We start from the raw sequence: 121,896 nt of genomic DNA, 5'->3' as shown, positions 1-121,896 counted from the left end.
CCTGACCCCTATCCCCCTCCCCCTCAGACCCCTCTCCCCCCCTCCCCCTCCTCTTCCCCCTGACCCCATCCCCCTCCCTCAGACCCCTCTCCCCCCTCCTTTAGACCCATGTCGTCATCCACCTCCTCCCTCTCCCTTGTCCTCCCTCTCTCCATTCTCTCCTGCTCTCTGTCCTCCCACCCACTCCCTATCTCTCTCCCCCCGCCCCCTCTCCACCCCCCCTCTTTCTCTCCACCCCCCCCTCTTTCTCTCCTCCCTCTCTTTCTCTCCTCCCTCTCTCCTCTTTCTCCTCCCTCTCCCTCCCTCCCTCCCCTGCTGTCTTGAGGCCGCCCAGGCCCCGCCTCTGCCGCGTCGTCATCCGCCCTGCGCCGCCACCGCCGCTCCAGCTCCTCCATCGCCGCCGCCGCCGCCAACCATGGAGGACAAGCAGGTGAAGAAAGCCAAGCTCAACAACAACCCCAACTGGGTAAGAGGCGCGCCCGACCGGCCGCGGGGGGAGAGGGGGGGGGGATGGAGGGAGAGATCAGGGTGGTGCGTTGAGGAACGGGGAGGGTTGAGGGGACAAGGGGGTGGCGGAGGAGGAAGTGAAGTGATGAGGAGAGAGGGGGGGGGACATGGGGAGGGAGTGGGGGAGCATTGGGAAGGAAGAATGGGGTGGGGGGGAGTAAGGGGGTGGAGAGGGGATGGGGTGGGGAGGAGGGGATAGAGGGAGTGGGGTGAAGAGGAAGGGGTGGGTGGGGAGAGATGAATGGTGGAGAGGAGTGGGAGAGGTGGGGAGGAATGGGAGAGGTATATGGGGAAGAGGAGGGAGGGGTGAGAGGAGATGGGGAGCGGAAGCGAAGCGGTGGAGGGAGGAGAGGCAGAGAAGTGGGGCAGAGGGGGAAGGGAGGGGTGGGGGAAGAGGAGGTAGGAAAGGATTGGGAGACGTGATATTGGGGTTGGGGAATGGGCAGAGAGGGGGTGGCGGGAGAAGAATGAGTTGGGGAGGAGAGGGGGATGTAGGGGAGGGGGGAAGAGAAAGATGCGGGGAGGGTATGGGAAGAGGAGTGGGGTGGAAATGAGAGGAAGGGGATAGAGAGAAGAGGTGGGGGTGAGTCAGTGGGGAGGATGATGAAGTGTGGAGGGTGAGAGGGATGGAGAAGGCATGGGGTGAGGGGGTGGAGCAAGGGGAAGTAGGGGGGGGAGGCGGAATGTGGGGGCGAATGGGGGGTGGCGTGGAGAAGGGATGGGGTGAAGACGGAGGTGGAAGGGAGGGGTGGAAGAGGTAATCGGCACCATGGGCGCCTAAGAGGTTAGGTTTATTATTGTCACGTGTAAGGAGGTACAATGAAACATTTTGTTATCGGATAATACTACACATAAATATAATCGTCAAACTACAGACATTCCCTGACTTACGCAAGGTGTCCATTCCACAAACACATGCATGTCAGATTTTGGTCGGAATAACCTTCAAACTAGGTAGAAACAAAGGAACTGCAAATGCTGGTTAATACACAAAACAACACAGTGCTGGAGTAACCCAGCAGGTAATGCAGCATTCCTGTAGAACATGGATAGATAACGTTTTGGGTCAGGACCCCTCTTCATACTGAATCAGTCTGATTCAGGTGGAAGGTGTCGGCGACTCTGGGACAGCAGAAGTGGAAGCATGAGGAGGAGGCGGCGATGGAGGGGGGGAGTGGCAAAGCGGATAAAGCGACCGTCGCCTTCTGTTGGTGGCAGCGGCCTGAAGAAAGCGCTGTCGGCCAGGGGCTACAACGTGAGCCGCAACAACAGCCGCGTCAACTGGATGGCGTGGCAGTGGGTGAAGAAGTGCTTGCTGGTGCACCTTGAGGAAGATGTCGGTGACTTGGCCGGGAGTTGCTCACCACCGCCTTCCTCAACCTCGCTCGCCTTCTCAGTATTGCAACATACAGTTGCCCAAACCGGACTAGCAGCGAGGCTGGACGACACTGAGATGAAGCAGATGGAAAGCCTTCGTCATCCTCCCAACGCTAAATATATGGTTCTCACTTTTATTAAACCCAAGGATCACGGCAAATCTGTATGTCCTGCCTCTCAAAACCTGCTGGGTCCAGGTCTAACTGCTGAAAAGCATCCAAATCACTCCGTGTTATGAGCCCGGGCTTGGCTGAACTTGTCTGATTCTTAAAATGTCCCTTCAAAGTTTTCAGCATCAGTGGTTTCTCTATTTCGATTGCTCCGAAATGAGTATAAATATGGCTGCAGTAACAGGTAATTCACGAAATGGGACCACCTGTTTATGTTGCGAATTGTGAATTGTTTTGTGTAAGTGCGAGTTTACGTTAGTCACCTGTTGCGTAAGTGGGGGAGTGCTTGCACAGTACAATAGGTAGAGCACAGGGAAAGATACAAAGTACAGAATACAGTTCTCAGCATTGTAGTACTACTGACAATGACAAAGACAAAGCCCAATGGGGTAGAGGTGAATCGGACAGTACCCTAGTTTGTGAAAGGGCCTTTCAGAAACCTGGTATCAGAGGTGAAGTAGCTGCTCCTGTGCTTTTGTGCACTTTCAAGCTTCTGTATCTTCAGCCTGACGGGAACCGCGAGAAGAAGAAACGGGGTGGACAAGTCTTTGATGATGTTGGCTGCTGCTCTGAGGCAGCGTGAAGCGTTAGTCGGAGTGAATGGTGAAATTGTCTGCTCTGTGTGATGGTCAGGGAAATTGTTACACAATTCTGCAGTTTCCTGTGGACTTGGCAATCCAAACTGTGATGCGATCTGACAGAGAGCGAGAGATTTGGGGGTGGGGGGGGGGGAAAGAGAGAGAGAGGGAGAGAGAGAGAGAGAGAGAGAGAGAGAGAGAGAGAGAGAGAACCTGGAAGAGGGAGAGGCAGGGAGAGGTATCGGGGAACCAGAGAGTGGACGGGAGAGTTGGTGCATAACAATTACTTTTAAAGCTGTCAAAGAGCAGGAAATACATATATTAAAAATGATCAGTTTATCAGTTTAAAAATAGAGGAAGGTGAATTAGAGAATTAGCATGACAAATTATGACCCCTTTCTCAGCTAAACTATATGTAACAGCTGCAGAATATATCAGTTGGAAATCTGAAATAAATAAAAATGAATGCAGGAAATACTCAGCAAATTATGTAGATGGAGAGAGATATCTTATTTTAAGCAATTATTAATCCTCCTTCAGAATTGGAAATGTGAGAAAACATGTGTTTTAAATTACATAGAGAGGAGTGGAGAGAACAAACCAAATGACTATGGTACTCCATTGCTATCCAGATGACGTAATTTATTTGGACAACTAAATCAGGGGAATTCAAAAAGATTTTGGTAGGATAGTGGAGTTCAATATGTGATCCCTTTGTAATTCAGAAAAGGGTGGAGATATGCGGACAGTATCTGTGGAGAGGAATAGAGTCAACATTTCAGGTTAATGAAATAAGATTGACGCAAAATGCTGGAGTAACTCAGCAGGTCAGGTTTTGGGTTGAGGCCCTTCTTCAGAAATAAGAATGTTTTAAGTTGCAGAGGAGGGAAGGAGAGATTGGGAATAGGAAGGTCAGGCCTCTAGTGGGGTCGGAGATTAAAGCCAAGGCTGTTTAGTGATGAGGGAAATATGCTTGGGCATTTGAAGCGACAAATCATTGTATTTATCTCCAAAGTAAAGCGTGTGGAACTGTATAGGGCCTGTCCCACACGCTATTTTTAGGCGACTGTCATAGTCGTAGCAGGTCGCCGAAAAACTGGCAACTGGACCCCCTTCGACATAAAATTTGAAATAGAATCATTACTTTAACACCAACAAAAAAAAACCGAAGTCAGCACCGGCGACAACCTATGTCACCTGGCCACAACCTACATTAACCTGGCCACAACCTACGTTAACCTGGCGGCAATTACAATAGCACCTACACCAGGAGAAGTCAATCTACACTCATTGGCTTCAAACTCACTGTCGCCGACTGTCTCCGAAAACCTTTCTACATGTTGAAAATCCAGCGGCGACCAGAAAGGAGCTACGACTCTGGGCGACTGAGGAGACTACTCATGACCATACAGGCGACAACCCACCGACCATGTGGCGACAGCCTAGTCACCTGTAGTCGTCTAAAAAATAGATTGTGGGACAGGCCCTTAACATGCAAAGCAAAAGGGGTCGTTTATATCAAAATGGATGCAGGAAATACTCAGTTGATCAGGTATCATCTGAGGAGAGCGAGAAAACACAAATTCATGTTATAGGTAGAGACTCAAGGAATTGCTGATGTTGAAAGCTTGAAGTGCTGAAGTAACTCAACTGGTCAAACAGCATCTGCGAAAGGTGTCAAAAAGATGATCCCTACCTTAAATGTCAAACAGGCCTCCGCCCTATCAGAGCACCTTTGGCATTTTCTGATTTCGTCAGATTTTCTACATCTTCGTTGTTTTGATTTTCTATCTACAATTGTATTGGCCTTGCCTAAAATGGAAATATCTTTACAAACTTGTTATGTTTTAATTCTAATCCACCCTGTTGTCAGGAACGTCAGTATTGGTAAAAAGGTGTAATTATCATGACAACTTTGTATTCACAATTTGTAATATCAGTACCTCCATAGGAATTTATTGTGCACACACTGGGGTTAGCATGAAGTTTGCACAGCCTAGCCATTTCTCCATTGATCTAGTCCTGCATTTAGTATTTGCTTCCATTTGCTTTGCTCAAGATGGACATAAACTAATGTGTTTATTTATGCAGCTCCAACCCCAGCTTCACATACACCTGTCTCTATACAAGTGAATAATTCTGTTTATAATTTCCTTACAAGCTATTCTTTAACTTAGAACATTATTCACTATTTTAACTGTGGATGACTTTGTGGGGAGGGAGGGGGGGATGGGGTAGAGGAGAGAGGGGGAAGAGTGGGGAGGGAGGGGGAGAGGGGTAGGGGGGGGGAGAGAGGGGGAAGAGTGGGGAAGGAGGAGGAGAGGGGTACGGGTGTGGGGGGAGTCCATCTATTCCCCGCTCCCTATCACCCCCACTCCTCTCCCTCTATTCCCACACTCTCCCTCCTCACCTCCCCCATTCCCCCCTCTACCTCCCTACTCCCCTCCCTCAATCCCCCCACTCCCCCTCTTCACCTCCCCAGGATCTCGCCTGTCCTCCGGATCTGTAGAATTTGCTCGTTCGAGGAGTCAGGAGGAGGTGCAAGTGAACCTCTGCCTCACCTGAAAAGACTGTTGGGATCCTTGGACGGAGTCGAGGGGAGAGGTATAGGGATAGGTGTTGCTGATGGGGTGAAAGTGCTTGGGGAGGGGTGGTTTGGGTGGGAAGGAATGAGTTATCCAGGGTGTTGCGGAGTGAACGGTCTCTGTGGAAAGCGGAAATGGGTGGAGATGGGAAGATGTGGCTAGTGGTGGGATCCAGTTGGAGGTGGAGAAAATGTTGGTGGATTATGTGCTGTATGTGACGGCTGATGGGGTGGAAGGTGAGGTGAGGACTAGGTAGGCTCTGTCCCTGTTACAATTGGGGGGAGGGGGAGCGAGAGCGGAACTGTTGGATATCGAAGAGACCTTAGTGAGGTCCTTATCTATGATGGAAAAGGGGAATCCCTGTTCTCTAAAGAATGAGGATCTCGGATGTCCTGGTATGGAACACATCATCTTGGGCGCAGATGCAGCATAGACAGGAATTGGGAGTAGGGGATAGAGTACAAGAAGCAGGGTGGGAAGAAGTGTAGTTTAGATAGCTGTAGGAGCCAGTGGGTTTATAATAAATGATAAATAATAAATAAAGTAACCCTTGTTTTCCCTCTCTCTCCATCCCCTTCTCCCCTTCCCAGTTCTCCCACCAGTCTGATTGTCCTCCTTTACATTTTATCTCTGTTTGCTTTGTTGTTACCTTCTCCTAGCTAACAATGATCTATTCTATATTGTCCTCGATGTCCATCCCCTTTGTCTCGTTTTCACATCTTACATTTCTTTATCTCTGTATCTCCCTCTCCCCTCACTCAGAAGGGTCTCGGCCCAAAACGTCACCCATTCCTTCTGTCCAGAGGTGCTGCCTGTCCCGCAGAGTTACTCCAGCATTTTGTATCTTCTTTGGGTGTCAAGTCAAGTCAAGTTTATTCATCACATACACATACGAGATGTGCAGTGAAATGAAAAAAAAGGGTTATGGCGAGAAGGCGGGAGAATGGGATTAGGAAGGAAAGATAGATCCGCCATTTGAATGGCGGAGTAGATTTGATGGGCCGAATGGCCTAATTCTGCTCCTATCACTTATGGCCATATAACCGTATAACGTTTATACTCATTGCTCTGGCTGATAAAGGCCAATGTGCCAAGTATCTGCACTCCTAGATCCCTCTGCTCTACAACACTTCCCAGAGCCCTACTGTTCATTATGTTGGTTCTGTCCTTGTTAGTGCTCCCAAAATACAACACCTCGCTTTTCTCTGCACTTGAGCAAAAATAGGACACAAATCAGCTGGAACTAGGATTTACATTTGAGCACTAAAACTGTGGACATTAGGCGTTTTCTTTGATCCCACACGGCTGCCTCTATTGTGGAGGGTGGAACTGCAGATGCTGATTTAATCCGAAGACTGACGCAAAAAGCTGGAGTAACTCAGCGGGTCAGGCAGTGTCTCTGGAGAAAAGGAATAGGTGATGTTTCGGGTCGAGACCCTTCAGACTGAGGGTCACGGGAAAGGGAAACGAGATATGGATGGTACTTAGGAGAAATGAATGAAAGAAAGTATCAATAATCAAGGAAATATGGGGCAATGCATCGAAGAAACTGCAGATGCTGTTTCACGAAGATAGACACACAATTCAGCGGGACAGGCAGCATGTCTGCAGAGAAGGAATGGGTGACGTTTTGGGTCGAGACATTCTTCAGGGCATTGTTTGGTTTGGGATAGGTGACGACAAGTAAACAGGGACTCAACAGGACGACCGTAAAACCAGGATGGGGGAGGGTGGAATTAGCCACACAAAGTTGTTTATATGCATTTATGCAGATGTCTGGCAGCTGATGAATTGGCTGACAGCAAAGCTACATCAGGAAAGGAGACCAGGGATTTAGTATTTTTGGTACTCTGATGTCAAAAATAAAACAACAGTTTATTATACATTTCCCGTGAGAGCTAACTGTGTGACGAATCTCCACCTGAAAACAAATTGAGGGTTGTTGCTTTGGTCAACAGTTTCAGTGTAAATGTCAAAAAAGTTTGTGAATTTATTTTAAGATGATTGAAGTTATGAAACCGAAGAAGGACGTTTATTTGTATTGTAATAATTTCTCCGGCCCGTCTGATTAGCTTACTGCAGAGGAGGAAAGGCACATTCCTTGCGGATTCGTACTCCCACTGACCCACAATGCTTCCTTCAGTTCAACTTGTGCAACACAGTTGCATGGACAACATTCCACAGCTCCGGATTATTCAGCATAAATACAGAATCACCCCCTCCCCTCCCATCTCCACCCCACAATTCCTATATCACCAGTTTATGCATGCATTGCAGTCTTAATTAGAAGGGTAATCATTATTCTTGTGGTCTTTGAGTGTAAATTGAACAACTGGAAGTTGTGGCTCAAGACATATTGATCATGCCATGATGTTCGTAGATAGACAAAAATGCTGGATGAACTCATCAGGTGAGGCAGCATCTATGGAGCGAAGGAATCAGTGACATTTTGGGTCGAGACCCTTCTTCAGACTGATGTCGGGGTGGGATGTGGGAAGGAGAAAGGAAGAGGTGGAGAGAGTGGGCTGTGGGAGAGCTGGGACGGGGAGGGGAAGGATGGAGAAAGCAAGGACTACCTGAAATTGAAGAAGTCAATGTTCATACCGCTGGGGTATAAACTACCCAAGCGAAATATGAGGTGCTGCTCCTCCAATTTGCAGTGGGGCTCACTCTGGCCATGGAGGAGGCCCAGGACAGAAAGGTCGGATTCGGAATGGGAGGGGGAGATGAAGTGCTAAGCCACCGGGTGATCAGGTTGGTTAATGCGAACTGAGCGGAGTTATTGGGCGAAGCGATCGCCAATCCTGCACTTGGTCTCACCGATGTAGAGCAGTTGACACCTAGAACAGCGGTTGCAATAGATGAGGTTGGAGGAGGTGCAGGTAAACCTCTGCCTCACCTGGGAAGACCGCTTGGGTCCTTGGATGGAGTCGAGGGACGAGGTAAAGCACCAAGTGTAGCATTTCCTGCGGTTGCAAGGGACAGTACCAAGGGAGGGGGTGGTTTGGGTGGGAAGGGACAAATTGACCAGGGAGTTACGGAGGGAGCGGTCTCTGCGGAAAGCCGAAAGTGGAGGAGATGGGAAGATGTGGCCAGTGGTGGGATCCTGTTGTAGGTGGCGAAAATGTTGGGGGATTTATCTGTAGTATGTGACGGCTGGTAGGATGGAAGGTGAGGACAAGGGGGACTCTGTCCTTGTTATGAGTGGGGGGATGGGGAGTGAGAGCAGAGTTACGGGATATAGAGGAGACCCCGGTGAGAGCCTCATCTATAGTCGAAGAGGGGAACCCCCGTTCTCTAAAGAATGAGGACATCTCCAATGCCCTGATTTGGAACACCTCATCCTGGGTGCAGATGTGGCATAGACGGAGGAATCGGGAGTAGGGAATAGAGTCCACCGCTCCCTCCGTAACTCCCTGGTCAATTCGTTCCTTCCCACCCAAACCACCCCCTCCACTGTACTTTTCCCTGCAGCCACAGGAAATGCTCCACTTGTCGCTTTACCTCCCCCCTCGACTCCATCCAAGAACCCAAGCGGTCTTTCCAGGTGAGGCAGAGGTTCACCTGTACCTCCTCCAACCTCATCTATTGCATCCGCTGCTCTAGGTGTCAACTGCTCTACATCGGTGAGACCAAGCGCAGGCTTGCCGATTGCTTCGCCCAACACCTCCGCTCAGTTCGCATTAACCTACCTGATCTCCTGGTGGCTCAGCACTTCAATTCCCCCTCCCATTCCGAATTCGACCTTTATGTCCTGGGTCTCCTCCATGGCCAGAGTGAGTCAAACTGCATGGGCCACCGATCTGGGGGCTGCCGCCCCTCCACTTTTTTGGCGAGACATGCTTCATAACCCGAAATTAACCGACCCGCAGGCGTACTTTTCTCTTCTTCTGAGGACCTCCGACATCCAGAATCTCAGAAAAAGCACACAGTAAGGCGCGGCAAAACCACAACCAGCCATGATGGAAACAGACTGCCCCCCCCCCAAAACCTTCCCTCCCCTCCACTCAATGGCCAATCGCTCAGCCCCTCCCACTTTCAAAAAAATTCCGCGGCCTCTGCACTGCGAATTGGAGAAGCAGCACCTCATATTTTGCTTGGGTGGTTTACTCCCCAGCGGTATGCATTGACTTCTCCAATTTCAGGTAGTCCTTGCTTTCTCCTTCCTTCCTCTCCCTTTCCCAACTCTCCCACAGCCTACCGTCTCCGCCTCTTCCTTTCTTCTTCCCCCACATCAATATGAAGAAGGGCCTCAACCCGAAATGTCACCTAATCCTTTGCTCCATAGATGCTGCCTCACCCGCTGAGTTTCTCCAGCATTTTTGTCTACCTTTGATTTTTCCCGCATCTGCAGTTCTTTTTTAAACGTGTCACAATGTTCTGTTAATTTCTGGTGAGATTAGTTTTGTTGCATTAGTAATTTGAACATGCAGTTTTAGATTACTCCTCTCCCACTATGGCTTTCTTATTGTTTTGTTCGCTGCTGTTTCTTGGCAATATTAATGCACTAACACCCCACTAACCCCCCCCCCCCTCCCCCCACCGTGTAAATCATAGTAATTGTTCTTTTGCTCTCCCAAGCAGCACACTGAACATTCCAGAGATAATAGACCAACAATCATTTATTGAAAGTAAATTACAAGCAAACTGATATTTGCAGAGAGAAAATATAATTTTCAGGGTTCTCAAATCCAAAGTGTTCCACTTCCCGCTTTAGGAAAGGCACATATTACTTAGCTTCTCACCTTGTGCCAGATTTAAACCCCCTTTTCACGGGGCGACTTGACGCAAGAGGTAACCAGAGTTTAACATCGTGGGAACCTCGTGCGATAACAGTACGGCATTCGTGGACCACCGTGGCGCTAACGGCAGGTAATCGTGTGACTTGGGTACTCGGGAGAAAATTCAAACATGTTTGAATTTGTCCAAGAGTGACTTGTACACTTGTGGTTGAGCATTGCAACATTTTATGAACGTTGTGGCCAATGCGATATCCGTAGTAACTCTTGCGGTCACCGTGGGAACTCCTGCGAACGGTGAACCCGGAAGTTGGATAGAGTGAATCCAGCCAGTTTGCTATTTACACACAAATCTAATAAAACTAGCTAACAAGCATTTCATTAATGTCAGTGTGTCTCTTTATGTCTGAAAGCAGTTTCTAACTGGAGGAACTCCGCGGGCCAGGCAGCATCTACGGAGGGAAATCGACAGGCGAGCCTTTCCACAGGCTGCCTTATCTCTCTACCCCCCCCCCCCCCCCCCCCCCAACTCCCACCCCACACACACACAATGCTGGAGAAACTCAGCGGGTGCAGCAGCATCTATGGAACGAAGGAAATAGGCAACGTTTCGGCCCGAAAAGTAGCTTGTTTCTTGTGTATGTGTCGGAAGGAACAGCAGATGCCGGTTTAAAGAGAATGAGTTTGACGGCAGGCAGCATCTTTGGGGAGAAGGAATGAGTGACATTTCGGGTCGAGACCCTTCTGATATGCTGCTTGTCCCGCTGAGCTACATGTTGTTTCTATCTTCGTTTTAATCCAGCATCTGCAGTTCCTTCCTGGCCGAACCCGATTGAAAGATGAGAGGCCGGGCGATAGAAATCATTAATTGAATTAAATAACTAGATACCTGTCTAATCGTATCTACAGGATTGTACAGGCTAGATGGAGGAAGAATGTTCCCGATGTTGGGGGAGTCCAGAACCAGGGTCCCAGTTTTACAGTCTACCGTGGGAACTCTTTAATTACAGCGGGAAACCTTCAGTTTCCCAGGGGGTCGGGACGGGACTGGAGTTGGGAGGGAAAGGTGGGGGAGTCGAGGGAGAGGAGGGGGAGACAGATGGGGGTGTCTTCATTTACTGGCGGTGGGTGTCTGTCACTGAAACAGGCAGGTGAGATTTCGCATCCACCTTGTGTGTGCCTCTCTCTCTCTCTCCTCCCTCACTCTCACACAGGCATGAATGGAGGAACTCCGCGGGCCAGGCAGCATTTACAGAGGGAAATGGACAGGCGACCCATTCTTCAGGCTGCCTTATGTCTCTCCCCCCCCCACCCCCCCTCCCCCCAACTCCCACCCACACACACGAATGCTGGAGAAACTCAGTGGGTGCAGCGGGGCCGAAACGTTGTCTATTTCCTTCGTTCCATAGATGCTGCTGCACCCGCGGAGTTTCTCCAGCATTCGCGTGTGTGGGTGGGAGTTGGGGGGGGGGGGAGAGACATAAGGCAGCCTGAAGAATGGGTCGCCTGTCCATTTCCCTCCGTAAATGCTGCCTGGCCCGCGAAGTTCCTCCATTCATGCCTGTGTGAGAGTGAGGGAGGGAGAGAGAGAGAGAGAGAGAGAGAGAGACACACAAGGTGAATGCGAAATCTCACCTGCCTGTTTCAGTGACCCTGTCTCTCTCCCCCCCCCCCAACTCCCACCCACACACGCGCATGCTGGAGAAACTCCGCGGGTGCAGCAGCATCTATGGAACGAAGGAAATAGACAACGTTTCGGCCCCGCTGCACCCGCTGAGTTTCTCCAGCATTTGTGTGTGTGTGTGGGAGTTGGGGGGGGGGGGGGGGGGGGGGGGTGGAGAGAGAGACATAAGGCAGCCTGAAGAATGGGTCGCCTGTCCATTTCCCTCCGTAAATGCTGCCTGGCCCGCGGAGTTCCTCCAGTCATGCCTGTGGGAGAGGGAGGGAGGGAGAGAGAGAGGCAGTCCTGGTCAGTCCTTTGAAGATAGACACCAGTTGCTTGGAGCAACTCAGCAGGACAGGCAGCATCTCTGGAGAGAAGGAACGGGTGGCGTTTCGGGTCGAGAGCCTTCTTCAGACTGAAAGTTTCACCTCTCAGTAGATCATAAAATAACACAATCATCACGTTCAATGTGAGACACAGTCTTTATTCATATTTGACAAAATAAAAAGACGACTTCTTGCACATATTGAGAGAAGGTGCATCACACCAAACAACATTTGTCTAAAAAAACACAGATTATTCTTCAGCTCATTAACGAGCTCGGGTGAAAAAAACCAATATGGTGTGTGACAACAAAGTAACATCATTTGTGCCACGTGATTAACTACACAACAGTCCACGATGTTCATTCACGATTAACGGGAAAGATCGGGAGACGAACAAGTCACTCGCACAAATGACAGAATTGCCGAGTACCGTGGGAACTCTTTACTCTACCCCCGTTATATCGTGTGATATCGTGCTAGACCACGACCACTCCACTCTGGCTACATCTTGCGTCAAGTCGCCCCGTGAAAACTAGCCATTACAACACCCAGTGAAGCAACAAGCGCTTCATAGATGTCCTGGCAGCATTTTGCACAGAGGAAACTTTTGCCCCATTACTTTTTTTTTAAACTCCTAACTACTAAAGTGTTGCAAAATTGTCCAGGGTATTTTGTCATCTCGTGTCAAAATGTTTTCACGGTGCCAAGAACTGAATTAGACACGTAGTATGGCTCTGATATATACTTACGATTTATAGCCAGGCTTGGGTGATCCATTATTCATTTAATTTCTACACTAGGCAGGCTAAACCCACAGTCTTCCCTAACCTCGCCACAAACTCCATTCCCTCACTACACGTACCTTGTCCCTAAATATCAACTCCAGGGAAATCTGACTGCTTGCAATCACTGTTTCCCATTTGACCCCAAGTTGAGCATCCAACTTCATTCACCTCCCTAACATCACCATCAACCACCAAAATCCTCATCTGCCCAATTCACACAATTACTAATTTGGCAATTCCAATGCTTTTTCAACTAAATCTAATGTTGCACCCTTCAGTCCATCTCAGTACTATGGTGGCCCTGCTCCATCACATTCACCTTGTTTGCATACGTTCAAACACATTTCCTCACCGCATCAAATTTAAGATTCTCGTCCCTATGCTTAAATCATTAGGAGACCTTGCTGGCTTCTTGATAACTGAAAGGATGTTGTGGTTTCTGCACAACTTCAACTTTAGCTTAGAAAAGGGTATTTATAGTTTTTCAAGATAATTGTCTGGAAATAAAAAACCAAGGACCGTCCTGAGAATTTATTTGAAGGACAATATTCAGAATTCTAAATCAGCGTATTTATTCCGGAGCTAAAACCACAGCATATTGCAAGTGCAATGGAATTGTGTAGAATATATAGTAGAAACCGGCCATTCTATCCACTAGATCATTGAGATCATGGGCTCTCTTGCTTCATTCAAGCCTCTTTCTGCTCTATCTAGCCCTTACAAAATTCATTCTATTCCTTTCTCCCTGATTTCTTATTTACCTTCCCCATTAAGGCCACCATAATGTTGAGATGGACTGAAGGATGCAAAATTAGATTTGTTTAAAAAAGCAGTGGAATTGCAAAAACAATAATTGTGCATTGGGGAGATGAGGATTTTGGTGGTTGATGGGGTGATGGTGATTGATGGTGATGTCACAGAGGTGAATGAAGTTGGACGCTCAACATGAGGTTAAGTGGAAAGCAGTGATTGCAAGTAGTCACATTTCTCATGAGTTGATATTTATGGCCAAGGAACCTGTATTGAGGAAGTGGAGTTTGCTGTTTGTCTTTAAGTTCTGCATTCTTAGAGAAGTTCAGTGCAATTTCCCCAATTGATTTGCTGGTATTTATGTGCTTTTGTCAGTCTGACAGCTATCAGTGCAGAGTTGTCAATTGTTTTTTTCTCCGCAAGAAATAACTTTTATCATATTGTACTTGACATTCATTTTCCGTTGTTGCAATGTTACAGGGCAAACAGAGAGCAACCAATGTCACCTTTCAGGCTCACCATGTCAGCAGGAACAAGCGTGGACAAGTTGTAGGAACCAGAGGTGGCTTTCGTGGGTGCACTGTATGGCTTACAGGTAACGTTTCTCTGTTCTGTCTATAAATGCTGCCAGGAGTTCTGTTAAACTCTGCAATATTGCCCACTCTTCCCTGTTTAGCTCTCAATGCAATCATAAGTCTAGATATATAGTGCCCTCCATAATGTTTTGGACAAAGACCCATCATTTATTTATTTGCCTCTGTACTCCACAATTTGAGATTTTTAATAGAAAAAAAATCACATGTGGTTAAAGTGCACATTGTCAGAATTTAATAAAGGCCATTTTTATACATTTTGATTTCACCATGTAGAAATTGCAGCAGTGTTTATACATAGTCCCTCCATTTCAGGGCACCATAATGTTTGGGACACATGGCTTACAGGTGTTTGTAATTGTTCAGGTGTGTTTAATTACCTCCTTAATGCAGGGATAAGAGAGCTCTCAGCACATAGTCTTTCCTCCAGTTTTTCCATCACCTTTGGAAACTTTTATTGCTGTTTATCAACATGAGGACCAAAGTTGTGCCAATGAAAGTCAAAGAAGCCATTATGAGACTGAGAAACAAGAATAAAACTGTTGGAGACATCAGCCAAACCTTAGGCTTATCAAAATCAACTGTTTGGAACATCATTAAGAAGAAAGAGAGCACTGGTGAGCATACTAATAGCAAAGGGACTGGCAGGCCAAGGAAGACCTCCACAGCTGATGACAGAAGAATTCTCTATATAATAAAGAAAAATCCCCAAACACCTGTCCGACAGATCAGAAACACTCTTCAGGGGATCAGGTGTGGATTTGTCATTGACCACTTTCCACAGAAGACTTCATGAACAGAAATACAGAGGCTACACTGCAAGATGCAAACCACTGGTTAGCCACAAAAAAAACAATGGCCAGTTTACAGTTTGCTAAGAAGTGCTTAAAAGAGCAACCACAGTTCTGGAAAAAGGTCTTTTGGACAGATGAGACAATGATTAACTGATATCAGAGTGATTGCAAGAGCAAAGTATGGAGGAGAGAAGAAACTGCCCAAGATCCAAAGCATACCACCTCATCTGTGAAACATGGTGGTGGGGGTGTTATGGCCTGGGCATGTATGGCTGCTGAAGGTACTGGCTCACTTATCTTCATTGATGATACAACTGCTGATAGTAGTATAATGAATTCTGAAGTGCATAGACACATTGTTTGTGAATGATCCATGACAACACACAGTGAAAGATCAATCTTTATTTCATAAGTGATCCGGAACATTTGAACTGCCAGCCATTCACATCCAGCTCGGCGTGGCTTGTGAGAGCCGGCTGACCTTGTTAGTGTAAAGCTGTGTAGTACTGTAATACTATGTAATAGGTGGCAAGCATATATGTGTAATGGAGATCATAAATGGCATGGATTAATAAGGTTTAATCTACATCCTTCCTTTTAAAGAAGCAAAGCATATATAGAGTGGTTAGCGAAGCATATTGTAAAACACCAGTATAGGGTGTGGGCATTTTTTATTTCACTTGTATTTGCTTGTGCATATATGAGCACATAAAATGAAACGGGTCATGCACAGTTCAAGTATAGCCGGTGAACTGTCCAATCAGCGGGTTTGGCTTGCAGACACTACCTGCACGTGTACGGTAGTACCCCTCGCGCGCCTCATTCTTCTCTGAGGGAGCAAGTCCCTTATCGGGTGAATGCGGAGGAGAAGACACCGGTGGAGATGGGGGCACCGAGGCAGGCAGGGATGGCGCTGGCACCGGCAGAGGAATCGCTGGAGTGGCATTTGTGGAGCGTGAGGGAAGACCGACAGACTAAGGACGTGGAGGTACCGGTTCACTAACCGGGAGGAGGTATTGGCGGGTGCGTCAATAGATGCCGTTGTCAACACTGGCCAGGTATGAGCGTGGCTCCGTGGTTGACTGCAGAATGACTCCGAGGCAGTCGTAGCCGCTGAGTGACCTTAAGCGGACAACCTGTCCCTTGTTGAGCAGTTGAAGCAGAGAACTGGTTTTATCAAAGTATTTTCTTTGTATGTCGCGGTGGCGTTGGAGCTGGGATTGGATCACTGACGGTGCACGAACTTGTGGTTCTAGCAGTTGCTTGGCCATAGGCAGGGTGGAGCGGGTTTGCCGTGACATGAGTCGTTCGGCCGAAGATCCCAGGAGAGGGTCGTGAACGATGTTCCGTAGCTTAAGTCGAGATAAACATCAGAGCCGGCCCTGTGTGAGCGTTCCATTAGTTCTTTTGCACTTCTTACCGCGCGGTCAGCGTTGGACTGCGGGTACTCGAGGCTGTGGTGATGTGGTGAAAATCCCAGCGTTTTGTGAAATCCTTGACTGGAGAATTGAGTTCCATTGACTGAGAGTAGCTTGAGGGGTGCTCCGTGGACAGAAAAGTGGTGAGTGAGTTTTTGATTGGCCATGGCTGAGATCGGGCTACTGAGCAGGTCGATTTTGAACCATCCTGAGTAGGAATCGACTAGAGCCTGGTATTCTTTACCGTGCCACTCAATGATGTCGGCTGCTACTGTGGACCAGGGTAAGTCAAGTGCGGGAGAAGTGGTTGTTTCTGTTGGTGCGGGGACAGGCTGTTGCAAATCGGGCAGGTAGCAACTTTCTCGAGAATGTAGTCAGCCATGTCAGACCAGAAAAGCATACCTTTTGCATGTTGGAGGGTTATTTCTGCAGCAGGATGGCCCCCATGGACAATAACGAAGTATTTGCTGTGAAGAGACGTCGGGATAACAGCCTTATGTCCTTTCATTATAATGCCGTCTTGAATTACCAGTTCGTTGCGGACAGGGTAGAACGAGCGGATAGCCAGCGACAGGTGGTGCTGTTTGTATGGCCAGCCGCAGCAGATGACAGTGGCAGGCGATGGCAGCGTTTCGTCTGCACATGTTTGTGCCACTAGGATGTCTGAGCTCGCGGATGGAAGGCAGGAGGCCATCATAACCGTATACTCTTCGTGCTCGCCATCAGACAGGCGTTTTTCGCAGGTTTGGCGAGGTGCCCGTGAGAGGGTGTGAGCTAAGTGCATGTCCTTACCTCGTTTGTAGGTTACTGATGTCATACCTCTGTAGCTCCATCATCATGTGTTGTAAACGCGCTGGTGTCATGTGGATCGGTTTACTGAGGATACTGACCAGGGGCTGGTGATCTGTTTTCGAGCATGATCGGGTTGCCAAAGGTAAAGTCCTTGAATTTCTTACAGGCAAAAGTTACCGCGAGTAGCTCCTTCTCGATTTGAGTGTAGCACTGTTCAGTGTTGGTCATGGTGCGGGAGGCATAGGCAACTGGTCTAGGACCCTTCCCGTCGTCATGTAGACAAGCAGCACCCAGTCCATACTGGGAGGCATCACAGGTGAGGGTGACGGGTAACTCGGCATCGAAGTATGTGAGTGTTGGGGCACAAGACGTGTTTGAGGGTTTCATAATGCCCTCTGCAGGTGCTGGTGCCAGGACCAGTGTGTATCCTTGTGAGTCAGTTGTCGCAGCGGGGCTGACAGCTCACTGAAGTTTGGGATGAATTTTCCCAGGTAGTTTACCGTGCCTAGAAATCGTTGTAGAGCTGTCACGTCTAGGTGCTGGCATTTTGTTGATGGCAATGGTTTTTAGAAGGGTCTGGCCTGAGGCCGTTGTTGATGAACACGTGGCCCAAGTAAGTCACTTCGTCGGCCCGAAACCTGCACTTGAGAGGGTTGAGTTAGAGGTTTACCTCTCTGGCAGGATCCAGGACCCGCTTCAGGTTTGAGTCATGTTCTTGTGCGTTGCGCCCGGCGATCAGGATGTCGTCCACGATGATGTCGCATGGGTAGCCAGTAAAGAGTTGTTCCATAGTATGTTGGAAAACTTCACTGGCTGATTTGATGCCAAATGGCATTCATAAGAATCGGTAGAGTCCGAAGGGCGTCGAGAATGTGGTTAACATGGAGGGTGCATGGTCTAGCAGTATTTGCCAAAATGAGTTATTTGCATGTAGGACAGAGAAGACTGTGGCTTTTCCCAGGCTGGCTACGACCTCTTCCACCGTCCGTATCGTGCGGTGTGCTCGTTTGATGGCAGTGTTTAAATCTTTAGGGTATCCTTATTTCGTCTTTGTTCTTCTTGACTGCTGCAACCATGGTGGAGACCCAGGAGGAGGGACTATCACGCCCAGTGTTTCCATTCTGTCAAGTTCATTTTTGACACGGTCCTTCATTGTGTTCGGTGAGGAGAACGATCGACAGGTATGACTTCCTCGTCGGTTACCCTCCCTGGGGCTGTAGGTGTTTGTCGAGAGGTTGTTAATGTTTTTCACGAGGACCTATAGAAGGCATGGGTGTAGTAGGCAGAGTGATCTACTTTGGAAGCGTGCAGTCTCCTTTGGAGGCGTGGGTTCGAATCCCACTTCTGACACCATGTTTGTGAATGATCCATGACAACACACATAGTGAAAGATTAATCTTTATTCCATAAGTAATCCGGAACATTTAAACTGCCAGCCATTCATATCCAGCTCGGCGTGGCTTGTGAGAGCCGGCTGACCCTGTTAGTGTAAAGCTGTGTAGTACCGTAATACCATGTAATGGGTGGCATGCATATATGTGTAACGGAGATTATATATGGCATGGATTAATAAGGGTTAATCTACACGCATCCTATTCGCTCAACTCAAACAAATGCCTCGAAACTCATTGGCCAGCGGTTCATTCTACAGCAAGACAACGATCCCAAACATACTGCTAAAGCAACAAAGGTGCTTTTCAAAGCTTAAAAATGGTTAATTCTTGAGTGGCCAAGTCAATCACCTGATTTGAACCCAATTGAGCATGCCTTTTATATGCTGAAGATAAAACTGAAGCGGTCTAGCCCCCAAAACAAGCATAAGCTAAAGATGGCTGCAATACAGGTCTAGCAGAGCATCAACAGAGAAGACACCCAGCAACTGGTGATGTACAATATAATATCGTTTATTGTCATTTGAACCTCAAATTAAGTTCAAACAAAATTTGCTTTCTGCAGTCATACAACAAGAAGAAACAATTAACAAGACACACAATTAACACAATTTACACAAACATCCATCACAGTGAACCACCTCCTCACTGTGATGGAAGGAAAAGTCATTGTCTCGCCCCTGTTTTCCATTCTTCTCCTGATGTTATAGCCCCCGGCGGGTGATGGCAAGTCCCGCGGCCGTTAAGGCTGCACCGGGCGATGTAAGGCCCTGCTCCGGGTCTTGATGTTGGAGCCCCCGGCGGGCGATGGCAAGTCCCGCGGCTGTTAAGGCTGTGCCGGGCGATGTAAGGCCCTGCTCCGGGTCGCTTTCAACCCCGCAATTCGGGCGGGAGAAGTTGCTGTTGCGGGAGCTCCGAAAAGCGGTCTCCCACCAGGGACCAGCGAGCTCCCGATGTCACCGTCCACCGGGCCTGCAGCTGGAGCCTCCGAAGCTCCGAAGTCGGGTCGCAGCCGCGCGCCACCACAGCTTTCCACGCTCCGAAGCCGGCCAGCTCCACCATGGTGAGTCCGCAGGCTCCACAGAGTCGTTCCGGTTGGAGGCCGCTCCATGGTGCTAGGCCCCAACGACAACGGAGACCCGACAGGGAAAAAGTCGGGTCCCCCATACAGTGAAGAGATTTAAAAGTTTCCCCCCCACCCCCACATATACACAGTTAAAAACAATATATAAACTACAACCAAACTATGCACTCAACAGGACAAAAATAAAAAAAAAAGACAGACGGACTGCAGAGCCGCCTGCTGCGAGGCACCGCTATTTTACTGGGGTACATGTTTACTTTTACTGGGGTACATGAATTGCAGACTTCAAGCAGTCATTGCATGCAAAGGATATGCAACAAAATATTAAACATGACCACTTTCATTTACATGACATTGCTGTGTCCCAAACATTATGTTCCCCTTTAATGGGGGGACTATGTATAAACACTGCTGTAATTTCTAAATGGTGAAACCAAAATGTATAAAAATGGCCTTTATTAAAATCTGACAATGTGCACTTTGACCACTTGATTTTTTTCTATTACAAATCTCAAATTGTGGAGTACAGAGGCAAATAAATAAATGATGGGTCTTTGTCTCAAACATTGTGGCGGGCATTGTATTTCCTGCCAATCTTCTATTCACATCCTAACTAAACATCAATTCAACTAAATGTCAACAAGTCCCAGTTCAAAGTCAGTTCAAGTCTCGGTCTTGTTTGTTCACGTTTAGTTTTGTTTGGGGATACAGCAGGAAAACAGGCCTTATGAGCCACTGAATCTTGTTGACCATTGACCACACATGTTCTATATTATCCCATTCTTTCACCCGCACCAGGCAAATTAAAGGGAATTTTACAGAGGTCAATTAAACCGCAATTCTGGAGTAATAGCACGCGGTACCAGAGAGAACGTGCAAACACCACACAGACAGCACTGGGGTTAGGATCGTACCTGGGTCATTGGCACTGTGAGGCAGCAACTCCACCAGCTGCACCACTGTGCTACCTCTTGGATTATCTTTGCTTCCTTTTGCTTTGGTGTATAATTTTTAGTACTTCAGAAACATTGCAATGTCTTTGTGGACAGTGGCACAGCTGGTAGAACAGTTCTAGTAATTACATAATCCAATGATAGTGGATAAGCATGACCATCAATATTTCATAAAGTAATCAGAAGTGTTGATCTGTGAATATTTGAAATCTCCAATTAAAAAAAAACACGTGCTGGGAATATTTAGCCCATCAAGTAACATCTCTAGACAGAATAACAGTTAATGTTTCAATTCAATTATTTTTATAAGCTAATGGCATGAAACAATTGTTTTCTTTCATTTCCGTGCTGCCTGTACTGCTGACTATTTCTAGCATTTTCAGTTTTCTTTTTGATCAGTCAACTGTTAATGCTGAAATGCTTTGGAATGTCCTCAGGATGTATTTTGTAACATTGTTTGCAGAAGATATTTTTATTAAGTGTGCTTAGTTTATTTTTAATTTTGGTTCTATTTGATAGGCTTGTCTGGAGCTGGTAAGACAACAGTCAGCATGGCACTGGAAGAGTACTTGGTTTGCCATGGGATACCTTGCTATACTTTGGACGGTGACAACATTAGACAAGGTCTGAACAAAAACCTGGGCTTTAGCCCAGGGGACCGTGAAGAGAACATTCGACGTATTGCTGAAGTAGCCAGATTATTTGCAGATGCTGGACTTGTGTGCCTTGCCAGTTTTATTTCACCCTATGCAAAGGTACTGCTCCATTTTTGTACCTTCAAGAATTATTTTTCTTACAGTTATTATTCATTTAATCTTCACCGCATAAACATTTTACTGTTTAATTTGTGTTTGCAATACCATTCACATTTGCCTCCTTAATAAGTTCATTAGTCATAGAAACATAGAAAATAGGTGCAGGAGGAGGCCATTTGGCCCTTCGAACCAGCCATTCATTGTGATCATGGCTGATCATCCACAATCAGTAACCCGTGCCAGCCTTCTCCCCACACCCCTTGATTCTGCTAGCCCCTAGAGCCCTAAGTAACGCTTTTAAATTCATCCATTGAATTGGCCTCCACAGGCTTCTGTGGCAGAGAATTCCACAAATTCACAACTCTGGGTGTAAAAGTATTTCTCATCTCAGTTTTAAATGGCCTCCCCATTATTCTTAGACTGTGGCTTCTGGTTCTGGACTCCCCCAACATTGGGAACATTTTTTCCTGCATCTAGTTTGTCCAGTCCTTTTATAATTGTATGCATTTCTGTAAGATACCCTCTCATCCTTCTCAATCCCAGTGAATACATGCCCAGTATTTCCAATCTTTCCTCATATGACAGTCCCGCCATCCCGGGAAGTAATATCGTGAACCTAGGAGCAGAATTAGGCCATTCGGCCCATCGAGTCTAATCCGTTATTCAATCATGGCTGATCAAATCTTTCCTTCTCAATCCCAATTTTCTCCCCATAACCCCTGACACCTGTACTAATCAAGAATCTATCAATCTCTGGCTTAAAAATATCCATTAATTTCAATACACATTAAAAATATTGTGTGGAGAATTGCCTATTGTCATAGACATTAGACAATAGGTGCAGGAGTAGGCCATTTGGCCCTTCGAGCCAGTGTGATCATGGCTGATCATCACCAATCAGTACCCCGTTCCTGCCTTTTCCCCTAATCCCCTGACCGCTATTTTTAAGAGCTTTATCTAGCTCTCTCTTGAAAGCATCCAGAGAACCTGCCTCCACCGCCCTCTGAGGCAGAGAATTCCACAGACTCACCATTCTCTGTGAGAAAAAGTGTTTCCACGTCTCTGTTCTAAAGTCCAGTTGACTTATAATAAATGACTTATTTCTCTGATGCAATAATTGTAGCATTGAAAGTACCAATGTATGAAAAGCCTAGCTAGAGTGGATGTGGAGAGGATGTTTGTAATAGTGGGAATGTCTCTGACCAGAGGGCATAGCCTCAGAATAAAAGGACATACCTTTAGAATGGAGATGAGGAATTTAGCCGGAGGGAGGTGAATCTGTGGAATTCATTGCTACAGATGCTGTGGAAGCCAAGTCATGGGTATTTTTAAAATGGAGAATGATAGTTTCTTGATTAGTAAGTGTGTCAAAGGTTATGGGGAGAAGGCAGGGGAATGGGGTTCATAGAGAAAAATAGATCAGTCCTGATTGAATGACAGAGCAGACTCATAATTTCATAAGCGATAGGAGCAGAATTAGGCCATTCGGCCCATCAAGTCTACTCCGCCATTCTATCATGACTGATCTATCTTCCCCTCTTAACCCTATTCTCCTGCCTTCTCCCCAGAACCCCTTCCATAGATTCACTGCCCTCTGACTAAAGAAATTCATCCTCATCTTCTTCCTAAAGGAACATCCTTTTATTCTGAGGCTAGTACCTCTGATCCTAGACTCTTCACTCTCATCTATCCATCCACTCTATCCAGGTCTTACATTATTTGGTAAATTTCAATGAGGTGTCCCCTCATCCTTCACCTATGTGCGGTCCTGGCGGCTGCTTTTTTACAGCCGCTTCACACTTTACAGCTGCTTCCCATCAGCTGCCAGCAATGAGGGATAGACTTGGCTATCCCTCGGTACAGCAACATCGTTCTTGATGTTGTTGTACCGAGGGATAGCAAAGTCCATCTTTCTTGGCTAACTACCTAACCTTCGACCTCCAAGACGCAGGTACATTTTCGTGCCTTATTTTTGGGTACAAAATAGCGTCTTCATTGCGGGGAAATACGGTATCCCTCGTAACACAAAATAGAAATTAATGATCCCAGGTAAACCCAAGGTATGGTTAAAACAAATTTATTTCATATACAATGGAAAACTATTATTTCACTAAAAACTATTGCCTTATAAAATGATGTCAGAATCTACAAAGTTTCTCATCTTGCAAATGATAACCTTCTATTTGCCAGGATCGTAAAAATAGCAGAAGCATACACGAACGTGCTGGTCTGCCTTTTTTTGAGATATTTGTCGATGCTCCACTGTATGTCTGTGAGAGCAGGGACGTGAAGGGACTTTACAAAAAAGCCAGAGCTGGGGAGATAAAAGGTACGTATCAGAACAATACAAGCAGAAAATCAGCAAGATTACAGGTGATGGGTTTGCACTGATGTGTGATTTTAATTTGTTTATTTATGAAACAATGGGTGGAGGTTGAAAAGAGTGAATGGTGATCATTAGCTGTTTTTTTTCCATTTAGGTAATTTTCAGTTTATTTAACTTTGATTTGTAGAAAATAAAATCTTTATACTGAAAAATACCTAATTGGGAATAAAACAGCTAATGATCACCATTCACTCTTTTCTACCTCCACCCATTGTTTCATCTTTCAAAGCTGTGAATCTTTGCATATAATCTCACGCTAAAGGAAGAAGCGACTATTCAATGTGACTTTGCCAGCTCTTTGAAAAATCTATCAGAATAGTTGCATCCCTCTTCTTATAATCCTTCAATTTTTCATGTGTTTATATAAAGTTCCTTTTCAGATTACAATTTAATCCACGTCTATCAACCTTTCATAGTGTGTTCCGATTCCCAACATTTATTTTTAAATTGAAAAAATAGAATCTACTGCAGCTCCCTTTTCTACTAATTTTTCAATTTGGCCTATCTGGCTGTGGCAATGGTTTCTCCTGCTTTTCTCTCAAACATCTTCATAATTTTTGAATATTTCCATTTAATTTCCATGAACTCATCTGTCCTTAACAAGTGATCAGCATTGCTAATCTGAAGAGATTTGAAGTTTGTGTTTACAAACTTGTTGCGCTACTGCTGCAAGTAGGAATTTAATTGTCCCAACACTTTTGAGATAAATGTTTAAAAAACATTCAGTTTTGATGGTCAAGTGGTTTGTGACGGTTGACAAACATTGGTGGTATCTGAAAGTATCATTGACTAAGAAAGTCATGGACAGTGTGATTCGAAATGTATTAACTAATTGAATCTCCGTTGCTTGTTCATCAGTTCTAAAGAAGGGTCCCAACCAAAAACGTCTATTTCAATTCATAGATGCTGCCAGAAGGGCCTGTCAAAGGTTCAAAGGTTATTTTATTGGTCACATACACCTAGGTGTAGTGAAATGCTTCTTGCCATGCAATTCAATTCAACTTTTTTTCAATTCAACTTTAATGTCATCGCACAAATACAAGTATCAGTACAACGAAATGCAGTTTTGCGTCAGACCGTAGTAGTTGTACATAAAGAGAAAAGACAAGAAAAAAATAGAAAGAGAGAAGATACTGAATAATCAGGAAATACAGAATGATTAAACAAAGGGGGACGGAGGGACCAGAGAGTCTATCGTCGGGACTCCAAGTTCAGCAGTGTGATTGTGTTGTTATAGAAGCTTTTCCTCATCCTGCTGGTACGTGACCTGAGGCTCCTGTACCGCCTCCCTGATGGGAGGAGGGCAAACAGTCCATGGTTGGGGTGTGAGGGGTCTTTGATGATCTTCCCAGCCCGTCTCAGACACCGTTTTCGGTGGAGGGCATCCATGGCAGGGAGCGGGGCACCGATGATGTGCTGCGCGGTTTTCACCACCCGTTGTAGTGCTTTCCTGTCCGCAGCAGTGCAGCTGCTGTACCATACCGTGAAGCAGGTGGTCAGGATACTCTCTATGGTACAGCAGTAAAAGTTGGTCAGGATCTGGGGGGACAGGTGGGCTTTCTTGAGCCTCCTAAGGAAGTAAAGGCGCTGCTGTGCCTTTTTGATCAGCTTGGAGGTGTTGAGGGACCAGGACAAGTCCTCCGAGATATGCACTCCGAGGAATTTATAGCTGGAGACGCGCTCCACCTCAGTCCCGCACATAAAGAAAGAATACAGACATAACAATAATAAAGAAATTTAAACATAAAAACATAATAGGCGGCGCGACTCTCGTCAGCAGCGGCCTCTGCAGCCCGTCCGCGTTTTTATTATTTTTTGTCTATGTTTCTATGTAGTTTTTGTTATTTTTTGTTGGGGTATGTGTGTGGGGGGGTGGGGTGGGAGGGAGGGGGGTAACTTTTAATCTCTCCCTGCACGGGAGACCCAACCTTTTCTTGTCGGGTCTCCGTTGTCGTTGGGGCTGCAACGAGGAGCGGCCTCCAACAGGAGAAGACCGGGGACTCTGGTGCCGACTTACCTCACCGTCGCGGAGCTGGCCGAGTCCGGAGCGGGTGGAGCGGTGGTGGAACGCTGCTGCTGCTGCGGCCCGACCTCCGGAGATTCGGAGGCTGCAACTGCGGGTCTGGCGGACGGCGGCACCGGGAGCCCGCCTGTCCCTGGAGGGAGACCGCTTTTCAGGGCTCTCGCAACGGCGACTTCTCCCGCCCGAGTTGCGTGGTCGAAGAGCTCCTGGAGCGGGGCCTCACATCACCGCCCCGCGCGGCTTGGAATGGCCGTGGGACTCTGCGAGCGCACGCCGGGGGCTCTAACACCAAGACCCGGTGTGCGACCTCACACCACCCGGCGTGGCTTTAATGGCCGCGGGACAATCGCCATCGCCAGCCGGGGGCTTTGACTTTGACTCTGACATCGGGGGGGGGGGGGGGGAGGAGTGCAGTGGAGAGATAAGTTTTTTTGGCCTTCCATCACAGCGATGTGATGGATGTTTATGTAAATTATGTTGTGTCTTGGGTCTATTTGTTTGTAATGTATGGCTGCAGAAACGGCATTTCGTTTGGACCTCAAGGGGTCCAAATGACAATTAAATTGAATCTTGAATCCCCCCCACAATGGTTCCCATTATGAGGGAAGGCACAGTGTCCAGTCCCCATCCCATGTCCACCCATAGTCGGGCCTATTGAGGCCTCCACAGTTGCCTTTAAGGAGGCCCGATGTTCCAGGCCGTTCTCGCCGGATGATTGTACTCCGGCGTCGGGAGAATCCTCTCGGCGGCATGGGAACCCTGGAACGGCCGCTTCCCTCACCGGAGACCGTGGCTTCCGAAGCCAACAACGCCACGCCGGTTGGAGCTCATCGAGAGAGATCCCAGGCTCCCGATGTTTAAGTTCAGCGCTGCCGCCCGCAGCTGGCCGCTCCAAAGACCCGCAGCTCCGCGATGTTTATCTCGGCGGTCTTCAGCTCACCGGAGCTCCAGCGCGGCGACCCGGGCAAGGCATCGCCCGCTCCGCTCCACGATAGCGCTCCAGCGCTGTGCCGCCACCGAAGCCGAGGTTCTGGGCGGTCCCCGACAGGAAACACCGCTCCAGGCCCGCTGGTAGGCCGCGAGGACGGGTCGAAGCTGCAGCCGGAGAAAAGCTGCCTCTCCGACCAGGTAGGGACCCTGAACCCCCCCCCACCCCCCCACATAAAAATGTCTAGACCTCCAGACAAAAACACCTTAACTAACTAAAAATTAAAAAAAGGAGATGAAAACGACATTTCGTTCAGAACGAAAGGTCTGAATGACAAATAAAGGATTCAATTCAATTCAAAAGGACTGACGGCTGCTGGCTGGGCAGCCATGCACAGGACAGCGCCCACTCCCACTTGGGCGTTATTTACGCGTCACGACGCATGACGTAAAGAGGGCATGGCGTGCATTATGCGTGCATGGCACGTGGTGAGACGAAGTGGTGTAGGCAGTGACGCGCGATAGCGCACGGCACCGCAGGATTTTGGGATTCTCAATATCCTCGCACGCCACCTGCGTGACGCGCAAATGATGCCCAAATAGGACAGGCCCATAATCTGCAGTTTGTGTTTTGCTCACTAGCATCTGTGATCTCTTGTGTCTCAATTGCTAGTTGCCTGGAAATAGGCTATTGTATTTATGCACATATCAGTGACCATGATCCGCAGAAGAAAACCCTAGCTTATCTAGTCTTTCCTCTAAGTCCATTTTTCCAGCCCTGGCAACATCTGGTGACGGGAACTGTGTGCAGATCTGAAGTTGTGGTCTACCTAGTATCATAAATAGTTCTAGCTTAACTTCCCCACTTTTATAGACTATACCTTGGCTAATAATGTGCCTTCTAAATCATCGCTGATCTGTTGTGCTATTTTTAAGGAAATGTGCACCCTTAATTCCTTTCATTATTCAATACCCACTCAGTTATTTTATATTTTCTTGCCTTGTCATATTCATTAAATTTATTACTTCACATGTCTCCAGATTATATTTCACTTGCCACATTTCTGTTCAATTAACTGTACCACTATAATTCTATGCAGCGTGAAGTTTCCTCAGTCAGCCATGTGGCCAATTTCTGTATAATCTGCAAATTTTACATAACATTAAAGGTTAAATACAAAAAGCTGGAGTTACTCAGTGGGACAGGCAGTATCAATGGAGAGAAGGAATTAATGACATTTCAGGTCAAGACACAAAACATCACCCATTCCTTCTCTCCAGAGATGCTGCATGTCCCACTGAGTTACTCCAGCTTTTTGTGTCTTTATTCAGTTTAAACCAGCATCTGCAGTTCCTGCCTAAACATTGAAGGTTAGATCAGTAATATATCTAACAAAAAGCATGGGAGTCATTTGAAGATTGTTAAGGGCTTGGACACACTAGAGGCAGGAAACATGTTCCCGATGTTGGGGGAGTCCAGAACCAGGGGCCACAGTTTAAGAATAAGGAGTAAGCCATTTAGAACGGAGACAAGGAAACACTTTTTCTCACAGAGTGTGGTGAGTCTGTGGAATTCTCTGCCTCAGAGGGCGGTGGAGGCAGGTTCACTAGATGCTTTCAAGAGAGAGGCTCTTAAAAATAGCGGTCAGGGGATATGGGGGAAAAGGCAGGAACGGGCTACTAATTGGGGATGATCAGCCATGATCGCATTGAATGATGGTGCTGGCTCGAAGGGCCAAATGGCCTACGCCTTCACCTATTGTCTATTGCCTATTGTCTATTGAAACCCTACTGATCACAACAGCTTCACTTATGTAGGGTTTATTCCTCCTTTCCCATCCAAACAATTGTATAATGTACGTTGTCCTTCAATTCTCTGGAACCACAACTGTAGCCAAGCAGGACTAAAAAAAAAGCAGTTATCACATTGACCTTGGTGCTGTATCCACTTTCATGGACTCTAAAGCCCCGAATAACATTGTTATCACTTTTATGCGATCTAAATATTTTTCACTTCCTCCCAAACGACATCATCCACAATGGAAGTAATTGTTAAGAAACTTGCCTAAACCTCTACACACTTTATAAATCGATAGAGACTTTCTCTGATCCCCACACACCTTATCTGATACTAGGTTTAAGAAGGAACTGCAGATGCTGGAACAATCGAATTTAGATAAAAATGCTGGAAAAACTCAGCGGGTGAGGCAGCATCTATGGAGCGAAGGAATGGGTGACGTTTCTGTTCGAGACCCTTCTTCAGACTGATGAGAGGATGGGAGGGGGGGGGGGGGTTGGAAGAAGAAAGCAAAATGCGGACAGTGGGCTGTGGGAGAGCTGGGAAGGGGAGGGGAAAGAGGGAGAAAGCAAGGACTACATGAAACCGGAGAGTCTCTGATACTATAACAACATTTAGACCGGTAGAGCTGCTGCCTCACAGCGCCGCAGACGGGTTCAACAGGTGCTGTATGTGCACCTGAGGTGCTGAATGTGCGGAGTTTGTACATTCTCCCTATGACCGCATGGGTTTTTCTCTGGGTGCTCTAGTTTCCTCCCGCATTCCAAAGGTGCAGGTTTGTAGTTAATTGGCTTCTGTAAATTGCCCCTAGTGTGCAGGATGCAAAAGTGGGATGACATTGAACTAGCCTGTGGGTGATCAATGGTCTGCGTGGACGGTGTGCCGAAGGGCCTGTTTCCACATTGAATTGTTAAACTAAAACTAAACATTTGGACAGGTACATCGATAGGTAAGGTTTGGATGGGCCAAACCCGGGCTTAGTGTTTGGGGCTTATTGGATGGCATGGACAAGTTGGACAAAGTAGGCTGTTTCCGTTCAGTGTAACTCTATGATCAAGTGGAACTAGCATAGATGAGGCTTATTGGTCAGCATGGACCAAAGGACTTGTTTCCGTGCAATATGACTCTATGACTATGATCAGGTGGAACATTTTTAGGTGTCTACAACATTTTTAGTAGATTTCTTTACAACAAATGTTGAGCTAATTGGTGTACAATTCTCCATTTCCCCTCCTCAACTTCCTTAATATCAGTAATGTAGATTTCCAGTCTAAAGAAATATTTCACAAATGGAGGGAGCTTTTTGGAGGAAAAATTATTGTAAGGGAATATCCAGTGTTCGCATTAGTGGAAAGCAGGGGGAGGTTAAAGAAAAATGATGATGCTGTAATTATCGTCAACTGAAACACTAACTTTCTGCCTCCACAAATGCTGCCTGATCTGTTTTGAGTATTTCTGTTGTTGATTTTAATATTTCCTGCCTATAATTGGCTGTTTACACACGTACAGTGCTTCTCGTACAGTGCCCTCCATAATGTTTGGGACAAAGACCCATCATTTATTTATTTGACTTTGTACTCCACAATTTGAGATTTGTAATAGAAAAAAAAAATCACATGTGGTTCAAGTGCACATTGTGAGATTTTAATAAAGGCAATTTTTATACATTTTGGTTTCACCATGTAGAAATTGCAGCTGTGTTTATACATAGTCTCCCCCCCCCCCCCCCCCCCCCCCCCCCCCCATTTCAGGGCACCATAATGTTTGGGACACATGGCTTCACAGGCGTTTGTAATTTCTCAGGTGTATTTAAATGCCTCCTTAATGCAGGTATAAGAGAGCTCTCAGCACCTAGTCTTTCCTCCAGTCTTTCCATCACCTTTGGAAACTTTTATTGCTGTTTATCAACATGAGGACCAAAGTTGTGCCAATGAAAGTCAAAGAATCCATTATGAGACTGAGTAACAAGAATTAAACTGTTGGAGACATCAGCCAAACCTTAGGCTTACCAAAATCCACTGTTTGGAACATCATTAAGAAGAAAGAGAGCTCTGGTGATCTTACTAATCTCAAGGGACTGGCAGGCCAAGGAAGATCTCCACAGCTGATGACAGAAGAATTCTCTTTATAATAAAGGCAAATCCCCGAACACCTGTCCGACAGATCAGAAACACTTATGGGAGTCAGGTGTGAATTTGTCAATGACCACTGTCCACAGAAGACTTCATGAACAGAAATACAGAGGCTACACTGCAAGATGCAAACCACTGGTTAGCTGCAAAAAAACGATGACCAGGTTACAATTTGCCAATGTACTTAAAAGAGCAACCACAGTTCTGGAAAAAGGTCTTGTGGACAGATGAGACGAAGATTAACATATCAGAGTGATGGCAAGAGCGAAGTGTGGAGGAGAGAAGGAACTGCCCAAGATCCAAAGCATACCACCTCATCTGTGAAACATGGTGGTGAGGGTGTTATGGCCTGGGCATGTATGGCTGCTGAAGGTACTGGCTCATATATCTTCATTGATGATGCAACTGCTGATGGTAGTAGCATAATGAATTCTGAAGTGTATGGACACATCCTACCTGCTCAAGTTCAAACAAATGCCTCAAAACTCATTGGCTGGCGGTTCTTTCTATATCAAGACAAAGGAGTTTTTCAAAGCTAAAAAATTGTCATTTCTTGAGTGGCCAAGTCAATCACCCAATTTGAACCCAATTGAGCATGCCATTTAAATGCTGAAGAGAAAATGAAGGGGACTAGCCCCCAAACCAAGCATAAGCTAAAGATGGCTGTGATACAGGCCTGGCAGAGCATCACCAGAGAAGGCAATTGGTGATGTCCATGAATCGCAAACTTCAAGCAGTCATTGCATGCAAAGAATATGCAACAAAATACTAAACATGACTACTGTCATTTACATGAAATTGCTGTGTCCCAAACATTATGGTGCCCTGAAATGGGGGAAACTAGGTATAGGGAGGTTTCACGGCAGTCGGGTCACGACCCATGACTCGTACTGTTGCTACGCTACGCCAAGTGGAGTACACGTTATGAACTGCAGGTAAGCACTGACCATTGTTTCCAGCGTAGCGGGCCCGTTAAAACCCGCTGAAATTGTCAATTTTTGCGCTGTAAATGATTATGGAAATCGGGATAAGCGTGAGAGACATTAGCCTACTTCAGAATTCCAAAAGTGAGGAGAAATGGCAGTAGATAGAAGCGAGAGCTGAAGGGACAACAACAGCCAAAGTGCTTGGCGAACATTGGCCGTTTGCTCACTGCATTTCATCAATTAAGGCATTATTTGGGTTTTTCTTGATTCCTTTGGCATCTAAAAAGTTTCAGAAGTGATAAATCTGGCTGTAAAATTTTTAAATCACCCATGGTTCTCAAGTGGGTTTTTACATACAACTTTTTTCCCCTTAGTCTGCACTCATACCATAACCCTCCATTCCCTTCTCATCCATATGCCTATCCAATTTATTTTTAAATGATACCAACGAACCTGCCTCCACCACTTCCACTGGAAGCTCATTCCACACCGCTACCACTCTCCGAGTAATGAAGCCCCCCCCTCATGTTACCCCTAAACTTCTGTCCCTTAATTCTGAAGTCATGGCCTCTTGTTTGAATCTTCCCTATTCTCAAAGGGTAAAAGCTTGTCCACATCAACTGTCTATCCCTCTCATCATTTTAAAGACCTCTATCAAGTCCTCCCTTAACCTTCTGCGCTCCAGAGAATAAAGACCTAACTTATTCAACCTATCTCTGTAACTTAGTTGTTGAAACCCAGGCAACATTCTAGTAAATGTCCTCTGTACTCTCTCTATTTTGTTGACATCCTTCCTATAATTGAGCGACCAAAATTGTACACCATACTCCAGATTTGGTCTCACCAATGCCTTGTACAATTTTAACATTACATCCCAGCTTCTATACTCAATGCTCTGATTTATAAAGGCTAGCATACCAAAAGCTTTCTTTACCACCCTATCTATATGAGATTCCACCTTCAAGGAACTATGCACGGTTATTCCCAGATCCCTCTGTTCAACTGTATTCTTCAATTCCCTACCATTTACCATGTACGTCCTATTTTGATTTGGCCTGCCAAGGTGTAGCACCTCACATTTATCAGCATTAAACTCCATCTGCCATCTTTCAGCCCATTTTTCCAAATGGCCTAAATCACTCTGTAGACTTTGGAAATCCTCTTCATTATCCACAACACCCCCTATCTTGGTATCATCTGCATACTTACTAATCCAATTTACCACACCTTCATCCAGATCATTGATGTACATGACAAACAACAAAGGACCCAACACAGATCCCTGAGGCACCCCACTAGTCACCTGCCTCCAACCCAATAAACAGCCATCCACCATTACCCTCTGGCTTCTCCCATTCAGCCACTGTTGAATCCATCTTGCTATTCCTGCATTTATACCCAATAGTTGAACCTTCTTAACCAACCTTCCATGAGGAACCTTGTCAAAGGCCTTACTAAAGTCCATATAGACAACATCCACTGCTTTACCCTCGTCAATTTCCCTAGTAACCTCTTCAAAAGATTCAAGAAGATTAGTCAAACATGACCTTCCAGGCACAAATCCAGGTTGACTGTTCTTAATCAGACCCTGTTTATCCAGATGCTTATATATATTATCTCTAAGTATCTTTTCCATTAATTTGCCCACCACTAAAGTCAAACTAACAGGTCTATGACTGCTAGGTTTACTCTTAGAACCCTTTTTAAACAATGGGACAACATGCGCAGTACGCCAATCCTCGGGGACTATTCCCGTTTCTAATGACATTTGAAATATTTCTGTCATAGCCCCGGCTATTTCTACACTAACTTCCCTCAATGTCCTAGGGAATATCCTGTCAGGACCTGGAGACTTGTCCACTTTTATATTTTTCAAAAGTGTCAGTACTTCTTTTACTTTGAACCTCATAGTATCCATAGCTACTTTACTAGTTTCCCTTACCTCACATAATTCAATATCCTTCTCCTTGGTGAAAAACGAAGAAAAAAAATTGTTCAATATCTCCCCCATCTCTTTTGGCTCTGCAGATAGCTGTCCACTCTGTCTCCCCAATGGACCAATTTTATCCCTCGTTGTCCTTTTGCTATTAATATAGCTGTAGAAACCCTTTGGATTTACTTTCATCTTACTTGCCAAAGCAACCTCATATCTTCTTTTAGCTTTTCTAATTTCTTTCTTAAGATTCTTTTTACATTCCTTATACTCCTCAAGCACCTCATTTACTCCATTCTGCCTATAATTATTGTAGATCTCCCTCTTTTTCCGAACAAGATGTCCAATTTCCCTTGAAAACCAGGGCTCTTTCCAATTTTTACTGTTTCCTTTCAACTGAACAGGAACATAAAGATTCTGTACTCTTAAAATTTCCCCTTTAAATGTCCTCCATTTCTCTTCTACATCTTTCCCATAAAACAAAATGTCCCAGTTCACTCCTTTTAAATCATCTCGCATCTCATCAAAATTAGCCTTTCTCCAATCAAAAATCTCAACCCTAGGTCCAGTTCTGACCCTCTCCATAATTATATTGAAACTAATGGTATTGTGATCACTGGACCCGAAGTGCTCCCCAACGCATACCTCCGCCACCTGTCCCGTCTCATTTCCTAACAGGAGGTCCAGCACTGTCCCTCCTCTAGTAGGTACCTCTATGTATTGCTGCAAAAAACTATCCTGCACACATTTTACAAACTCCAAACCATCCAGCCCATTATAGAATGTGTTTCCCAGTCTATGTGTGGAAAGTTGAAATCTCCCACAATCACTGCCTTGTGCTTACTACTAATATCTGCTATCTCCTTACATATTTGCTCTTCCAATTCTCGTTCCCCATTTGGCGGTCTATAATACACCCCTATAAGTGTTGCTACACCTTTCCCACTTCTCAGTTCCACCCAAATAGCCTCCCTAGATGAGCCCTCCAATCTATCCTGCCAAAGCACTGCTGTAATATCTTCCCTGACTAGCAATGCAACACCTCCACCTCTTGCCCCTCCAATTCTATCACACCTGAAGCAACGAAATCCTGGAATATTTAGTTTCCAATCACAGCCCTCCTGCAACCATGTTTCACTGATCGCCCCAACATCATACTTCCAGATGTCTATCCAGACTCTAAGCTCATCCACCTTTCTTACAATGCTCCTAGCATTAAAATATACACATTTAAGAAACCCCCCGTCTCTTATTCTCTGTTTATTTCCTTTTTTTTCTTTCTCCTCTTGTGTCCGAGTGCTTCCCTTTTCTGCTTCCTGCCTCCCATTCTGTCTACTAGCTTTCTCTATTTGAGTCCCTCGCCCCAACCATTCTAGTTTAAAGTCTCCCCAGTAGCCTTTGCAAATTTCTCCGCCAGGATATTGGTCCCCCTCGGGTTCAAGTGCAACCCATCCTTTCTGTACAGGTCCCACCTTCCCCAAAAGATGTCCCAGTGATCCAGAAACTTGAATCCCTGCCCTCTGCACCAGTCTTTCAGCCACGCATTTATCCTCCACCTCCCTCCATTCCTACTCTCACTATCGCGTGGCACAGGCAGTAATCCTGAGATTGTTACCTTTTTGGTCCTTTTCCTTAACTCTCCTCCCAACTCCCTAAATCCTCCCTTCAGGACCTCTTCCCTTTTTTTACCTATGTCATTGGTACCTATATGTACCACGACCTCAGGCTCCTCTCCCTCTGATTTCAGGATATCTTGGATGCGTTGAGACGCGTCCGAGACCTTGGCACCTGGTCTCCCGACTGCATCCACAGAATCGCCTATCCGACCCCCTAACAATAGAGTCCCCAATTACTATTGTCCTCTTCTTTTTTTCCCTACCTTTCGGAGCAACAGGGCCGGTCTCTGTGCTGGAGGCCCGTCCGCTGTCGCTACCCCCGGGTAGGCTGTCACCCCCATCCGTACTCAAACAGGAGTACTTATTTGCAAGGTGTACCGACATTGGAGTACTCACTCGTTCCTGCCTCTGCCCCTTGCCCTTCCTTAGCGTGACCCACATGTCTCTCTCCCGTGGTTTTGGAGTGACCACCTCCCTATAACTTCCCTCTGACCTCCTCACTCTCCCTGATCAGACAGAGGTCATCGAGCTGCTGCTCCAGGATCCTAATACGGTCCCTTAGGAGCCCCATCTCGCTGCACCTGGTGCAGATGTGGACGTCTGGAGGGCCATCCGACACCATGACCTCCCACATCTGACATCCAGAACAGTACACTGCTCTGACTGTCATTCTCCCGCCTTACCCTGGATCCGATACAAGTATAATACAATAGAAACTGCTGGGAGAAATCAGCAGGTATCTGACTCACAACAGCTGCTCCCTCTTGACCTTTAAACTGCACCTTTATTATATAAACAAAAAGCACTGTACCTTTAGCCCACTGTACTCTTGGCTCACTGTACCTTTAACCAGAAAGCACAAATGCTAACCTGAGGTTGCACGCAATCAGCTGCTTCCTCTAGTCTGCTTCCACCAATCAGCGGCTTCCACCAGAACCCTCCCTATGGAGTGTGGAACGTTACGGATTTTGGTAAAAAAAGCCCTGACCCTCCTCCACACTCTCCAACGGTCCCGGGCCTCTGTGAAATAAAGCCCCGCGCCCGATTTAAGTACTCACCGCCCTGACCCTCCTCCACACTCTCCAACGGTCCCAGGCCTCTGTGAAATAAAGCCCCGCGCCCGATTTAAGTACTCACCGCCCTGACCCTCCTCCACACTCTCCAATGGTCCCGGGCCTCTGACATCTCTTGTCGGATTGCAGTGATGAGGTGATCAGAAATGTAAGTTTGTGTGAGAATTAATTATCTTTGACATTTATGAATATTACTGAAGGTATGAAAGGTAATGAAAAGTAAGACAAACATTTTATAGTGGCAAACTAACCAATAGTGATAGTTCAACTTTATTGCGCAACTCTTTTGATGTAGAAACAAAGAATGCAGATGCTGGTTTATACCTAAAATAGACGCAAAGTGCTGGAGTAACTCAGCAGGCTAGGCAGCATTTCTGGAGAAAAAAGGATGGGTGGCGTTTCGGGTTGGAACCCTTCTTCAGACTGACTAGACTTTTGTTAAGAGTAGTGTTTTGCTTACATGGCTCTGGGTTTTTTTTTAAATGTGAATTCTAATCTCATCTAATATCCTTGCATCCAAATACCAGCAAGTTCCACCTATGGATTGGCAGCTCCACTTTCTTGTCTTTCCCAAGTTGAGTAAAGCCTGCTTCATTTAAAGCAGATCTTTAATTCGGGTCACTTGTTTCCCATAGTTTTATGGAATTGTACTTCATAATGTACTAGAGTTAGTGGCGGCGCCTAACGGCAGCGGCTCGACTACAGTCGTCTGTCTTTTTTTATTTATGTCTTGTTAAATGTATGTCTTGAGTTTTAATATTTTTTTTAGCTGTGTATATGTGGAGGGTGGTGGGGGGCGCTGTGGGGGAAAACGTTTAAATCTCTTCCCTGTGCGGGGACCCGTCTATTCCCTGTCGGGTCTCGGATTTCGTTGGGCCTAACATCATGGAGCCGGCGCCGACCTCCGGCCGGGACTAACCTGGGGGCTCCAGTTGCAGAGCCTGCGGAACTGACATCGCGGAGCTGGCCAACTTCGGAGCGGGAAGAGCTGTGGTGGCGTGCGGCTGCGACCCGACTTTTGGAGTTCTGAGGCACCGGCCGCAGACCCGGCAGACGGGAACATCGGGAGCTCCAAGTCCCTGGTGGGAGACCGCTTTTCCGAGCTCCGCAACGGCGACTTCTCCTGCTGGAATCGCGGGTTTAAGGACATGGAGCCGGGGTCTAACATCGCCCGGCGTGGCTTAAACGGCCTCAGGACTTACCATCGCCCGCCGGGGGCTTTAACATTGGAGCCCCAGTTCGCCTCGACACTGCAGTTGGACTGCTGGACCACGGGAGAAGGAACAAAGGGAAGAGATAAAGACTTTGCCTTCCATCACAGTGAGGAGATGTTGGAGACTCACTGTGATGGATGTTTATGTAAACTGTGTTAAGTGTGGGTCTTGGATTGTTTTGTAATGTAAAAAACTGTAGAAATTATATTTTGTTCAAACCTAGGTTTGAATGACAATAAATTGCATTCTATTCTATTCTATTCTATAAATACAAATGCAGTTGTCTTTATAAGCTAATTCTCCCTCCACCTGCCACTTCTCCATCTCCTCTACACGCTCTCTTCCCCTCTCCCTGTGACCGTGCAGGTTTCCATGCAATCGGTTTAGATTAGGTTATTATTGTCACGTGTGCCGAGGTACAGTGAAAAGCTTTTGTTTGTGTGCTACCCAGTCAAAAGAAAACTATACAATTACAATTAAGTCATCAAATGTGTACAGATAAAGGATAAAGGATAGTTCAAAGGTCACCAATGAGGTAGATAGGCAGTCAGGACCACACTCTAGTTGATGAGAGGACCATTTAGTTGTTTGATAACAGCTGGGAAGAAACTCCCTGAATCTGAAGGGGTGTGTTCTCAAACTTCTGTACCTCAAGCCAGATGGTAGAGGGAAGAAGAGGGAGTGAACAAGGCGAAATGGGAATCAGTGTGATGTGGGTTAAGCAGCCAATACCCGATCACTTATGTCTCTCTGGGTTCCTTTTATTCCGAGTGGAAATGGTTAACTTAAAAACCTAAGCTCCCAGTTTGCCAAGTCCATAATATGCCTGTATACTTTCTTAGCACTATTGTATAGAAGTGGCAGAACTCTTTTTATTAAATTAAAAAGTTAGTCACTAGCCCTGGAACTATGACCTAATGTTGATTTCTTGCAGGGTTCACTGGTATTGACTCGGAGTATGAGAAACCAGAAGCTCCTGAGCTGGTTCTGAAGACTGATGTTTGTTCTGTCAATGAATGTGTCCAGCAAGTGATTGAACTTCTTCAGGAGAGGGTAAGGATTTAGCTGTGCCTTTGAACGACTGAATTTTAAATTGAGTCTAATTATACCATTGTTGTTGGCTGGATCCAAAACAAAGATGAAACCAATTTACAGGAAAGAGATTGTGAACCTTGCGTCTGGTGTCCCTTCCCCTTAAACAGCAAAATGAAAGAAGTAGCAGTTTACAGAAGCAAAGATGAACACAACCCTGTGTCATCAATGTTAAAGAGGGAACCTGCTGCGTCATGGAGAAACTCAGCGGTCAGGACATCTATGGACGAAGGAAATAGGCAACGTTTCGGGCCGAAACCTTTCTTCCCCTAGAGACTGAATGGGGGGTGGGTGGGGACAGCAAAAAAGAAAGAGTTGGAGTAGCTGTTGACCGAAAGAGGCAAGAGGTGAACACAACCCTGTCCTCATCAATGAAGCTGCTGTAAAAATGGTTGAGAGCTTTTCTCCAGCTTTTCTGTGTAACCTGTCCTCATCAATGAAGCTGCTGTAAAAATGGTTGAGAGCTTCAGGTTCCTAGGCATACATATTACCAGCAATCTAACCTAAACACTTCACACTGATGTGGTGATTGAGAAAGTGCAAACACCTATTTACTTTCTTAGGTGCCTGAGAAGATTTGACATGTCTACAAGGATTCTTTGAGACTTCTATCGAAACATCTCGGCCTGCAATGGCATTGCTCTGCTCTTGACCATCTGAATCTGCACAGTCTAGTCCATCAGATGCTCATCACTATATTCCATCCAGTCCATCTTCACAATGTATTGCATCAGGAAGGCTGGAAGTATTTGCAACCATGCCTGGCACCTTGGCCATTCTGTTTTGTCTCTTCTGTCTTCTGACAGAAGATACGGGACCTTGAAAGCCTAGATATCCAGACTTTCCCCACTGTGATCAGACACCTGAACCAATCACCTCATTTGCACACCCTTCCCAGTGATGCTACCCAGAGCTGAGTAGCACTATGTTCCTTGAGGATCTTTATCAGCATCTTCTTTATTACCCAAGTCAGCATTAGGGGACCAGCGAACATGAGATTCAATCCTTTAACTCAGTTTTGCCATTAGATCATGGTTGATCTGTTGTTTAACTCCTGTGGCTTTCATCCATATTACTTGATATACTTAGCTTATAGATACGTTGAAAATGTAAATTAACCCAGCAGTCGTAACCTTTTTGGGGGAACTGAGGTCCAGGTTTCCAATTACCTTTGAATGAAAAAGCGCTCGACTCTTTGTTTTGTGGATTCCCCCTTCTGCAAAATTCGCTCATTTCGATCCGATGCAACTTCATTTTAACCACCTCATTTAGATCGCTGCTTAACCTACTAAACATGCAGAAATAGTTGACCAGTGACAGTGCATTTATTTTTTAATTGCCAAGCAGTTTTACCAGTAGGGAGTTTTCATTCTACTCTTCCAGAGGTTTTTCTGTAACTCTTCTGCATGACCCCAGGGATCTGATTTAAAAAGGGACATTTTACGGATTGCTCAAATGTGATTTTATAAAGTGAATGTTCAGGCAACAAATTTGCTGCAGCCTGAATTTAACAATGAAATGTTCTGCTTTAGGGAGGGGAGGGGGGAGGGGGGGGGGGGATGTAACTTCCCTTTGATCCACTTCTTGGGAGGTAAACCACACGTGGGCATTTCTTTGACTCCAGACACAAGACTTTCTCCATCCTAGAGTCACTGGTTTGCCAAAACAAATAAGGATCTTTGTCCTTGTGGGAAAGAACACGTTGAGACCATCAATGTAAGATGATCACTGAGTGGTGAGAATGTGGAACTCATTACCACATTATGAAGTGAAGGTAAACAGTGTAAATGCATTGAGAGGGAAGGCGGATGGGAATATGAGGGAGTAGAGCTTTATGCCGCTATATTTTGGTGAGAAAGATAGGGATCACTTGTGGAGGTAGATTTAGATATAGGATAATTAGCATTGACAATGGTCATTCAATCCACCCTCTACATGCTGTGTTTATATTTACCACAAGTCCCCACCTCCTTTCCAATGAGTGGATCAGTGGAAACTCCTATGCCCTTTCCCACTATGTACCAATCTGGCTTGCCCTTCAGTTCATCCATACACCTCGGCTTCATTGTGCGTAATGAGTTCCACATTCTTATTGCTCTCTGCGTGTAAACTCCCCTCTCAATTTCCTGTTTCTTTCCTTGGAGATCATTTTACATTTATGATTTCTAGTTTTGTTCTTTCCCACAAGGAGAAAAGACATCTCTGTCATTTCTTTTGGTAACAAGAAACAACAATGTCATTCCAGAAGGGAGGAAGTCGTGTGGCTGGAACTTGAGAGTCACAGTTAAAAATATGCCAAATTGTGGTCTACCACCCAAAAAGCAGATTAAATGGAATTTATTTTTTACTATTGAAGCAAAGAACTGCCGTTTTAGATTTATGTGCAGCATGTTGCGCTCTATTGATGAGATTATTAATGCCCTTGATGACAGCAAGCCTGCTTCGTACCACATTGTATTGTCTGTGAACCCAGCTCACAGCCCAGAATTCAGGGGGGAGTTCATGTTGAAGTATTCCTACCCTGATCTATACCATCCTCTGGACCTACAGAAATCTGAATGAAAGTACATTGCTGGAAACGCTTAAGTCTCACTGCTGCTTTATAGAGTGAAACAACATTGGTATTTTGAGAGCATAAGCTTTATTCATAGCTGAGAAAAGTTAAAGATACCACAGTGTTACATATAGTTTAGTTTAGAGATACAGCTTGGAAACGGGCCCTTTGGCCCACCGGGTCCACACCAACCAACGATCCCCACAAGTTAACAATATGTTACCTACACACCTGTCCATCTTTGGAGTGTGGGAGGAAACCAAAGATCTTGGAGAAAACCCACGTAGTCATTGGGAGAACGTACAAACTCCTCACTGACAGCAACCTTAGTCGGGATCAAACCCGCATCTCCGACACTGCGAGCGCTGTAAGGCAGCAACTCTACCGCTGTGCCACTGTGCCGCCCAATGGTTAAAGGTCAAGGGAGAGCTGGTGCTAAGTTGCAGAGAGAATAAAAGACTTGCACTGTGTGATAGGATGGAATGCATGAGCGAATGAGGAAGCAGTGAATAACATATGGCATCTATTGATTTGTTTTTTGTTCTAATATCAAGAGTGTTTTATTGTCATATTTCCCAGATAGAACAATTACATTCTTATTTGCAGCAGCACCACATAATATATAAACATAGTACACTGCAATCAATATAATAACGCAAGTGTAACTGTCTCCCTTTCACATTCTTTTTTGACATTTATTCTATCCAGCCTACCGCGTGGACTATCATTGTTCTTGATGTCACCTTTTCCCTGATTTTTTTAAATTGTATCTTTCACTTTTCCCGTTTTTGCTGAAAGTTCAGAAATTCTCTTTTGTCACATCCAAACCTCCACCACCCCTTCTGCAACTTAAAAGTAACTTGTTTTGTTTCCTGGGTTACTTTCCACTTTCACTTCACTTTCACTTCCACTGGATGTCCACTTTCCGCAGATACTGCCTGACATCCTGAACATTTGCAGTATTTTTTGCTTTTATTTCTCTTCTCCAGGAACAGCACTATGTTGTTTTCCATCAATGCTAAGTCTGTTGATTTTTTTGCAGACCTCCAACACATTGTTTTACTTAATATTTTTCTAAATATTTTCCTGTTGCTCTTGCAACACAACTTCTTGAGTAGCATGACATAAATCTAACCTACTTGTCAGTTTCTCATCTTGGTGTCTAATAGCAATCCATGGAGAATAGGGTAGAAACAAGGAACTACAGATGCTAGTTTACAAAAATGGACACAAAGTGCTGGGGCAGAGATGCTGCCTGACCCGCTGAGTTACTCCAGCACTTTGCATCTTCTCATGGATAACAGGGTGTTCATTTGGGAAGTGGTGGGAGAGCAATCTAAAGATCTGACTTTTTTTAAATAGTGCATTCTGCATTTAATGTGTTTATCCTATGGTACACATCTGCTTTGATGCACTTTTAAGTTAAAGAGTCAGTCAACGTGATGTAATGTTGTGGCTTACCACCCAGCCACACCCTCTAGCCCCAAAATAAAAGTGGTTTCAAGTCAATGTCTTGTTGGATGTCTCTGTGATGGAGATTTTTCACCTTTCCTTCAAGGTTGACCATGATTTTGGCCTTTGCTTTCCCTGTATTCATCTTTGTAAAGTCACCGTATTTGTAGATTGAAGCACAATCGATCTTTATGAAATATTGTCTGCTCCATGGACCTGTAAATGTTGCATTTGTGACAGTGGTTTAATAAGTCTGTAATTTGTTGATTCTCTTTTTAACTAATAACATATTATACTGCCTGTGAACACAGGATGGCACTATAGGCCCAGGATTTTTGTGTTGTAGAAATTAGCTTAAGTTATCCTCAAGTAATTTCAAAAATCCAGTGTTGCTACTAACATGGAATTGTTTGGGTTTTCATATTTTTCAAATAGGACATTGTTCCTGTAGACTCCTATGCCGAAATAAAGGAACTGTTTGTCCCAGAAAACAAGATTGATCTTGTTAGAGCCGATGCAGACACCTTGCCAGCCCTGGAAATCGGGAAGGTAGGAACATCTTCGTACCACTTTTCACAGGTCCAGCTGGCGGTGGTGGCCCTCTTGCCTCAGAGAAGATGATGAGTTTAATCCTTGTACCATGAGTTGAACCTGTAACCGAGGCTATCATCTGTGTTGGACCCCTGCCTTCAACTGAGCTGCTAAACCAGGTGGAGGTGGATGTTAAAGATCCCAAGATAGAACTTGGTAGATGTGAGGATCAGTGTATAACATGCATCATAAGCATGTCGTACCTTACACCTTTTGATATGATTAGTTATTGTATAAAGACTGATTATTTCAGTGATGATTTTTGTTTCTCTCGACCAATGCAATTCCCTCGGTACCTTCTATTCCAAAGCCGCTGATGCTTTACCTTCTTATTCTGTTAGTCTGCCATATATAATTTGTGGTCTTGCCTCTGTGACTAACACTTAATCCCTAGAAAGGGAATTGTTCTTAGGGAAGAACAATTTAAGGATTTGATGCATTTTTGATGCATTGGTTTTAGGATTCATTGAACTATTACACCCACTAGTGTATCAGTTCCCTTAGTATTCTTATAAAAATACCATAAGCAAAACTACCACAAAATAGACCCCCCCCCCATCAGTCTGAAGAAGGGTTTCGGCCCTAAACGTTGCCTATTTCCTTCGCTCCATAGATGCTGCTGCACCTGCTGAGTTTCTTCAGCATTTTTGTCTACCTACAAAATAGATTATCTAGTTACTTATGGAGAAGAGAGTACCAGAAGATTGCAAACCAGCCAAAGTGAAGCCCTTGTTCAAAAAAAACAGAAGGCAGGGAACTACAGTAGTTTAATAGCTATAATTGGCAAGATGCTAGAGTCAATAATCAAAGTGAAATTAAGTAATCGTTTAGGAAAGCTGAATATAAATAAACCAAACCAACATTAGTTTGTTGAAAGGTAAATAATGTATGACAAATTTGCTTGATTTCTTTGAGGATTAACAGGGAAAATGGTTAAAGAGTGGTTAACCTGTGGATGTAGTGCATTTTGATTTCCAAAAGGCTTTTGACAAGGTGCCGCTTAGAAGACTGGTGCATAAATTTAATAGCCCATAATGCAAACTTGGAGATGTTACATTTAATTCCGTTGTGTAAATCGTTAATATATATTGTAAATAATAATCCGAGCATCGAGTCTTGCTGCACCCCACTTGTCTGCCTGCCATTCTGAGAAGGACCCGTTAATTCCTACTTTTGCTTCCTGTCTGCCAACCAGTTCTCTTTCCATGTAAATACCCTACCCCCAATACCATGTGCTCTGATTTTGCACACTAATCTCTTGTGGGACCTTGTGGCTTTTTGAAAGTCCGGTTACACCACATCCATTGGCGTTTTCTTATCCATTTTACTTGTTATATCCTCAAAAAATTCCAGAAGATTAGTCAAGCATGATTTCCCCTTCATAAATCCATGCTGACTTTGACTGATCCTGTCACTGCTTTCCAAATATGCTGCTATTACATCTTTAATTATAGACTCAAGCATCTTCCCCACTACCGTTGTAAGGTCAATAATTCCCTGTTTTCTGTCGCCCTCCTTTCTTAAAAAATGGAGTTACGTTAGCTACCCTCCAGTTCACAAGAACTGATCGAGGGTCTATAGAACATTGGAAAATGATCACCAATGCATCCACGATTTCAAGGGCACCTCCTTGAGTACTCTGGGATGCAGACCATCAGGCCCTGTGGATTTACCTCTTCCTAGGATTATGCCTCTTCCTAGGATTTAACACTATCCTTGATTTCCCTCGTTAGCCACGGTTGAGCTGCCTTCCCCGTTTTATTTTTTCGCCAGTCAGGGATGAACAATTTTTGGAGTTCATCCATGCGCTCTTTAAATCTTTGCCTTTCTCGGGGCATCAGGTAGGTTGGGACGTTTTTTCCAGCCTGATGAAAAATGTCCACGAGTAAAAAAAATAGCCCCGAGTACCTACGGCTGGCATAACGAGCCGCTACGATACATCCACGGACTCCTATGGACTCGTTATGAACATTCTGCGAGTTTGAAAACTCGGGAGAATTTTGTGAATAACTCGGGAAAGTGGGACAGGCCCTTAATGCAGAATTCCACCATATTATGATCACAGTTGCCCAAGGGGCCTTGCACAAGAAGATAGCTAACTAATCCTTCCTCAAAAAGGATTAGTTAGAAGGGTTTTGGCCCGAAACGTTGCCTATTTTTTTCGCTCCATAGATGCTGCCGCACCCGCTGAGTTTCTCCAGCATTTTTGTCTACCTTCCTAGTCGGTTCCTCTACATATTGATTTTAAAAACAATCCCGAATCCTGATAGAAAAATACAGTGCTGGAGAAACTTAGCTGGTCAGTCAGCATCTGCTGAGGGAATAGTTCAATCGGTCCCACTGAGTTCCTCAAGCACCTTGTTATTTGCTTAAAAATGTGACCTTTGTTGCCAAGAGGTTGGAGTTTAAAAATAGAGGGGATTTGTTGCAATTGGACAGGGTTTTGGTGAGGCTTTGCCTGTAATACTTCTTCCAGTTTTGAACTCCTTGCCTTAAAAAAAGATAGCACAAAAGAGAATCACTGGGCTAATTTGAAGATGAGAGGTTGTCCTTCCGAGAGAGACTAAATGGTTTTGCCCTGCATCTCTTGCAGTTTTGAAGAATGAGGGCAACCTTATTCAAACATATGATCCTAAGGGGCTTGACAGGTTAAATACTGAGATTTTCACTAGTGGGAGAGCTTGAAGCAAAGGGAGATAGCTCAAAAATCAGGGGCTCATCATTTAAAATTGAGACGAGTAGAAATGTCTTCTCGCTTAAAGTGGGAAATCTCTGGATTCTCTGCCTCGGCAGGTGGTGGAAGCTGGATCATTAGAAATATTTAAAGTGGAGGGGGATAAATAATTGATCGTAGAGGGATAGGGAGCAAAGGCACAGGGAGGAGTTGAGTCTAACATAGCTTAAGCACGATGATATTAAATGGTGGGGAAGACTCCTTCGGTTTCCTAGTGTTCCTTTGAGCAAATCAAAGCCATTAGATGCTTTGCCAAATAATTTATTTGACTCAAAAAAAGGATACATAGTGCTGAAGCAACTCAGCAGGTCATGCAACATCACCGGAGAAGATGGATAGGCTATCTTTTGGGTCTGCTCCAAGTAATTTATTAGATTAATTCCCCTACATGTTCAGCCCCACGGTAGATATTATTTTGCAAGGTTTAGTTCTGACAAAAGCTGATCACAATTATTTTGACAAATCCTCTGCAACTTCTCTTTCTGTTCCAGGTGGATATGCAGTGGGTACAGGTTCTGGCTGAGGGTTGGGCTACCCCACTCAATGGCTTCATGCGAGAGCGAGAATTTTTGCAGAGCCTTCATTTTGGCTGCTTGTTGGATGGTAAGATTGCAATCGTTTGGTGTGAGTTAAAAGCTCAAATCATAATGCAGACAACAAATACCTTCCCCTTGCATGTAAGTTTATACATTCTTATTTTGGCAGTTGTAAAGTTTCATGGATTGAGAAACTGTGTGAATGTTGCTTTCACTATATTCCTGTACTCATCCAACTTTACGTGCAAACTCTACACAGACATCGTGGAGGTCATCGGAGCATGATCAATCGCACGTCTCTGGCGTGTGAGGCTGCAGTTATAGCAACTGCGAACGGTGCCGCCCCATCTGTGGAGAGGGAATTGGAATTGATATTTCAGATGATTACCTTTCATCTGAACTGTTTTATCATTGCCTGATTTAATCTGTTATCAGTTAAAGAAAATCTCAAACTTTAAAACAAAAGATTGCAGAGCTCAAATATCTACGCTCTATAAAAAACTTTGAAAAGATTAGGGATAGGTCATTCACGGCCATAGCTGTACTTCGCGAAGGTCCCTTTTATCTTTTGAGATTGGAGGTCCAGAAACTAATAATTTAACCATGGGTGCAAAGAGGGTATAAAGATGTATTTGATATTTATATCACAGCACAAGGCCATTTGATTCTCTTAATGAATTGGCTCTCTGGAAGATTAATCCAACGACATTTTGTGTGTAATTGTGGAGCACATTTAGTTATAGAGCCAATCAGTGTGGAAACAGGCCCTTCGTCCATACTTGCCCACACCGATCAACATGTTCCATCTATACTTATCTCACCTGCCTTCGTTTGGCCCATATCCCTCTAAACTAGTCCTATCCATGTACCTGTCTAAATGTTTCTTAAACATTGGCATAGTCCCAGCCTCAACTACCTCCTCTAGCAGCTTGTTCCATACACCCACCACTCTTTGTGTGAAAAAGTTATGATACAGGTTTAAGAAAGTTGAAGTTTTAGTGTTTAGTGATTACTTTCAAATGAATACCTTGGTTGGGGGGGGGGGGGGGGAGGATCAATTTTTAAGTTGTATGCTTAGGCACAAGCTTAGAAAGTTATTCTATTTCTCTTGGAACAGAACGGTATACAGGAACAGGCCTTTCGGTCCACAGTGTCCACGCTGAACATGGTGCCAAATTAATCTCGTCTTGCACTTATTCCATATCCTTCCATTCTCTCCACAAGTATAACTAAAAGCATTTTAAATGCCACCATTAGGTCTGATTCCACCACCACCCCTGGCAGTGCATTCCAGGCACCCACCACCCCCTGAGTGGGGAAAAAAAAACTTGCCTCCCACTTCTCCTTTAAACTGCCCACCTCTCTCCTTAAAGCTATATCCTCTAGTCTTTAACATATCCACCCTGGGCAAAAGGTTCTGATTATCTACCCTATTTATATCTTTCATAGGCGTAGGCCATTTAGGATTGAGACGAGGAAAAACGTTTTCACCCAGATAGTTGTAAATCTGTGGAATCTCTGCCACAGTGTAGGCCAATTCACTGGATGTCTTAAAGAGAGATTAGATTTAGCTCTTAGGGCTAACAGAATCAAAGGATATGGGGAAAAAAGCAGGAACGGGTACTGGTTTTAAATGATGAATGGCGGTGCTGGCTCAAAGGGCCGAATGGCCTACTCCTGCACCTATATTTCTATGTTTCATAATTTGACAAGCTTCTATCAGGTCACCCCTTAGCCTCTGAAACTCATAGAAAACATTGCTAGTTTGTGCAACCTCCTTACAGCTATTGCTCTCTTCCGTTCCTTTACAGGAGGTCTCATTAACCTGTCAGTGCCCATTGTCCTGACAGCGATGAGCGAAGACAAAGAACGGTTGGATGGTTGTACTGCCTTTGCGTTGGTGTATGATGGGCGGCGAGTGGCTATCCTTCGAAACCCGGAATTCTACGAGCACAGGAATGAGGAGCGCTGTGCCCGTCAGTGGGGCACAACCTGCAAAGAGCATCCATACATTAAGGTTCTGATAAAAATAAGATTTTATTCCTATCCTTTGATCTGTATGACTTTCAGGTTAATATAACTGTTGATATAATGCAGATAGTATAGGCATAGGCAAAGTTATAGGTGTAGTTAGAGTGCATGTGGAAATGGTTTCCAATGGTGGGAGAGTCTAGGATCAGAGGTCATAGCCTCAGAATTAAAGGGCACTCTTTTAAAAAGGTGAGGAGGAACTTCTTGAGTCAGAGAGTAGTTAATCTGTGGAACTCTTTTCCACAGAGGGTTGTGGAAGCTGTCAATGGATATTTTTAAGGAGGAGATAGACAAGTTCTTGATTAGAATGGGTGTCAAGGGTTATGGGGAGAAGGCAGGAAAATGGGATTAGGTGGCAGAGATCAGCCATGATTGAATGGCAGAGTAGACTCGATGGGCCTAATGGATTAATTCTACTCCTATAATTTGTGAACGTGTATGCTTAATATAAGAAATGCAGGAATTTGAATTGGCCACATGAGTTAGTGAAATCTGAATTAGTGATGATTGGTGATGTTGAATTGAAACATTTTTATTGTTAAGGTTCCTTTCTTAAAACAGACAACTCACAATAAATTAGGTAACACCAACACAAGCTTTACTGATCATTTAGCCGGCGAGAGTGCTAGGGGATACAAAGTCAAGTATACAGCAGATACTTGACTCCTCCAGGGCTATCACTCTAATGAATGAAGGCATCCAACATAGTGTTTTGGAAACGTAGTCACATGTTTATACAGAGTGGCAGCAATGACGTTTAATGCAAATCAATCACAGGCTTTACCCTTTCAAAGAATTCTTGTCATTAATACAATACTCTTGCCACCCTGTGCTTCTATCAATCAAAAACTGTTGGTCACAAACATTTGAAAACAGAAATTTGGTCAAGAAGCACAACATTTATGTAATCTTTGATTGTCAGCTACCAACCAGAAGGCTTCTGTTTACAGTAACTTCCAACTCAAAGGAAGCACATCCTCTCTCAAGGCATCTGTTTACAGAAAGTTGCACCTTATCAGGAAAAGCACCCCCTCTCACCATTGTGGATGGTATTCTACTTAGCACATAACAGCAACCAGCTTGAACGCAGTTTGAATGCTGGCCTCCAATTTCCTGATTCCCACAATTCTGCAAACTGCAGCTTATTTCAGCACCCAAAAAAGTCGAGCTATACTCAAGCTAATCTTTTAGTTAATCCATTCTAATTATAAAATATTTCGTTATTAATTAGGATATTATCATTATCCCTCAGCAAGATGCACTTGTCTAGTGTCTGTAGTAAATGGGAATGCAGCAAAGAGACTTGGTCAGTCCACAGTGTACCACCAGTCGACAGGTATCACACAAAGCCACAAAATGTTTCTCAAAGCCATATACAAAATTAGCTAATCTACAAAAAAATTGCAAGACACTTTCTATGTACATTTTCGAATAAAATCTACTTAGTTACGATAGGTTTATGTTTATTATTGACACATATACCGAGGTACAGTGAAAAGCTTTTGTTTGCATACAATCCAAGCAGATCAGAACAGTTCATGAACCAATCAAGCCAGCCACAAGTACACAAGTTGGAACAAAGAGAAAGATATCTGAGTGTAGAATATAGTTCTCAACATCATAGCATAACAGTTCCAGGGAAAAAGTCCAATGTCTGCATTTTGGTATGTCGGAGAATCCGGACTGTACCGTACCTTAGTGTGGAAAGTTTTGAAAGTCTTATAACAGAAGGGAAGGAGCTGTTCCTGAATGCTGACGGCCAAAAATTTGATCAAAGATTTAAGTTGTATCAGAGATCTTATTTATCCCTCAACCACCCTATCAACCTGTGACGCCACTTTCAAGGAACTATGTCAAGAGTGTTTTACTGTCGTATGTGCCATAAAAAAATGAAACTCTTAGTTGCAGCAGCGCAGCAGAACTGCCTGCACACCTATGATAGACACAAAATGCTGGAGTAACACAGCAGGACAGGCAGCATCTCTGGAGAGAAAGAATGGGTGTCGTTTCGGGTCGAGACCCTTCTTCAGACTGATGTCGGGGGAGGGCGATAGATAAGGAAGTGTGAAGGTGTAAATACAAGGCAAAGGGAATGGAGATCAAGGAAAATGTAGAATAGATCATTGTTAGCTGGGAGAAGGTAACAACAAACAAACAGAGATAAAATGTGGTCGGCATGTAGTGTACATGTTTGCATTGTTGTTACCTTTTCCCAGCTAACAATGATCTATTCTACATCTTCCTTGAACTCCATCCCCTTTGCCCTGTTTTCACACCTTCACACTTTCTTATCTATTCATCTCCCTGCCCCCCTGACGTCAGTCTGAAGAAGGGTCTTGACGCGAAACATCACCCATTCGTTCTCTCCGGAGATGCTGCCTATCCCGTTAAGTTACTCCAGCATTTTGTGTCTAACTTTGGATTAAACCAGCATCTGCAGTTTCTTCATACACATTCTGCTTGTACTCCTAAATCCATCTGCTCTACAACACTCCCTAGGGCCCTGCCATTCACTGTGAAGGTCCTGCACTTGTTTGACCTCCATAACGCAACACCTCCCACATTCTCATCCAATTTGTTGAAGTAAACCACAAACAACAATGGGCCCAGCACGGGTCCCTGAGGTACACCCGTAGTCACAGGCCTCCAGCATCCGTCCGACATCACCTTCGGCATCCTTCCATGGTTGATTCTCTATCCAGTTGGCTAGCTCTCCCTGGATCCTATGTGATCTAATGTTCCAGAGCATCCTACCACGTGAAACCTTATCAAATGCCTTATTGAAGTCCACATCGACCACATCAATGGCTTTACACTCATCAACCCTTTTGGTTACTCCTTTAAAAACTCAACCAGATTTGTAAAACACAAAAGGACAGAAGATAAATCGTCCATTATTAACATTAACTTATTTTCCACACACCTAGTTCTGACAAAGGATTGTTACCCGGAATTGTTAAATCTGCTTCTCTCTCCACAGACATTGCCTGTCTGTGTATTTCCAGCATGTTCTGGTTTTATTACAGTTTCCCAGCATCTACAGTGTAGGAAAGAACTGCAGATGCTGGTTTAAATAGAAGGTAGACACAAATTTCTGGAGTTGCTCCAGCATTTTGTGTCTACTCAGCATCTACAGTCTTTTTGAGTTTCATCTGCTTATAGTTTGTTATTGTTTGGCTTTTTTGAAATGTAACAATGAATGATTTATCTACCCTTATGGAACCAACAGATGGTGATGCAGAGTGGCAGCTGGTTGGTCGGTGGAGATTTGCAAGTTCTTGACCGTATTTATTGGAATGATGGACTCGATCAATATCGCCTCACACCACGTGAACTGAAGCAGAAATTTAAAGCAATGAACGCTGGTGAGTATCAGTATATCTCATTGTCTGACTGTTTCCATACTCTGTATGATGGTTCAAATTCATAAACAGCATTATTTACAGTATGGTTGCTTGAAGACAAATGTCATAGAGACATGCTTTTGTAGGTTGTTTGATGAGGAACATTAAACTTGGGAAACTGCCAGTTACTTTGTGATGGCTAATTGGTGTTACGTTAGGATTTCTGAGAAAGCAACCTTTTGTTCAGACTTGCCATTCCAATCCCTTACCATTAATGTGGTTTGCAGTTTCTGCTTGGCTCAACCTGCCAGCATTTTTTCCTCTGTACCAAAAGGTTGCAAAATATTATTGTGGATTACGCAAGTGACCACAAAGTAAGGTTAAATGCATGCAAGTTAAAATGGAAGCATAAGCAAAACCGCATCTGCTCCTTCAAGCCAACAGGATATAGATTCTTTCATTCCCTTCTTCCCACTATTCCATTAAGAGGGCGGCACAGTGGTAGAGTAGCTGCCTTACAACACCAGAGACCCGGGCTCGATACTGACGTTGTCTCTGTGACCGCGTGGCTTTCTCCGGGTGCATAGGCTTCATCTCGTATTCCGAAGGCATTCGGGTTTGTAGGTTAATTGGCTTCTGTAAATTGTGCCTATTGTATAGAATAGGAATAGTGAATGGGTGATTGCTGGTTGGCACAGTCTCGGTGGTCCAAATTACCTGTTTCCATCCTTTCTCTAAACTAAACCAACAATGTCATAGAGTGATAGTGTGAAAACAGGCCCCGAGGCCCAACTTGTCCTAGCTACACTAGTCCCACCTTCCTGCATTTGGTCCCTATCTCCTGTCCTATCCATGTACCTGTCTTAACAGTTTCTTAAATGTTGGGATAGTCCCAGCCTCAACTACCTCCTCTGGCAGCTTGTTCCATACACCCACCATCCTTTGTGTGAAAAAGTTACCTTTCAGTTTCCTATTAAATTTTTTCCCCTTCACCTTAAGTTTATGTCCTCTGGTCGTCGATTCACCTACTCTGGTATTGGAAGTATTGGAAGATCAATTATATATGAAGCATCTACAAAATCATTTAAACTTAGTAGTCAAGCCAAATGTAAAGGTATGCATGACCTTTGAGGATTGCCAAGGCAGAGCTAGAATGAATTAATGGCACTGCCCTTTGTCAGCTTCCGAACCTGTAACCTATACATTGTCCACGACGCAGGTAAGGAAGCTACAAAGTGGTTTACAAACCTACACAATGATACGTTGTGGAATCGTGGCAATCAATTTGTGCACCTTAAGCTTCCACAAACTACACCTCTATAAGATCACCCGTCAGCCTCCTGCACTTCAAGGAATAAAGTCAAAGTCTGCCCTGCTTCTCCCGATAGCTTAGGCTCTCAAGTCCAGGCAACATCCTCATACACGTTCTCTGCATCTTTCCAGCTTAACAACATCCTCCCTATAGCAGGATGACCAAAACGAAACCCAATACACCAAATGCAGCCTCACCAATGTTTGTACAACTGTAACATTACATCCCAAATTCTATACTCACTACTCTGACTGATGAAGGGCAATGTACAGAAAGCCTTCTTGTCCACCCTACCACCCTTTAACGCCATATAGGAACTATGGACATGCACATCTAGATGCCTTTGCTCTACAACATTCCCCAGGGGCTCTGCCATTCACAATAAAATCTAGGTTGCCAACTTTCTCACTGCCAAATAAGGGACAAGCGGTCAAAATAAGGGACAAATTCCCGATTGTAATTCGCTGACCGTATCGGCCATGGCTGGGTGAATGATGAGTTATCCTGGGTGCTGGACTGCACACAAAGCCCAGCCGGCGGGCCAGTTGAGGAGTTTAGGCCCGGTCGCCGGACTTTACGCGTGACATCGCGCGCAAAGTTCAGCGCCCCATCCAACTCATGAACCGATGATCGGCCATGAGAAGGAGGGGTGGTGGTGTCGGCGGTAAGCGAAGGTCCGAAGGTCGGACAGCTGGCCGGGCTGCCGACCGATGGGGCCCACAGGCGAGGTGCTGCTGCTGCATGTGCTGCACTACGTCAGGACGGGTGAGGCAGGGCCAGACGCGGCACTCCGACCCGACAGTCCCCTCGACCCGAGTAGTGGCAGTCAAATATGGGAAAAGGGCGGACCAATTTAGTCCCAATATACGGGATTTCCCGGCTAATATACGGGATTCCCCAATATGCAGGATTTCCCAGCTAATATATGGGATTCCCCAATATTTCCCGGACTGTTGGCAACCTTAATGAAAACCCTGCCTGGTGGGCCTAAAGGCCTGTTTCCGCGCTGCATCTCTAACTAAGCTAAACTACTTAGTCAATGGTGTATAGTCAGAATCACTGGCAGTCTTGCTGATGTTACTTTTTATTGGTAGCTGAGAAGTAGGAGCAGTGTTGCTGTTTGGGGATGATAACCTGACACAACACCAGCATTTAAGTGCCTTGAGATTGTTAAATCCACGTCCACACTGTTAACTTGCGGATTCTTCCACCCATTTGCATGGGATGACATAGAAAGTTGTTTGAAATGTAGCAGCATCGCCACCAGCAAAAGAGATGTTTGTTCATTTAGAATAGTTAATTTAGCTATGGCAGAGAAAATTACTTCATCAGTTGAAACAGTTCATCTGCTCTGCTGCTATTAGCAGGATTAATTGCAGCAATTAATTGAGCTTACCTGACTGCACTTCCGGTTCCATGGTGGAAAGCGAAGAATAATAGGAAGGTAGGTACGTAGGCTATTTGGCCCTTCAAGCCTTTCCACCATTCAAGGTGGTCATGGCTGATCATCTAAATTCAAAACCCTGTTCCAGCTTTCTCTCCATACCTCTGATCCCCAGGTTGTTATACAGGCCCTTCGGCCCAATTTGGCCACACCGACCAACATGCCCCAACTACACTAGTCCCACCTGCCCACGTTTGGCCCATATCTCTCCAAGCCTGTCCTATCCATGTGGCTGTCTAACTGCTTCTTATATGTTGGGATAGTCTCTGCCTCAACTACCTCCTCTGGCATTTTGTTCCATACACCCACCATCCTTTGTGTGACAAAGTTAACCCTCAGATTCCTATTAAATCTCTTCCCCTTCACCGTAAACCTATGTTCACTGGTCCTCGATTCACATACTCTGGGCAAGAGACTCTGTGCATCTACCCGGTCTATTTCTCTTGAATAGATTTAGTCGTTTAAATTATTTTATGTGGAAAACCACAGGTTCACTGCTCTCTAGAAGAATAAATGTTGCGTTATTTCAGATGTAAATATAGCTTACACCTTATCCTTAGACTGAGACTCATAGTTCTAGACTCCCAATTCATCAGGAACATCCTTCTGCATTGAATCTGTTATAATTATGTAGATTATAAATTCCCCTTTCAAACTTCCAAACTCTTGTGAATAAAACCTAAGTTAATCCAATGGTATGGATGCATATCTTCCACATCTTTAGCTATCCTGATTCCAACAATACCAACGTCCCTTCATTACTGCTAAGTAAATGCTAGCCAAGAATATAAAGCAGGATAGTTAAAGCTTCTTTAGCTATGTGAAAATTAGTTAAGATCAAAGTTGGACCCTTGAAGACTGAAAAAGGTGAATTCATTATGGGGAACAAGGAAATGGCAGATGAATTGAACAGGTACTTTGGATCTGTCTTCACTAAGGACACAAACAATCTTCCTGATACAGTAGTGGCCAGAGGATCTGGGGTGACAGAGGAACTGAAAGAAATCCACATTAGGCAGGAAATGGTGTTGGATTGACTGATGGGACTGAAGGCTGATAAATCCCCAGGGCCTGATGGTCTGCATCCCATGGTACTTAAGGAAGTGGCTCTAGAAATTGTGGATGCATTGGTGATAATTTTCCAATGTTTATAGACTCAGGATCAGTTCCTGTGGATTGGAGGGTAGCTAATGTTATCCCACTTTTTAAGAAAGGCGGGAGAGATAAAACGGGAAATTATAAACCAGTTAGCCTGACATCGATGGTGGGGAAGATGCTGGAGTCAATTATAAAAGATGAGATAGCCACACATTTGGATAGCAGTAACAGGATCGGTCCGAGTTAGCATGGATTTACGAAGGGGAAATCATGCTTGACTAATCTTCTAGAATTTTTTGAAGATGTGACTAGGAAAATGCACAAGGGAGAGCCAGTGGATGTAGTGGACCTGGACTTTCAGAAAGCATTTAATAAGGTCCCACATAGGAGATTAGTGGGCAAAATTAGGGCACATGGTATTGGGGGTAGAGTGCTGACATGGATAGAGAAGTGGTTGGCAGACAGGAAACAAAGAGTAGGGATTAACAGGTCCCTTTCAGAATGGCAGGCAGTGACTAGTGGGGTACCGCAAGGCTCGGTGCTGGGATCGCAGCTATTTACAATATACATCAATACTTTGGATGAAGGGATTCAAAGTAACATTAGCAAATTTGCAGATGACACAAAGCTGGGTGGCAGTGTGAACTGTGAGGAGGATGCTATGAGAATGCAGGGTGACTTGGACAGGTTGGGGAAGTGGGCAGATGCATGGCAGATGACGTTTAATGCGGATAAATGTGAGGTTATCCACTTTGGGAGCAAAAACAGGAAGGCAGATTACTATCTAAATGGCGTCGTTGGGGAAAGGGGAAGTACAACTGGATCTGGGGATCCTTGTACATCAGTCTATGAAAGTAGGCATGCAGGTACAGCAGGCAGTGAAGAAAGCGAATGGCATGTTTGGCCTTTATAACAAGGCGAATCGAATATAGGAGCAAAGAGGTCCTTCTGCAGTTGTACAGAGCCCTAGTGAGACCACACCTGTAGTATTGTGTGCAATTTTGGTCCCCTAATTTGAGGAAGGACATTCTTGCTATTGAGGGAGTGCAGCGTAGGTTTATAAGGTTAAATCCCGGGATGGCGGGACAGTCATATCCTGAGAGAATGGAGCAGCTGCTCTTGTACACTCTGGAGTTTAGAAGGATGCGAGGTGATCTCATTGAAACATATTAGATTGTTAAGGGCTTGGACACGCTAGAGGCAGGAAACATGTTCCCGATGTTGGGGGAGTCCAGAACCTGGGGGCACAGTTTAAAAATAAGGAGTAAGCCATTTAGAACGGAGACGAGGAAACACTTTTTCTCACAGAGAGTGGTGAGTCTGTGGAATTCTCTGCCTCAGAGGGATGCTTTCAAGAGAGAGCTAGATAGGGCTCTTAAAAATAGCGGAGCTAGGGGATATGGGGAGAAGGCAGGAACTAGGTACTAATTGGGGATGATCAGCCATGATCACATTGAATGGCGGTGCTGGCTCGAAGGGCCAAATGGCCTACTGCACCTATTGTCTATTGTCTAAATTTCCCAGAATTGTCCATTTTACATCATTGTAGAAAACAAACTGGAATTGTACCACTTACGAAAGAATGGGCATTCTTCCAAAATTGTCCATGCTTTGAGGACGGTAATTTAAGAAGAAGCGTAGCATTATAAATCACCCGGTTTGCTTCATCCCAAAAGTATTGCCCCTCAAAGTTAATTATTAATTCCACCATGTCCTTACAAATAATCAAATGGAAGTCGGTCAGTTCTCCACAAGGTGGAAGCAAGGCACAAGAACCTGGACTGCTCTTCTGTACTTAGTATTGGTTTATATTAAGACATGCAGTGAAAAAACATTCTGGGTGCTCTTCAAATCATATCAAACCATATCATACAGGGGGGATGAAAAATACGAAGTTGGTATATCCCTTTTTGCGCGATTTTCATAATAGAGCTTTTGTTTCTTTTTCTTTCTTTCTTTTCTATGGCCTATTTCTTAACTTTTTTCCCTAACTCTTTGTTTAATGGATTTTTCTTTTTGATCACTCTTTCACACTAACACGACTCTTTCTCACTTTCTTTATTTCTATCTTTCCTTAAAGCTTAAAAAATGAAGGGGTACAATAAATGTAATAAGATATATGTGACTTGTACTACTGTAATTTACTGTACTTCTAATAAATATAAATATTTTGTTTTTTATTTTTAAAAATCATATCATACACGAGTACATAGATCGGGTAGACGCACAGAGTCTCTTGGCCGGAGTAGGGGAATTGAGAAGCAGAGGGCATAGGTTTAAGATGAAAGGGGAAACATTTTATAGGAACCTGAGGAGTAATTTTTTCACAAAAAAAGGGTAGTGGGTGTATGGAACAAGCTGCCGGAGGAGATAGTTGAGGCTGGGACTGTCGCAATGTTTAAGAAACAATTAGAAACATACATGGATAGGACAGGTTTAGAGGGAAATGGACCAAATACAGGCAGGTGGGACTAGTGCAGATGGGACATGTTGGTCGCTGTGGGCAAGTTGGGCTGAAGGGGCTATTTCCACGCTGTATCACTATGACTTTTTTAGGTGGTGCATAAAAGAAAATGAACAGTGAAGAATATTGTATTACAGCAACAGAGAAAGTGCAAATAAAAATAAACTTCAGTGGCTGCAAGAGGTGAACTGGAAAATCGTGAATTCATCCGTGGCATATGAGAGGTCCGTTCAAGAGTCTGATAACTGGGGAAGAAGCTGTTCTTGAATATGATGGCACATGCTTTCAACCTTTGTATCTTCTGTCCGAGGCAAAAGGGCAGCAGAGGAAATGACTGGGGTGTGAGTGGTCGTTGATTATGTTGGCTGCTTTCCCATGGCAGTGTGAGGCATGGGGTCAATGAGGGGAGGCTGGTTTGTGTGGTGGCTGTGTTCACACCTCTGCAATTTCTTGTGGCGCAAGAGAGAGGGATTAGCATATCAAACCGTGATGCATTCAGATGCAATGCTTTCTATGGTGATCTTTAGAAATTGATACGGTTCATTAGAGACACATTGAGTTCTCATGCCATAAAGATCATAAGTAGAAAAATTAGCAGAATTCAACAATTCGGCTATTCGGCCCATCAAGTCTACTCCACCATTCATTCATTGCTGGTCTATCTCTCAGACCTAACCCTATTCTCCTGCCTTCTCGCCATAATCCCAGACACCTGTACTAATCAAGAATCTATTTATCTCTACCATAAAAATATCCATTGCCTTTGCTAGAGGGATATGGGCCAAATGTGGGCAGGAAGGACTAGTGTAGACGAGGCATCTTGGTTGGCATGGGCAGTTGGGCGGAAGAGCCAGCTTCCATGCTTCTATGATTCTATGACTATCTATACTTCATTACCAGTTTAACAGACTGGTACTCCACGCTGCATCCTGAAGTCGATGAATGTATAGGAGTTATAGTTGGGCTGTGAATGCAACCTTGCAGGGTGCCACTGTTAAGAATTATTGCGGAGAATGTTTTGTGACCGATCCTTACTTTTGTTTGAAAAGGGCATATTTTTACACTTTTGCAGTTTTATTTTTTTCAGTTTTCTTTCCATTGTCAGTAATTCTGCTCCGTATCAAATTGTTGTTGCCCTTTGAGTGCTGAGTAATTTTCGAGTGCAACAATACAGAATGCCCAAGTTCCACTTTAGTTCAGTATTTGTCCACCAGTCTGAAGAAGGGTCTCGACCCGAAACGTCACCCATTCCTTCTCTCCAGCGATGCTGCCTGTCCCGCTGAGTTACTCCAGCTTTTTTGTCTATCTTCTGTCCACCAGACTACTTGCTCCACATCTTGATGTCATTTAATATTTATTTAGTTTGAGTTGCTAGCTTTATTGTTATGGTATGCGAGGAAAAACATACTGGAGTCATTCAACCATATAATCATGCTGAAATGATGTTCTTCACAAACATGCTGGGGCAACTAACCACATACTTAAAAATCAACTGACAACTTTCATTTACAAAGAAGCTCTTATCGACAGTTGAACCACAATAACCAGCACTATTTATGCTTGATTTGATTTCCCTCTTGAGCCTATAAACTGGGAGGCATCAGACGGAATCTCAGTGTAGCTATAATTACATAAAATGGATCTGTGAATTTTATCTACAGTTGGTTTAATAACCCATAGATTTCCAAAGGTGAAGAATGAGGCCAAAATGGGATAAGCAGACTTCAATTGCATTACTCCCTCCGATTTGGTAGAACTTCCCATGAAAGCAAAGTGAATTATCCTGCTGCAAAATTAGCCACATCCTTAATACAATTGGAACTTGGTTCATAAATCATTGAATTCAATTATGTCAACTTTCGCTTATCGTTTGCCTCCTTTTCAAGATGACTACATTTCATCATCTTACTTCTTCATGGTGTAGCAACACAGTGCAACATTGGTCATCTGCTTATTCTGCACAGTTATTGAAAATAGATTGCCTATTGGGATCCTCCAAGAACTCTTAATTCATGCGTGTCCATTCAACAAAATAATTGCATGTTAAATTCACTTTGAAGCATTCCTCTCTAGAGCATATTGTTTATGCAATTAGGAAGTTCATTTTCTAAGCAAATCAGGTTACATTGTTCTGATCTTGCTGAAGTTTTGCATTTAATTGGAGCATTCACCTGGCAGCCATATGTCTTGTGACATAGTTCTCATTCTGGATATTCGCAGAGATGCAAGTCTGCGCCAGGAGCTCCGGCCATGTTGTGAGCCATGTTTGCTGCCTTGGAACATCCTAGAACAATCCTTCCTTTTGCATTGTTTTAATTTAGAGCTTTCTATTTGTTTGTTTTCTGCCAACAGTTGTAATGATCAGAAACAGATGGCCATTTGGACCAGAAGTGGCAGCATAATTTGTCATTGAGCCCGTGGTGTTGTGAAGATTTTGTCTTATTGACTGGTGAAGGATGGCAGCTTCTGTACAAATATTTCACTCTTGTGAGGGGTGGGGTTGAAAGCGGGGAAGTAATTCAATTTTTTCTGTAGGATAGTAATGGAAATGTGAGAGAATAGACCCAGGATCTATTTATAGTGTCTGAAAAGAATGAGTTTAAACAGCAGTTGCACTTTTGGTAAACACCAACCAAGAGATAGAAAGAAAGTGAACAGGGTTTTCAATTTGAACAAAAGTTACGGGTTATTTTAATTCTAGTGGAACAGAAACTGGGAATAATGCTGGTGTAGTGGTTAACTTCCTGAACTAGTCTAGACTAACAATCCAGAGACGTGATTTTAAATTTGAATTCAGTTAATAATCTGGAATTGAAAATGAAACAAAAGGTCAGTTTAAATAGTGATGGCCATCTTCAGGGGAGGAAATGTGGCATACTTGCCAAGTCTGCCCTATATGTGACTCCCAACATGAAAGCGATAGGTTTGGCTCTTAAATTACTCTCTAAAATGACCCAACAAGTCACTTTAGTCTTTAGAAATACAGCACAGAAACAAGCCTTTTGGCCCACCAAGTCTGTGCCGACCAACATTCCTGCTGTACACTCGCACTATTCTACACAAAGGACAATTTCCAATTTTTATTGAAGCCAATTAACCTGCAAACCTGTACATCTTTAAAGTGTGGGATGAAATCAGAGAGGTCACAGGGAGAACGTGCAAACTCCATACAGACAGCAGGCGCAGTCAGGATCGAACCCGGGTCTCTGGCGCTGTAAGGCAACAGCTCGATCTTTGCGCCAAACTTAGTTTAGTCAAAATTACCATTTTAAAACGGGTAAATGAGAAAACTAGAAGGATCATCTAAAATCAACCTGGGCACTGAAAATGGACATGGCAAGCATGCCTCTAGCCCTATTCATCTTGTAAAGTCCACCCCACAATAATCTAGGAGCTGGTGTTTAAATTAGGAGAACTATCTCAGTATAGGCGAGCAACAGTCTGACATTGTCATACTAACAGAATCATACTTTTCAGAGAAGGTGTGAGACACCTCCATCACCATCCCCACCAATGTCCTGTCTCACTAGCAGAACAGAAGAGGCAGCACAGTGGTATACAGGCAAGAGGGAGTTTCCCCAGGCTTTCTCAGTATTGACTCCAGATGCTATTAGGTGTTGGGATGGCAGGTCAAACATGGGCAAGAAAATCTCCCTGCCTCCTGAATTCGCATGGACGAGCAACACTGGATAAACTAATTGTAGTGGAAAGGATGTAGAATGTACTCGGGGATGAGGACTTCATTGTTCATCACCAATAGAAACTAGATAGTATCACCACCGATGAGTGAGTTGGTGAGGTCTTGAAGAATTTGACTGCCGCACCATTTGTATGACGTTACAGTGTAGGCTAATGTGAGGGGAAAATCCTAAATCTCTTCCTCACTATTCTACCTGTTGGTTGGTGCACCTGATCATTGACAGCATTGGCAGGAAAGAGAATTGCAGTGACAATACAGATGAGGTCCTCTCTTCCCAGAGTGACACCCAGCATCATTGTGTTTGGCAGCACCATTGTGCTTAAGGGATAGACTTGGAACAGATCTAACAACTCTAAACGGGGCAACCACGAGCTGCTGTGGACCATGAGCAACAGCAGAGAAGCACACTACCACAATCTGTAACCTTGTGGCTCACTTTTTCCCCTGATCTAGCGTGTAATCTAGATGGGACATCCACTAGTTCAGTGAGGAGTGCAGAAGGTCATGCTGGGAGCAAAGGCAAACAAAGTTAAAAGTTAAAAAGTTAAACCTAAAAAAGGTCTTGTATACTAAATGGTGAAAGTATTTATAGTAGATCAGGTAAGAGACTCCACAGCCAACGCATGACAAAGTTTTGCAATCCTGTGTTATTTCATTATAAATTGAACCAGCTCTTGCGAAATATCTTTGGCCTGAATCATTGACTCTGTTTGTCCTGCCTAAGATTCTGCTTAACCTGCTGCAGCCTTTCACTGTATTATATCAGATTTCTAATATCTACTATTTTGCTTTGGCATATGATGCTGATGCAGCTTTTAAGCTGCGTAATCAGAGGCTGGACAAACAATCTGGAGACCATATTCTGTCATGCAGTCTGTGGAATTGAAATTTAATCAATTCTTAATTTAGAATTTGGAACAGCAGCCACTGGTCATGGAAATAACGACCACAAAGACTAAAGGGATATAGTAACAATCCCTCTGGATTAATAATGTTTTTCAGGAAAGAAAATTTGCCATCTGTATGGAGTCTGTGCAATATATGCAGTATGACTCTCCCCACATTCTTTGATCTTAAAGTGCCTTCTACAATGGGCTAATGGGCAATTTGGTACACACTACCTTCTCGAAAGGCAATAGGTAGTAAATGGATAGGTAGTAAATGTTGGCCTTGCAATTAATGCCTAGATCCTGAAAAAGTAATGAATAAATTGCTCATGAAGAGCATGTTGGTTGCCCCACACACATCTTTGTATCGTGGAGAAGACGGGTCGACTAGATATAATCATGGCTTTTCATGGCTTCAATGACGTTGTGGAATACAGCATGGAAAGAGGCCCTTTGGCCCACCGAGTCCACACTGACCATTGATCACTAGTTCACACAAATTCTATATTATTACTTTCTCATCCACTCCCTACACACTTGGGACAATTTGTAAAGGCAAATTAACGTACAAACCCGCACACCTTTGGGATGCGGGTGGAAACCAGAGCGCCAGGTGGAAACACTTGCAATCATAGGGAGAACGTGCAAACTCCACGCAGTCATCACCCGAGATCAGGATAAACCCTGGGTTTCAGGCATTGTGAGGCAGCAGCACTAGCAAACTTAGAGATGTTACATTTAATGCCCTCGTTTAAATCGTTAATATATATTGTAAACAATTGGGTTTCCTGCACCGAGCCTTGCAGCACCCCACTAGTCACTACCTGCCATTCTGAAAAGGTTCAGTTAATTTATACTCCAACTTCCAACTTTCTGAATGCACTGTATCTCCCCGATTTATGCAATCACAAAAAAGCTCACCAATTCCTCAAGTTTGATGGAGATTTGGCATTTCATTCGCCAATTTTGTGGTGGAGAATATACTGACTGGTTGCACCTTGGCCTGGTTTGGCAATTTGAATGCTCAAGAATAAAGAAGACTGCAGAAGGTCGTGGACATCTTATTACTTGTTTCTAAATCCATTAATCAATATTCAATAAATGCCAATATATTGCCTCCAAAGCTCCAGGCTTCAGTTTTGTTTAATAATATTTGGTGCAGCCCTTACAGACAAGCTAAAGAATGTTCAAAACTGCCATGTAAATCCATCCCCTTATCTATAATGCTAACCACAACCTCAAAAGGAACTCTAACATATTTGTCAAACACAATTTTTCTGTAATAAATCCATGATGGTTCTGCCAATTCCTATTTTATTTTTTAAGTTATCACTTCCTGCATAATAGATTGCAGCCTTTTCTCTGTTGTGTACTGATAAAAAAAAAAGGATACAAAGTACTAGAGTAACTGAGCGGATTTGGACCCATCTTTAGATATTCGTGTACTAATGTGCAGGAGGAAACTGCAGATGTTAGTTTACACCGAAGATAGACAAAAAATGCTGGAGTAACTCAGTGGAGAAAAGTAATAGGTGACGCTTTGGATTTGAAGAAGGGTCCTTTTCTTCAGAGATGCTGCTTGGCCCGCTGAGTTACTCCAGCATTTTGTGTCTGTCATGTACTAATGTCAGGCTAACTGGTTTATTTTTCCCTGAGTTATTTGATCCTTTAGAAACATAGAAATTAGGTGCAGGAGTAGGCCATTCGGCCCTTCGAGCCTGCACCGCCATTCAATATGATCATGGCTGATCATCCAACTCAGTATCCCGCAAGGAACTGATCCCCTTAGCCACAAGGGCCACATCTAACTCCCTCTTAAATATAGCCAATGAACTGGCCTCGACTACCCTCTGCGGCAGAGAGTTCCAGAGACTCACCAATCTCCGTGTGAAAAAGATCTTCTCATCTCGGTTTTAAAGGATTTCCCCCTTATCCTTAAGCTGTGACCCCTTGTCCTGGACTTCCCCAACATCGGGAACAATCTTCCTGCATCTAGCCTGTCCAACCCGTTAAGAATTTTGTAAGTTTCTATAAGATCCCCTCTCAATCTCCTAAATTCTACAGAGTATAAACCAAGTCTATCCAGCCTTTCTTCATAAGACAGTCCTGACATCCCAGGAATCAGTCTGGTGAACCTTCTCTGCACTCCCTCTATGGCAATAATGTCCTTCCTCAGATTTGGAGACCAAAACTGTACGCAATACTCCAGGTGTGGCCTCACCAAGACCCTGTACAACTGCAGTAGAACCTCCATGCTCCTATACTCAAATCCTTTTGCTATGAAAGCTAACATACCATTCGCATAACTTTACCATAGTGCTGCCTTTCTGCACTAACTCCATACCCTGTAGATGCCACATGATCCAAAAATCTATCCTCCTCCTCAATATTGCTTGGTGACTTAAGTTCCCACGGTTCTCTTGGGTAGAGAACTCCAAAGGTTTATTAACATCTTGGTAAAGACACTTCGCTTCATTTGTCCTGAATGACTAACCCTTGAAACTGTGGCATATGGTTCTAGTCAACTCAGCCTCTGGCAGTAACACTCTGCAACAACCTATTCAAGCCCTAGAAAAATATAATAGGTTTCAATGTAATTATTTCTTATTCTGCTACAATCTACAGAGCATAGGCCTTTTATTAAATATCTCTTCAAATACGAAGAAAGCACTCCAACATCTCTACTTCCTCAAGTTTGATAGAGATTTGTCATGTCACTGAATACTCTATTGACTTTCGACAATAGTGTGGTGGAGAACATACTTATTGCATCACGACCTGGTTCGGAAATTTGAATGCTCAAGAGCAACGAAGGTTACAGATAATGACTTTAGAATTTAGAGAAACTGGCCCTTTGGCTCACCGAATCCATGCTGACCAGCGATCACCCCGTACACTAGCACTATCCTACACACTAAGGACAATTTAACCAAAGCCAATTAACCTACAATCCTGCACATCTTTGGTGAGTGGGAGGAAACCGGAGCACCTGGAGAAAACCCATGCAAGTGGTGGACATCTTATTGTTACTCTCCGTTTTCTATCTTCAATTAATGCCAGTACGTTTCCTCCAAGGCTGTACACTTCAGTTTTGTTTAATAATCTTTGGCACGGCCCTTACTGACAAGCCAAAGAATGTCCAAAAATATAATGTAAATCCACCCCCTTATCTGTTACACTAACCACAACCTCAAAAAAACTCTTAACATATTTGTCAACACAATTTTCCTATAATAAATCCATGATGATTCTGCACAGCCCTATTATTATTTTTCAAGTTACCGCTTCCTGCATAATAGATTCCAGCATTTTCTCTATCGTTGTGTTATTGTGTACTGATGTCAGGCTAACTGGTCTATTGTTCCCTGTGCTGTCTCTATTCTTTAAGTAGTAGTTCAGTCTGCTGGAACAGTACTATCGAATTTAGACAATTCTTCACACAGCCATCAATATCTGGTTGGAGGCCGGTGATTAGTGGGGTGCCTCAGTGATCTGTGGTGGGTCCGCTGTTGTTTGTCATATACATCAATGATCAGGATGATCGTGTGGTAAATTGCATTAGTAAGTATGCAGATGATACTAAGATAGGTGGTGTTGTGGAAAATGAAGTAGATTTTCAAAGTCTACAGAGAGATTTAGGCCATTTGGAAGAGTGGGCTGAAAGATTGCAGATGGAGTTTAATGCTGATAAGTGTGAGGTGCTACATCTTGGCAGGACAAATCAAAATAGGACGTACATGGTAAATGGTAGCGAATTGAGGAATGCAGTTGAACAGAGGGATCTAGGAATAACTGCATAATTCCCTGAAGGTGGAATGTCATGTCGATAGGCTGGTAATGAAAGCTTTTGGTGTGTTGGCCTTTATAAATCAGAGCATTGAGTATAGAAGTTGGGATGTAATGTTAAAATTGTACAAGGCATTGGTGAGGCCAATTCCGCCAAATTATAGGAAAGATGTCAACAAAATAGAGAGAGTACAGAGGAGATTTACTAGAATGTTGCCTGGGTTTCAGTACCTAAGTTACAGAGAAAGGTTGAACAAGATAGGTCTTTATTCTTTGGAGCGCAGAAGGTTAAGGGGGGACTTGATAGAGGTCTTTAAAATTATGAGAGGGATAGATAGAGTTGACGTGGATAAGCTTTTTCCATTGAGAGTGGAAGATTCAAACAAGAGGACATGATTTGAGAATTAAGGGACAAATGTTTAGGGGTAACATGAGGGGGAACTTCTTTACTCAGAGAGTGGTAGCTGTGTGGAATGAGCTTCCAGTGGAAGTGGTGGAGGCAGGTTCGATTTTATCATTTAAAAATAAATTGGATAGGTATATGGACGGGAAAGGAATGGAGGGTTATGGTCTGAGTGCAGGTAGATGGGACTAGGTGAGAGTAAGTGTTCGGCATGGACTAGAAGGGCCGAGATGGCCTGTTTCCGTGCTGTAATTGTTATATGGTTATCTGTAACAATGTTCTGAATAAATAGAAATAGCATTTGCATAATTTTGAGAGATTTGGAAACTGCAAAGAGGCATAGCCACTGTACATTAGTAAAATACTGCATTCAGAGCATCTTGCTCAGTGCTCTGAATGCATTCCTAGGAATTAATGCTAATGACACCAATGCTAAAAGGATTTATAATATTTGTTATATAGACATACCTGGCTGCTGGAGAGAATCAAGAACAAATGCCCACCAACTGCACTGCTTTGCCAGGAGCATGGCGTGAATCCCTGCCCTCCCCTGGTGTTCTTGCAGGCTTCTTGCATTGAATTGCCCATGGCCTGATATGGAGATATTGCCTGTTACAGTCAGCAACTGAGATGTGAGGTCCATAGCTGCACTCTAGCGCAGTGAGTGGGCCATGGCTAGGGGTGGGAGCACCATGTGTTGACAGGCCGTTTAGATCCTGCAGTCTCTTATTGAATGAAAAAACAAGGAACTACAGATGCTGGTTTACACACAAGGACACAACGTGCTGGAGTAACATGGGATCAGGCAGCATCTCAGAAGATCACGGACAGATCTTAAGGTCTGGACCCATCTTCAGAATTGGAGTCCGGCACTTTATGTCCTTTTCTCCTGCTGAATGTGATGGAGGCTCCCATTTCCATCTCATTATTTTTCTTTAAACATTATTTTAAAACGATATGGTAAAAACTTACTTAACACAGCTAAAAATGAGATAATCACAAAGTACTTAAACTCATAGTGACAATACGCCCACGGTGAGAATTTAATTCTGAAGAAATTTGAAGAAGGTGTCTCGACCTGAAACGTCGTCCATTCCTTCTCTCCAGAGATGCTGCCTCCCCCCCCGAGTTACTCCAGCATTTTGTGTACCTTCGAGTTAAACCAGCATCTGCAGTTCTTTCTTACACATGAAAATTTAAATGACGCTAAATTACTTCAATAAGGTATCAACATCACTCTCTACTTAAAACCCCCATGCCTGTGTTCACCAATACTGGCTATGCTCTGCCCTGCGCCCATCTCTTTTCCAGATGCCTTTCCTGCCTTTCCTGCCCCCCCCCCCCCCCCCCCCCCCCCCCCGCAATCAGCCTGAAGAAGGCATCTGACCTGAAACATCACCTATCCATGGTCTGCAGAGACGCTGCCTGACCTGCTCAGTTACTCCAGCGTTTGTGTCACTCTCTAGATTGATGAGTTGTGGATATAAATGTTTTAGAAGCCAAGTTAAAATAATTTGGGACATAACCTATTATAATTGTGTGTTCAAAATAGTGAGCTGAATTTTGGAACCCACCTCTAAGTTTACAAGTATAATTTGTGGAAATTCCCAGCAGTGAATATTTGACCCTGGGCTTGTGGTTAGTCTTATGGATGGATCAGGCTTTAAAAATCATTGCTAAAGGCTACAGAAACATAATTTGTGCTAAATGCAGTTTGGGCTTAAAACGCTGTAATTCTTTGCACTGACAGTCTTATGTGCAGTATTTTATTTAAATAAAGCTGTTGAATAGAAACTCAAGATTTTAGTGAATGCTGTGCATTGCATATTGTGCAGCGACCTTCATGGACTGGTTTGGGTTGTGGACCACCCTGGAGACTTTTTCCAAGAAGTGGCAGCGATGGTAATTAAAATATTTCTAAAATTGATCTTTTCCAGTGAGATAAATATGTGCTAATTGTTTCCACCCTCCAGATGCTGTCTTTGCATTTCAATTACGCAACCCTGTGCATAATGGGCATGCTCTCCTGATGCAAGATACCTTTCAGCAATTGATTGACCGTGGCTACAGGCGCCCAGTTCTTCTTCTTCATCCACTTGGCGGTTGGACGAAAGACGACGATGTACCTTTACTATGGAGAATGAAGCAACATGCTGCTGTATTGGAGGAGGGCATTCTTAAACAAGAATCTACCGTTGTGGCCATCTTCCCTTCTCCAATGATGTATGCTGGACCAACAGAGGTAATTTCTTCTCTCATAATTTTGGTTTTACTGATTAATCTTTTTCTGCAGTAACAGGTCTAAGATCACATTAATGTTCTTCCTTTTATTTGACACTTACTGCCATTTTTCAAATGGATAGGTTTGCCAAATCCACAAATATGCTATTGTCTGCCATAAGATTCTCCTTGGTCCCAAACACAATGCCAAGGACAAGGAAATTCACTTATATGCGATCGTCATGGATTCTTACAGCACAGTAGTCATTTGATGCGTGTCCCTGGATTGGATCACTGTTAGAGTGATTAAATTAGACACACCAACCTGTTCTTTCTCCATTATCCTAAAGTGTGAAAGGAATCAAATTACCTGTTGTCAAAGGGATAACAATTCCCAAAAGTAGTGGAAAGATGAAGGAAAATATTTCCATCTGCATTAGAATCCACAGCCTGAAACAGTGGTGGAGGCAGATACTATTATCCCCCATAAAAAATACTCTGTTTATAGAGTAATAATTTTCAGGATTATAGATTTGGTGCTGGCAGCTGGTGTTACTTACTTGTTCCACCTGAGACAATGGACTTCCTAGTTGTACATTTGATCCCATGACAGTCGTTGTTAAAACGAGGCACAACAAATGCTAGGTCCAGTGGGCCGGATGCTCTAGGATCAGCGGGCCTTGCGACCGGATACCTTTAGGACTAAGCTGGTCCCGGCCAGTCGAGGGGAATCGCCACCAAACTCTTTCATCCCTAAGAGACAAGGTGCACGGGCAATGATGGACACAGGGCCGCGCAGTTGGTCAAGCCGAAGACAGGCCCAGGAGGACGGGCCTCAGAGAGACAGTCGGGCTGAGGAGGACGGGCCGCAGGGTCCCGGCGGTCAGGCCGTGGAGAGGGGGTCGGGACGCACTGTTGAGAACAAACAGGGACCCGGCGTGAGTGGCCACTGAGAACAAAGAATTTTACTGTACCTAGATATATGTGACAATAAAATATCATTGAATTATTAACAATGAATGTGAGTTGGAGACACAAGGAACTCATAGAAACATAGAAAATAGGTGCAGGAGGAGGCCATTCGGCCCTTTGAGCCAGCACCGCCATTCATTGTGATCATGGCTGTTCATCCATAATCAGTAACCCGTGCCTGCCGTCTCCCCATATCCCGTGATTCCTCGAGCTCTATCTAACTCTCTCTTAAATTCATCCAGTGAACAGACCTCCACTGTCTTCTGTGGCAGAGAATTCCACAATTCACAACTCTCTGGGTGAATTGCACAAATTCACAACTCTCTAGGTTTCTATGAATTGAAGGAGTTTATATAAATGTTTTTAAGCAACTTTGCACAATCCAATGTTGAGCCCAATTTAGCGAGTGTCCATTGAGAGAGCAATCTGCACCATTTAGTATTCATCATACTTTTGTAATTTTTCCTCGGATGCTCCATAATAATTGGTGTTATGACACCAATAATTAGAAGTTTCTAGAAAAAGAACAGAAAAGTATTCAAAGATCTCACTTACTATAGCATTAACCAGACTAATCCTTACAGCATGAGGCTAGTCAGATATGTGCCAATGGAGTTCCCTCAATATAAAATCTCAGAGCAACCTTGCCAAACTATTGTCAAATAGTTTTAACATTTGTTGAGTCTCACCCGCCAAGATGGCTAGTCATTCAACATTTGGATTGAAATATATGATGTTCTGAGTAATCAACTTCAAATGTATTTAAAAGCACACTGAGTGATTACCAAAGAAAAAGGGGGCCCCCGAGAAGGCAACAATAGTAGCTAAATGAATGATTTAATCTGTGAACAATAGAAATATTGTTTTCAATTGCCATTCTTCCAGTACAGTTGCAGCCCAAAGGCATTTGTTAATTGTGGTAATCTGTTTGATTTGTTTCTTATTATACTGATGCTTTGTGTCTCTCCAAATCATAGAGAGTAGATACAGGGAACTGCAGATGTTGGTTCATACAAGAAAATATACAAAGTGCTGGAGTAACTCAACGGGCCAGGCAGCATCTCTGGAGGACATGGATGGGCGACGTTTCGGGTCTCAGCTCAAAACGTTGCCTATCCACATCCTCCAGAGATGCTGCTTGACCCGCTGAGCTACTCCTAGGACTTTGTGTATAATTCATCGGTGGAGTTTCCTCTGCAATTACTGCCCTATGGTCCTGAATATTATTGCAAGGTATGCCATGTACTGGCTCTATTCTGGAGAGAAACAATTAATTTACAAGTTTGAGGGAAAAGACAATAGGCAATAGAAAATAGGTGCAGGAATAGACCATGTGGCCCTTCGAGCTAACACCGCATGGATGATCAGCCATGATCACACAGAATGGCGGTGCTGACTCTTCTTCAGTTTGGAAGGGCTTGCAAAAAATTACCAGCTACAAGAGGAAAGCCCCCCCGCTCTTTGGACAATCGTCAGCTGACCAACGACCTGAATGAGATTTACTGCAGGTTTGAAAATCAGAAACATAACCCTGGTACCCCCTCCCCAACCAACACAGCCAGTCTACAAAAAATGGACAATTCACCACTTCACACCTACTTAAGGCAAGACTCCAGTATGAATAGACTGGACCATTTCCCACCCCAGCCAACACTTCACACCCACTCACAGCCTGACCTCAGTCTACAAAGACTGTGCCTTTCTACACCCACACCCTCCAATCAGACACCCAGACACCCTGAGTCTAAATGCACCAGTCTGAAGAAGGGTCTCCAGGGCAAGTCTAAAGAAGGGGTTTGGCCCGAAACGTCGCCTATTTCCTTCGCTCCATAGATGCTGCTGCACCCGCTGAGTTTCTCCAGCATTTTTGTGTACCCTCCAATCACCACTTCGCACCCAATCATCCACACCCACTGTGCTGCACAAAAATAGAGGAGGTGGAGAGGCTTTTCAGAGGACAAAAGAGCTGGAAATCTCCAGGACCTGACAATGTTTCCCCCTCTACTCTTAAGCTCTGTGCCAAACAGCTGGCACCAGTCTACACAGACATTTTTAACCAGTCCCTGCAAACATGTACTGTCCCTGCCTGCTTCAAAGTCTCCACTATTGTCCCTCTACCTAAAAAGGCAAGGATTACTAGTCTCAATGACTACAGGCCTGTCACACAGACCTCTGTAGTCATGAAGACACTCAAAAGGCTTGTGCTGGCCAAGCTGAAAAATATCACAAACTCCCTGCAGGACCCATCTGCAGTTTGCATATTGGGCCAATAGATCTGTGGATGATGCAGTCAACCTGGGCCTGCACTTCATCCTACAGCAGCTAGACTGCCAAGGGACCTATGCGAGGATCCTGTTTGTTGATTTTAGCTCTGCATTCGACACCATTGTGCCAGAGCTACTACACTCCAAACTTTTTTAGTTGACTGCCTGAACCCCTCTGTCAGTGGATCACCAACTTCCTGACAGACAGGAAGCAGCATGTGAGGCTGGAAAAGCACATCTCGGACCAGCGAAACGCTCAGCATAGGAGCACCGCAAGGCTGCGTACTCTCTCCTCTCCTCTACTCTCTCTGCACCACTGACTGCACCTCCACAGACACCTCTGTCAAGCTTCTCAAGTTTGCGGACGCCACAACCCGGTTTGGAATTTGCCTTGGTGCTCCACCCACAAGTAACAACATGACATACAGTGACAGTTACGAATGACTCAGAAAACACTAAACATTATTAATAATAAAACAATGATAAAACACCATTGATCAAGCATGTTAACCAACAAAATACCAGATCAAAGGGAGGCTACAGATTTTTGGCTGTTGAGTAGAGCAACTACTCATGGATAAAAACTGTTTTTATGTCTGGCTGTGGCAGCTTTGACAATCCGGAGTCGCCTTCCAGAGGGAAGTGATTCAAAGTGTTTGTGGCCAGGGTGAGAGGGGTCAGAGATGATCTTGCCCGCTCGCTTCCTGGCCCTTGCAGTGTACAGTTCATCAATGGAGGGATGGTTGCAGCCAATAATCTTCTCTGCTGATCGGATGATTCGCTACAGCCTCCAGGTGTCGCGCTTGGTGGCTGAGCCAAACCAGACCATGATGGAGAAGGTGAGAACAGACTCTACGATGTAGAATTGGACCATCATTGCCTGTGGCAGATTGTGCTTCCTCAGCTGCCACAGGAAGTGCATCATCTGTTGTGCCTTTTTGACTGTGGAGTCTATGGAAGCCACCCACTTAAGGTCCTTGGAGATGATGGTTCCCAGGAACTTAAAAGACACCACAGATGTGACTGTGGTGTTGTTGATGGTGAGTGGGGTGAGGGGAGGGGGAGCTCTCCTAAAGTCTACAATCAATTCCACTGTCTTAAGAGCATTGTGACATATTTAACTCCATATTTAACTTCTATTGGAGGCTGTGCAGACAAGATTGATTCATAGTGTCATAATGCAAGGAAACGGCTCCTTTGATTAGGCTATCCCTGCTCCTACTTATGTTTTTACAACAAATAATACCTTCATTGCAGTCCTGTACAAGTGCATACTGTACACTTTTGTACAAAGGATATCAAGCCAAAAATAGATTAACCCAATGTTTTTGTCTTATTGAATAGTAACTCTTTAATATGATTAACTTTAAAAATATGATCTCTAATGAAATGGTGGGAAATCTATATATGAATTACTAGATACATGTTGGAAAGGATAGATGTTTTCTCAGTATTTTCAATAGTGGTTTATTATTTCAACAACAATGAGTGCCATCTTCAGGGTAAAGACGCCAACAGCAAATTTGTTGAGATCACCTGTGAACATTTATTGGTTGTTTCTCAGATCAATATCGCTAATGTGATTTTCCTGTCGGAATAAAATGCCAGATTTAATAGCGTGGCTGTAAAACAGAGAAGAGGCTGCTGCAAACCGGTTGCAAGTGTGACTTCAGGGCCTGTCCCACTTTGCGATTTTTTCGGCAACTGCCGGCGTCATTGACTGACGTAGCAGGTCGCCGAAAAACAGTCAAGTTGTACAACAAGCTACAACACAGTTGACGTCAAGCTGCGACAATTTATGTCATCCGGCGTCACAATTTTACGGGACCTTGTACGACCACAAAAGCGACAACACACGACATCCTGCGACCGTGCAGACGTCAAACAACGACAACCGCAGGCAACATACGAAACGGCAAGATAAGACAAGCTACGACATTGTCTGCGACATCTGAAGACGACAGAAGCCGAGTAACGTCATTTTGATCCGTATCTTGACGTAGGCACTGTCGCCGGTTGACGTATGATGACGCAGATTGTCACAAAAGGAATTCGCAGAGTTCATGACCGTGCGGCATATTATGTCACCTGCCGTCATCCTGGCGACAACCTACGACAGCACCTAAGACAGGAGACGACAGGCAACGTCAAGCCCGCTGTCGCTGCAAGGTTACAAGAAAAAAGTGACAATACTTGCGGAGACAGCTCACGACAACAGAGGCCGCCAAAAAAAGTCGCCAAGTGGGACAGGGGCTTTATTCTGTTGGACTTAGAAGCTTAATGTTGTTGCTGTATCCATGCACAAAAAAAAACTAATGAAGCCAATGTGCTGCCTTTTTTGTTGTTGAATCTACCCATATTATCCCATTTCCAGAATAGTTTGTGGTAGAGGCTTCATTGTGCTGCCAAGTTTGTGGATAGGGCAATTACCACATCCTGTGTTGCTAGTCTGCACAGATGGGAAATTGGTTTTGGTGTGCATGAGATTTGTAGTAACAAAACGGCATATTGAGAGCAGGGCATTTCACACCTAGTGTGCAATACTGTAGGACCTTCCAGATCTTGGGAGTGCTTTGGAGAAATGCACATGTTGTGGTTGTAATTATGTAAAACATCCATATTACAGAAATAATTAGTGAAGCCTTAGGAAGCCTTGTGTAAAAACTGGCATGTGCATATTTTATTATATTGCACAAACTGTAGTAAGTTTATACATGAGACAGAACTTACAGGATTGAGCATGCATCTTTCTCAAACTCTAGATCTGAAAAAAACATTTTTATTGCAATTGTTCAAAGATTCAAAGGTCTTTTATTGTCACGTGTACCAATTAAGGTACAGTGATATTCGATTTACCATACAGCCATACTAAAAAAAAAAGCAACAAGACACACAACTACATAAAAGTTAACATAAACATCCACCACAGTGGATTTCCCACATTCCCGAAGTCAGACCCTAACTAGGGATCGGGAGCTCCACGATGTTAAAGTCCGCAGGCTCCCATTTTTGGAGCTTCCTCGGTCGATCCCCGACAGGTACTGCGAGCTCCACAATGTTAAGTCCTGCAGTCTCCCGCAGTTGGAGCTCCCGAAGTCGGTCTCCTGCTGAGGCCGCCAACTCCATGATGTCAGGCCGCAGTGCAGACGGAGATACGATACAGGAAAAAAATCGCATCTCCGTCGAGGTAAGAGATAAAACAAGCTAAAGAACACTAAAGGGCCTGTCCCACTGGGCGATTTTTGGATTTCGAAATGTTCAAAATCTTTTGGCGACCCTGATATGACGCCGGCAGTCGCCGAAAAAATATCGCCAAGTGGGATAGGCCTTAAAACATAAATTTAACACATACTGAAAAACAACAAAGATGGAAAAGGATGAGACAGACTGTTGGCGAGGCAGCCATTACGGGCGCCACCCGGTGGTCATGACCCTATACCAAGGTAAACAATAGGCAATTAAATTATTTATAGTTTACATATAATGTAAGGAACAAAATACAAATTAAAAAATAATTAAAGGACAGCTTCTATGTAATGTAAGTAACAATATACTAATTAAATATTAATGTATGAATATTATTCATGCATAGTTTCTATGTAATGTAAGCAACAGCACACCAATGAGATATTATTAATGAATTGCTTCTGTGTAGGAAACTTAGTTTCTATATAATGTAAGAAACAGTGCACCTACAAAGACAATAACAGCATATTAGACAGTGAGTGGAAGAAAAGCAGGACATAATAGGGATCACTGTTGACTATCTGTTGTAAGGCCTTTATTGTTTAAACAACAGGACCACCCTCGCAACATTAGAATGCAAATTGGCATTTTCTTCCACAATTGTTTGATTCTTGACTCTCAGTCAAGCAGCCATTGTTTCCCTCAACTTGTGTAGGAAGGAACTGCAGATGCTGGTTTACATCGAAGATAGACACAAAATGATGGAGTAACTCAGCGGGACAGTCAGCATCTCTAGATAGAAGGAATGGGTAATGTTTCCGGTCGGGACCCTTCTTTAGACTTTGAGTCAGGGGAGACACAGAGATATGGATGGGTAAGGTGTGAAAACAAGATATCAAAGGGGACGCAGGTCAAGGAAAATGTGGAATAGTTTGGTAGTTAGGGGAAGATGACAAGGCGTATAAATATTTAATTTAATCAAGAAAGAGCTGATGTTTGTAGTCGTCATGAGTCAAGAGTGTTATTGTTATATCTCCCATATGGAACAATGATATTCTTACTTGCAGCAGCCCAGAGAATATGTATAGATAATACACTGTAAACAATATAATAAATGAGAAAAAAAAGTTCGGTGTGTATATATACATATACAAAACGTATACGTACATGAATATACATATGCACACCCATACACACACACACAGACACACACACACATATATATATATATATATGTATGTATGTATACAGTGGCTTGCAAAAGTTTTCATACCCCTTGAACTTTTCAACGTTTTGTCACGTTACAACCACAAACGTAAATGTATTTTATTGGGATTTTATGTGATAGACCAACACAAAGTGGTGCATAATTGTGAATTGGAAGGAAAATGATACATGGTTTTCAAATGTTTTTACAAATAAAAAATTGAAAAGTGTGGAGTGCAAAAGTATTCAGCCCCCCTGACTCAATACGTTGTAGAACCACTTTTCGCTGCAATTACAGCTGCAAGTCTTTTGGGGTATGTCTCTACCAGCTTTGCACATCTAGAGACTGACATTTTTGCCCATTCTTCTTTGCAAAATAGCTCAAGCTCAGTCATATTGGATGGAGAGCGTCTGTGAACAGCAATTTTCAAGTCTTGCCAGAGATTCTGAATTGGATTTAGGTCTGGACTTTGACTGGGCCATTCTAACACATGAATATGCTTTGATCTAAACCATTCCATTGTAGCTCTGGCTGTATGTTTAGGGTCGTTGTCCTGCTGGAAGGTGAACCTCCGCCCCAGTCTCAAGTCTTTTGCAGACTATAACAGGTTTTCTTCCAAGATTGCCCTGTATTTGGCTCCATCCATCTTCCCATCAACTCTGACCAGCTTCCCTGTCCCTGCTGAAGAAAAGCATCCCCACAGCATGATGCTGCCACCACCATGTTTCACAGTGGGGATGGTGTGTTCAGGGTGATGTGCAGTGTTAGTTTTCCGCCACACATAGCGTTTTGCATTTAGGCCAAAAAGTTCAATTTTGGTCTCATCTGACCAGAGCACCTTCCTCCACATGTTTGCTGTGTCCCCCACATGGCTTGTGGCAAACTGCAAACGGGACTTCTTACGGCTTTTTTTCAACAATGGCTTTCTTCTTGCCACTCTTCTATAAAGGCCCGATTTGTGGAGTGCACGACTAATAGTTGTCCTGTGGACAGATTCTCTCACCTGAGCTGTGGATCTCTGCAGCTCCTCCAGAATTACCATGGGCCTCTTGGCTGTTTCTCTGATCAATGCTCTCCTTGCCCGGCCTGTCAGTTTAGGTGGACGGCCATGTTTTGGTAGGTTTGCAGTTGTGCCATACTCTTTCCATTTTTGGATGATGGATTGAACAGAGCTCCGTGAGATGTTCAAAGCTTGGGATTTTTTTTATAACCTAACCCTGCTTTAAACTTCTCCACAACTTTAGCCCTGACCTGTCGTGTGTCCTTGGGCTTCATGATTCTGTTTGTTCACTAATGTTCTCTAACAAACCTCTGAGGCCTTCACAGAACAGCTGTATTTATACTGAGATTAGATTACACACAAGTGGACTCTATTTACTAATTAGGTGACTTCTGAAGGCAATTGGTTGCACTGGATTTTATTTAGGGGTATCAGAGTAAAGGGGGCTGAATACTTTTGCACACCACACTTTTCAGTTTTTTATTTGTAAAAAAATTTGAAAACCATGTATCATTTTCCTTCCACTTCACAATTATGCGCCACTTTGTGTTGGTCTATCACATAAAATCCCAACAAAATACATTTACGTTTGTGGTTGTAACGTGACAAAATGTGTAAAAGTTCAAGGGGTATGAATACTTTTGCAAGCCACTGTATATATACACACACACACACACACATTATAAAACAAACAATAATAGTGTAAAAAGGCAAAACCAATGCCCCCAAGTCCATGTAATTCAGAGCTTATTGGAGGTTGTAGTGTTTAATAACCCGATGGTTGTAGGGAAGAAGCTGTTCCTGAACCTAGACGTTACAGTTTTCAGGCTCCTGTACCTTCATCCCGATGACAGGGGTGAATTGAGTGTGTGGTCAGGGTGATGTGGGGCTCTATTGATGATGGCTGCCTTTTTGAGGCAGCGACTCCTGTAAATCCCTTCGATGGTGGCATAGGTAGTCACAGGCAGGAAAATTGGCCTGGTGTATGAACACCACTGGGACTTGGGAACGTGGGTAGATGTGTAGTCAAGGACTGGGAATGGGGCTAAACATCCAGCCAGGATTGAAACCCATGGACAGAAATTTGGCCAGGAGTAAGTGTGTCTGACTGAGAGGACATGCGAGACAGTGTGTAAGTGCATAGGTCATAGGAGCAGAATTGGGCCATTCAGACTATCGAGTCTACTCTGCTATTCCATCGTTGCTGATCTATCTTTTCTTCTCAACATATTTCTGCCTTCTCCCCATAACCTTTGATGTATGTGTATGTATTTTCCACATCACACTTAGGCATGTGACATTAATATCCATGCAACAGAGATTGGTCTCCAGTCGCCTTGGACTTGCCATTGGATCTGTGTGATACCTTGAGCAAATGGCTCTGCATGTTAACAGAAAACATGCACAATAAACTTTCCTCCTCACAGCATCAAGGTCAGAACCTGAAATAAAAAGAAAGTCAGCCTGAAAAAAGTGCTGCCCATTTACTCCATAGTCTGACATGTTGAGTTTGTCAGCACTTTGGTTTTTGTTCAAGATTCCAGTAACTGTAGTCTGTTGCGTCTCCTCAGAACTTCAGGGCTCTCGTGGATATTTACGGGAGTGACAGAACTGCATGCTGTTCTGTCATAGCGTGGGAACCCAGATCCTTTGACAACTACATTATCATCCTAAACGAGACATGACGCACAAGAGATGGTTAATTTAAGGAACTGATGGTGCAAACAGGAAGAGGAACACTGACTTTGCGAAGTGAGCTTTGCCATTAAGAATGAGTTAGTTCAACATCTCGCAGAACTATTGAGCACCTTATGCCCTTTTATCAATTCTACCTCAAAACCATCACACTGCGGACCCAATACTTAGGTATAGGCCCCAACACTTCCATTGTAGCTAAGGAGAACTATACCTCCGACCTTGGAAAAAAATCCTAGAGGAAGATGTTTCCTGAAGAAGCAACTCTCTGGCAAACCATAACTAGCAAGGAAGGTGAATGGGGACTTTTCTAGAGCCCTCCTCTGGACTAAATGCTTGAGGTACAGCATTTCTTGAACAAATATCCTGTTTTGCGAGAGGGACAAGCACAAGCCCTTGTAGCAACTCTCCTGCTCCAAGCACTGGCACCTTTTCAATTGTATCATTGTCCAAGTGAGTGACTACACCCCTGCTCTCTGAACCACAGTGCACATTCTGTCTCCTGGCTTTTTTTTTCCAACCTTTTGATTCCATCACCAAATTAGGACTAGACTTTCTATCTTGGGTTTGCTTCATGATGGCATACAAAACACAATTACAGTTGAGCTGATCTTGGTGAAAACTTGCATCAAATAAGTCTGGACGCAAATTACTGGAGTAATACAGTGGGTCAGGCATTTTGTACTTTCAATTAGATTTGTTGTAATTTCTCCAATCAATACTGGTTTAGTGAACCCAATCTCCTCCTGTTCAGTATGCCTTCTATTCCAGATATCGGTCACATAAACCTTCATGGCAAAAATAAACAAAAAGTGTTGGAGTAACTCTCCAGGTCAGGCAGCATCTCTGGAGAACATGGTTCTGACGTTTTGGGTCGGAGCCTTGAATGTTTTCCAGAGATGCTGCCTGACCCGCTGAGCTACTCCAACACTTTGTACCCTTTTGTGTGAACCGGCATCTGCATTTTCTTGTTTCTACATCAAGTAAGGTTTCTTCATCGCCTCACTAAATTCTCTAAATCTTTCTCATCGCAATGCTAGACTGCAACTGCAACAATCTTTCACAGGAGTGAAGCCAATCATCAGATGTAGTAGGAAGCTGCTCAACCTCCAACATCTACACTCTAGGACAAAGGTGACTGGAGCTTCATTAGTCAAGGTGCAGTCTGCAGGCTATGCATATGTTTGCAGGCACATTTAAAGGCTGCAGCCCAACTCATTGCCGAGCCATTTACTGAAATATGAGAGGTTGGATCATATACTCAAACCGGCAAGCCGAAGATCCTCAACAACCCTGCCCTTGTGGTACAGCAGAGTGACATACAAGAAAATATGGGCTGCATTTTATATGGAAACCAAGTCCCAGGAAAGGCAGACATTGATGATGAAGTTCACCATTGCCTTCAGTGATAGATTGAAGAATAGGATGAAAAACAAAACTGGGTAGCAGTGATCCCTGCTCTACTCGACTACCAGGTACCTTTAAGCACCAAAGATACTGCTGATGCTGGCTGTGCAGAATACTTCTAATTCACTTGAATGGTAAGCAAACTAACATCATTGTAATCTCGCCAGTATTTCCAGCGTTGAGACCATGTTATACCATGTCAGCTCTGTTGGGCGGTGATGGTAAATATGGAGATCTGAAAGGAGCAAAGGTAGGCTTCACAAGAGTAAAGATAATAGGAGGTCCTTAAATACAGAAGAGATGCTGGGAGGGTGGCAAACGTGCCTCTTTTCAAGAAGGGCTGCAAGGAAAATGCTTGGAACTATAGTCCAATGAGCTTAACATCTGTAGTTGGAAAGTTACTAGAGAATTTTCTGAAGGATAGGTTATACAGGCATTTGGATGGGCATGAGCTGATTCAGGATAGTCAGCATGGTTTTGTACGTGGGATTTTATGTCTCACAAATCTGATTGATTTTTTTTGAAGGTGTGTCCAAAGAGGTTGATGAGGGCAGAGCTGTAGATGTTGTGTACATGGACTTCAGTAAGGCGGTCGACAAAGTTCTGCATGGTAGGCTGCTCTGGAAGGTTAGATTGCATGGAATCCAAGGAGAGATAGTTGAATGGATAGCAAAATGGCTCCATGGAAGGAAGCAGAGCGTGATGGTGGAAGGTTGCTTCTCGGACTAGAGGCCTGTGACTACTGGTGTGCCTCGGGGTTTGGTGCTGGGCCCGTTACTGTTTGTCATCTACATCAATGATTTGGATGAGAACATGACAAGATTAGCAAGTTTGTTGATGATACAAAAGTGAGTATTTTTGCAGATAGTGAAGATGGTTGTGAAAGATTGCACCAGGATCTGGTTCGATTGGCCAGGTGGGCTGAGGAATAATTCATGGATTTAATACAGAGAAGTGTGAGGTGTTGCATTTTGGGATGTCTAACAAGGGCAGGACCTGCACAGTAAATTGTAGGCCTCTGGGAAGTGTTGTAGAGCAGAGGGATCTAGGAGTGCAGGTGCATGGTTCCTTGAAGGTCGAGTCGCAGGTAGATAAGGTGGTCAAAATGGCTTTTGACACATTAGCCTTCATCAGTCAGGGTATTGAGAACAGAAGTTGGGAGGTCATGTTGCAGTTGTATAAGACGTTGGTGAGACCGCATCTAGAATATTGTGTTCAGTTTAGGACACCATGTCAGAGGAAAGATATTGTCAAGCTTGAAAGGGTTCAGAAAAGATTTACGAGGATGTTGCCAGGACTAGAGGGTGTGAGCTACAGGGAGAGATTGAGTAGGCTGGGTCTTTATTCCATGGAGCACAGGAGGATGAGGGGGTGATCTTATAGAGGTGTACAAAATCATGAGCGGGATAGCTCGGGTAGATACAGGGAATCTGTTGCCCAGAGTAGGGGTATCGAGGACCAGAGGGCATAGGTTCAAGGTGAAGGGGAAAATATTTGAGGGATCTTTTTCACACAAAGGGTGGTGGGTGTATGGAACAAGCTGCCAAATGAAGTGGTTGAGGCTGGGACTATCCCAATGTTTAAGAAACAGTTAGACAGGTATATGGATAGGACAGGTTTAGAGGGATATGAACCAAGTTGGGCTGAAGGGCCTGTTTCCACTGTATGACTATGAGGTAGGCCACATTAGGAAAATAAATTTGAAAGGCAAAGATGGGGCATGAAACACCACTGGTGGAAAAGATTAAGAAAAATTCCAAAAGCGTTTTATAAGTACACTTGGGACGAGCACCTAGTGGGGAACAAAGGTATAGCCTGGGCATGGAGCCGGAGGCTCTAGTTGGGTGCTTAATTAGAGTGTGGAAACAGGAGAGTGTGGAAATAGGTCATTTAGCCCATCTTCCCCACACCAACCAACATGCCCCATCAACACTTTGTCCCACCCGCCTGCATTTGACCCATATCATTTGGGTTCCTATTAAATCTTTCTACCCTCACCTTAAACCCATGTTCCCTGCTACTTGATTCCCATACTCTGGGTAAATGTCTCTGTTCTTATACCCTGTCTATTCCCCTCATGATCTTATGCACCTCTATAAGATCACCCCCCATACTCCTGCACTCCAAGGAATAAAGTCCTTGCCTGCCCAACCTCTCCCTATAGCTCAGGCCCTTGAGTCCTGGCAACATACTCGTAAATCTTCTCTAGAAAGTGTTACCAAAACTGAACACAATACTCCAATTGTGGCCTCACCAATGGATTTTACAACTATAACATAACTTCTCAACTTCTGCACTCAATACTCTGACTGATGAAGGCCAATCAGTATTATCGTTATTTGACCAGGAAGAAGGACATTGCAATTGGAGAATTTAGTGAAGAAGAAAGTGAAATTCTAGGTTCAGTTTAATTTAGAGATACAGTGTGGAAACATGCCCTTCAGCCCACCGAGTCAACGCCGACCAAAGATCACCCGTACATTAATTGTATCCTACACATGATGGATAATTTACAGAAGCCAATTAATCTACAAACTCGCACATCTTTAGGATGTGGAAGGAAACCGGAGCACCCAGAGAAAACCCACGCGGTCACAGTGCGAACATACAAACTCTGTGCAGACAGCACCTGTAGTCAGGATCGAACCCGGGTCTCTGGAGCTGTAAGGCAACAAATCTATAGCTGCACTACTTTGCCGCCCCAGAAGTTACCTTTAAAAATAAGTCGTTACATGTCTTAGTGAGCTTAAAGGTGAATAAATGCCAGGGTCTGATGAGATGTGTTCTAGGTCACTACGGATTAGGGAGGGTATTGGTGATCCTTTGGTAAGTTTTTAAATCTTTGCTGGCCACAGGGAGAGGTGCCAAATAATAGGAGAACAGCAAATGTGATTCATATTTTTAAGAAGTCTGTCCATGGGTGCCTCTAGGGTGCTATTCCCTATATGGAGGATGCCTGTGCGTGATTTTGTTTAACGTGGGGAGACTGGTGCACAGACAGCTCCCCACAGACAGCTATCCAGACGGCATCGCTCTCAGGATCTCAGGTCCACACAAGCTTCTCCACCACGACAAGGTGACAGTCCATGGAGAAGAAGTGCAGCAAGGATAAGCCAAGTACTTTCAAGCTTGTGAATATAACATGGGAAAGTTGTTGGAAAGGGAACCGAGGTAGAGGAATCATCTGCACTTGGATAGGTAATGCTTAATCAAAAGTATTTGGCACGTTTTTGTTCAGGATAAACTCTATTGTGACAATTGTATTTTTCCAAGACATATCAAAGTGTAAAGATGAGTGCAATCCAGTTCATGATGTCTACATGATGTCAAAATATTGACATGAGAGATTGATCCAGAGAGTTAGAGCCCGTAGGATGCACGTCGTTGGCAAATTGAATCCAAAAGATTGGCTTGTTAATAGGTGAAGGTTTTTTTTTTGTGATTCGAGGCATAGGGATCAGTGCTTGGACCCTTATGTGTGTTAAATGTGAATGTAAGAGATATCATTAGGAAGTTTGCAGATTACATGATTACATGCTGGGTTTAAAAAAAAAAAATTCTCAGATCCCCATCTAAACCGCCTAGCCCTTACCTCAACCTTGTGCCCCCTGATTGCAGATGAATTATCCACTAATCTCCATTCTTGGAAAAGTATTGTTGCTACGTGCAATCTATCAAAACTGTGAAGTCCTGTTTGCACACAGCGAGATCAACATCACATGGTGCACACAACTAATGAAAGCTCATCAATATATGGTGCTTCTTGCTAAGTTGCAGGTGCTGGAAGATGAAATCAGTTGTTGGCAGGAATTTGAATGAGCTGTTAATTGGACATGGCCTATGCAAAATGATTAGCTGGCTCTCCAATACTGCTATGACCCCATTTCACTGTCAATGCTTCGTTATGAGGTGCAACCAGGCTATCGCTGGACCTAAAAGTTTCTCTTTGCTTGCACTTTGTGAAACATGTTTGCTTTAGTCCAGCTATCCTAGCGTTGTGAGAATCATCATCGCTTACGATTACATTTATGGGTTATATTTTAAGTTTGCCATTCCGTGCAACAAGATCTAGAAAGGATTATGTTTTGATTTCTATGAGCACTCTCTCTCGCTCTCTCTCAAACGGATGTTCACCCTGTACATCAATGCAACTGCTCTAGCATATTTTGCGATATGCCTTTCTTATCTGCTTTTTGTAAATTTAAGCGATCATTATTGATTTATTTGACCAATTACAGGTGCACAACCTTTTATCCGAAAGCCTTGGGACCAGACACTTTCTGTAATTCTGAATTTTTCGGCCTTCAGAATGGAAGATTTTTATCGTAGATTTTAACGCTGGCTCAGTGGTAGAGTGCTCGGCTCATATCCACAAGGTCGCGAGTTTGCACCTCGATCCCGGCAGTTACTCGGTCGCGAGTTTGAGTCTTCAATGTCGTTTTTTCTTGCAGAATAAATGTTTGGATGAAATGCAGTGTGTTGAATGAATTCCTGAATTTGTAAATGTGACCGCAGCATTGAATCACCTCTCGCACTCATGTCACCCTAGCGGGGCTACATGCCCTTAGGCGGCCTAGCTCGGGGATTCTTGAATCCCCGAGCTAGGTCCCGAGTTTGCGCCTCGATCCTGGCAGTTACTCGGTCGCGAGTTTGAGTCTTCAATGTAGTTTTTTCTTGCAGAATAAATGTTTGTATGAAATGCAGTGTAGGAGAGGTGTACTGACTGTGTGGGCAGAACTTTGGAAGTGATTGCCCACCAGTCTAAAAAGCCGCTGTGTCTCCCTGTCCCTGGGATAGCAGGGGGCGATCAAACAGCACAACACCCCCCTCCAACTCCAGAGGAATGCGCTCCCCGATGGGCCGCTACGGCGACAAGTGGCAGTTTGCCCACAGCCCGAGCTGCGCCACCCCAAGAACAAGACGTACCTTGCACACCATCAGCTTCTGCCCCTACGGGGAGAGTGTTCCTCTGGAGTTGGAGCGGGGCTGGGCTGGAGTTGCTGATCTGGGATCTCCGTGCTTGCAGTGGACCTGGGGGTCGGTGTCCCGATGAGGGGGCACAGCTTGGGCTGTGGGCGAACTGCCACTTGTTGCCGTAGCGGCCCATCGGGGAGCGGCTTCTGGTGGTCCTGAAGTCTCCGGCCAGTTTGCAGTTTTCCTCTGGAGTTGGAACGGGCTGGGCTGCTGCTGGCTGTGGGTCTCTGGGTTCTCCGTGCTTGCAGTGGGCCTGGAGGTCGGTGTCCCGTTGGTCCTGACGTCTCCGGTGACTGGCACGGACCTGCTGGCATCGCCGACGCAAAGACAGGGCAAAGCCCCCGCGCCGGTGCAATGGGCGGGGAGCTGGAGAGGGGAGGCAAGGGGTCACACACATGGCCGGGAAGCAGAGGGGTGTAGGTGGGGTGAAACTGAAGGGAGCGACAATCTGCTGCTGCCTGCCCGCTGAGTTAAAAAGTTCCCACGCAAGACTCACGATACTCTGTGTATCGTGAGTTTACCATGGGAACTTTTTAACTCAGCGGGCAGGCAGCAGCAGATTGTTAATTGTTAACCCTCCCGCGCAATATACCCTCACCTTCTCTTTTATGAATGGGGATTTAGTTCCCCTTTCTTCGAGGACCGACCGGAGGTTCCGCCGTCACCTCTGCGGGCCGCCCTCGGTGAACGTCTTCAAGGACCTTTCTTCAAGGACCGAAAAAATGTCCGCTATTCGGAGCTTTTCGTTATTTGGATCTTCGGATAAAAGATTGTGCACCTGTATTGACCAATCATTATTGGTGTACACTGTGCTTGATGGAAGTTGAGATGGTGGAGTTAATCTGCACTCTATGCTTCCGGAAAGACCCCGAGTGGCATGTTGCACACATAGAAACATAGAAAATAGGTGCAAGAGGAGGTTATTCATTGTGATCATGGCTGATCATCCACAATCAGTAACCGTGCCTGCCTTCTCCTCTTATCCCTTGATTCCACTAGCCTCGAGCTCTATCTAACTCTCTTTTAAATACATCTAGTGAATTGGTCTCCACTGCCTTCTGTGGCAGAAGATTCCACAAATTCACACTTCTGGGTAAAAAAGTTTTTTCTCATCTCAGTTTTAAATGGCCTCCCCTTTATTCGTAGACTGTGGTCGCTGGTTCTGGACTCCCTGCACATTGGGAGGCCATCTAGCTTGTCCAGTCCTTTTATAATTTTATACGTTTCTATAAAATACCCTTTCATCCTTCTAAATTCCAGTGTATACAAACCCAGTCTTTTCCAATCTTTCCTCATATGACAATCCCGCCATCCCAGGGATTAACTTCGTGAACCTACGCTGTACTGCCTGAATAGCAAGTATGTCCACACGAGAAAAGATTAACATTTCATAACTGGGTGACATGGTGCCACAGCTGGTAGAGCATCTGATTCCCAGCATCAGGGACCCGGGTTCAATCCTGACTGTATTTGTGGAGTTATCACCTTCTCCCTCTGACTGTGTGAGTTTCCTCTGGGTGCTCTGGTTTCCTCTATCACATCTCAGGTTGGTCCTCGTATATAGATAAGAGGTGGAATCTGAAGAAAGCTGATGAAATTGTGGGGAGAATATAACACAATGTCATTAATATAGGACTAGTGTAATGGCAGCTAATGGTCACCTGGTGGGCTGAAAGGCTGAATCTCTTTCTGACTCTCTAACCCAAGTCTTAATTAAAAGCCTTAAAGCCAAGATGGCACCCAAGCCAGGTGACTCTTTGTGCACTGGTCACAGAAGTGGATCTGCGATCACGCATCACAATTGCTCTTTTAAATCTTTACCCCAACAGCAGCATTTCTTACTTTAGCTATGTTCTTAATCTCACTTCACATTATTCTCTTCATCATGTATGGGACGGCTAGATTGTAATCATGTATTGTCTTTCTGCTGACTTGTTAGCACGCAACAAAAGCTTTTCACTGTACCTCAGTACACGTAACAATAAATTAAACAACAAATTTCACTGATTCAAATATTGTGAAATACAAGAGTGTCATTCACCCCTTCGACCAGCACCACCATTCAATGTGATCATGGCTGATCTTCCAAATTCAGTACCCCGATCCGGCTTTTTCCCCATATCCTTTGATTACATTAGCCCGAAGAGCTAAATCTCTCTCTTGAAAACATCCAGTGAATTGGCCTCCACTGCCTTCTGTGGCAGAAAATTCCACAGATTCACAACTCTCTGGGTGAAAAAGTTTTTTCCTCATCTCTGTCCTAAATGTCCTACTATTAAACTGTGACCCCTGGTTCTGGACTCCCCCAACAGAGGGAATATTTTTCCTGCATCTACCCTAACCAATCCTCTAAGAATTGTATATGTTTCTATAAGATCCCCTCGCATCCTTCTAAATTCCAGTGAATACAAGCCCAGTCGACCCATTCTTTCATTATACGTTCATCCCGCCATCCCGGGAATTAACCTGGTGAACCTATGTTGCTCTCCCTCAATAGCAATAATGTCCTTCCTCAAATTAGGAGATGAAAATTGCACACAATATTCTAGATGCGGTCTCACCAGTGTAGTAGGAACTCCTTGCACCTAAACTCAAATCCTCTCACAATGAAGGCCAACATGCATTAGCTTTCTTTACTGCCTGCTATACCTGCATGCTTACTTTCAGTGACTGATGTACAATCACACCCAGGTCTTGTTGCACCTCCCTTTCTATTAATCTGACACCATTCAGATAATAATCTGCCTTCCTGTTCTTGCCATCAAAGTGGATAACCTCACATTTATCCACATTATACTGCATCTGCCATGCTTCTGCCCACTCACCCAACCTAGTCACCCTGCAGCCTCATAGCATCCTCCTCGCAGCTCATACTGCCACCCAGCTTTGTGTCATCCGCAAACTTAGAGATGTTACATTTAATTCCCATTCACTTTGAACAAAATGAAAATGACTCGTTTGTATCATCTAGTTCATGCATTTTATTTTGTTTAATTTAGGTCCAATGGCACTGCAGGGCTCGCATGATTGCAGGTGCCAATTTCTACATTGTGGGCCGAGACCCTGCAGGCATGCCTCATCCTGAGACCAAGAAGGACTTGTATGAGCCAACACATGGGGCAAAAGTACTGACCATGGCACCAGGCCTGCTGTCTCTGGAAATTGTTCCTTTCCGTGTGGCTGCATACAACAAGCAGAAGAAATGTATGGACTACTATGACCCTGAAAAGTAAGTATAAATCAGGTTTTGAAGTAGTCAAAGCTGTAAATGAATCTTGTAAGCGAGGATCGACACAAAATGCTGGAGTAACTCCGCGGGTCAGGCAACATCTCTGGAGAAAGGGAATAGGTGACGTTTCGGGTTCCGACCCAAAATGTCACCTCTTCCTTTTCTTCAGAAATTTCTTCTGACCCGCTGAGTTACTGCAGCATTTTGTGTCTCATCTTTGGTATAAACCAGCATCTGCAGTTCCTTCCTCCACAAGAGTACTGAGCAATTTGAAGTTGTTCCTCCTGAATTCTTTGTGGTATAGGAGATCAAATTGATAAAAGAATAATGAATTTAACTGGGGAAAGTGCTCCCTTTTCAAAATAAATCTTGTTAATTTCCCAGACCAGCTGAAGGCGCCTAATGCAAAGTATACTGGAAATAATATGCTGCATATTTTTTTAAGTAGCTTATTACAAAGTTAGGGGTGATTTGCAGCTGGAACAATTCGTAGAAACTCGGAATCGTAGGGATTGTCTCTAACACTGCAATCTATTCAATAGCTGAACATGATAATGGGATTCTAGAATCTAATAGTTCTCCCACATCACTCTAAAAATTGGTGCACATCGTATATCCACATTGTGATATATATCAACCGTTTGCTTGCTATTGCAAGCAAAGACATGATAATGGAAACATACCATTAGGCAGATAAATCTTTCAGTGTGAAAGTGGTTAGACTTTTATAAAAAGGGATATCAAGGAATGTGGATCAAAGGCAGGTAGGCAAAATTGACATGACGTTTTGATATGATCTAATTGAAAAGCAGGTTGGCTCAGTGGTGGGAAAAGATCTAGAAACAATCAGAATTTGCCGTCAATCAGACAGGATGGATTGATGAGAGTAAGGCTGCAATAGCTTCAGGCAAATCATGTGTAACTCGCTTGATAGAGTTTTATGATTAAGTAAGAGCACTGATGGGAAAATCGCAGTCGATATATTTGTAGACTTGCCAAAACTGTTTCATAAAGTTCCACATAATAATTTGTCAAAAATGAAGCCCATATCTTAGGTATGTTACAATGGATACCTGAATCGTGGCTGAGCATCTGCCCCAGAGCCTAAAGCTATGGGAACAGGACCAAGGTTGGAGGGGGCGGGTTTAAAACCCGATTTTTACTAGGCTGTACTAATCGCACATGTTCAGCCTAGTAAATCATTAACGGAGAATCGCTGCAAGACCCGGTCCCAAAAGCTATTATTAGTTTTATAGGCCTCGAATAGTAGATATAATAAATTTAAAAGCTCTCGTTCAGTTCGCAAGCTCCTCTGCAGCCCCAGGGTTTTATATACGCAAACACCCTCTGTATGTAAAAAGTTTTTACCCTAAATGGGGCCTGTTTTCAAGAGGGACTATTGTGATCTATAGCAGTATGATTTTGGGCTTTTTACCAAAAGTATTTTTCTCGGCATGGGCTGCGGTGAAGTAGCTGTCAACACTAAACCTGCGCGTTTTCACGGAACCCATGCTCTTAAAGGGCTTTACACAGCAATTGAACACTAAATTCCTTAATTTTTAAATTACTGCCTTTATGGCTGTTATATTGTAATTATTTGTGAATAATCTTTGGACTGCTTAGGTCCATTTAAAAATGTTAATCCTTTCCTTAAGAAATGTGCTTTTGATTATCCAAGATCACAGCTTTTTTGTATGCCCATTTCAAATCCAAGGGAACAAGATGCTAGCGTAGTATGAAAATGGTCCCCCTTTTCACGTACCGAGATATTTTAACTGAATTTGGTGTCACATCTCTCATTTTTGTGCATGTAAGTGAATGGGATAAACGCAGACTTTCCCACCCGTTAAAAACAAATGGAAAACATTGCTACATATCTAAAAGCCCCATGGATTAAAAATTTTAGGCAAAAAGAAAAGATAGAAAGTCAGAGCCATACAAAGCTATGGGAATTAAGGTTCGTTTGTCCATGTTTGACCAAGCTGCCCAACTGAATTTCATCCCAGTTGCATAAGTGGCCCATGCCCTACTTTTTTCCCATGAAATTCAGCGAGCAAACGCTTTTTAAATGTCAAATATTTTGGATCTTAAATCAAAAAATCACGTCCTCTGCAGCTGTTCCGTATACTTCCCACCCTCTTTGTGTGAAAAAAGTTGCCCCTCGGGTAATTTTTCAAGAGGGACTTTGTGATGATCTGCAGATTTTTAATTGTACCAAAAATTTAGGTCGCTGTGCTTCATGGTCACCCCGACTAGCACAGAAAATTTCAGCTCAAAAATCGGCCGTTTTCCATGTTTTTAACGGGTGGGAAAGTGCGTGTTTCCCCATTCACTTACACGTACCAAACTGAGAGACTGCAATGTCCAGGTTCAGAAACAGCTTCCTCCCCACAGCCATCAGGCTATTGAACTAAACTCAAACAAAACTCTGAACATTAATAGCCCATTATCTGTTTATTTGCACTTTATCTGTTTTATTTATTCATATGTGTGTATATATTTATACAATGGTATATGGACACACTGATCTGTTCAGTATTCATGCCTTCTATATTCTGTTGTGCTGAAGCAAAGCAAGAATTTCATTGTCCAATCTGGGACACATGGCAATAAACTCTCTTGAATCTTGAAACAAATAAATATGCCAGGAAAAATAAGAGTTATTTTTCTTCTCTCATTAATCTTTGCATTTTCTGCTTTAAAGCCATGAAGAATTTGACTTTATTTCTGGAACCCGCATGCGCAAATTAGCACAGGAAGGAGTGAACCCACCAGAAGGCTTCATGGCACCAAAAGCCTGGGCAGTCCTCACCGAATACTACAAGTCCTTGGAAAAGATGTAGATGGGAACAGGAAAAATGCGGCACAACAGTTCCTTAATTGATAGCAGGGGACCACACACACACACACACACAGGGCAAGAGTTCCAGCAATTTATTGTTTGTTAGGAACCAGTGTTCTTCCTTCAGCTACATCACTGTCTGCACAAGTCTTATGAGCTTTATTATATGTCAGGAGCCTATTGAATTGTTCTTTCCACTGTTTTTGGTTTCCTTTGCATTGCTATGTTTTCTGTTTTTATTTAATTTAGCTAGTGGTTGGCATTTCCAGTTCAAACCAGCATTAATAAATAATCATCCATTTCAGAAGGGCATTCGATGGGTTGAACCTTCAACTGGCACTAATGTATTCATTAAGATTATTTAGCTTTTGTTTTAACTGTTTTTAATATCTCCGTAAGGTTGCTAGGTGTACATTATAGGTAGGTTTGGCTGTCTTTTAACTACCAACCCCTTCCCCTCTCCAACAGATACAGCACATTAATTAAAGATGATTTAACCTTTAGTTTTCTTGTACTTGAGTTTGATTTGAAAGCGGTAACTAAAACCAAAAATGCCTTTACGTTCACAATAGCAAAGTGGCCGATGTAACGCCACACTACTACTATTAGAGTCATGAGCACTTTGACGGTCGTAGATACTGCGGAGACTATTGTGATCTGCAGATGATGATGGATTTACAACTTAGAATTGTACAGAGATTTGAAATTTTACACGAGGCTTTCACTTTGGGATTTCCACTAAAACTCAATAAATGCCCAAAATCAATGAATGTCTGATTTATTAACAGCAGGTATGAGGTACGTGGGGTGGACCGGAGAAAACCCACAGGATTTCCAAACCTAGCTATAAGTCATGGTGAAGTAAGCTTGGTAAAAATAAAATGGTACGTGTTGCATAACTGGTCATGTTATTTGAGATCCTACTATTCACAATTGTCATGTATGCAGCTATTGCCATAATTCAGGTTCACTTGATACATGCCTCTGTAATAAAGATCGTCTTTCATTGAATTTGAGTCTTGTTGAATTATTTAGACATGTCATTCCTCAATTTTTATTCCAAAATTCATCCTCAAATTTTCCAGGTTAAGCAAAAACACTTGTCTTTTTTTCTGATACTTCAGGTTCAGCCAAGGATGAACCTAAGTGTTGAACTTAGAATGTAGAACAGTACAGCACAAGAATAGATCCGTCAGCCCACAATGGCTGTGCTGAGCACGATGCCAAGCTAAACAAATCACCCTTGCCTGCACATCATCTATATCCCTCCATTCCCCGCTTATCCACATTTGCCCATCCAAAAGTATCTTAAATGCCACTATCATGTCTGCCTCCACACTATCTCTGGCATGGCAAAACATGCAAAATATAATATAAGAGAGAGGTCCTGGCCTCCCTTCTACCTCATTGGAGACCTTCGAAATATCAATAATCAGATCTTATTGGACTTTATTTTGCACTAAATATTTTGCCCTTTATCCTATATCTGTACACTATGGACAGATTGATTGTAATCATGTATAGTCTTTTTGCAGATTAAATAGCATGCACAGTAATAAACTAAGCTAAACTGCACACTCACATTTGGTTGTCATGATCTCTGCAGTCCTTCAGTATCTCACGTGATGGTCACTGAGATCATTCTGTTGAATCATGAGGTCATCGCATCCCACCCTATTTTTCAACTCTTTCCTGATATGTAAGTCTAGAGGGGTCCTCCATCAATAACTATTAGGCTGTGGGCCGAGGAGCCTTTTTGTGCAATTTTGTGACCCAACTCACGGAACTACATGAAATTTTCACATATTGTGTAAAAATATATAAATCATCCCTGAAACTCGTCAAGAACAAAACTTGCACATTGTAAATTAGAGAAACACCGGAAATTTTGGGGGTATTTTTAGTTCAATCAAAGCACGTTTAACATTGAGTCGGACGCCAGTTGGACAATCACACACTTTGTTTCAGGCCAGCTAGGCAGGGAGCACACATCATGGCTGAGAGGACTTCACTGATGCCTGTTTTACTGGAGATTCCGATGAAGGTTCTTTGTTGTTCTGTGGAATACATGTTGTGGAAACTTGTAGCAGGGTAATTGAATTTAGTGAGAAAAGCATTAAGAAGTCTGACGAATGTGCAGCTAAATGGATAGAAGTGGAAGAAAGTCTTGAAAGCAAAGTCGCTGCTAAGGTGCTGCAACACAAAGGACAGCCAAGTCGTGAAACCAGTGAAACACTGTGAATCAACTGGAATTGAAAGGTAAGATCTAAAGTCTGAATTTATGAAAATTAATCTGTATCGACTTTAATTAATTTAATTGCTCCCTTTTATATTGTGAAAAAAAGAGATTTGGAGGCTGTACATTCACTCACTCATTTCATTCATTCATCATGAAGTTGAGGGCCTAAACTATGTGTATCCATAACAAAGTAAATTAAACATTTTCACTAATGCCAGCTTGTTGTTTTCTAATTAGTCTTTACCATCTAATCTCGGAGATGCCTGCGATCACTTACTAAGTAAAAGTGCTCCGACCGCGGGGCCTAGGTACTTAACATAGTAAAGCCACAGTCTCCGTTAAGAAGCGGCCGATTCGCGAATGAGCCGCGGAGTGTGTTTGGATCATCCCGCGGGGGGGGAGGCTGTACATAATGCCGTCCGTAGTGGCTGTTTCCAGGCCCCGACCACGGGAGAAAAACGGCGGAATATTGACTGCACTTTTTAGGCTTCCATTGGAGTGAGAAATGGTCAGAAAGGTTGATGTTTATGTAGAAATGAATTGATGTATGTGAACTTGAACTAATTTATCCAAGGTAGTAACTTAGTGTTATTCTCATCAACATTGAGAAGAGGTTGAAATGTTATGAATTGAAGTCCATGCAGACTTAATGACTATGAGATGGGTTTTTTCTGTAGCCTCTGCCCGACCCTCCACTTGAACTTGAACTAACTTATCAATGGTAGTGAATTACAGTGTAAGTCTCATTGACATTAAGAAGAGGTTGACATTTTATGAATTGGTCCATGCAGACCTAAGTACTATGAGATGTTTCTTTCTCTAGCTATTCTGCAACCTCTGCCCCTCCACTTAAACTTGAACTAACTTATCTATGGCAGTAAATTACAGTGTAAGTCTCATTGACATTAAGAAGAGATTGACATTTTATGAATTGAAGTCCATGCAGACCTAAGTACTATGAGATTATTTTTTTCTGCAGTTTATGCCCCTCCACTCTTCAGAGCCATAATGAACACTAATTTGATAATTTGCAGACCTGCCATCCCACCTACCTGGACATGCGTACATGTTTAATTTCCTCATTAAAATGTTGATATTGTCCTACATAATATAAAACATGAAAAGATGTAAAATACTCCCTGACACATTTTATCTTATATTATTAGGAGGCAGCAGTGTATCAGGCAGAGTGCTAGCGTCACGTCTGCAACATAACAATAATAAATCGAGCTATAGCAAGGTCTAGAAGGAAGAAAGGTAATGAAAGGACTCAAACAACAATTCTTTGTATTTATGGTCATATAATGTTACTTTGCTGCACTACATCGAATCGCAAGTACAACCATCTCCACAAGTTGACATTCTGCCAGGGACCATCTGGATTGTAGACGGCATGGCTATGGTGCAAGAACTGTCCCTCAGAAGTATTCCATCAACATTTGGCAAGCTAGCTGATCACCTTCTGAAACAACTGGTTGAGTTGGCCCTCGGTGTCCGAAGTAATGTTATCCACTTTGTAGTTGATACTCACAGGAAAGATAGCATCAAGAATGCTGAGAGAGGGAGACGCTCCGTTGCTGGAAGCTTAATCACCAAAATATACAGCGGAGACCAGCAAGTACCTCATCAATGGAAATTTTTTTTGCATGTGGTGACAACAAATCAGAGCTTATTAGGTTCCTTTTTCGGACTTGGCAGAACAAACCATCTGCATGCCTGAAGAATGTGACAGTTTTTGTTGCCCATGATGGGGAGTGTGACGAGTTGACAGATGGCAATGGGCAAATGAATGCTCGCTTGGTACCAGAGCTGGAGTGCAACCATGAAGAAGCAGACACTCGTTTTTTCCTTCATTGTCAGTATGCTGCTAGTCATCAGTCATCAACTTCAACAGATACAGCTAGATACCCAATCCTAATCAGGAGTCCTGACACAGATGTGTTTGTGATTGGAGTCGCTGTGTCACAACATATTGGAGCAGGCTTATTATTGCACACTGAAAAAGGCAACAGTAGAAGGAGTATGAGTCTATCAAAGATGAGCTCTTTTCTGGGACCAGCTGTCACCAAAGCTTTGAAATCTTTGCACTGTTTTACAGGCTGCGATTCAGTTAGCTCATTTCATGGAAAATCCAAATCCACGTTGCTTGCAAGTGACCCAGCTACCCAGGCCACCATTCATGAAATGGGAAGCTCATTCACAGTCGGTGATGAATTGGTGAAAGGTGTAGAGAAATTTGTTTGCAAGTTATATAGGCAGGGCTGTGAGAAAGTAGATGAAGCTCGATACAACCTGTTCCTTATGTTAACAAAATCAGAGGCTCGTCTTCCACCCACCGCAAACTCGCTCAGAAAGCATGCCCTGAGAGCAAATTACCAGGCTGTTATACATTCAAAATGTCTGGAACAGTTTCCACAAATTCCCAGTAGAAAGGGAAATGGGTTGAAAATTGCAGGTGGTGAATTGGACATTGACTGGGGTGATCTGCCTCCAGCCCCAAGCACCTTGCTAGAATTAACATACTGTTCATGCAAGAAAACAAACTGAGAAATCAAGTGCCGGGAAAGGAGGATGCTCATGTCAACAGCATGGTGAGCCATGTACAGATTTATGTAAGTGTGTTGACTGCAGAAACTCTATTACTGCAAAAGACTTAGAATCTGATGAAGAATATTCAGATGAAGATTAGATGTAATGTAAACAAATAAATTGGGGAAATAAATGATTATATAAAGTTTTATTTTAATGTCGATCGTTTCACTGTTTATTTGGTCAAATTATTTAAACAATGAATGAATTACTTATGATAATGGCGTACTGGTGAATGACAGTGCGACAGTCCATCTACACATATGCACATACATACGTACATACATACACACATCCACACACACATCCATCCGTACGCACACTTCCATGCATGCACACACACACATACATGCACACATACATCCGCACACGCACACATCCATCCGTACGCACACTTCCATGCATGCACACACACATACATGCACACATACATCCACACACCCGCACACACACACATCCACACATCCATCCGCACGCAGACATACATGTACACATCCATGCACATATATACATCCACACACATACATCCACACATACACATCCCCACATACATGCACACATACATCCACACATACATACACACTTACATCCACATATCCACAGATACACTTTTGACAGGTATACACAGACACACACACAAACTACAGATACTCAAACAATGCAACACTTTTAGGGTTATTTTAGGTTAAAGATAATTGCCCTCATTTGCAAATGCACAATAGGGGGGTCTCTAACATAAATATGGGCTCATTGGAGCTTAAAATGAATACTCATCGAGTAAACATCAGAGCATTTGATTCTTGGTCGATGTGACATTTACATCAGAAATAAGACAGGTCTCTTACAGGTCTGTCACCCAGCCTGGCACTGCCCCCGTCCCATTATGGCTGTCCCCCCCACTCTCCCACTATGGCAGTCAGTGGGATTCAGTAAACGGGGGAACCCAGAGGATCTGTCCTGACCCTTTAATTAGGCTGGTTCATGAGCCCTTAAAACCTGGGACCTCTGCTGCAGTCTCATTACATTCCCTATTAAAGCGACTGGAAGATGCCTCGCAGGGCTGTCCCCCAGTCTGGCACTGCCCCCGTCCCACTATGGCCGTGACCCCCACTCTGCACACTGGCAGTCAGTGGGGTTCAGTAAAAGGAGGAACCCACAAGAACTGCCCTCACCCATTAATTAGGCTGATTCAGGAGCAGGACCTCTGCGACAGTGTCATTAAAAAAACACTCACAATTATATTAATCATATTATTTTTATATAATCTAATTATACTTAATTATATATGATTACAGTCATATTTACGTCATATATATATATATATATATAGGTATAATAATATATAGTTTAAATAGGAATAGGCTGCTGTGTTCATGGATGGGGGCGGTGAGCACCACGACGAGCCAGGTGCCGATGAGTGTAGCTGGGGCTGGGAGCCACTGAGTGCAACAGGCACCAGGTCCTGGAGCCGGTGAGTGAGTCCAGAGCCGGGTCCAGGAACCGGTGCCTGTGGCTGGAGCCGCTGAGCTCACACAACCCCCTCCCCCCACCCCCTCCCCCCCCTCCCTTCACCACACACCAGCCACTCCCACATACCACCCTCCCCCCCCCACCCCCTCCCCCACACACACACCCCTCCGATACACCCTCCCCCCCCACACACACCCCCACCCACACACACCCCCCCCCCACAACCCTCCCCCACCCCACACTCCCCCCTCCTGCCACATCCCCCTCACCCCACACCCCCTGCCCCCCAGACTCCAGCCTCACCCACACCCCCCCCACACAACCCCACACCCCCACTTTCCCCCCCCACACCACCGCTCCCCCCCCACACCCCTACACTCCCCCACACACCCCATCCCACACTCCCCTTCCCCCCACACCACTCTCCCCCCACCCCCCCCCCCCCCCACACCTTGCCCGCCCTCCATCCCTCTCTCCCCATCTCTCCCCCCACCACCCCTCTCCCCCCCTCTCCCTCCTATCCCCCTCTCTCCCTTCTCTCTCTCATTCTCTGTCTCTCCCCTCTTCTCTCTCCCCCCCCCCCTCCCCCTCTCTCCCCTCCCCCCTCTCTCTCCCTCCCTCTCTCCCCCCCCCTCTCCCCCCCCCCCTCTCTTTCTCTCCCCTTTCCTCTCTCTCCCCTCTCTCTCTCACTTCTCTCTCCCCCCCCCCTCCCCCCCCCCTCTCCCCCTCCCTTCCCCTCTCTCGCTGTCTCTGCCCCTCTATCTCTCTCTCTCTGTCTCTGACCCCCTCTCTATACCCTCTCTCTCTACCCTCTCTCTCTACCAGAGTGTTGAATCTCTGGAATTCTCTGCCACAGAAGGTAGCTGAGGCCAGTTCATTGGCTATATTTAAGAGGGAGTTAGATGTGACCCTTGTGGCTAAGGGGATCAGGGGGTATGGAGAGAAGGCAGGTACAGGATACTGAGTTGGATGATCAGCCATGATCATCTTGAATGGCGGTGCAGGCTCGAAGGGCCGAATGGCCTACTCCTGCACCTAATTTCTATGTTTCTATGTTTCCTCCCTCTCCACCTAACCTCTGAGTTGGGGGCTATGCATCAGTGGACAAGGCCTCCCTCTAAAACGGAGCCTGTGAATTGGGGGCTATGCATCCAGGGGACAAGTTAGTATGTGTGTGAAGGCAGCCCTCCCCCCCCCCCACCCGCCCTGCCCCACCGCTCCCTCCCTATCCCCCCCACCCCCCACACCCCCACTCCTCCCCCTCCTGTTCTCTCACCCCCCCTCTCTGCCCCACACCTCTCCCTCCTCTCTCACCCCTCTCTCCCTCCCCCCCCTCCCCCTCTCTCCCCCTCTCTCCCCCCCCCCCCTCTCTCCCCACTCCCACTCTCTCCCCCACTCTCTCCCTCCCCTCCACCCCCTCTATCCCCCCCCCCCCCTCTCTCCCCCCCTCTTCTTCTCTCCCTCTCTCTCCCCCCCAACTCTCCCCCCCACCCCCCCCCCCCTGCCTCTGCCTCCTCTCTCCCCCCCCCCCCCCCCCCTTCCACCCCTCCCTCCCTTCTCTATCCCCCCTCACCCCTCCCCAGCCTCCCCCCTCACATTCCCCCGTTCAACATGTGGAGTGGTGGGAAAGACACAGAGTGCACAATATGGAGCATGGAAACAGACCCTTCAGCCCAACTTGCTGCCGACCAAGATGCTATAATTACGCTAGTCCCACCCGGCTGTGTTTGGCCGATACCTCTCTTAACCATTCCATCTATGTACCTGTCCAAATGTCTTTTAAATGGTGTTAGAGTACCAAATATATTTCTCAGCATTAAAGCGCGCCAGTTTCAGAGACAAATTCTACCATCCGCAATGAAGTAGAAGAAAATTGAACTGTAGCTGATTGAGTTGACGGAAGGACCATTATGAGTCTTGTTAGAGCTCATGGTTTTCACCTGCCCGGACGTGACTCCCACTGTTCAAAGCAATGCTACTGATCAGCTATCCCGTTCCCAACACTACATTGAGTTGATAGCCACAGGTTTTCACAGTCGATACACTTGAAATGGTAAACTAATCTGCCTTTGTATTGTATTTCAAAGAGACTCGACTGCTATCCACAAAGGTTCAGCTTCCTCTGATCTTTGTGCTTCCCCTCTCATTGTGCAATTCATGCCTGGTTTTGTATGAGATGACCTCTCATCTTGTCCTTGAAGTCAACTCACCCTTAATGTCCCAATTAAATTGAAGGTTAACCGGGAACAAAGCCATTGAAAAACTCTATAAGAAAATTCATGTAGTCCAAATATTTCTAGGATTTGATCTAAATGTAGTCACCATTGGATAAAAATAGTCTGCATTGAGTTGTATGGAGATAATTGAGTATATAACCGGTCATTAATATTACCTCGTTGCAATGAACAAACTGTAACCGGTGCAATTAATAACTTTGCAGCAGTATAGTCTTCCAGTATAGATACAGACCATAGGTAGACACCAAATGCTGGAATAACTCAGCGGGACAGGCAGCATCTCTGGGTAGATGAAATGGGTGACGTTTCGGGTCCAGACCCTTCTTCAGACTGATGTCAGGGGAGTGGGCGGGACAGAGAATGTAGTTGGAGAGAGTAAGACTGGTGGGAGAACTGGGAAGGGGCGGAAATGGAGAGCGAGGGAAAGCAAGGGCTATTTGAAGTTAGAGAAGTCAATGTTCGGCACAAGTCGGCACAAACGATGTCGGAAAGAAAGGGATGAATATTCTGCAGCGTGACTTTAGAGAGCTCGGAAAAATGTTGAAAAGCAGGACCTCCAGGGTTGTTATCTCCGGGTTGCTTCCAGTTCCTCGTGCTGACGAGAGCAGGAACAGGGAGATACAGGACCTGAAAGTGTGGCTGAGGAACTGGTGCACGGGGCAAGGATTTAGATTCTTAGATCACTGGGATCTGTTTTGGGGTAAGGGGGAACTGTACAAAAGAGACGGATTGCGTCTAAACAGGTGGGGGACCAGCATTCTGGCAGGCAGGTTTGCCACTGCTACACGGGTGGTTTTAAACTGAATAAGGGGGGTGGAGTGTCGAATGGGATAGTTGAGGATGGAGTTAATGGGAAAGGGTTTCTTAAATGTGTGAGCGTAGAGACAGAGGGGTGTAAAATGAGGTTAGAAGCAATAGGTAGCAAGGTGAAATGTGGCAGGCAGACAAATCCAGGGCAAAAATCAAAAAGGGCCACTTTTCAACATAAGGGGTAAGAGAGTTGTAAAAACAAGCCTGAAGGCTTTGTGTCTCAATGCAAGGAGCATTCGTAATAAGGTGGATGAGTTGAATGTGCAGATAGCTATTAATGACTATGATATAGTTGGGATCACGGAGACATGGCTCCAGGGTGACCAAGGCTGGGAGCTGAACATCCAGGGATATTCAATATTCAGGAGGGATAGACAGAAAGTGAAAGGAGGTGGGGTAGCGTTGCTGGTTAGAGAGCAGATTAACGCAATAGAAAGGAAGGACATTAGCTTGAAGGATGTGGAATCGATATGGGTAGAGCTGCGAAACACTAAGGGGCAGAAAACTCTAGTGGGAGTTGTGTACAGGCCACCTAGTAGTAGTGGAGTTGGGGATGACATCAAACAGGAAATTAGAAATGCGTGCAACAAAGGTAAAACAGTTATAATGGGTGACTTCAATCTACATATAGATTGGGTGAATCAAATTAGCAAGGGTGCTGTAGAAGAGGATTTCTTGGAATGTATGCAGGATAGTTTTCTAAACCAACATGTAGAGGAACCAACGAGAGAGCAGGCTATTCTAGATTGGGTATTGAGTAATGAGGAAGGGTTAGTTAGCAGTGTTGTTGTGCGTGGCCCCTTGGGCAAGAGTGACCATAATATGGTTGAGTTCTCCATTAGGATGGAGAGTGACATTGTTAAGTCAGAAACAAGGGTCCTGAACTTAAAGAAAGGTAACTTTGAGGGTATGAAACGTGAATTGGCCAAGATAGACTGGCAATTGATTCTTAATGGGTTGACGGTGGATATGCAATGGAAGGCATTTAAAGACTGCATGGATGAACTACAACAATTGGTCATCCCAGTTTGGCAAAAAAATAAATCAGGGAAGGTAGTGCATCTGTGGACAACAAGGGATAGTATCAAAATAAAAGATGAAGCGTACAAATTAGCCAGAAAAAGCAGCCTACCAGAGGACTGGGAGAAATTCAGTCCAGCAGAGGACAAAGGGCTTAATTAGGAAAGGGAAAATAGATTATGAAAGAAAACTGGCAGGGAACATAAAAACTGACTGCAAAAGCTTTTATAGATATGTGAAGAGAAAAAGATTAGTTAAAACAAATGTAGGTCCCTTGCAGTCAGAAATAGGTGAATTGATCATGGGGAACAAGGACATGACAGACCAATTGAATAACTACTTTGGTTCTGTCTTCACTAAGGAAGACATAAATATTCTGGCGGAAATAGCAGGGGTCCGGGGGTCAAATGAGATGGAGGAATTGAGTGAAATCCAGGTTAGCCGGGAAGTGGTGTTAGGTAAATTGAATGGATTAAAGGCCGATAAATCCCCAGGGCCAGATAGGCTGCATCCCAGAGTGCTTAAGGAAGTAGCCCCAGAAATAGTGGATGCATTAGTGATAATTTTTCAAAACTCTCTAGATTCTGTAGTAGTTCCTGAGGATTGGAGGGTAGCTAATGTAACCCCACTTTTTAAAAAGGGAGGGAGAGAGAAAACGGGGAATTACAGACCAGTTAGTCTAACGTCGGTAGTGGGGAAACTGCTAGAATCAGTTATTGAAGATGGGATAGCAGCACATTTGGAAAGTGGTGAAATCATTGGACAAAGTCAGCATGGATTTATGAAAGGTAAATCATGTCTGATGAATCTTATAGAATTTTTTGAGGATGTAACTAGTAGAGTGGATAAGGGAGAACCAGTGGATGTGTTATATCTGGACTTTCAGAAGGCTTTCAACAAGGTCCCACATAAGAGATTAGTATACAAACTTAAAGCACACGGTATTGGGGGTTCAGTATTGATGTGGATAGAGAACTGGCTGGCAGACAGGAAGCAAAGAGTAGGAGTAAACGGGTCCTTTTCACAATGGCAGGCAGTGACAAGTGGGGTACCGCAAGGCTCAGTGCTGGGACCCCAGCTATTTACGATATATATTAATGATTTGGACGAGGGAATTGAATGCAACATCTCCAAGTTTGCGGATGACACGAAGCTGGGGGGCAGTGTTAGCTGTGAGGAGGATGCTAGGAGGCTGCAAGGTGACTTGGATAGGCTGGGTGAGTGGGCAAATGCATGGCAGATGCAGTATAATGTGGATAAATGTGAGGTTATCCACTTTGGTGGCAAAAACAGGAAAGTAGACTATTATCTGAATGGTGGCCGATTAGGAAAGGGGGAGATGTAACGAGACCAGGGTGTCATTGTACACCAGTCATTAAAAGTAGGCATTCAGGTGCAGCAGGCAGTGAAGAAGGCGAATGGTATGTTAGCATTCATAGCAAAAGGATTTGAGTATAGGAGCAGGGAGGTTCTACTGCAGTTGTACAGGGTCTTGGTGAGACCACATCTGGAGTATTGCGTACAGTTTTGGTCTCCTAATCTGAGGAAAGACATTCTTGCCATAGCGGGAGTACAGAGAAGGTTCAGTAGACTGATTCCTGGGATGTCAGGACTTTCATATGAAGAAAGACTGGATAGACTCGGTTTGTACTCGCTAGAATTTAGAAGATTGACGGTGGATCTTATAGAAACTTATAAAATTCTTAAGGGGTTGGACAGGCTAGATGCAGGTAGATTGTTTCCGATGTTGGGGAAGTCCAGAACAAGAGGTCACAGTTTAAGGATAAGGGGGAAATCTTTTAGGACCGAGATGAGGAAAATATTTTTTCACACAGAGAGTGGTGAATCTCTGGAATTCTCTGCCACAGATGGTAGTTGAGGCCAGTTCGTTGGCTATATTTAAGAGGGAGTTAGATGTGGGCCTTGTGGCTAAAGGGATCAGGGGGTATGGAGAGAAGGCAGGTACAGGAAACTGAGTTGGATAATCAGCCATGATCATATTGAATGGAACCAGGAATATTCGCATGGAACCAGCTGCAGAATGAACTGAAACTTAAGGAGCTGGTTTCTAGAAACAGATTTAAATCCCTTCTTAATGATGTTGAAGCGGGCTCTTCTGTCTGTACATGCTTTGTTTGATGATGCTCTGACTGTGACTCTATTTATATGTTCTCTGTTATTTTAAATTATTGTCTGTAACTGTGGAACTGTGCTGCTGCCTGTCTTGGCCAGGACTCTCTTGTAAAATAGATTTTTAATCTCAATGAGACTTCTCCTGGTTAAATAAAGGTTAAATAAATAAATACAATTAAATTAAAAAAAAATATTGAATGGCGGTGCAGGCTCGAAGGGCCGAATGGCCTACTCCTGCACCTATTTCCAATGTTTCTATGTTTCTATGTTCATACCACTGGGATGTAAGCTACCCAAGCAAAATATGAGGTGCTGTTCCTCCAATATGCTCTAGGCCTCACTCTGAAAATGGAGGAGACCCAGGACAGAAAGGGCAGATTGGGAATGGGCGGGGGAGTTAAAGTGCTGAGCCACCAGGAGATCAGGCAGGTTAAAGCGGACTGTGCAGAGGTGTTCCATACACCCAGCACCCTTTCTGTGAAAAAGTTACCCCTCCGATTCCTATTAAATCTTTCCCCTTCACCTTGAACTTATGTCCTCTGGTCCTCGATTCCCCTACTCTGGGCAAGAGTCTCTGTGCATTTATTTATGATTTTGTACACCTCTATAAGATCCCTCCTCATCCTCCAGTGCTCCATGGAATAGAGACCTAGTCCTACTCAACCTCTCCCTAGAGCTCATACCCTCCAGTCCTGGCAACATCCTCATAAAATCTGCTTTGTGTGATGGACTGGGATACATCCACAGCTCTCTGCAATTATTTGCAGTCTTGGGCAGAACAGTTCCCACACCAAGATGAGTTGCAATCCGACAGTGTGCAGTCTTGGGTGAAAATGTGTGTACTTTACCATCTGTAGATGAGTTGGGAAGTTCTCCTTGGTTTGTTAGCGATGAGATGATCCACTTGTTACAGTATTTCAATGCCATTATTATGTAGTGTTTCTCATAATGGTACATTTCAAAAGTGGATATGAAGTACTTTGAAATGTCCCAGTACCGCAAATTACACCTTGTAAATGACGTGCAAACTGTTCTTCCAGCCCAGTGAGTGCACTTCATCACGTATAGTTCAAACTTATTGAAACTTGATACCTTGTGTCAAGTATAAAGAACTCGTGCTGTAACAAAGTCAACATGCCCTGTGTTAGTTCTTTCACAAGATGATAAGACAAGACAGGCGAAGTATAAAGATATATTCTCCTGTGAAGGCAACTCATCTCTGATTATCCTTGACAAACAACCAATGTTACGAGCAGTCCTGAATCATAGCAGCAAACATTGTATGACCTTTGCCAGGACTTGAGGATTGGAAACAGATTCTGCAATGAGTCCATTCCCGTTGATGCCATTGAAGGTGATAGCTATTATGATTCAACCCCGTTTCCAGTCCCCAGAGGAGAAACCTTAGACAGTTTTCTGCATTAGGTTTCCGACAAAGATGGTGGCAGATGTTTTGAGATGGGTGGCAGGTTGCCAAATCCACGTAACCCAACCAAGACCAGCAATAGAATTCTAGGATTACTGTGGTTTCACTACAGCCCTGCACTGCTTGGTAACATGCACCATAACATGCACAAATCTCTGAGGAATCCCAGCCTCTCGTGCAGTTCAAGCAGGTCATGTTCTTTCTGGGCTCCCATACTTCACGAGTGTTATAAGTTTCTTGTGGCCAAATAACTCTGTCACAATTGGAACGTTCTCGGCGTAGCGATGTCAAGTTCCAAATGCGGTTTCCAATTCACATTTATAATTACATCCTCCTGGGGGATTAAAATGTTGCTTTTTCTAATTTAGTTTCTCGTCCAGATTGTTTTCTCACGTATGGAATCCTGATTGTTAAATCTATTGTTTCAATTCCATGACCTCCTGAGATTGAGTACATCTTTAGCGTGACTTGTAAACTCCCTGAAAGCCATGTCAAAATGTTCTGGTGAAATGAAAGCACAAGAGACCGCAGATGCCGGAATTTGGAGCAACAAACCACCTGGTGGAAGAACTCAATGGGTGGAGCAGCATCTGCGGTAGGAAATTGTGTGACAAAAGTTTAGCTTGTTATTCCCACCTACCACCCATGATCCCCATTTTTTCAAATCTTTCTTCTGCGGATTGGGAAGACTGATCTCATTGCCCTAGATGACCCCAGCACACAGCAGTCAGTTGTAGATGTAGCCCAGAGAATGGCATAGAAAGCATAGCCATGATGAAACCGGTCAATATGCTCTCTACTGTACACCTGTAGAGGTTCAAGAGAGTCCTCTTTGACATACCGAGCATGGCTGGCATGCAACAAAAGGTTTTCATTATACCAGGGTACACGTGACAATAAACCAAACTAAACAAATACACACAAATACATGTAAAATGCTCGGTGATCACTGGAAGCCTGCTCTGCGTGCACCACCCCCTCGGCCCTCTCTTCCTCAGACGGTAGGTAACTGAAGGCGTGATTGTCAATGGGTGAAAGATGAACATTGGGAATGTGCCGTGGGCTGGTTTGGTGGAGTGTAGAGAACTCAAAAGTCAGTAGGGCCTTGTTGTAAGGTAAGCCATTGTATCTGACACCCTGAGTCTTGGTACAGGAGAAACTATTTTTATGAAAAACTGATTATTATGGCTGATGGAACTGGTGGAGGCATACAGATTTAGAATTATAATCATTGACAGGAAGTGCGCATAGAAGTGTTTTAATATATTAAGCTAACTTTATACCAGTTCATTTAGTTTAGTTTAGTTTTTGCTTTATAATGGGTAGTAATATATTTCTACACATTTATAATGCATTGTGTAAATGTTAAATCTATCAAGATATTGGATTAGTTATCTTAAACAATTTTTAAAATACAGACTCTTCCTGAATTGCTATTTGACGCAGTGACCACGGTGGAGCTCCGACATGGAGACTATGAGGGAGCTCTGACATGGAGACCACGGTGGAGCTCCGACATGGAGACTATGAGGGAGCTCTGATGTGGAGACCACGGGGGAGCTCCGACGTGGAGTCCACGGGGGAGCTCCGACATGGAGACTATGAGGGAGCTCTGACGTGGAGACCACGGGGGAGCTCCGACATGGGGGAGCATCCATGAGAACAGCTGACTGGCTTGTGGAAACAGCTGCATGTGATGGCAGGAGCTCAATGCTACCGAGACACACAACTCAGAAATAAAGCAGTGGGCTTAGACAATTGCTTACGCAAGTGCGAGTTTATGTAAGTCGCCTATTACGTAAGTTGGAGAGTGCCTTTAGGTGGATTGTGTTGATCTAAAAACTATTCCTGCTGTTGCACTTCACGGTGACCTTGAAGCAACTGCTGTAATATTTGCATTAACTCTCCAGCAGATGACACCGACAAGGAATAATGGTGTTTAGATTGATCCTCATTGCCAAAGCTGGCACCTTCCACTCAGATGTACTTCAGCTGTAGAGTTATTTCCAATCCCCCAAAAATCTGTTTTTTTTCTAAACTTTAGCCTGGAGGTCTGAAATAGCACCTCAGCTTCATGTGAAGTGACTGTTCCTTTGATATGGTTCTATGGCAGCAAACATAAACATCTCTCCCGATGTGTTGCTTTTGCTAGTGATGTGTTCCTGGCAGTGAAGAAATGGATGTCATCTAGAAACTATCTGGAAATAGCAGGCCCACAGCTTATTTTGGCAAAGAGTTCTCCCAAACAACGTGAAATAAGCTAGCATTGGTAGGTCATTGCAATCCTGGGATGTCAGGACTTTTATATGTAGAAAGACTGGATAGACTCGGTTTGTACTCAATTAGAAGATTGAGGGGGGATCTTATAGAAACTTACAACATTCTTAAGGGGTTGGACAGGCTAGATGCAGGAAGATTGTTCCCGATGTTGGGGAAGTCCAGGACAAGGGGTCACAGCTTGACTAAAAGTACATTAATATTGAACAAACATTTTATGTATTTTGAAGGGAGAATATTTGAAGATTGAGATCAATTACTGATCTACAAAAAAAATCCCCTTTTATTTATTTCCTGTCTCACCCTCTTCTCTGTGCCCCACCTGGACATGCCCATGTTTCTCACCTTCCCTCTCCACTTCCACCCATATACTTTCCTCTAGCTTCACAATTAGCACCTCTTCTATCGTTATCTGTCTCCTTTTGTCTTTTCATCTCTCGCCTTTGCCTAAGCATATTCCGATCAACCCCCAACTACCCCCCACCCCTCCATTACCAGTACCCACCTTTCACTTGCCAGACTTTGTCCTGTACCTGCTCTCTTCCAGTTTTCTCCATCCCCCCCCCCCCCCCCCCCCCCCCCCCATCAGCCTGAAGAAGGGCCCTGACCTCAAACATCACTTATCGTTGTTCTTCAGGGATGCTGCCGGGTCCACTGAGGTACTCCATCACTTTGTGCCTTCAGCTGAAAGTTGTTGATGTCATTGTCATGTTTTTCTCTGTCACTGCGTGACACGATGGCGCAGCGGTAAAGTTGCTGCCTTACAGGGCCAGAGACCCGGGTTCGATCCTGACTACGGGTGCTAATGCTACGGAGTTTGTACCTTCTCCCTGTGACCTCGTAGGTTTGCTCCGGATTCTCCGGTTTCCTCCCACACTCTGAAGACATAGAGTAGGTATGTTGCAAAACCTACCTGAAGCGTCGCTGAAAATCTGTCCCAGCCAGTGTGCGCGATTTTGGCGCTGTTTAGAGGGGGGCGGGTTTAAAACGAGATTTCCCCTAGGCTGTTCAAATCGAGGATGTTCAGCCTAGTTAATTATTAACGAAAATTCGCTGGCAGATTCGTCACTTTAGCTATTATTAGTTTTAAGAGCTTTATGTAATTGTTATAGTAGTTTAAAAATTAACCTCTAAACCCCCGACGGCCGACAACCGGCTGGATCTCATACAGGGGACAACAGGAGGTAGGCTGTTTATATTTACATTAAAAAGGGCTTCTTAAGATCCCTTTATACAAAGTTTAATGTTGCGAGTAGCTAATTTTGGGCCCATTATATCCCGCAGTATTTTTCTGGGCATTTGAGGGTACAAATCTAGCGCAATGTGAACGTTCTAAACCAGCGCGTTCACAGGATCCCACTAGAAAGCTGATTTAAATGGACTTTAATTTACAGCAATTGAACACTAAATTCCTTCCATTTGGCCTATAAATTGATGTAAATGAGATTTTAAAAATCATGTTTTATTGTGAATTATTTGTGAATATTATTTGGACACTTAGGCTATTTAAAAATGTTAATCATTTATTAAGAAATGGATAGATGTTTAGATCTAGTAGTAATTGAAGTTTGAAATTAGCTACAATTGGGTAACTAACTAATTATATGCTTTAATTTCAGGTCAACCAAGTAAGATTATTTTATATTTGTTTCAGAATGCTTCAATCTATGATAACTGAAAATTTCATTCAGTTCTCTTATTTTTTTAAGAAAGTTATGGGCTTTTGACTGTCCACGATCACAGCTTTTTTGTTATGTCCATAGAAAATCAATAGGGAACAAGATGCTAATTTCCGAGTATGAAAATGGCCACAACTTTTTAAATACTTGAGATATGAAAGTGAATTAGGTGTCAAATTAAACTTCTTTTTATGCTTTATCTGATGGGATAAATAGCAGACTTGATTTTTTAAATCTCAAAATTTTGTAACATTGCTACATAGAGGTTTATAGGTTAATTGGCTTTGGTAAAGCTTGTAAATTGTCCCTAGTGTGTAGGATAGTGCTAGTGCGTGGGGATTGCTGGACGGTGGTGGTGGCGGTGCGAAGGGCCTGTTTCCAAGCTGTATCTTTAAACTAAACTAAACTAAACTAAACTAAACTAAACACTGGACATTAAACTTCCCCCTGAGACTCCTGATAACCATCTACACCAAGGGGAAATTTAGAACCACTAAGCAACCTACTAGCCCATTCCAATGATTCAATGATATTGTCACATGTACCTGGGCTCTGTAAAAACCCATGTTTTGCATACAATCCAGTAAGATCATATTATAGATGCAATATGCTGGGATTCTATTCCCTGGAGCGCAGGAGGATGAGGGGCGATCTTATAGAGGTTATGTGAGGAATAGATCAGGTAGATTCACAGAGGCTCTTGGCCAGAGTAACAGAATCGATGACCAGAGGACATAGTTCTTATCTTGGTCTTAAAGGCTTGTTGTCCTGGCAACAGCACTGGTTCAGTGTGGCAGGGGTTGGCCTGGCCTGCTGATGCTGTCGGTGTCCTCCACCGCTGCTCTGGCTGCATCTGACCTGCTCTCTCATCCTCCAATGGCGCCTGGTCCATGTGACCTTTGGGACATTTTCGGGAGGAAATCTGAGCACCCAAAAGAAACCCATGATCTCATGAGGAGAAATTGCATACGCCACATGGGCGGCACCCTTGATCAGGATTGAGGCAACATCACTGGACGTGTAACAAGATAGCAGCTCCACCCAAGTTTCTTGGAAACAGGGTGTTCTGCCTGGAACATTCCATAAAATGTCACGTCCTTTTGTTATGTTACCAAAGGGCTTTTAATGGGATGAAACAACACATGTGGGATAGACACATGCAGCCAATTTCTTTCTGCTGTCATTGCCAATGGGCTACAGATTCCTAACCAATCCAGGAACATCTCACTGAGTTATAGAGTTACAGAACACAGAAACAGGCCCTTTGGCCCAACTTGCACATGCAAGCCAAAGTGGCTACCTGAGCTACTTTCATTTGTCTGCAAATGTACCCTATTACTCTAAATCTTCCTTATCCATGCACAGTCCCAATATTTTTGTTGTTAATGCTGAAACCTCTATCACTTCCTCTGGCAGATTGTCCAATGTATCCGTCACCTTCTATGTGAGAAAGTTGCCCCTAAGGACTCCATTAAATCTTTCCCCTCTCACCTTAAATCTAAGCCTTCTACTACCCTTCTCAGGAGTGGCACAGCTGGTAGACCTGCTGCCTTACAGCGCCTGAGATCCGAGTTTGATACTGACCTCAGGTGCTGCCTGTGTGGAGTTTGCTTGTTCTTCCTGTATCCATATGGCTTTCCTCCGGGTGCTCCGGTTTCCTCCCGCATCCCAAAGACGTGCGGGTTTGCCGGTCAATTGGTCTCTGGAAATGATCCCTAGTGTGTAGGGAATGGATGAAAAAGTGGGATGAGAGTCAGGAGTCAAGAATCAAGAGTGTTTTATTGTCATATGTCCCAGATAGAACAATGAAATTCTTACTTGCAGCAGCACAACAGAATATGTAAACATAGTACACTGTAAACAATATAATATACGAGAGAGAAACCAAAAATTAGTGTGTGTGTATATATACACATACTCACAAATACACATATATACTAGACCAAGTGCAGACTCGTTGGGTCTGCTCCCCCAATGGTGTGATCCCCCAACCCAATATTCTACCATGCACCCGTCTCCTCCAACGGAACTGAACCCGTTCCCAAATGTAAGATTCCAGCACTCCCCTGCCTCCTTCAGCAGTGGATTAAAAAAAAATTCCAATTGCACCTCCCGTGGCTGCTGCAGCAGTGCAAAGTTCAGAGTGTTCCTGTCTTGCAACTTTGTATTGAAGTGTGTTGGAAGCTGATAGGAAGGAGCAGCCGTCAACGAATCAAAAGGCAGAAAGGCAGCCAGATGGCAGCCGGTCGGATGGCACGAGAGTTTTATATATTAACTAGACCAAGTGCAGACCCGTTGGGTCTGCTCCCCCAATGGTGTGATCCCCCAACCCAATATTCCACCATGCACCCGTCTCCTCCAATGGAACTGAAGCCGTTCTCAAAAGTAAGATTCCTTCACTGCCCTGCCTCCCTCAGCAGTGGATTAAAAAAAAAATCCAATGGCACCTACCCTGCCTGCTGCAGCAGTGAAAAGTTCAGAGTGTTCCTGTCTTGCAACTTTGTTTCGAAGTGTGTTGGAAGCTGAGATGTAAATGGAGAAGCCAGTTTATTTTTGAAATACTTGGGGGTGGGGGAGAAGGATTTGATTAAAAACGTGTACTTCAACACGACGAAATGTAATGAGGAGCGGATACTTAGAAAGAAAAGCGAAATCTCTACCGAAATGGAAAAGATCTCGGAGATTGAGCGTCTGGATTGGGCGTGGCAATGAATCAAAGGAAGAAATGCAGCCGGCAGCCATACATGCAAATGGATCCATTCCGATTGGACATCTGCGAGCATCGGCCATTCCGATTGGACATCTGCGAGTATCGGGCACGAATCAAAAGGCAGAAAGGGATCCGAACGGCAGCCGGACGGATAACCCCAGAGTTTTATAGATATATTGATAGATAGATAGATCATATATATATATACACGCACGCATACAACACGTGCACACAAAAAACAAACAATAATAGCAGCCTTCTTCGCTCCTGGGCATTCAAGTTGCCGAACCAGGCCATGATGCAACCAGTCAATACAATCCCCACTGTACACCTGTAGATGTTCAAGAGAATGCTCTCTGACACACCAAACCTCCGTAATCTTCTCAGGAAGATGAAGTGTTGATCTGCTTTCTTTATAATTGCATCAGAGTGCTGGGTCCAGGAAAGATCTTTGTAAATATGCCGCCCAGGAATTTGAAATTTTTGACTCACTCGCTTGTAGTGATATAAACAAGATTGTGGGTCCTCGTCTTTCCTCTTCCAAAAGTCCACAAACAGTTCAATGGTCTTACTGACATTGAGAGCCAGGTTGTTGTGCCGGCACCATTTGGTCAGTCGATCGATCTCATGATAACAAGAAACTTGTGTGAATGGATCAATGGTCGGTGTGGACTCAGTGGGCCAAAGGACCTGTTTTCAGGCTGCATCATTAAACTAAACTAAATTAAACATTTACCATTCACCTTACCAACCACCTCTCATGACTTTATAAACCTACTTCAGGTCACGCCTCAGTCTTCTTCACTCCAGCCTATCCAATCTTTCCTTGGAACACAAATTATTGATGACAGAAGGAACTGCAGATGCCGTGATCTTGAGGGAAAAAAAACCATGAAATGCTGGAGTAACTCAGCAGGTCAGGCAGCATCTGTGGAAGGAATGGATAGGCCTGCCAAACCTCTGGTCATCCATTAATCCATCAGCTCACTTACCCCACAGAGGCTGTGAACAATGAGACCACAAGGTGTTCAACCTACTCTGTGCTCTGGTTGTTCTGTCTCTGTAGCCACTTTCAGCATTTCAAGCCCGGGAAACTGGATTCCTCCACACTTACTATTTCCCAATCACCTCTGCTTTGATGGCTCTGGAACACCTTTTCCAGCTTGACAACATCATTCCTATAACATGGTGCCCAAAACTGAACAGAATTCTCTAAATGTGGCATTGTCTTATATAACTGCAACATGACCTCCCAACGTCTTACTCAATACTCTGACTGATGAAACCATGTCGGTCTTGTTCTGAGCACACAGTTGCTTAGCATCATAGAATCTTAGAGCTATACACCATGGAAACAAGCCCTTCATCCCATCTTATCTTTGCCGACTGTGCTGGCATTCTGGGCTAGTCCAGTTTTTTTGCATTTGTCCCCATATCCATCTAAACCTTTTCTATCCCTATATCTGTCCAAATGTCTTTTTTAAATAGTAATTGTATCTTTGTCAAAAGTTCTACATAAATGCAAAATATTGTTGTTGTTTACCTTTGAATTTTCAATTTTGGTATTACCTGATTATTTTGAATAATCACGCAAATATTCTGCACATGCGAATTGAGTGTTTAGTATAGTTTTAGTTTAGCAGGATCTCCGTGGATTGTCACCTTGTCGTGGTGGAGAAGCTTGTGTGGACCTGAGATCCTGAGAGCGATGCCGTCTGGAGCTATGTTCCTGGTAGGGCCACCCATGGCTGTAAGGTCGAAGGGGAGGTTACTAACAAAGAGCAATCCAACCAAGACCTCAACGGTGGAACAGGCGGAGGACAATGGCTGACCTTAGTGGAGCGTCACAATGACTGGGAAGGTAGATGAAGGCTGCAGCAGAAAAGGGTCTCCGATCGTCTTGGACTCCATGAAACTGGATCCTGACCCAGATCCGTCAAGGACCATGGTGTGGCTGTCTGTGCACTAGTCTCCCCACGTTAAACAAAGTCACGCACAGGCATCCTCCATATAGGAATAGCACCCTGGAGACACCCATGGTCAGCCACGACCGAAGGGGGCCTAAGAAGTTTAGAGATACAGCACGGCAACAGGACCTACGGCACACAGAGTCCACATAGATTAACAATCACCCATACACTAGTTCTATTCCACACACTAGGGCCAATTTATAGAAGCCAATTAACCTACAAATCTGCACATCTTTGGAATGTGGGAGGAAACCGGAGCACCCGGAGAGAACCCCCGCGGTCACACAGAGAACATACAAATGGTAGTGAATTGAGGAATGCAGTTGAACAGAGGGAGGTAGGAATAACTGTGCATAGTTCCCTGAAGGTGGAATCTCATGTAGATAGGGTGGTAAAGAAAGCTTTTGGTATGCTAGCCTTTATAAATCAGAGCATTGATTATAGAAGTTGGGATGTAATGTTAAAATTGTACAAGGCATTGGTGAGACCAATTCTGGAGTATGGTGTACAATTTTGGTCGCCCAATTATAGGAAGGATGTCAACAAAATAGAGAGAGTACAGAGGAGATTTACTAGAATGTTGCCTGGGTTTCAGCAACTAAGTTACAGAGAAAGGTTGAATAAGTTAGGTCTTTAATCTATGGAGCGCAGAAGGTTAAGGGGTGACTTGATAGAGGTATTTAAAATGATGAGAGGGATAGACAGAGTTGACGTGGACAAGCTTTTCCCATTGAGAGTAGGGAAGATTAAAACAAGAGGACATGACTTCAGAATTAAGGGACAGAAGTTTAGGGGTGACATGAGGGGGAACTTCTTTACTCAGAGAGTGGTAGCTGTGTGGAATGAGCTTCCAGTGGAAGTGGTGGAGGCAGGTTCGATTTTATCATTTAAAAATAAATTGGATAGGTATATGGATGGGAAAGGAATGGAGGGTTATGGTCTGAGTGCAGGTAGATGGGACTAGGGGAAAATAATTGTTCGGCACGGACTTGTAGGGCCGAGATGGCCTGTTTCCGTGCTGTAATTGTTATATGGTTATATGGTTATAAACTCCGTATAGACAGCACCTTTCGATGGGATCGAACCTAGGAGTCTGGTGCTGTAAGAAGACAACCCTACTGCAGTGCCACCGTGCTCTTAATACATTACGATACTGGTGAGGTTTTTACTCTGTCTCATTTAGAGTGGGATATCGCAGTATATCCTCAGTTTAAAGAGTGGGTTCCATGTACAATCCCAGGATAAAATGGCCATCGTTTATGACTGGGACTTTGCTTTAGTCTTTTTCTCATTCATTTGACTGTATGAGGGCGTCGCTGGCAAAGCCTGCATTCATCTGTAAGTGTCCTTGAGGTAGCCCTCGTGTAATAAACCCACCTTCCAACGAGCAAGTCGGTGAGGCTGAATTTATTGCCATGGTTTTGTTTGGAGTCCTGTATTCTGTACCATGCCTCCCAATAAAAGCTTACAGCTTGCAGACAGAGTGCCCTGACACAGTCAGATGCATTAGCCACGAGGGAGTTTGGCATTGCACAGAGCTGCCCTCACTGTGCTGCTCAACTCTCGGGACCAATAAAAGTAGTTAGAAGCTGCTTTTAGTAAGATGAGTGGCAGAAAAGAAGCAGATCCTGCCAGTCTTTGTGTGGGAGCCAGCATGCTCTATCCCTGACTCAGTGTAACTATATCCCCTCCTATGTTGTTTCAGCAGAAGGCACATCCTCCAGTTGCAATTCACTTGAAGTCTCTGCAACAAAACGTTCTTGAGTCTGAAATCTTACTTCAGATGTGTTCCTCTGTCTGCACGCCCAGTGCTAAAGACACTGTTAACACCGCTTAATTCCTCTCACCTCTTGGCCCGATGTGAGTACCTACCCACTCTAACTCACTCACGGGGAGCACACACAGCAAAGACCACTTGGCTACAAACCTCTTTGCTCATGGTTTCAATTAATTAACACTTTCATTGGGCCTCTGCGTTTCGTCTCCAGAGAAACGGGATCCACTTAAACTGCAGACAGTTGTAGTGAAATATGCCTTATGTCTTAGTTCTAATGTATCGCGTCCACTAATCATGTCGGGGGTCATCTAGTAAGAAATTTTGAAATTATTGCAGTCAGTAACCTTCTGATTAATGACAGGCTCCGAATTTTAGATGATATGTTACTTGTGGGTTACATTTGTGGTGCTTAGATCATATCCCACAGAACCTCATTCACTAATCAATCGTTAAACGTTAGATTTACGTTGGCCCAAGTCCACCAATGAATCAGTTTTAAAGCTCTCACCATTATGTTTAAATAACTCCATGGTCTCACTGCTTCCCTATCTGTACAACTACCTCCAGTGCCAAATTCCTGAGGGAGACTTGTGTTCCTTCAAGACTAGCCTTACAGCGAATCCAGGGCTGGAGTCCCGTGTTCAATTTCCGACTACGGGTGCTGTCTGTACGGAGTTTGTACGTTCTCTTCGTGACTGGGTGGGCTTTCTCCGAACCATAGTTTAGAGATACAGCGTGGAAACAGGCCCTTCGGCCCACCGGGTCCGCGCCGACCAGTGATCCACTCACATTAACACTATCCTACACCCACTAGGGACAATTTATACATTTATCAAGCCAATTAACCTACAAACCAGTACGTCTTTGGAATGTGGGAGGAAACCGAAGATCTCGGAGAAAACCCACCCAGTCACGGGGAGAACGTACAAACTCCGTACAGACAGCACCCGTAGTCGGAATTGAACACGGGACTCCAGCGCTGGATTCGCTGTAAAGCAGCAACTCTACCCCTGCGCCACTATGACTGCATAGTTTTTGATGATAACATTGGAGTTTTCTAATGTCCAAGTCCACAACTCTGGAAATGACTCCAGGATTGCCTACCTTTCCCTTCCTTAACAATTGCTCATGATGGCATGTTTAGGTTGAGGCTTAGTATTGTCACGTGTACCGAAGTACAGTGAAAAGCTTTGTTTTGCGCGCTGTCCAAACAGAACAGATAATACTATACATAAATACAATCGTCAACCTCAATTGAAATAGGTAGAGCACTGGGGAAGATACAAAGTGCAGAATATAGTTTAGACTTTAGAAATGCTTTGGTGATATGGTGAGGAAAAATGGATTATCAATTCTGGCGCCTGGGTACCCATTTCATAATGGAACTGGTATATTTTTAGATAGATAGATAGCCTTTTATTGTCATTCAGACCGAAGTCTGAACGAAATTGCAGCAGTCATACATATAATACAATACAATAAAACAACAATAAACACATATTAACATCCACCACAGTGAGTCCACCCAGCATCTCCTCACTGTGATGGAGGCAAAAGTCTTAGGTCTGCAGTCTCTTCCCTCCTCTTCTCCCTCTGCGCTGGGGCGATACCCCCCCGGGCGATGTTAAAAACAGTCCCGCGGCTCAAACACCGCGGCCCGGGGTGGTTGAAGCTGCCGCCCACCAGTCCTGCAGACGCAGCCGCTGGCCCGCGGCCGAACCCCGGACTCAGGCCACCACCGCCAGAACACCGTCCCAGCCACCCTCACGTGAGTACTGCGCCGTCTTCAGCCTCGGGCTGGGCCGCCCCGACTTGGGCGTCGCTTCTCCCCCGGACCGGGCCGCCCCGACTTGGGCGTCGCTTCTCCCCCGGACCGGGCCGCCCCGACTTGGGCGTCGCTTCTTCCCCGGGCTGGGCTGCCCCGACTTGGGCGCCGAACCTCCCTCGGGCTGCCAGCGCCGCACCTTCCCGAGCTCGGCCGCTCCGACGGGAGCCTCGTTCCACCCTCGGGCTGGCCGTCCTCACAAAATTACTCTGCCCCATTTACAATCAATAGAAAACATACCAACATTCATTACCGAGAAGAACAACATCTCTTATTCTACCTGGGTGTTCTACAATGCAATGGCAGGAAAAATGCATTGTCCAATTTCAGGTAACCTACAATATTCCTGCTCCTATCTCTCTCCCGCTGATTCACCTAGGTCAGCTCGTACACATCCTTCTTTTAAGCATCACCACCCACCCATACCTCCCGCCCCACCTCCTACCGTGCTTCCCACCCTAACATCCACCCCTACCTCCCACCCCTACCTCCTGCTCTACCTTCGGCCCTTCCAGACAGCACCGCCATTCAATGTGATCATGGCTGATCATCCACAATCAGTACCCGTTCCTGCCTTCTCCCCACACTCCTTGATTTTGGTAGCCCTAAGAGCTCTATCTAACTCTCTTTTGAATGCATCCAGTGAATCGGCCTCCATTGCCTTCTGAGCCAGAGAATTCCACAAATTCCCAACTCTCTGTGTGAAAATGTTTTTCCTCATCTCAGTTCTAAATGGCCTACCCCTTATTCTTAAACTGTGGCACCTGGTTCTGGACTCCCCCAACATCGGGAACATGTTTCCTGCAACTAGCGTGTCCAATCCTTTAAGAATTTTATTTGTTTCTATAAGATCCTCTCTCATACTTCTAAATTCCAGTAAATACAAGCCAAGACGCTCCATTCTTTCATTATATGACAGTCCCGCCATCCCAGGAATTAACCTCGTGAAGCTACGCTGCACTCCCTCAATAGCAAGAATGTCCTTCCTCAAATTTCCTCCGACATCCAAAAGACGTGCATGTTTGCAGGTCAGTTAGCTTCTGTAAATTGCCTCCAGTGTGTAGGGAGTGATTGCAAAAATGGGATAACATTGAACTTGTGTGAACGGGTGATCAATTGTTCGCAGGATCTCGATGGACTGAAGAACCTGTTTCCATGCTGTATTTTTAAACTAAAAACTAAACTCAATACCAGCTGTGTTTTACCCTCCACAAATGCTGCCTGACCTGCTGAATATGTCCACCATTTTATGTTTTGTACTTACCTGGATTGTATGAGTGTGTGGACTAGAATTGGTGATTGAGGCTTTCTTGATGCTGTTAAGGCAAGTTCATGATTTGTCTGGAAGCAAATACACAAATTCGTCCATTGATATTGAATGATGGAACTTCATGCGTGCAAAGTGGAAAACAAATAAAACTGCAGATGTTAGAGAAGCAAGGAACTACAGAGGCTGGTTTACAAAAAAGGACACAGTGCTGGAGTAACCCAACGGATCGGGCAGCATATCTGGAAAACACAGATAGTTAACATTTTGGGTCAGGTCCAAACCGGAAACATTACTTATCCATGTTCTCCAGACATGCTGCCTGATCCCTAGAGATATTCCAGCACTTAGTCATCCCTCCTCCTTCGTGGAACATGCTGGTCCTGTACTCCGATCAATTGAGCTTTAAACGACTCCCAGACAGTCTGATGAAGAGTCTCGAACTGAAACGCCACCTATTCCTTCTCTCCAGAGATGCCGCCTGGCCCGCAGAGTAAAGGGCCTGTCCCACGAGCATGCGACTCCATGCAGCAAGCGCGACCTAACGTGGTCGCTTGAGCCATACGGCCTCGTGGGGCCGGTCCCACTTCGATCGCCGGAGCCGTATGGAGTCGTGCGGAGCTGGTCCCGACATCGCGCAGGGCTCCGAAAAACTGACCGTGTTCAAAAATTCAGCGCGGCAACGGCCTGCCGGTCCGCAGCCACCTTGACAACGTGCACAGCATCTCGACCCCGTACACAGTGTCTTGACGCCATACGTCACTCGTGAACTTCCACGCGGACTTCGCTCGAACTTCACGTCACTCACTCGACCTCCACGCGGCCCCCGCTTCTGGTTTGGTCGCGCTCGCTGCATGCAGGCGCATGCTGGTGGGACCGGCCCTTTACGGGGATCACTTGACCTCAGCGCGGCCCCCGCGCGGGCCCTGCTTCCGGTTTGGTCTCGCTTGCCGCATGCAGGTCACATGCTCGTGGGACAGGCCCTTAACTCCAGCATTTTGTGTCTATCCCAGATATCAGATATGGACTTGCCCAGAAACAATTGTAAAGGTTATGGAAATTCTGTGGTTATGTTCCCTTACTAGCAGTCCAGAACCTTGGTTTAAATAATGCATTGTCACGTATATGAATTCCACGATGACATCTGGAGAATTTAAATTCCGTTAACTATAAAATAATTTAAAGGAAGTAATAGTGACCTTGAGAAACTGAATAAAACATAAAACTCTATCTGATTTTCCAAACGCTCTGCGGGGAATAAGTGCTGTTGTTCTTACTTGATCATAAATGACAATGACCAATAACATCCTCAGTTGATCCTTCCTTTTAAAAATAGTTAAAACTGAAGGATAAATACTAACCTTGCCAGAAAATACATATTTTACAAAGCAAAGGGTTTGTAGCCCAGAATCTAGCATTTGTGAAAAATAACTGCTAGAGTCAGTTATTAAAGATGGGATAGCAGCACATTTGGAAAGTGGTGAAATCATTGGCCAAAGTCAGCATGGATTTACGAAAGGTAAATCATGTCTGACGAATCTTATAGAATTTTTCGAGGATGTAACTAGTAGCGTGGATAGGGGAGAACCAGTGGATGTGGTGTATCTGGACTTCCAGAAGGCTTTCGACAAGGTCCCACATAAGAGATTAGTATACAAACTTAAAGCACAAGGCATTGGGGGTTCAGTATTGATGTGGATAGAGAACTGGCTGGCAAACAGGAAGCAAAGAGTAGGAGTAAACGGGTCCTTTTCACAATGGCAGGCAGTGACTCAGTGGGGTACCCCAAGGCTCAGTATTGGGACCCCAGCTATTTACAATATATATTAATGATCTGGATGAGGGAATTTGAGGCAATATCTCCAAGTTTGCGGATGACACTAAGCTGGGGGGCAGTGTTAGCTGTGAGGAGGATGTTAGGAGACTGCGGGGTGACTTGGATAGGCTGGGTGAGTGGGCAAATGTTTGGCAGATGCAGTATAATGTGGATAAATGTGAGGTTATCCATTTTGGTGGCAAAAAACAGGAAAGCAGACTATTATCTAAATGGTGGCCGATTGGGAAAGGGGGAGATGCAGCGAGACCTGGGTGTCATGGTACACCAGTCATTGAAGGTAGGCATGCAGGTGCAGCAGGCAGTAAAGAAAGCGAATGGTATGTTAGCTTTCATTGCAAAAGGATTTGAGTATAGGAGCAGAGAGGTTCTACTGCAGTTGTACAGGGTCTTGGTGAGACCACACCTGGAGTATTGCGTACAGTTTTGGTCTCCAAATCTGAGGAAGGACATTATTGCCATAGAGGGAGTGCAGAGACGGTTCACCAGACTGTTTCCTGGGATGTCAGGACTGTCTTATGAAGAAAGACTGGATAGACTTGGTTTATACTCTCTAGAATTTAGAAGATTGAGAGGGGATCTTATAGAAACTTACAAAATTCTTAAGGGGTTGGACAGGCTAGATGCAGGAAGATTGTTCCCGATGTTGGGGAAGTCCAGGACAAGGGGTCACAGCTTAAGGATAAAGGGGAAATCCTTTAAAAACCGAGATGAGAAGAACTTTTTTTTTCACGCAGAGAGTGGTGAATCTCTGGAACTCTCTGCCACAGAGGGTAGTTGAGGCCAGTTCATTGGCTATATTTAAGAGGGAGTTAGATGTGGCCCTTGTGGCTAAGGGGATCAGGGGGTATGGAGAGAAGGCAGGTACGGGATACTGAGTTGGATGATCAGCCATGATCATATTGAATGGCGGTGCAGGCT

General features: G+C 44.4%; 1 protein-coding gene across 1 annotated transcript; it reads left to right on the top strand.

Annotated features, from left to right (window-relative positions):
• Nucleotides 1–361: 361 nt before the first annotated feature.
• Nucleotides 362–92,723, top strand: papss1 (3'-phosphoadenosine 5'-phosphosulfate synthase 1). Its single transcript, XM_055641874.1, has 12 exons — nucleotides 362–466; nucleotides 13,961–14,075; nucleotides 21,025–21,260; nucleotides 23,451–23,589; nucleotides 38,223–38,341; nucleotides 42,822–42,935; nucleotides 46,203–46,314; nucleotides 48,059–48,264; nucleotides 51,508–51,643; nucleotides 68,690–68,958; nucleotides 88,641–88,870; nucleotides 91,575–92,723. The coding sequence occupies exons 1-12, from the start codon at nucleotides 416–418 to the stop codon at nucleotides 91,711–91,713; spliced, it is 1,866 nt and encodes a 621-aa protein (XP_055497849.1). The 5' UTR covers nucleotides 362–415; the 3' UTR covers nucleotides 91,714–92,723.
• The last annotated feature ends 29,173 nt before the right edge of the window (nucleotides 92,724–121,896 follow it).

The sequence above is a fragment of the Leucoraja erinacea genome, chromosome 1, assembly GCF_028641065.1.
Source record: "Leucoraja erinacea ecotype New England chromosome 1, Leri_hhj_1, whole genome shotgun sequence".
Taxonomy (NCBI): domain Eukaryota; kingdom Metazoa; phylum Chordata; class Chondrichthyes; order Rajiformes; family Rajidae; genus Leucoraja; species Leucoraja erinaceus.
Note: the sequence above shows the minus strand (reverse complement) of the source record. Positions and strands in the feature narration are given on the sequence as shown.

What these genes read in the sequence shown, in the direction of transcription:
- papss1 (XM_055641874.1), top strand. Translation starts at nt 416, where the DNA reads ATGGAGGACAAGCAGGTGAAGAAAGCCAAGCTCAACAACAACCCCAAC. An exon ending in CAGAGCTGGGGAGATAAAAG is followed by an intron (nt 23,590 to 38,222) that starts GTACGTATCAGA and finishes GATTTCTTGCAG; the next exon opens with GGTTCACTGGTATTGACTCG. An exon ending in ATTTAAAGCAATGAACGCTG is followed by an intron (nt 51,644 to 68,689) that starts GTGAGTATCAGT and finishes TCCACCCTCCAG; the next exon opens with ATGCTGTCTTTGCATTTCAA.